Below are 144,179 nucleotides of genomic sequence, written 5' to 3' on the forward strand. Positions count from 1 at the left end.
AATTCTTTGGTATCAAAAAGAATGTTTGACTTCAAATGTAAAAGAGAACAGAGAAAGCTTGTAGTCGAGTGAATGAATGTTTGCAGATGATGGAACTAATTTCCCTCTTTGGGGTAATAAAAGAGAATCCTGGTGCATCCAGGGAGTTAGAGGAGTAGAATTTAGGAGAGAGAGAGAGAGAGAGAGAGAGAGAGAGAGAGAGAGAGAGAGAGAGTTTAATAAGTAGAAAGAATACTGAGAAAGATTGGAGATGTCTCAGCATTTAAAATCATGAATTACTTTTTCAGAGGAGATGAGTTCACTTTCCAATTCACATATCTTGAAATTTACACTCATAACAATAGCTCAATCAATCAGATGCACTCTTCTGGCTTCCAAGGAACTCAGATGTTCACATAATAACAAACTCCAAATGCTCACTTACTATAATTGAAATTAAATGAATTTCTTATTTTGAATTTTGCAAAGCACTACAGTCAAACATTGGCTTTCTTTTTTTCACTGAAAATAGTGTTTTCCTACATGATATCTCCAGATTATCATTTGCCTTCTCTCTATTCCTTCTAGCTCCATCTCACTATCTCTCCTATCAGAATTCATCCCATTTCCATCTCTCATTGGAAAACAATTAGGTTTCTATAGGATAATAATAAAAATATACTAAGATAAAGAAAAGCTAACACATTGGAATTGTTAAAAATGGGGAAACATAAGGAATAGTGCAGAAGGGAAGGCATGATCAACATAACCATATGCTTAAACACTCAGAAATTGTTTAAAATTTTAACTTGGCATGCATAGTCTACATGCTAATAGCCATAGGATAAAAAGTGAGAATTATTATATATAGGTATATAATATGTATACACACATAAGCATATATGTATTATATAAATATAATATGACAAACCTATAATTTTGAAAATAAGAGACTGAACTTTGCCAAAACGTTATGAGACAAGTACCTCAAAAAATGAGGTTGATTGAATTTTCTGTTCCCTTATATGTCTGGAATTGCATGTAACTAAACCTTCATTTGGTAATAAAACAGTCAGCTGGGGCTCTGTCTCCCTTAATACTTGGTGAATTCATTTAGATCTCCCTTCCTTCCTTCCTTCCTTCCTTCCTTCCTTCCTTCCTTCCTTCCTTCCTTCCTTCCTTCCTTCCTTCCCTCCCTCCCTATCTGTCCTGTCTATCTATCTATCTATCTATCTATCTATCTATCTATCTATCTATCTATCTATCTATCTATCTATCTATGAATGAAGGAGACCTAATATGTATTATCTATATCTATCTATATAGAAATTTGTAAATTTATTTTGTTTTTTATAATTTATTAGATTTAAAAAAATACCAATCTAAATTCCCAATCCCTCCTTTCCTCCCATTCCCTTCACACACCCTCCCACCCATCCCAATCTAATCCTCAGAGAGGGTAAGATACTTTGCTTTGTGGAAGGTCCAAGGCCCTGTCTTCTACATTTAGGCTGAACAAGGTATACATCTAAAGGGAATAGGATTCCAGAAAGCCAGTACATGCAGTAGAGATAAATCCCAGTGGCACTGCCAATGTGGCCCCTCAGTCTTCCCAAGTCATACAACTGTCAACCACATTCAGAGGGACTAATTTGTTCCTATTCTTGTTTCTTCCCAGTCCAGCTCAAGTTGGTGAGCTCCCATTAGCTTAGGTAAACTGTTTCAGTGAATGAACCCTTCATGGTCTTTACCGTTTTGCTCATATTCTCATTCCTTCTACTCTTCAACTGGACCTTGAGAGCACAGTCCAGTACTCTGATGTGGATCTCTGTCTCTGTTTTCATCTGTTGTTGGATGAAGGTTCTATGGTGATATTTACGATAATCATCAGTCTCACTACAGGGGAAAGGCCAGTTCAGACACTCTCTCCTCTATTGCATAGGGTCATAGCTGGCATCATCCTTGTCGATTCCTGGGCATTTTTCTGGAGCCAGGTTTCTTGATAACCCCATAATGGCACCCTCAATCAAGATATCTTTTTCCTTCCTCTCATATCTGTCCTTCCTCAATCTTGACTAGCCAATTCCTTCAAGTTTTCCTCAACCCTCTCTTTATCCCCTCCTCTTCCCTCTTCACCATTCCTTCTACCCCTGCCCCATACTCCCAATTTTGTCAGGTGATCTTATCTGTTTCCAATTTCCAGGTGGGTCTATATATGTTTTTCTTTGGGTTTACCTTATTACTTAACTTCTCTAGGATTATGAACTATAGGTTCAATGTCCTTATTGTAGCTAGTATCTACTTATGAGTGTGTACATTCCATATTCATCTTTTTGGGTCTGGGCTACCTCAGGATAGTGTTTTCTAATTCCATCCATTTGCATGCAAAATTCAAGATGTCATTATTTTCTACCACTGGGTAGTACTCTAATGTGTAAACCTGCCACATTTTCTTTATTCTTTTTTTTAGGTTATAAAGCTGATTGGCCCATTAGTTCAGGCTACTTATTAGCTCTTATAACTTATGTTACCCTATTATCCTTATCTACGTTAGCCAAACAGCTCAGTATCTTTCTCAGCTGGGCAGGTTACATCCTGCCTCTTTGGTGGTCTGCGCAGGAATGGTGGAGGGAGCTTCCTGCTTCCCAGAATTCTCCTGTTCTCATTGCATCACCTCTACTTCCTGTCTGGTTTTCCCACCTATACTTCCTGCCTGGCCAATCAGCATTTATTAAAATACATGATTGACAGAATACAGATAATTCTCCCACACCATAGAAGAAAGTGAGAGGGCAGAAAAATAGGTAGAAGAATAAAGAACATGACCCTGACCAGCATGTGCGTAAGTTTATTCCATATCCCTCAGATAGGCAACCTTTAAACTCAGTTTTGCTTTAGTGTGGACCTCTTCACAAACCCTGGAGGTGGCCTTTAAGAACTGGGCTTTAAGGTTACTGTTAATAATATGCAGGATGGGGTTAATTTCATTTTGCAAATCTTTTTGGACTTTGGGTTATACAGAACAATGACTTCCAATATCTGCATGACACACAAGAGCCTGCATTATCAGTTCATGTGGTGTCATATCTCCTGAAATCCCTTGACAAAACATTGTATCTATGTGAGGAGAGAAGATGCAGAATACCAACTAAATCCCTTATGATTATTGCAAAGTTCTCGGTGACCTCGAAGAACCTTTTCACCATGTTCTTAAGCCAACACAACAACAGCAATGTGATTTTATGTTCCAGAGGACAGGAGAATGTAGTAGAAAAGATAATTGGAAGCAAAATTTGCTTTTACTGATACCTGATCCATTCATCTTTAAAACGCATTAAAATATTGAGTAAATGTACTCAATGTTGATGGATTTTCTTCCTGTGTTTGCTGATGAGTGCCTTCATCAGTATTATGAGATTATCCTTACTTCTGCCAGACAGCAGAAGTAGAATCTCCCTGGAATAGTTTCTTGTGCTTACTTAAGCATCCTTGTGTTTTTAAGTACTTAACTGATAAGAAAAAAATCACACTCATGAAAGAATTTATCTAATATTTGTTAGAAACTTTATTTTTTTTGTTTAGTATAGCTGTGTTCATTTTGATGAAGTAACTAGCTTGTATTTCTCAAGCACCAACAATTATATTTTACAAATGTTTACTCAAATTTAAACTGTAATTTACAAAAGCTAAAATATTCAAAATGTGTTTACACCTAAGATAATAATATATATTTGAGGAGACATTAGTCTAGATGTTTGTTATATATAGAAACATTAATTATGTTATTATTGCATTATTTATAAAACATTTTAGATGCTTGTGCAATGAAAATGTTTAATTGAGTGTGTCTTCTTCCTTTGTACACACATACATTATTTGTTTTTGTATACTTTTTTCAAATTTATTTATTTATTTATGTGTTTATGAAAATTTCCACTACCTCCCCTCCTCCCCATACCCTCCCATTCCCCCAACTCCCTCTACTCCTCCCTATCCAGTCCTAAGAGCAGTCAGGGTTTCCTGACTTGTGGGGAGTTCAAGTTCCTCCCCTCTCCCTCCAGGTCTAGGAAGGTGAGCATCCAACCTGACTAGGATCCCAAAAAGCCAGTACATACAGACAAAACAAGACCCAGTGCCATTGTCAATGGCTTCTCAGTCAGCCCCCATGTCAGCCACATTCAGAGACTCCGGTTTGATCACATGCTCATTCAGTTCCAGTTCAGCTGGCCTTGGTGAGTTCTCATTTGATCAGTCCCCTTGTATCAGAGGGTAAACACACCCCTCATGGTCCCGATTTCCATTTTCATGGTCTCCCTTTTTCTGCTCCTCATTTGGACCTTGGGGCTCAGTCCAGTGCTCCAATGTGGGTCTCTGTCTGTATCGTCATGTATCGTCAGATGAGGGTTCCCTCTGGTCCTGTCTTTCTTGCTCACGTTTTCCCTCCTTCTGCTTCTCATTTGGACCTAGGGAGTTAAGTCCAGTGTTCCAATATGTGTCTCTGTCTCTATCTCCATCCATCGCCAGATGAAGGTTCTATGGTGATATGCAAAATATTCATCAGTATGGTTATGGGCCAAGGCCAGTTCAGGCACGCTCTTCTCTGCTGCACAGGGAACAATCTGGGGACCTCTCCTTGGGCCTGGGACCCCCTCCAGAATCAAGTCTCTAGCAAACCCTAAAATGACTCCCTTAGTTGAGATATATACTTGCCTGCTCCCATATCCATCCTTCCTCCCTCCTCCCATCCCATTTCCCCAAGCCATCCCCAATCCTCCCCATCTCCCTTCTCTCTAACCATCTCCCCTTACTCCCCCCCGCCCCTGTGCACCCAAGTTTGCCTGGCAATCTTGTCTACTTCCAATATCCAAGAGGATAACCATATGATTTTCTTCAGGTTCACCTTCTTATTTAGCTGCTCTAGGATCACGAATTATAGGCTCAAAGACCTTTAACTATGGCTAGAATCCACTTATGAGTGAGTACATACCATATTCCTCTTTTTGGGTCTGGGTTACCTCACTCAGTAAAGCGTTTTCTATTTCCATCCATTTGCATGCAAAATTCAAGATGTCATTGTTTTTAACCGCTGAGTAAAATTCTAATGTATATATGTCCCACACCTTTTTTAACCATTCTTCTATTGAGGGGCACCTAGGTTGTTTCCACGTTCTGGCTATTAAAAATAGTGCAGCTATGAACATAGTTGAACAAATGCTTTTGTAGTATGATAGGGCATCTCTTGGGTATATTCCCAAGAGTGGAATTGCTGGGTCTTGAGGTAGGTTGACTCCCAGTTTCCTGAGAAACCGCCACACTGATTTCCACAGTGGCTGCACAAGTTTGCATTCCCACCAACAATGGATGAGAGTTCCCCTCTCTCCACATCCTCTCCAGCATAGGCTATCATTGGTGTTTTAACTTTAGCTAATCTGACCGGTGTAAAATGGTATCTCATAGTTGTTTTGATTTGCATTTCCCTAATAGCTAAGAATGTTGAGCATGACCTTAAGTGTCTTTTGGGCATTCGAAGTTCTTCTGTTGAGAATTATCTGTTCAGATCAGCACCCCATTTTTTAATTGTGTTAATTAGAGTTTTAGTGTCTAGTTTCTTGAGTTCTTTGCATATTTTGGAGATCAGGCCATTATCTGATGAGGGGTTGGTGAAGATCTTCTCCCAGTCAGAAGGTAGCCTTTTTGTCTTACTGACGGTGTCCTTTGCTTTACAGAAGCTTCTCAGTTTCAGGAGGTCCCATTTATTCATTGATTCTCTTATTGTCTGTGCTACTGGGGTTCTACCTAGGAAGTGGTCTCCTGTGCCTATGTCTTGTAGACTACTTCCCACTTTCTCTTCTATCTGGTTCAGATGGTCAGATTAATGTTGATGTCTTTAATCCATTTGGACTTGAGTTTTGTGCAAGGTGATAGATATGGATCTGCTTTCATTCTTCTACAGGTTGACATCCAGTTATGCCAGCACCATTTGTTGAAGATGCTTTCCTTCTTCCATTGCAAACTTTTAGCTTCCTTGTTGAAAATAAAGTGTACATAGGTTTGTGGGTTAATATCTGGGTCTTCTATTCGATTCCATAGGTCGACTTCTCTGTTCTTATGCCAGTACCAAACGGTTTTCAATACTGTAGCTGTGTAATAGAGTTTGAAGTCAGGGATGGTTATACCTCCAGAAGTTCCTTTCTTATATAAGATTGTTTTGGCTATCCTGGGTTTTTGTTTTTCCATATAAAATTGGAAAACTTGATTATTATTCTCTCAAGGTCTGTAAAGAAGTTTGATGGGATTTTGATGGGGATTTCATTGAATCTATTGATTGCTTTTGGTAGAATTGCCATTTTTACTATGTTGATCCTCCCAATCCAAGAGCAGGGGAGATCTTTTCATTTTCTGGTATCCTCCTCAATCTCTTTCTTCAAAGACTTAAAGTTCTTATCAAATAGGTCTTTCACTTCCTTGGTCAGGGTTATCCCAAGATATTTTATGCTTTGTGGCTATCGTGAAAGGTGAAGTTTCTCTGATTTCGCTCTCTGCTTCTTTATCCTTTGTGTATAGGAGGGCAACTGATTTTTTGGAGTTAATCTTGTATCCTGCCACATTACTAAAGGTGTTTATCAGCTGTAGGAGTTCTTTGGTAGAGTTTTTGGGGTTGCTCATGTACACTATCATATCGTCTGCAAATAACGAAAGTTTAACTTCGTCCTTTCCAATTTGAATCCCCTTGATCCCCTTATGTTGTCTTATTGCTATTGCTAGAACTTCAAGCACTATATTGAAGAGGTATGGAGAGAGTGGACAGCCTTGTTGTGTTCCTGATTTCAATGGAATGGCTTTGAGTTTCTCTCTATTCAATTTGATGTTAGCCGTCGGCTTGCTATATATTGCCTTTATTATATTTAGGTATGATCCTTGTATCCCCAGTCTCTCCAACACATTTATCATAAAGGGATGTTGAATCTTGTCAAATGCTTTTTCAGCATCCAATGAAATGATCATATTTTTTTTCTTTCATTTTATTTATATGATGGATTACATTGATAGATTTGCGTATGTTGAACCAGCCCTGCATCTCTGGGATGAAGCCCACATGATCATAATGGCTAATTTTTCTAATGTATTCTTGGATTCAGTTTGCACGTATTTTATTGAAAATTTTTGCGTCAATGTTCATGTGTAAGATTGGCCTCTTTCTTGGTTGTGTCTTTGTGTGGTTTTGGTATCAGGGTAACTGTAGCTTCATAGAAAGAGTTTGGCAATGACTCTTCTGTTTCTATATTGTGAAATACATTAAGGAGTGTAGGTATTAGCTCTTACTGGAAGTTCTGGTAGAATTCTGCATTGAAGCCATCTAGTCCTGAGCTTTTTCTGGTAGGGAGATTTTTAATAACAGCTTCTAATTCTTCTTGACTGACAGGTCTATTCAGATTGTTCACCTGGTCTTGGTTCAATTTTGGTATTCAGTACTTCTCTATGAAAATGTCCGTTTCTTTTACATTTTCCAATTTTGTGGCATACCGGCTTTTGTAGTCAGATCTAATGATTCTCTGAATTTTCTCTGTGTCTGTGTTTATATCCCCCTTTTTATTTCTAATCTTATTAATTTGTGTGTTCTCTCTCTGCCATTTGATTTCTTTGGAGAGGGGTTTGTCAATCTTGTTGATTTTCTCTAAGAACCAGCTTTTTGCTTCATTGATTCTTTGGATTGTTTTCTCTGTTTCTATTTTGTTGATTTCAGCCCTCAGTTTGATTATTTCCAGTCTTCTACTCCTCCTGGGTGAATCAGCTTCTTTTTTTTCTAGAGCTTTCAGGTGTGCTGTTAAGTCTCCAATGTGTGCTTTCTCCATTTTCTTTAATTGGGCACTTAGTGGTATGAACTTTCCTCTTAGCACTGCTTTCATAGTGTCCCATAGGTTTGAGTATGTTGTGTCTTTATTTTCATTAAACTCAAGGAAGACTTTAATTTCTTTCTTTATTTCTTCCTTGACCCAGGGGTGATTCAGTAGTTGACTGTTCAGCTTTTATGGGTTTATTGGCTTCCTGGGGTTAGAATTGTTGTTGAATTCTAACTTTAATTCATGGTGATCTGACAATACACAGGTGGTTAATAATATTTTTTTGTATCTGTGGAAGTTTGCTTTGTTACCGAGTATGTGGTCAATTTTCGAGAAGGTTCCAAGAGCTGCAGAGAAGAAGGTATATTCTTTCCTATTTGGGTGGAATGTTCTATAGATGTATGTTACGTCCATTTGATTCAATATCTCCAATAATTCTCTTTTTTCTCTGTTATGTCTGATTGACCTGTCCATTGGTGAGAGAGGTGTGTTGAAGTCTCCTACTATTAGTGTGTGTGGTTTGATGACTGCCTTGAGTTCTAGAAGTGTTTCTTTGACAAAAATGGGTGCCTTTATATTTGGGACATAGATATTCAGGATTGAGACTTCCTCCTGTTGAATTGTTCCCGTTATGAGTATGAAATGTCCATCTTCATTTCTTCTGATTGTTTTTAGTTTGAAGTCAATTTTCTTGGAAAGTAGAATGGCCCCACCCACTTGTTTCTAGGTCCGTTTGCTTGGAAAACCTTTTCCCAACCCTTTACTCTGAGTTGATGTCTATCTTTGTGGTTGAGAAGTGTTTCTTGTAAACAGCAGTATGTTTTCGTATACAATGTCTAAGTCTGTGCCTTTTTATAGGTGAATTGAGTCCATTGATATTAAGTGATATTAATGACCAGTGGTTGTTGACTCCAGTTATTTTCTTTCTTTCTTTTTTTTTTGAGCAGTAGAGTGTGTTTGTTTTCCTTCTTTGAGTTGTACTTGTGAAGGGTCGCTAGATGTCCTAGTTATTTTAGGCAGTGTTGGCAATGTTGGATTCCTTGGGTTGTGATTTTCCTTCTAATACTTTCTGTAGGCTGGATTTGTGGCTACGTTTTGTTTAAATTTTTTTATCATGGAATATTTTGTTTTCTCCATTGATTGTGAATGATAGCTTGGCTGGGTATAGTAGTCTGGGTTTGCATCCATGGTCTCTTAGTTTCTGCAGTACCTCTATCCAGGACCTTCTGGCTTTCATGGTTTCCATGGAGAAGTCCGGTATAAGTCTGATAGGTTTACCTTTATCAATTACTTGACCTTTTTCCTTTGCTGCTCTTAATATTCTTTCTTTAATCTGAATGTTTTGTGTTTTGATTATTATATGGCGAGGGGATTTTTTTTTTGATCCAGTCTATTTGGTGTTCTGTATGCTTCTTGAACCTTCATAGGAATATCATTATTTAGGTTGGGAAAGTTTTCTTCTATAATTTTGTTGACTATATTTTCTGGGCCTTTGATCTGCAATTCTTCTCATTTTTCTACCCCTATTATTCTTAGATTTGGTTTTTTTTTTATTATGTCCCAGGTTTCCTCAATATTTTGTGATGAGAATTTTTTGGATTTGCTGTTTTCTTTGATCAGAGCATTTATTTTCTCTATGGTGTCTTCAGAATCTGAGATTCATTCTTCTATCTGTTGTATTCTATTGGTTATGCTTGTTTCTGAAGTCTCTGTTCATTTACCTAGATTTTCCATGTCCATCCAGCCCTCGGTTTGTGTTTTCTTCATTGCCTCCATTTCAGTTTTAAATTCTTGAACTGTTTCCATTACCTGTTTGATTGTTTTTTCTTGGTTTCCCAGGGTGTCATTTACTTATTTACTCATTTCTTCAAACTTTTTGTTATACTTCTTTTTCATTTATTTACTCATTCCTTCAATTTGTTTCTTATACTTCTCTTCCATTTCTTTATGGCACATTTTCACCTCCTGTTTAAGTTTCTCTATTATTTTCATATAGTTCTGCTTAGAGTTTTTTTTTATTTCTTCTGGAGTAGGGTGTTCAATTCTTCTAGCTTCGTGATCCCTGGATTCTGGTGATGTCATGTTGCCTTTCAGGTTGTTGGAGGAATTCTTGCATTGGCGCCTGCCCATCTCTTCCTTCAAATGGAGCCAGGAGAGTCTTGGTGTCTTGGTTCAGTTTTTTGCTGTTACTGACTCTCTGAGTGTATCTCTTCAGTGCAGGAGCAGGAACTGTTCCTGTCCCTCTAGATGGTACTCCTCAGTACCCTCTGGATGGAACTCCTCAGCACAGACAGGGATAGCCCTCTGGCTGGAACTCCTCAGCACTGAAATAGGGACAGCTGGTATTCCAAGGACCTAGGAGACAAAAGGGCAGCCGTGGGGGCAGGGTAGAGTCCAGTGGAACATCGAAGACCCTGCTGCAGAAGTTGGGGTGGTCTGTACTCTCTTCCGTGTCAGTCCGCCCCAGATAGCACACACCTCACTGGATGGAACTCCTCAACACTGAAATAGGGGTAGTTGGTATTCCAAGGACACAGGAGACAAAAGTGCGACCATGGGGGCAGGGCAGAGTTGAGTGGAATACAGAAGACCCTGCAGCAGAAGCTGGGAGGGGGGCTGTGCTCCTTGTGTTTTTGATCTTATCCATTCTGACACATGTAAGATTACTATCTCAGAGTTGTTTTTATTTGTATTTCCCTGATGGCTAAGGAAGTTGTACATTTCCTTAAGTATCTTTTGGACATTTGAATTTTTCTGTTGAGAATTATCTTTTTAGCTCAGTATACCACTTTTTAATTGGGTTATTTAGAATTTTAATGTCTAATTTCTTGAATTTTATATATTTTGGAGATTAGTCCTTTGTCCAATATGGGATTGGTGAAGATTTTTTCCCATTTAGTAGGCTGCCTTTTTCTCTTATTGACTGTGTCCTTTGCTCTACAGAAGCTTCTCTGTTTCAGGAGGTCCCATTTATTCATTGTTGCTCTTATTGTCTGTGCTACTAGGTTTATATTTATGAAGTGGTCATCTATCCCCATGCATTGAAGACTACTTCCCACCTTCTCTTCTATCAGGTTTAGTGTGGTCAGATTAATATTGAGGTCTTTAATACATTTCAACTTGAGTTTGGTGCATGGGCATAGATATGGATCTATCTTCATTCTTCCCCAGGTTGACATCCAGTTATGCCAGCACAATTTGTTGAAGACAATTTCTTTTTTATTGTATAATTTTAGCTTCTTTTTCAAAAATCAGGTGTTCATAGATGTGTGGATTAATATCTGGGCCTTCAATTCAATTCCATTGGTCATTGTCTCTGTTTTTATGCCAATACAAAGCTGTTTTTATAACTGTAGCTCTGTAATAGAGCTTGATGTCAGGGATGGTAATGCCTCCAGTAGTTCCTTTATTTTACAGAATGTTTGTCTATTCTGAGTTGTTTGTTTTTCCTTATGTTGTTGATTATTGTTCTTTCAAGGTTTGTGCTGGGATTTTTGATGGGGATTGCATTTAATCTATATATACCTTTTGACAGGATTGCCATTTTTTACTATATTGATCCTTTCTACCCAAGAGCATGGGATATCTTTCTATTTTCTGGTATTTTCTTCAATTTCTTTCTTTAAATACTTAAAGTTTTTGTTAAATAGGTGTTTTACTTCCTTGGTTAGTGCTATCTGAAACTTTATGCTATTTTTGGATATTATGAAAGATGATATTTCTCTGATTTCTCTCTCAGCTTCTTTATCCTTTGTGTACAGGAGGGCTACTGATTTTTTTGAGTTGGTCTTGTATCTTGCCATTTCACTGAAGGTATTTATCAGTTGTAGGAGCTCTCTGGTAGAGTTTCTGGGGTCACTTATGTACACTATCACATCATCTGCAAATAATGAAAGTTTGACTTCTTCCAATTTGAATCCCCTTGATCCTCTATTGTTGTCTTATTGCTATTGCTAAAGTTTCAAGAACTATGCTGAAGAGGAATGGAGAGTTGACAGCCTTGTATTGTTCCTGATTTTAGTGGAGTTTCTCTCTATTTAATCTGATGTTGGCTGTCAGCTTACTATATATTGCTTTCATTATATTTAGATATGTTCCTTTTATCCCTGATATGTCCCAGAGATTTATCATGAATTTGTATTGGATTGTGTCAAATGCTTTTTTAGCATCTAATGAAATGATCATGTTTTTCTTTTCATTCAGTTTATTTATATGATGGATTACCTTGATAGATTTTTATATGTTGAATGAGCCCTGCATCTCTGGGATGACATCAAGTTGATCATGATCAATGATTTACCTGATGTGTTCTTGGATTTATTTTGCCAGTATTTTATTGAGTATTTTTGTTTCCATGTTCCTGAGTGAAATTAGTCTGTAATTCTCTTTCTTGATTGGTTGAGTGTTTGTGTGATTTTTGTATCAGGGTAACTACAGCCTCATAAAAAGAATTTGATAATGTCATTTCTGTTTCAATTTTGTGGAATACTTTGAGAAGTATAGGTATTAGCTCTTCTTGGAAGTTCTTGTAGAGTTCTGCAGTAAAACCATCTGGCTTTGTGCTTTCTTTTTTGGGAAGTTTTTGATGACAGCTTCTATTTCCTCGCCACTTACAGGTCTATTTAAATTGCTCACCTGGTCTTGATTTAATTTTGATATATCTAAAAATTCATCCATTTCTTTTACACTTTCAAATTTTGTGGAGTAGATTTTTTTAGTGTGATCTAATGATTTTCGGTATTTCCTCAGTGTCTGTTGTTATGTCCCCCTTTTCATTTCTGATTTCGTTAATTGTCTTTTTGCCTTTTCATTAGTTTGGATAAAGGTTTGTCAATCTTGTTGATTTTCTCAAAGAACTAGCTCTTTGTTTCATTGATTTTTTTGTATCGTTTTTTTGTTTCTATTTTGTTGATTTCAGTCCTCAAATTATTATTTCTTGTCTTCTTCTGGGTGAGTCTGCTTCGTTTTATTCTAGAGCTTTTAGTTGTGCTGTTAAGTTGCTAATGTGAGCTTTCTCTGTTTTCTTTATGTAGGCACTCAGGGCTACAAACTTTCCTCTCAGCACTGCTTTAATAGTGTCCCATAGGTTTTGATATGTTGTGCCTTCATTTTCATGGAATTCAAGAAAGACTTTAATTTCTTGATCCAGAGGAGGTTTAGTAATTGACTGTTAAATTTCCATGAGTTTGTAGGCTTTCTGAGATTAGTATTGTTGTTAAATTCTAAATTAAATCCCTGGTTATCCGATAAAACACAGGGGATTACTCCAATTTCTTTGTGTCTGTGGAGGTTTGCTTGTTACCAAGTATGTGATCAATTTTAGAGAAGGTTCCATGAGATATTGAGAAGAAGGTATACTCTTTTTTTTGTTTGGGTGGAATGTACTTTAGATGTCTGTTAATTCCATTTGATTAATTACATCTTTTAGTTTTCTTATTTCTCTGTTAAGTTTCTGTATGGTTGACCTGTCCAGGGTGGGGTGTTGAAGTCTCCTACTATTAGTGTGTGGGGTTTGATGTGTGATTTAAGTTTTAGTAATTTTTTTTTACATATGTGGGTACTCTTGTATTAGGGGCACAGATATTCAGGATTGAGACTTCATCTTGATGAATTGTTACTGTTATGAGTATAAAGTGTCCTTCTCCATCTCTTCTGATTAATTTTAGTTTGAAATTAATTTTGTAAGATATTACAGTAGACATATCCACTTGTTTCTTAGGTTCATTTGATTGGCAAAGCTTTTTGCAACCTTTTACTCTGAGGTAGCATCTTCCTTTGAGGTTGAGGTGCATTTTTTGTAAACAGCAGAAGGCTGGATCCTGTTTTCATATCCATTCTCTGAGCCTTTGTCTTTTTATAGGTGAACTGATTCTATTGATATTAATCAATATTAATGACCAGTGGTTGTTAACTTCATTTATTTTTCAGTAGTAGTGTTTGTTTATTTTCCTTCTTTGACTTATGCTGGTCAGGGGTTGTTGTGGGTTTAGTTAGATTCCTTGGGTTGAGAGGGTTTTTTTTTGTACTTTCTGTATGGGTGAGTTTGTGAATACATATTGATTAAATCAGTTTTTGTCTTTGAATATCTTGTTTTCTCCATTGATGGTGAATGAAAACTTTGCTGGGTATAGTAGTCTGGGCTTACATCTATGGTCTTATAGTATCTGCAGTATATCTATCCAGGACTTTCTAGTTCATGGTTTCCTTTGAGAAGCCGGGTGTATTTCTGATAGGTTTAACTTTACATGTTACTTAACCTTTTTCCTTTGCAGCTCTTAATATTCATTCTTTGTTCTGTGTGTTTTCTGTTTTGATTATTATATGTGACAGGACTTTTTTGATCTATTCTATTTGATGTTTTGTAAGCTTCTTGTACCTTCATAGGGATATTCTTCTTTAGTTTGGGAAAGTTTTCTTGTATAATATTGTTAAATATAATTTCTTTGCCTTAGAGCTGGAGTTCTTATCCTTCTTATATATACCCCTATTATTCTTAGGTTTGGTCTTTCCATGGTGTCCCAGAATTCCTGAATGTTTTGTGTTATGAATAGGTTGGATTTAATGTTTTCTTTAACCAGTGTTAAAGTATCTTCAGAGCTTGAGATTCTTTCTTCTATCTCTTTTATTCTGTTGGTTATACTTGTCTCTGTAGTTCTTGTTTGTTTACCCAGATTTTTCATATCCAGAATTTACTTGATTTGTGTTTTCTTTATTACCGCAATTTAAGTCTTAAAGTTTTGAACTGTTTGCTTCACCTGTTTGATTGCTTTTACTTGGGCTTCTTAGAGAGATTTATTAATTTCTTCCAACTTTTTGTTTGTCTTCTCTTCCATTTCTTTAAGGAAGTTTTCACTTTCTCTTTAAACGTCTTCATCACTTCCATAAAGTTACTTTTAAAGTCATTTTCTTTTACTTCGTCTGGGTTAAGAAGACCAAGTGTTTCTTTTGTGTGTAGGCTGGGTTCCGGTATTGCCATGTTGTTTTATATTATGCTGGAGGCATTCTTGCATTGGTGCCTACCCATCTCTTCCTTAAATGAGACTGCCAGTGGCTTTGTTTCTCGGTCCAGTCCTTATGGTGGCTGTCTGTTAGGTCCCCTTAGTATTGGAGCAAGCTCCCAGGTCCCCTCAGTATTGGAGCAATCTGTATTCCAGAGTTCCACTGAGCTCACAGGCATAAAGGTTGGTGTTGGGGCAGTGTGGTATGGGATAAATCCCAGCTCCCATCTCCCCTCAGTATTCGAGCAATCTGTGTTCCAGGGTTCACTGAGCTCGCAGGCTAAAAGGCAGGTCATTAATACTTTTTCTGCCTGAGTTTTTGGGTCAGAATAGCTATGAACAGATGAGCAGTCTCCGCCTATGTCTGACATCTGTAGTATCCCGTAAACACTGGAGATAGCCTGAAAATACCTCAATGGAATGAAGACTGCATATCACAAACCTATGCTTAGTGTTACATCAAATGGAGAAAAATTGAGAACGTCCATTAAAACATGGAAGGAAGATACTCATTCTTATGTCTTTTTTCCCCTGCATCTTTGATCAGATTTTTATTCAAATAGGCTGTCTCTATTTGCTCTATGGAATGAAAAATTTTTTAATAGATTAAGTAACAGACATTTTCTCTTCTTTTGTTGGTTTCTTCTGTACTGGCTTTTTCTCAGCTGCTGGTTTCTTGGTAGCTGCAGCCTTTTTTTCCCTGTAGGCTTCTTCTGCTTCTTGACATCCACAGGCTTCTTTTCTTTCTTACTTACTGCAGGCTTCTTTTCTGCAGTCCCCTTCTCTGCTTTGGCAGCCAGTCCTGCTGCTGTTGCTGCTTCCAGTTTCTTCACCTGAAGTTTGTGATTTCTGGCCTGGCGAATAATGGTATTCTTGCACATAGTCTTTGCAGAGGGTTCAGCTTCAACATGATTCTCAGGTTCTTTGGTGGATTCTTATTGAAGACCTTATGCTGAATCTTCTTGTGTGGTGTTCAGAGGGCTCTCTGAATCTCGAGACTATTCAAGATTCTGCCAAGGTCTGTGTTTATCATCTTATGCATGGGAAAGTTATAGCTATTGTTGAGGGTAGCAGCCTTAAGCCAAGTGCCATACAACTTATCTAACTTCTGCAAAGCACTTTCAGTCCAAATGCAGAAACGTCCCACATGCCCACTAGGAGCAAGTTTCAAAATGTTCCACTTGCTGACATTAAGCAGAATAATACCAGGGATGTTTCTGAAGGCTTTGATGATACTATTATCTTCACTATAGATGAGGCAGGGTGACCAGCACTGAATATGTCGTCGATTTTTCGTTTTGTCTTTGCCAGCTCTCATTTTCTGAGAGGCATAGGATTTTTTTTTGATGTCATTCCGAGTTTTAAGTTTCTTTTTTTAAATTAATGTATAAAAATTTCCACTTCCATTTGTTAAAGATGCTTTCCTTCTTCCATTGTATAATTTTAGCTCCTTTGTCGAAAATCAGGTGTTCATAGGTTTGTGGGTTAATATCCGGGTCTTCTATTTGATTGCATTGATCGATTTCTCTGTTTTTATGCTAGTAATAAGCTGTTTTCATTACTGTAGCTCAGAGTTTGAAGTCAGGGATGGTAATGCCTCCAGAAATTCCTTTATTGTATAAGATTGTTTTGGCTATCTTAGGTTTTTGTTTTTCCATATAAAGTTGATTATTGTTCTCTCAAGGTCTGTGAAGAATTTTGTTGGGATTTTGATGGGATTGTGCTGAATTTAGAGATTGCCTTTGGTAGAATTGGCATTTTTTCTATATTGATTCTACCCATCCAAGAGAATGGGTGGTCTTTCCATTTTCTGGTGTCCTCTTCAATTTCTTTCTTCAATGACTTAAAGTTCTTGTCAAATAGATCTTTCACTTCCTTGGTAAGAGTTACCCCAAGATACTTTATGCTATTTGTGGCTATCATGTAAGGTGAAGTTTCTTTGATTTCCCTCTCTTCTTCTCTATCCTTTGTGTATATGAGGGCAACTAATTTTTTTGAGTTGATCTTGTAACCTGCCACTTCACTATAGTTATTTATCAGCTGTAGGAGTTTTTTGGTAGAGGTTTGAGTTCACTAATGTACCCTATCATATCATCTGCAAATAAGGAAAATTTGACTTCTTCCTTTCCAATTTGAATCCCCTTGATCTCCTTATTTTTTCTTATTGCAATTGCTAGAACTTCAAGAACTATGTAGAGGAGATATGGTGAGAGTGGACAGCCTTGTTTTGTTCCTGATTTTAGTGGAATGGCTTTGAGTTTCTCTCTATTTAATTTGATATTAGCTGTTGGCTTGCTATATATTGCTTTTATTATATTTAGGTATGATCCTTGTATCCCTCACCTCTCCAAAACATTTATCATAAAGGGGTGTTGAATTTTGTCAAATGCTTTTTCCACATCGAATGAAATGATCATATGTTTTTTTTTCAGTTTATATATATGATGGATTACCTTGATAGATTTTTGTATGTTGAACCAGCCCTGCATCTCAGGGATGAAGCCTACTTGATCATAATGGATATTTTTTTAATGTGTTCTTGGATTCTGTTTGCCAGAATTTTATTGAGAATTTATGCATCGATGTTCAAGAGTGAGATTGGTCTTTAATTCTCTTTCTTGGTTGTGTCTTTGTGTGGCTTTGTAATCAGGATGACTGTAGCTTTATAAAAAGAGTTTGGCAATGACTCTTCTGATTCTTTTATGTGAAACACGTTAAGGAGTATAGGTATCAGCTCTTCTTAAAAGTTCTGATATAATACTGCAATAAAACCATCAGTTCCTGGGCTTTTCTTGGTTGGGAGATTTTTTTATGACAGCTTCTATTTCCTCACAACTAATTGGTCTATTTAAATTGTTCACCTGATCTTAATTTAATTGTGGTGAAAGGTACTTATCTAAAAACAAGTCCATTTCTTTTACATTTTCCAACTTTGTGGCATATAAGCTTTTGTAGCAAGACCTAATGATTCTCTGAATTTCCTCAGTGTCTGTTGTTATGTCCCCGTTTTCATTTCTGATCTTGTTAATTTGCATGTTTTTTCTCTGCCTTTTGATTAGTTTGGAAAAAGGTTTTTCAATCTTGTTGACTTTCTCAAAGAACCAGCTCTTTTTTTCATTAATTCTTTAGATTGTTTTCTGTATTTCTATTTTGTTGATTTCAGCTCTGTTTTATTTCCAGTCTTCTACTCCTCCTGGGTGAGTCTGCTCCCTTTTTTTCTAGACCTTCTAGCCATGCTCTTTAGTCTCTATTGTGAGCTTTCTCCATTTTTTAATGTGGGGACTTAGAGCTATGAACTTTCCTCTTAGCACTGCTTTCATAGTATCCCATAGGTTTGGGTATGTTGTGTCTTTATTTTCGTTGAATTCAAGGAAGACTTTAATTTCTTTCTTTATTTCTTTCCTGACCCAGGGGTGGTTCAGTAGTTGACTGTTCAGTTTCCATGAGTTTGTATGCTTTCTGGGGGTAGAATTATTGTTAAATTCAAACTTTATTCCATGGTGATCCAATAAGATACAGGTGGTTATTAATATTTTTTTGTATCTGTGGAAGTTTGCATTGTTACTGAGTTCATTGTTCAATTTTCGAGAAGTTTCCATGAGCTGCAGAGAAGAAGGTATATTCTTTTCTATTTGGGTGGGATATTCTACAGATATCTGTTAAGTCCATTTGATTCATTACCTCCATTAATTCTCTTATTTCTCTGTTAGGTTTCTTTCTGATTGACCTGTCCATGGGTGAGAGGGGAGTGTTGAAGTCTTCTACTATTAGTGTGTGTGGTTTGATGTCTGTCTTGAGTTCTAGTAATGTTTCTTTTACATATGTGTGTCCTTTTATATTTGAGGCATAGATTTTCTGGATTGAGACATCATCCTGATGAATTGTTCCTGTTATGAGTATAAAATGTCCATCTCCATCTCTTTTGATTGATTTTAGTTTGAAGTCAATTTTGTTAGAAATTAGTATGACCACACCTGCTTGTTTCTTAGGTCCATTTGATTGAAAAACCTTTCTCCAACTCATCTACTCTGAGTAGATGTCTGTCTTTGTGGTTGAGGTGTATTTCTTGTAAACAACAGAATGTCGGATCCTGGTTTCTTATCTATTCTCTTAACTTTTGGCTTTCTATAGGTGAATTGAGTCCATTGATATTAAATGATATTAATGACCAGTGGTTTTTAACTCCGGTCATTTTTTTTTGGTAGTAGAGTTTGTGTATATCCCTTCTTTGAGTTTTGCTGGTGAAGGGTCGATAGATGTCTGAGTTATTGTGGGCATTGTTGGATTCCTTGGGTTGTGATTTTCCCTCTAATACTTTCTGTAAAGCTGGATTTGTGACGATGTATTTTTCAAATTTATTTTTATCCTGGAATATTTTGTTTTCTCCATTGATAGTGAAGGAAAGCTTGACTGGGTATAGTAGTCTGGACTTGCATCCATGGTCTCTTAGTTTCTGCAGTACCTTTATCCAGGACCTTCTGGCTTTCATGGTTTCCACTGAGAAGTCAGGTGTAAGTTTGATAGGTTTACCTTTATAAGTTACTTGATATTTTTCATTTGCAGCTCTTAATATTCTTTCTTAATTCTGTGTGTTTTGTGTATCGATTATTATATAGCAAGGGGATTTTTTTTTGATCCAGTCTATTTGGTGTTCTGTATGCTTCTTGAACCTTCATAGGAATATCGTTATTTAGGTTGGGAAAGTTTTCTTCTATAATTTTGTTGAATATATTTTCTGGGCCATTGAGCTGTAATTCTTCTCCTTCTTTGACCCCTATTATTCTTAGATTTGGTCTTTTTATTTTGTCCCAGATTTCCTGGATGTTTTGTGATGAGAATTTTTTGGATTTGCTGTTTTCTTTGATCAGAGCGTTTATTTTCTCTATGGTGTTTTCAGCATCTGAGATTCTTTCTTCTATCTCTTGCATTCTGTTGATTATGCTTGTCTCTGTCATCTCTCTTTGTTTATCTAGATTTTCCCTATCCAGCCATCCCTCAGTTGGTGTTTTCTTCATTGCCTCCATTTCAGTTTTCAAGTCTTGAACTGTTTCCATTATATGTTTGATTGTTTTTTTCCCTTGGGTTTATAGGGTATGTTTTACTGATTTACTCATTTCTTTAAAATTTTTGTTATTCTTCTCATCCATTTCTTTAAGGGAGTTTTCCACAACCTGTTTAAGGGATTCTATCGCTTTCACAATGTCAATTTTTTCTACTTCTTCTGGATTAGGGTGTTTAAATCTTCCTGTTGTAAGTTTGCTGGATTCTTGTGTTATCATGTTTTTTTTTTTCAGGTTGTTGGAAGAATTCTTGCATTGGTGCCTGCCCATCTCTTCTTTCACATGCTCTCTGATGGGTATTCTGGTACAGGATTAGGGCCCCTTGCTGGCCAGGGACCTTGCAGACAAAATGCCTTCCTTGCTGCTGGCAGGCTATTGTAACAAAGGAACTCCCACCCGGTTGCACTCACCACACAGTCTTAGTGCTCAAACAGGCTGAACTAGGGTACTTGTTGCCGAAAGTGACATTCTTTCCAGATGACTCCCCCTTGTCAGAGTTCACCGTTATGAGGTGATGGACACATGCCATGATGAGGAGAAGAGAGGGCCATGCTCTTTTCAACCTGACTGCTCCTCTCATTCTTATGTCTTAAGAGTAAGACTTGCTCAGAATCTTCTAAAACTATGAGTCCAGAAGAAGAACAAAAAACAAACAACGAAAGAAGGCAAATTGTTTTGCCAAAAGATGGTATAAACTTGTACATGAGATGGTCAAAACTCCCTGAGTGTCTGTAGAAGGAGCTAGTAGGCTACCTTCTGCTGCCTAGCTCACAGCTAGCTTTACCCAAAATAATTACCCAAAAGCTGTATTCTTTTAAACAATGCCTGGTCCATTATATCTAGCCTGTTCTTAGCTAACTCTCACATCTTAATTACCCCATTTCTAATAATCTGTATATCACCATGTGACTGTGGTTTACTGGGATGAGTCTAACCTATGTCCATCTCAGAGAGGAGAGCCATGGCATCTGCCTGACTCTGCTTTTTTTCTCCTATCATCCTGTTCTGTCTACTCCACCCACCTAAGGGCTGGTCTACCAATGAAAGTAACACATAGACAGAAGACCCTCCTACAAGAAGTATCTCTTAGATCTAATCAATACCATCAGGAAAATAGGAGAATACAAAATCAAGTCATAAAATATCATTTCTGTGTACAAGGAATGATGATCCCGAGAAAGCGATCAAGAAAATAACCACATTTACAATAACTTCCCCACCATAAAATACCTGAGGATAAATGCAACCAAGGAACTTAAGGATCTTCATGGTGAAAATTTTATAACACCGAGGAAAGAAACAAGACAATGGAAGATGAATCTATGTCTCATGTTTATGGGTTGACATGATCAGTATTATAAATTAATATAATTTGTATATTATTATATATAATATTATTATATATTAATATAAATTAATTCTTGTTATGTTACAAGAATTATCTAAGATTCTATGTAATCTCCATCAAAATTTCCTGACAAAAACCATAAATAGGCAAGCAAAATTCAAATATTCCAACAGAAAAACAGATACCAGACAGGTCAGGCAATGATTAGCATAAAGAACAATACTAAATGTATTAAAATTACATGTATATTCATGTGCCTCATTTATAACCTATGTCTTTAGTATTAGAGGACCAAGGTGCTGACATTATACTTCAAGTAAGCAAAACAGAAAACACATAATTCAATTCCGCAGGTGAATCCAACTGACCTTTGGTCAAGTTTCAAAACATCCAATGGAGAAGAGATGTTCTGCTTAATAAATTCTGGTAGCACACTAGATGAAGGGTATTAGTACCTAGAATGCATAAGAACTAAAAACTGATTATCAAGAAAACAATAGCGAAATTAAAAATGTGGTACAGAAATAATCAGTGAATTCTGAGAAGATGAGACACAAATGACTGAAAAACACTTAAAGAAATCATCCTTGGCTGTCACAGAAATGCAAATAAAAACTATTTTGAGACTTTCTTTTACACCAGTCAGAATGGCCAGGTTCAATAATACAAATGACAGTGCATACTGGTGCAGATGTGGGAAGAGAACACTTATTGGTTGCTTGTGAGAGTAAAATCATGTGCAGCCTCTATGGAAACCAGTGTGGCAATTCCTCATGAAGCTGTGAATGTATGTACTTCAAGGTTCAGCTATGCCACCTTTGGGTACATACTAAAAGTATTCTACATCTTACTTGTTCATCATTTTCTTTTTTTAAATTTATTTTGTTTTGTAAAATAAGAAAACAACTATGTTCATAGCTGCACTATTTGTAATAGCCAGAACATGGAAACAACTTAGGTGCCCCTCAAAAGAAGAATGGTTAAAGAAGGTGTGGAACATATACACATTAGAGTTCTGCTCAGCGGTAAAAAACAATGACATCTTGAATTTTGCATGCAAATGGATGGAAATAGAAAACGCTTTACTGAGTGAGGTAACCCAGACCCAAAAAGAGGAATATGGTATGTACTCACTCATAAGTGTTTTCTAGCTATAGTTAAAGGTCTTTGAGTCTAGAATTTATGATCCTAGAGAAGCTAAATAAGAAGGTGAACCTGAAGAAAATCATATAGCTATCCTCCTGGATAGTGGAACTAGGAAAGATTGCCAGACAAACTCGGGTGCATGGGGGGTGGGGGAGTGGAAGTAAGGGAAGATGGTCAGGGAGAGGGGAGAGGGGGAGGATTGGGGATGGCTTGGGAGAATGGGAGGTGGGAGGGAGAAAGGATGGCTGTGGGAGCAGGGAGGTTTATATCTCAGCTAAGAGAGTCATTTTAGGGTTTGCAAGAGACTTGATTCTGGAGGGGTTCCCAGTAAAAATTAAATAAAAAAATAAAAAAAATAAAAAAGCTAAAAAAGAAAGAAAGAAAACGCTTTACTGAGTCAGGTAAGTCAGACCCAAAAAAGAGGAATATAGTATGTATTCACTCATAAGTGGATTCTAGCCATAATTAAAGGTCTTTGATCCTATTATTCGTGATCCTAGTGAAGCTGGATAGGAGAGTGAATCTGAAGAAAATTCAGGTAGTTTTCCTCCTGGAGATTGGAAATAGACAAGAGTCCCAGGTAACCTTGGGTGCTTGGGGGGGTGGGAGGGTTGCTGGAAGGGGAGAGGGTTAGAGAGAAGGGAGCAGGGGAGGAATGGGGAATGCTCGGGGGACTGGGAGGGGGGGGGGAGGGAGGAAGGATAGATATGGGACCAGGGAAGAATATATCTCAACTAAGGGAGTCAGTTTAGGGTTTACTAGAGACTTGATTATAAATGGGATCCCAGGTCCAAGGAGAGATCCCCTGATTGTTCTCTGGATAGAGGAGAGGGTGCCTGAACTGGCCTTGGCCCATAACCATACTGATGAATATTTTGTTTATCACCATAGATCCTTCAGCTGGCGATGGATGAAGATAGAGACAGAGACCCACATTGGAACACTGGACTTAACTCCCTAGGTCCAAACGAGAAGCAGAAGGAAAGAGAACGTGAGCAAGGAAGGAAGGCAAGATCAGAGGGAACCTTCATCCGACGAGGGATGGCGATACAGACGGAGACCCACATTGGAGCACCGGACTGAGTCCCCCAAAGGTTCAAATGAGGAGCAGAAGGAGGAAGAAAATGAAAAAGAAAATCAGGACTGCGAGGGATGCGATCACCCACTGATACAAGGGGACTGATCTCATGAGAGTTTACCAAGGCCAGTTGTCTGGGACTGAGCGAGCATGTAATCCAGCCAGATTCTCTGATTGAGGTCGGATTCTCTGAATGTGGCTGGCCCGGAGTCTTTCTGAAAAGCCATTGACAATGACACTGGGACCTGTTTCCTCTGCATATACTGGATTTTTGGGATCCAGTCTGTTTGGATACTCACCTTCCTGGACCTGGAGGGAGTGGGGAGGAGCTTGAACTACCCACAGGGCGGGAGACCCTGACTGCTATTGTGGATGGAGAGGAAGGAGGGGAGGGAGTGGGGGGGAGTGGGAGGGTGTTGGGAGGAGGGGCGGAAATGGAGACTTTTGTATTTTAATAAACTTTGAGAAAAAAAAGAAACTATATTTTTTCATTTTACATACCAATCTCAGTTCTCGCTCCCTCCCCTCCTTCCATCCCTCCCCCCTTTCTTCCACCACACCCCTCATCCACCCCTCAGAAAAGCACACTGCTTTGGGGAAGGTCCAAGGCCCTATTGTATCTCTTATATCTAGACTGAGTAAGGTATCTATCCGAAGAAAATGGGTTCCCCAAAACCAGTACAAGGTTACTGGATTAAGACTTCTCTTACTCATATTGAAATTAAGATTAAAGCCTCACAGGATTTATTTGCACATAATGGGCTTCTCCTCAAACTAGAAGAATTAAATGATGTCATTAACAAAAGTTGGGTCATCAGACTCCGGAAATGCCTATTTTTCACAGACTCAAAACAGAACAGTGTATGTGCATGTGTGTGTATGTGTATACATAAATACATATATTTTAACACAAAGAAAGTAGGATAGGTATTATTTGGGATTTGAATGCCTGAAAGAATTTGGGGTACTCTGTGAAGCCAGTATGAAGAAAATATCACACCTCTCTCATAAATTGAACACACACACACACACACACACACACACATTATAAAGTGAGAAGGAATTTGTTCGAACTGAGGAATAGAATTGGTAGTAAGATGAACAACATATGTGGGTGACAGAGGGGCAAATACTGAGATAGGTCATTCAACACATTTGTGAGTGTGACATAATGGAATCCTCTAGGATATTTATTAATTAAGATAATAGTAATTGTTAAACATAAAACAAAGCTGGATACCACACCAAATCTTTACTACTGGAAATTGCATTTTCATTTTTGAAAGATAATTTATTGGTCTTGAGGTAGATTTCTAAATTTCTGAGAAACTCCTTTGCAGGCCTTTGGGACCATACTCCTCATATTTGGTCACCTTGAACATCTTAATACAAGGGAAAGTGATTATTATTATTACAAATTGAAATTCCATGTCATGTTGTTATCCATGGGAGGCCTACTATTTTCTGAATAGAAACAAAGAAGGAGGAGATTGGGGTTAGAGGCAGATGGGAGGTCAGGGAAGACTGAGAAAAGAGGAAGGAGATGAAACTGTAGTTGGGATGTAAAATAAATAAATACATAAATAAGAAATTGAATTTGTTCTGTGTTCATATGAAATTCTCTTCCTGTCATATACTTCTTTGTCACATCTTAGCCCTTTAGGACAGCTCATCACAAAACCAGAGGGCACACCCTTTCATGTGTTGATCTTTGAAAGTACAGTAAGCTCCACATGAGAACACTAGTCTTGTTTGCCTCATATCAAATGCTAAGGAAGTCTTATAAGCAAGCACAGAATGACTTGCCTACTTTGTTCTGCTTTTCTTGCAGTCCATACCCACTGAAAGAGGCTCATCTGTTCACACTCATCAAAATGTCCTCACGCTGGCAATGCAGGGTCTAGAAAGCAAGCAAAGGAGATAAATTGGAAAATTGTATAAGAAGAATTTTTACATTGAATCCAGGGTTATTTCACAGTTTTTATTTGCTTTGTAGATTCTCAGCAAGACTTCAAGGCCACTACCAGAAACTAAAATGAGCAAAACACTATAGGCAGTAACATATAAAGCAAATCAATTTGGTCAAAACAAATAAGTGATTTGTGAAAACTGAGGCTCATGGAGGGAGATCACTTTTTAGAAATCAAGTACTTGCCTTATCTTCACTTCAATAATGATTGGTTGGGAGGAGGAGTGAGAGATATTATTTAGCATTTAAAATGCTGTACATGAGATCTATAGGTATCTTGTTGAATATTCAAAAACATTTTTGGAATGCTGTAAATTTAACTGATTCTGAGATGATTTGGATTGTTGTAGAACAGTAGGATTCAGTAAAATTTTCATTTATGGCTGATTATTGGTTCTCAAGACTATGGAAGCACAGGATTTAGTTAGGTATTCTGTTACTGTCAGTCGTACAGTATAGGTCCCACTGTGCAAGCTGTGTGGAACTCAGTTTTTCTAACCATGAGTCTGTTTTTCCCTGACAAGGGCTTTGTGAAAGAATTCCCAGTGTGTGGGACCTGTTTCCTCTGCATATGCTGGATTTTGGGGATCCAGTCTGTTTGGACGCTCGCCTTCCTGGACCTGGAGGGAGGGGGAGGGAGCTGAAGCTTCCCACAGGGCAGGAAACCCTGACTGCCCTGGGGGACGGAGGGGAAGGAGGGGGGAAGTGGGGGGAGTGGAAGGGTGTTGGGAGGGGGGGCGGAAATGGAAACTTTTATAATTTAATAAAATTTACTAAAAAAAAAAAAAAGAATTCCCAGTGTGCAGCTAGGAGTTTTGACTTTGTGTGTTTTCTGAAACATGGCTGCATGCCTCAGTGTGAATTATCTAACAAAAATCCACTGACATCATTTCCACAGGCATCAACATAAAAAGATTGCTCCAGCAGTCCTGGGACTAAATTTCCTCAAAATAGCATCCTCTAAGGAGCCTTATTTTCTACAAAATTAAATGATGTCATGAAACTACCTGAATTCTCCCCATATATATTTCTCAACCAAATTTGATCACATGGATATAAGGTGCAGAGCCACAAGGGAAGAATGTGTCCAAGATTCCTCCAGAGGCGAGGAATCAATTCTATATAAGGAATCAGGAATACACGCAAGCCTTTATTTTGGCTGCAGAAATAGAAGCAGATGGGAATATGGTTGCCCATAAGATGCACTGATCTGAACAGCACTTCACAACATACTTTGCCCTGGCTTTGAGTAAGACAAAGATGTTCACTTTGATTTTCTTCATCTTTCTCCTGAATATTCCACTCTTTGCATCCAGGTTCACTCATCCCAGGTGCTTTTGGAGAATGAAGCAGAATAAAGACAAGGATGGAGACTTGGTGGCAGGTTGTGTTTTCATTCTTTCAACAGTACAGTGGCCTGTGGAGAAAGATTATTTCAACCAGATTCTGAATATACAGTAAGATCCTTTGAATTTTCTAAGTAAATGTCATCATGATTATTTCATAGGGACCCAGAGGATAAGAATTACAGCAATGTTTTGAATCTTTTGTTCTCTTATTTTAATCTGCACACCAAGAAACAACCCCAAATTCTTTTAGAGACCCAATACTATTTTTCTACTTTCAACTTTTCCAGGGAGTGTTCTGTTATTTTCCCAGTTACCTTCCTACTTATAAGACTGAAAACTGAGTGAAAAGGGGATTCTATAACTTGGTACATCATATATATATATATACCTCCTTTTGACTGTTTCCATAACAGAATATGCAGTGATGTCTAACTGAAAGAAACTCCATTCTAGTGAATATCAGCCTAAATGAGTGCAACTAAATTGCTATTTATTAGAGTCTGTGATGACCCTTTCACCACCATGACAGCTTCAAATGCATGTTCCAGGGAAACTAATATGTGTGGCACTCCTGGCTCCAGAGAGTTTTTACATAGATATTCAGTTACTCTCTCAGATGTTCTGCATGTGGTCACACTGTGCCATCTAATGCTGCATAAAGAATGAAAGTAGGAGACCTGCCCTCTGTAAACTTCTTATGTGATTCTGTTTCTCCATACTTCGCTTATGTACAGTTATTATTTTCACAGTACATTTCCCCACTGTCTCTTTAGAGTAAAGAAATACATGGAGTGCAAATGATATGTTTGCATTCTTTGAAAGGCGAGTTGTCACTAACGGTGGTAACTGCTTACTTTCCTTGCCACTTGCCTCCATGACAGCTGTGGCATGTGATACTTGGCAACACTTGAGAACGGTTACCCACTAGCTCATCTTTACAATTATTTAAGAATCACCTGTCTCTTCTCTTTATGTCTAAGCTGTTTATTCACTGTCAATTATATCTCCCTTATGTCTTACATTCCTCTTGCAATAATTTTATTAATTATTGCTCTTTTTTTTACCGATTTGTGCACTATGCACATTTAACTTTGTGTATTGTTGATTGTTGATTTCAAATATAGCAGTTTAGATTATTAGGCCACCCTAAGAGTTCAATTAATTGTTGTTTCTTCATGTTTAGGGTGCATGAGTTAGTGTTTCAGTTCCATAAGTTGTAATCTCATATTCCTATATATTGTTAGTGAAAAATTTCAATGAATTTTTTCATATGGTAATAAAGAATATTTTAAGATCTTTTTATTTCAAAATGTATAGATAAATATTTATATTTATACATAAAGATACCACAGTGGTAAGAAATCTAATTGGGAAATGATTGTATTTAACTGAGTGCATCATTCAGTATAAAGCATATGTTTGAGTTTGATGTTTATTCTTCAGATGATACATAATTGTAAGAAGACACAAAAGTTATTCTTCTTCCCTTAAACATAAGATAATATGGTATTGTTTTATTCCTAGTAATTTTTTGACTATTCATATTATAAAAATTTGTAAATATTGCCATACATTGTACACTTTATATTATTTTATTTTACAGATATGTAATACTGGCATAAATGAATCTCACAGCAATTTCCAGATGTACTTGGTTCTCAATTGCATGCCAGTGTTGTGTACATATAACTGGAAATGTACACAAAAGATGCTCTGTCCAAGAAAATTTAAGTTGTTCAGATATACCAGATACAATTACATTGACCATACCTGTGTAAATATTAAATAGGTTGACAATATCGAGGTACATGCCCGTAATATCTGCATTTATGAAATGGAGCAGGTGCATCACTGTGCATTTGAGGCCAGCAGCAACTAAAGCCAAGTGGTATTTAAAACCATGAAATCCATTCCCCTTTCATGTCCTATGTGTGTATCTCTCATGTCCATACACAGTGATGCATACAAATATTTACCAAATGGTAAATTGGTATTTAAGTCTATTTAAAAATAAAGCTTTAAAAAAGCATTTTGTACCTTCAATAGATAAACTAGAAAGAAGGAAAAAGAACACAATGATGATGATAGACATGAGGGCATATGTTAACTATATTTTCTACTAAATAAAATGAATTATTAGTATAGGAGACGAACGTTGCCCCAGAAAGACTGCTGTGCACTCACCAGTCATTTTCTGGATGTTTTTACCCAGTTCAGTTTGTTTCATAAAAATTACCAGAATTTTGGCTAATGCATCACATGTATGTTTTATATTGCTCAATGATTTCAAACTGATAATTTGATCGTATTTTTTGTTTTTATGAAAGCCTGTACCCTTGTATTTACATTCTGTGCAAGCACTCAAAAACCAGAGATGGACAGCTGTTTCTAAGAAAGTTGCAAAGGGCTCATTTTACTTATGTGAGATTTACTCTCATGAATTTTTAAAGCTCTTTCAAGCTTTCAGCAACTTCTGTCATTCCAACTCACACAACGTAGGATGTTTGTTTCAATCATTAAGGGAGGTTGTGACTACTGTCCAGTACACTGTTGCCTTTTAGAAGATCACTAACTGAAAACTGCCAGTTTGCATTGGTGACTTCAGCAGGAACCCTGTATGAATTCCCAGCAGAGGTGGTGTAGTACCGTAGTACCGTGTCACCATTACACAGTCTCATTCATTTTTTCTGAAAAAAATAAAGTAACTCTCCCTAATTAAGTTTGTAATGACTAGATCAGGTGTACTGTGGTGTTTAGAGGACCTTATTGGGCAATGTAAGCCATAATAGGGTTAGTGTCAGACCTCTAAAAATGTCAGCAGATGAGTATTATTGGGTGTTTGCAAGAAATTCTTGCCTCTGTTTCTACTATTCCCAGATGCTAAGAAAAGTGTGAGGAGATAATGGTCATACACCTATGTCCAACTTTGTATTTAAAGGCTACTATTCAGAGACTTGATGGGGCTTTTGCATTTTGTTGTTCAAAACAGATAAGGAAAAAAGTAAGAAGTGATGGGCTTTTCTAAAACACTTGGCAGAGCAGCGTTTACAAGTTCTTAAGAGTGCATGTTACTTTATGCTGTTCCCTGTGCCCTAGGTTGTTCAGTTCACCTATGGACCATCTCATCCTATCCTGAGTGATCGTGGTTAATTTCCCTATCTATATTAAGTGGTCCACAAAGATACATCTTTAGATCTGGCCATGATTTCTTTCATGTTTCACTTAAATTGGAACTGGATTGGGCTGCTCATCTCAGACAATGAAGATGGTGCTCAATCTGTTTCATAATTGAGAAAAAGATGGAAAAATATAGTCTGCTTTGACTTTGTAAATATGATGAGTCAACCTACATTTATATTTGTCAAGACGAGAAGTATATTATAACCAAATTATGACATCATTCACAAATGTTCTTTTCATTTATGGTGACACAGACAGTACTCTAACAGTGTCCTTTAGAATGTGAAGATCACTTGGTATACAAGGAATATGGCTTACCACCTCACAGTGGCATTTCTCTACAGGAAATGTGGACTTCACAGTAGACTTATCCCTTGGGATACTTGGGATACCAATGTGATAAGATTTCTCATTTTAAATTTTGATTATACATTGATCAATTTCATATACTCGGATGAATACTTGACAAGTCCTGGTGAATGAAATTTAGTAATCCCGGCTTCTTAGTGCAGATACTGAAAACTTCTCATTCATTGCCTCATTGGAATAGTTAATGGTAGACTTTTGACGTGGCCTTTAGTGAGGCCAATTATGATGTATACAATGCTGTGCATGCTATGTCCCCTTCTGTATATGAGATGTTTCTTCAACAAGATTATAATCAGGCACTGGACAATAGGAAAAAATCTGATATTTACTATTTGAAGAGATAGTGTTTATTCTATTGGATGATATTTGGTATCATCAATGTCATAGTGCTTAGAGATTCTCAGATACCTACATCTAGTATTTTAAGAAATATTCACCAAATATAAAAATTTCTGAACATTTTTCTGTTTTTTTATTTATTTTTATTTTAAAAAATTAGCTATATACTTTTCTCTTTTCCCCTCCCTTTCTCTCCCCTTCCCTTGTACCCTCTCCCATGGTTCCCATGCTCCAAATTTACTCAGAAGATCTGTGTTTTTCTACTTCCAGTGTAGATTAGATCCATGTATAGATCTTAGGGTCCTCATTGCTCGCAAGTTTCTCTGGAATAGTGAATTGCAGGTTGATTTTTCTTTGCTTTGTGTCTAAAAGTCACTTATGAGTTGGCACATAAGACATTTGTCTTTCTGAGTCTGGTTGTCTCACTCAATATGATGTTTTCTAGATCCATCCATTTGCCTGCAAATTTCTAGATGTCATTATTTTTTTCTGCTGAGTAGTATTTCATTGGTAAAAGTACCACTTTTTTTTTATCCTTTCTTTTGTCGAGGGGCATTTAGATTGCTCTAGGTTCTGACCATGACAAACAACGCTGCTACGAACATAGTTGAGCATATGTTTTTGTGGCACAATTGAGCATTTTTTGGGTATGTATCCAAAAGAGGTATTGCTGGGTCTTGAGGTAAGTTTTTTTCTAATTTTCTGAGAAATTGCCACACTGACATCCAAAGGGGTGGTACCAGTTTGCACGCCCACCAGAAATAGAGTGTTCCCATACGCTACAGCCTCTCCAGCAGAAGTTGTCATCAGTGTTTTTGATTTTGCCATTCTTACAGGTGTAAGATGGAACCTCAGAGTTGTTTTGATTTTATTTTCTCTGGTGGTTAAGGATGTTGAGCATTTCCTTAAGTGTCTTTCAGTCGTTTTAGATTCCTCTGTTTAAAGTTTTTTGTTTATGTATGTACTCCATTTTTTTATTAGATTATTTGTTCTTTGATGACCAGTTTCTTGAGTTCTTTGTTTATTTTGGAGATCAGGCCTCTGTTTGATGTGTGTTTGGTAAAGATACTTTCCCATTCTGTAGGCTATCATTTTGTCTTGTTGATCATGTCTTTTGCTTTACAGAAGCTTCTTAGTTTCAGGATGTCCTATTTATTAATTGCTTTTCTCAGTGTCTGTGCTACTGGGGTTATATTTAGAAAGTGGTCTCCTGTGTCAATGCATTCAAGTATATTTCCCACTTTCTCTTCTATGAGGTTCAGTGTAACTGGTTTTATGTTGAGGTCTTTGATCCATTTGAACTTGACTGTTGTTAATGGCCATAGATATGGGTCTATCTTCATTCTTGTACATGTTGATATAAAGTTATGACAGCACCCCTTGTTGAATATGCTTTCTTTCTTCCATTTTATATTTTTTGTTTCTTTGTCAAAAATCATATGTTTGTAGGTGTGTGGATTGATACCTGGGTCTTTGATTCAGTTCTATTTGTCTTCCTGTCTGTTTTCTGTCAATACCAGGCTATTTTAAGTACTGTAGTTCTATAGCAGAGTTTGAAGTTAGGGATTGTGATACCTCCAGAAGTTCCTTGATTGTACAGGATTCTTTAGACTCTCCTGGGTATTTTGCTTTTCCATCTGAAGCTGAGCACTGTTCTTTTAGTCTTTGAAGAATTTTGCTGAAATTTTTATGGGCACTGCATCTGTAGATTGCTTTGGGTAAGATTGCCATTTTTACTTTGTTAATTTTACCTACTAAGAGCAGGGAAGATCTTTTCAATTTCTAGTGTCTTCTTCAATTTCTCTCTTCAAAGATTTAGTGTTCTTGTCATACAGGTCTTGCACTTGTTTGGTTAGAGTTACTCTGAGATATTTTATGCTATTTGTGGCTATTGTGAAGGGTGATGTTTCTATGATTTCTTTCTCAGCCCATTTATCATCTGTGTAAAGGAGCGTTACTGATGTTGTTTTGAGTTAATCTTGTATCATGCCACATTTCTGAAAGTGTTTATGTGTAGTAGAAGTTCCTTGGTAGAATTTTTAGGGTCGCTTACGTAGACTATCATATCATCAGCAAATAGTGAGAGTTTAACTTCTTTTCTGTTTTATAACTCTTTGCTGTCCTTTTGCTGTCTTATTGCTCTAACTAGAACATCTAGAATTATATTGCATAGATATGAAGAGAGTAGACAGCATTATCTTGTTTCTGATTTAAGTGGGATTGCTTTGTGTTTTTCTCCATTTAGTTTTATTTTGGTTGTTGACTTGCTGTATATTACCTTTATTACGTTTATGTATGTTCCTTGTATCCCTGATCTCTCCAAGACCTTTATCATGAAGGAATGTTGTATTTTGTTGAAAGCTTTTTCGGCATCTAATGAGATGGTCATGTGCTTCCCCCCCATTTGGTTCTTGGCTTTTTATGGATCAGAATTTTTTAAATTTTTTAATTCATTTTTATTTTTATCTTTTTACTTTTTAATTATTACTTAAGAAAATACCAATCCAAATTCCCACTTCCTCCCCTCCTCTGACTTCCCTCCCTCTCCCTCTGGAGACCCTCCCACCTCACCCCCTGCAATCCTAAGAGAGGGCAATGCATTCCACCCCCTGGAAAGTACAAGGCCCTCCCTACTACATCTAGGTTGAGCAAGGTATACATCCAGAGTTTAGGATCCCCAAACCCTGGATCCTAATTCAGTAGAGAAATATGCCAGTGATGCTGTCAGAGGCCCCTCAGTCTGCTTCAACTGTCAATCACATTCAGAGGGACTTGTTTGTTCCCACGCTCATTCCCTCCCAGTCCAGTTTGAGTTGGTGAGCTACTGTTAGTGCAGGTAAACTGTCTCTGTGGATGAACCCCTCATGGTCTTTAATTCTTTGTTCATACTCTCACTCCTTCCACTCTTCAGCTGGATCTTGGGAGCTCAGTCCAGTGCTCCGATGTGGGCCATTGCCTCTGTTTCTATCTGTTGTTGGATGAAGGTTCCATGACAATATTTAAGATAATCATCCGTCTGACTACAGGCCAGTTCAGACACCCTCTCCTCTATTGCTTAGGATCTTAGTTGGGGTCATCATTGTATATTCCTGGGCATTTTTCTAGAACCAGGTTTATTGTTATTCCCATAATGGCTCCCTCAATCAAGATATCTCTTTCCTTGCTCTCATATCCTTCCTCCATCTTGACTATCCCTTCTCTCAAGTTCTCCTCAACACCCTCTTTTCCCCTTCCTTTTACTCCCTGCCCCCATTCTCCCAAATTTTTGTCTGTTTTCAATTTCCAGGTGGGTGTATATATGTTTTTCTTTGGGTTCATCTTATTACTTATCTTCTCTAGGATCATGAACCGTTGGCTGGATGTACTTTGTTTATGACTAGTATCTTTATTTATTTCTTCCTTGACCCAGGGGTGGTTCAGTAGTTGATTGTTCAAATTTCATGTGTTTGTGGGCTTTCTTTGGGTAACATTGTTGTTAAATTCTAACTTTGCTCCATGAAGCCGTGATAAGATACAGTTGTTTACTCCATTTTTTTAAATATTTGTGGATGTTTGATTTGTTACTGAGTATGGGATCAATTTTAGAGAAGGTTCCATGAGGTACTGAGAAGAAGGTATATTCTTTCCTGTTTGGGTGGAATGTTCTATAGATGTCTGTTAAGTCCCTTTGGTTCATTACATTTGTTAGTTTTCTTATTTCTCTGTTAAGTTTCGGTCTGGTTGATCTGTCCATTGGTGAGAGAGGAGTGTTGAAATCTCCTACTATTAGTATGTGGGGTTTGATATGTGGATTTGAGTTCTGGTAATGTTTCTTTTAAATATTTGGGTGCTTTTATACTGGGGCATACATATTCAGTATTTAGACTTCATCTTGATGAATTGTTTTTGTTATGAGTATAAAGTGTTTTTCTCCATCTCTTCTGATTGATTTTAGTTTGAAATCAATTTTGTTAGTGGGTGTTAGTATAGCCACACCCACTTATTTCTTAGGTCCATTTGATTGGAAAACCTCTTCTCAATCCTTCACTCTGAGGTAATGTCGGTCTTTGAGGTTGAGGCATGTTTCTTGTATACAGCAGAAGGCTGCATCCTGTTTTTGTATCCATTCTTCTAGCCTGTGACTTTTTATAGGTGAATTGAGTCCATTGATATTAAGAGATATTAATTACCAGTGGTTGTTGATTCCTGTTATTTTTTGGTAGTAGTATTTGTGTGTTTCCCTTCTTTGGATTTTGCTGGTGGGAGGATATCTGTTGCCTGTGTTTCGTAGGTGCAGTTATCTTCCTTTGGTTGGGGTTTTATTCTAGTACTTTCTGTAGGTCTGGGTTTGTGAATATGTATTGTTTAAATCTGGTTGTGTCATGAAATATCTTTCTACCTCCATTGATGGTGATTGAAAGCTTTGATGGTATAGTAGTCTGGTCTTGCATCCCTGGTCTCTTCATGTCTGCAGCATATCTGCTTAGGATCTTCTGGCTTTCATGGTTTCCATTGAGACGTTGGGTGTAATTATGATAGGTCTACCTTTATATGTTACTTGACCTTTTTCCTTTGCAGCTCTTAATATTCTTTCTTTATTCTGTATTTTGTTGCATTTTGATTATTATTTTTTGATCCTGTCAATTTGCTGTTCTGTAAGTGTCTTGTACCTTCATAGATATTCTTTTGTAGGATGAAAAAGTTTTCTTCTGTGATTTTCATTGAATTTATTTTCTGTAACATGAAGGGGCCTGTTTGTTTGGGGGTTTTTCTGTCCTCCCACCAGGTCCCCACAATTGTTTAGTCCCAGAGGAAAATCACACAAGAGATCTCTATAAGTTATAAAGCTGATTGGCCCATTATCTCTAACCTCTAACTGGCTAACTCTCACATCTTGATTAATCCATTTTTCTGATCTATGTTAGCCATGTGGCTCAGTACGTTTTACAGTGGGGCAGCTCACATCCTGCTGCTTCGGAGATCTGGGGAGGAATGAGAGGAATCAACTACCTCCTCCCCAGAATTCTCCTGCTCTCCTTGCATCATTTCCACTTCCTGTCTGGTTTCGCCGCCTACACCTCCTGCCTGGCCAATCAGAGTTTATTTTTTTATTTTTTTTGAAAGTAATTTTATTAAATTATAAAAGTTTCCATTTCCACCCCTCTTCCCAACACCCTCCCACTCCCCCCACTCCCTCTCCTCCTCCCTCTTCGTCCCTTAGGACAGTCAGGGTTTCCTGCCCTGTGGGAAGTTCAAGTTCCTCCCCCCTCCCTCCAGTTCCAGGAAGGTGAGTATCCAAACAGACTGGATCCCCAAAATCCAGTATATGCAGAGGAAACAAGTCCCAGTGTCATAGTCAATGGCTTTTCAGAAAGACTTCGGGTGAGCCACATTCAGAGAATCCGGCCAAATTCCGAGAATCTGGTTAGATCATGTCCTCGGTCAGTCCCAGTCCAGCTGGCCTTGGTAAACTCTCATTAGATCCGTCCCCTTGTATCAGTGGGTGATAGCATCCCTCGCAGTCCTGATTTACTTTTTCATGTACTTCCTCCTTCTGCTCCTCATTTGGACCTTGGGGGGCTCAGTCCGGTGCTTCAATGTGGGTCTCCGTCTGTATCGCCATCCTTCGCCAGATGAAGGATCTATGGTGATAAGCAAAATATTCATGAGTATGGTTATGGGCCAAGGCCGGTTCAGGAACCCTCTTCTCTGTCCAGAGAACAATCTGGGGATCTCTCCTTGGACCTGGGATCCCAAATATAATCAAGTCTCCTGTAAACCTTAAAATGACTCCCTTAGTTGAAATATATTCGTCCCTGATCCCATATTCATCCTTCCTCCCAAGGATGATTTCCAAAGTGGCTGCACAAGTTTGCATTCCCACCAACAATGGATGAGTGTTCCCCTCATTCCACATCCTCTCTAGCATAGGCTATCATTGGTGTTTTTGACTTTAGCTATTCTGACAGGTGTAAGATGGTATCTCAAAGTTGTTTTGATTTGCATTTCCCTGATCGCTAAGGAGGTTGAGCATGACCTTAAGTGCCTTTTGGCCATTCGAAGTTCATCTGTTGTGAATTCTCTGTTCAGATCAGTACCCCATTTTTAAATTGGGTTAATTAGAGTTTTAGTGTCTAGTTTCTTGAGTTCTTTGTATATTCTGGAGATCAGACCTTTGTCTGATGAGGGGTTGGTGAAGATCTTCTCCCAGTCAGAAGGCAGCCTATTTGTCTTACTGACAGTGTCCTTTGCTTTACAGAAGCTTCTCAGTTTCAGCAGGTCCCATTTATTCATTGTTTCTCTTATTGTCTGTGCTACTGGGGTCCTACTTAGGAAGTGGCCTCCTGTGCCTATATCTTGTAGACTACTTCCCACTTTCTCTTCTATCTGGTTCAAAGTGGACAGATTGATGTTGATGTCTTTAATCCATTTGGACTTGAGTTTTGTGCATGGTGATAGATATGGATCTATTTTCATTCTTCTACAGGTTGACATCCAGTTATGCCAGCACAATTTGTTAAAGATGCTTTCCTTCTTCCATTGTATACCTTTAGCTCCCTTGTCGAAAATTAGGTGTTCATAGGTTTGAGGGTTAGTATCTGGGTCTTCTATTCGATTCCATAGGTCGACTTCTCTGTTCTTATGCCAATACCAAGCTGTTTTCAATACTGTAGCTCTGTAATAGAGTTTGAAGTCAGGGATGGTAATGCCTCCAGAAGTTCCTTTATTGTATAAGATTGTTTTTGGCTATCCTGGGTTTTTTGTTTTGCCATATAAACTTGATTATTGTTCTCTCAAGGTCTGTGAAGAAGTTTGATGGGATTTTGATGGGGAATGCATTGAATCCATAGATTGCTTTTGGTAGAATTGCCATTTTTACTATGTTGATTCTCCCAATCCAAGAGCAGGGCAGGTCTTTCCATTTTCTGGTATCCTCCTCAATTTCTCTTTTCAAAGGCTTAAAGTTCTTGTCAAATAGGTCTTTCACTTCCTTGCTTAGAGTAACCCCAAGATATTTTATGTTATTTGTGGCTATCGTGAAAGGTGATGTTTCTCTGATTTCCCTCTCCGCTTCTTTATCCTTTGTGTATAGGAGTGCCACTGATTTTTTGGAGTTGATCTTGTATCCTGCCACGTTACTAAAGGTGTTTATCAGCTGTAGGAGTTCTTTGGTAGAGTTTTTGGGGTCGCTTATGTACACTATCATATCGTCAGCAAATAACGAAAGTTTAACTTTATCCTTTTCAATTCGAATTCCCTTGATCTCCTTATGTTGTCTTATTGCTATTGCTAGAATTTCAAGCACTATATTGAAGAGGTATGGAGAGAGTGGACAGCCTTGTCGTGTTCCTGATTTTAGTGGAAAGGCTTTGAGTTTCTCTCCATTCAATTTGATGTTTGCTGTCGGCTTGCTGTAAATAGCTTTTATTATATTTAGGTATGATCCTTGTATCCCCAGTCTCTCCAACACCTTTATCATAAATGGGTGTTGAATTTTGTCAAATGCTTTTTCAGCATCCAATGAAATGATCATATGGTTTTTTCTTTCATTTTATTTATATGATGGATTACATTGATAGATTTGCGTATGTTGAACCAGCCCTGCATCTCTGGGATGAAGCCTACTTGATCATAATGGATAATTTTTCTAATGTGTTCTAATGTGTTTTTCTAATGTTTTCTAATGTGGATTCGGTTTGCCAGTATTTTATTGAGAATTTTCGCATCGATGTTCATGAGTGAGATTGGCCTGTAATTCTCTTTCTTGGTTGTGTCTTTGTGTGGTTTTGGTATTAGGGTGACTGTAGCTTCATAAAAGGAGTTTGGCAGTGACTCTTCTTTTTCTATATTGTGGAATACATTAAGGAGTATAGGTATTAGCTCTTCCTGGAAGTTCTGGTAGAATTCTGCATTGAAACCATCTGGTCCTGGGCTTTTTTTGGTAGGGAGATTTTTGATAACAGCTTCTAATTCTTCACGACTAACAGGTCTATTTAGATTGTTCACCTGGTCTTGATTTAACTTTGGTAAATTGTATTTATCTTAAAACCAATCCATTTCTTGTACATTTTCCAAATTTGTGGCATATAAACTTTCGTAGTAAGATCTAATGATTCTCTGAATTTCGCCTGTGTCTGTGGTTATGTCCCCCTTTTCATTTCTGATCCTATTAATTTGCATGTTCTCTCTCTGCCGTTTGATTAGTTTGGATAAGGGTTTGTTGATCTTATTGATTTTCTCCAAGAACCAGCTTTTTGCTTCATTGATTCTTTGGATTGTTTTCTGTGTTTCTATTTTGTTGATTTCAGCCCTCAGTTTGATTATTTACAGTCTTCTACTCCTCCTGGGTAAATCAGCTTCTTTTTTTTCTAGAGCTTTCAAGTGTGTTATTAAGTCTCCAATGTGTGCTTTCTCCGTTTTCTTTAGGTGGGCACTTAGTGCTATGAACTTTCCTCTTAGCACTACTTTCATTGTGTCCCATAGGTTTGAATACGTTGTGTCTTTATTTTCATTAAACTCAAGGAAGACTTTAATTTCTTTCTTTATTTCTTCCTTGACCCAGGGGTGATTTAGTAGTTGACTGTTCAACTTCCATGAGTTTGTTGGCTTCCTGGGGGTACCATTGTTGTTGAATTCTAATTTTAATCCATGGTGATCTGACAAGACACAGGTGGTTACTAATATTTTTTTGTATCTGTGGAAGTTTGCTTTGTTACCGAGTATGTGGTCAATTTTCGAGAAGGTTCCATGAGCTGCAGAGAAGAAGGTATATTCTTTCCTATTTGGGTGGAGTGTTCTATAGATGCCTGTTAAGTCCATTTGATTCAATACCTCCAATAAATCTCTTATTTCTCTTTTAGGTTTCTGTCTGATTGACCTGTCCATTGGTGAGAGAGGAGTGTTGAAGTCTCCTACTATTAGTGTGTGTGGTTTGATGACTGCCTTGAGTTCTAGAAGAGTTTCTTTTACATAAGTGGGTGCCTTTATATTAGGGGCATAGATATTCAAGATTGAGACTTCTTCCTGATGAATTGTTCCTGTTATGAGTATATAATGTCCATCTCCATCTCTTCTGATTGATTTTAGTTTGAAGTCGATTTTGTTAGATATTAGAATGACCACACCCACTTGTTTCTTAGGTCCATTTGCTTGGAAAACCTTTTCCCAACCCTTTACTCTGAGTAGGTGTCTGTCTTTGTGGTTGAGGTGTGTTTCTTTGTAAACAACAGAATGTTGGATCCTGTTTTCGTATCCAATCTCTAAGTCTGTGCCTCTTTATAGGTGAGTTGAGTCCATTGATATTAAGTGATATTAATGACCAGTGATTGATGACTCCGGTCATTTTTTTGGGTAGTAGAGTGTATGTGTTTTCCTTCTTTGAGTTGTGGTTTTGAAAGGTCGCTAGATGTCTGAGTTAATGTAGGCAGTGTTGGGAATGTTGGATTCCTTGGGTTGTGATTTTCCTTCTAATGTTCTCTGTAAGGCTGGATTAGTAGCTATGTATTGTTTAAATTTGTTTTTTTCTTGGAATATTTTGTTTTCTCCGTTGATAGTGAACAATAGCTTGGCTGGGTAAAGTAGTCTGGGCTTGCATCCATGGTTTATTAGTTTCTGCAGTACCTCTATCCAGGACCTTCTGGCTTTCATGGTTTCCATCGAGAAGTCTGGTGTAAGTCTGATAGGTTTACCTTTATAAGTTATTTGACCTTTTTTCTTTGCAGCTCTCAATATCCTTTCTTTAGTCTGAATGCTTTGTGTTTTGATTAGTATATGACGAGGGGATGTTTTTTTCTGATCCAGTCTATTCGGTGTTCTGTATGCTTCTTGAACCTTCATAGGAATATCGTTCTTTAGGATGGGAAAGTTTTCTTCTATAATTTTGTTGAGTATATTTTCTGGACCTTTGAAATGCAATTCTTCTCCTTCTTCTACTCCTATTATTCTTAGATTTGGTTTTTTTATTGTGTCCCACAGTTCCTGAATGTTTTGTGATGAGAATTTGTTGGATTTGCTGTTTTCCTTGGTCAGAGTGTTTAATTTCTCTATGGTGTCCTCAGAGTCTGAGATTCTTTCTCCTATCTCTTGTATTCTGTTGGTTATGCTTGTTTCTGAAGTCTCTGTTTGTTTACCGAGATTTTCCATAGCCAGCCGGCCCTCGGTTTGTGATTTCTTCAATGACTCCATTTCAGTTTTCAAATCTTGAACTGTTTCCATTACCTGTTTGATTGTTTTTTCTTTGTTTCCCAGAATTTCATTTACGGATTTACTCATTTCTTCAAACTTTTTGGTATATTTCTCTTCCATTTCTTTACTCATTTCCTCAATCTTTTTGTTATACTTATCTTCCATTTCTTTACGGCAGATTTTCACCTCCTGTTTAAGTTCCTCTATTATTTTCATAAAGATCCGTTTAGAGTCGATTTCTTCTATTTCTTCTGGAGTAGGGTGTTCAATTCTTCTAGTTTCATGCTCTCTGGATTCTGGAGATGTCATGTTGTCTTTCAGGTTGTTGGAGGAATTCTTGCATTGGCGCCTGCCCTTCTCCTCCACTCTGGATGAAACGCCTCAGCACTTTCTGGATAGAACACCTCACCACTCTCTGTGTAGGACTTCACAACACTCTCTGGATAGAGCTCCTCAGCCCTCTCTGGGAATAGCTCCTCAGCAGTGCAACAGGGCTAGGTGGTCTTCCCAGGACCCAGGAGACAAAGGGTCCTCAGCAGTGGAAGGAGGGGAGGGGGTCCCTTGGAACACCAAAGACCCTGCTGCAGAAGCTGAGGGGGGAGGGGCTGTGCTCTTTTCCTGGACAGGCAGGCTGCCCAGGCGAGCACCCACTCACCTCTCTGGGAAGAACTCCTCAGCAGTGCAACAGGGCTAGCTGGTCTTCCCAGGACCCTCAGCGTTTATTTAAAACATGATTGACTGAATACAAACAATTCTCCCGCACCAATTTTCCATGTCCTTTAGCTGGAGTTCTTCTCATTTTTCTACTCCTATTATTCTTAGGTTTGGTCTTTTAATTGTGCCCCAGATTTCCTGAAAGTTTTATGTTAAGAAGTTGTTGGATTAAATGTTTTCTGTGACCAATGAATCATTTTCCTCTATAGTATCTTTATCATCTGAGATTCTCTCTGCTATCTATTGTATTCTGTTGGTTATACTAGCCTCTGTAGTTTTTGTTCATTTACCCAGATTTTCCACATCCATAATTCCTTAAGTTTGTATTTTCTTTATTACCTCTATTTCAGTCTTCAATCTTGAACTGTTTGCGTTACCTGTTTGATTGCTTTTTCTCAGTTTTCTTGGATTTCTTTGACAGATTTATTAATTTCTTCCAACTTTGTTTCTCTTTTCCTTTATTTCCTTAAGAGGGTTTTTGATTTCCTCTTTAAAGTTTTCTATCATCTTCAGAAAGTTACATTTAAAATAGTTTTCTTTTGCTTTTTCTGGGTTAGTGCTACGGACCGGCTCAAGGGAGCCACTCAGACCGTAAGGGAATCAGGGCGAAGGCACAGGAGAAATCAGGATACGGCGAGGAAAGTGACACACAAACACTCTCAATATTGAGGCATGCTGTGGCGATTTACTTACTTCAGTGCAGGATTATATATTTTTTACAATCAAAGAACTTGGCAAAGGCATACATCATCAAATCATAAAATAGAAAAGAACAGCATAAAATAGTTTACAAAAAGAATCTTTGAAGATGCTTTGACTTGGGCACAAGGACTTCTGCTTTCTCACACTTTACAAAACAAACTCTCTCCTCTTGCCTTCAGAGAGATCACTGCCCTTGAGCTAGACCATCTTTATCAGCTTGCAGGTGGCTGGTTGGTTTGAGCTAAGTGACCTTGTGTGCCTGGGTGAGAAAGAAAAAGGCTACTATCTCCCTGGGAAAGCTTTCTGCTAGGAAAATTCTAATACATAGTCTTGAATCTTTCTGAAGTTTACTTTATATCACTAACTTCAACTTTCCTCCCTTCTCAATTCTCAGGCTCAGATATTGTCAATTTAGGCTAGGTCTTTTTCTTCCCATAAGAAAGGTTTCATAGGCCTTCTGTTTACAATTGCACATACTTCTCAGGCAAATGCCTAAAGCTTCTAAGGTGTATCCTAGTAAAATTAACTCCTTTTGTTCCACATCATCAAGGAATTGTCCTAATGATGATTCTGGCAATTCCCAGAACTAGCTACTTTTTTAAGGCTTTGATTAATAGCGGAGCAGAATTCAAAAATGTCCTTAGCAGTCTTGTTTGTATTCGCAACTGCCTGGAATAGTCTGATCTGTTAGCAATATGCAAGAATCACAAATAACACACAGACAAGGGAAAAGACACACATATGGCTCCAAGGACAGCCAGGTCGAGTCAATACTAATGGCAACTCAGGTAGCATTACACCACAACTGATTGCCAGGGACCCGCCTGGAACACACAGCTCCTAGAAGCACAAATCCCACTCCTACCGGCAATATTTGCCCATCCAGTCAGCATTTCTGCTACACTGGCAAGACAGCCGTGGATGTAGCAGGTTAGTATGATCACATCTTCCTGTTGTGTGATCACTGGGTTCTTGTATTACCATGTAGCTATTTAAATAGTTGGGTGAATTCTTGCATTGGCACATACCCATCTCCTCAATTGATGCTGGCAGTGTCTTTTCATCTTAGTCCAATCATTGCAGTGGCCTTCTGAATCTTTGGGTATTGTTCTTGGTCTGTTCTGTACTGTCAATGTCTATGTCTCAGGGAGACATTGAGGTCTCTCCTAGCCTGCTATCTTGGTCTTCTCTCCTGGTTCTCTCTTTTGGTCCAATCTGTGCAGTCACAGCTTGTGCTTTATAGTTCCTCTTTTGGTCTTCTCTGCAGGAAACTCTTCCTCTGGCTGACTAGATAAGTTGAGGCAGGTATGGGAGGAGCCCGGAGGTTTGCCCTATTTTGGAGGTCCTAGAGAGTGGGGTATCCTGCTATGTGTCTGGTCACTCATTTTGTCCCCTCAATATTGTTGCAAACTGTGTTTCAGAGTTCCACTGAAGGTGCAGGGCAATAGGCAAGTTTGGGGGCAGGATGGGGCGGGGTATTAGGGAATCCTACCTGCAGGAAACTTTACTGCTGACACCATGTTTATTTTTAAATATACAATAAGATCTCTGCAGAGCAGTAGTCCTGTTTCCCTCATCACAATTACTAAATAAGACATATCACTACCCACAGCAAAGACTTGACTCATAATTTCCTATATTCTCTGCAATTCATATCCACTGAAAGAAGTTCATAAACCCTAGTGCACTGAATAGTGCTCTGGTAGTGCAGGTTCTAGAAAACAAACTAAATCCATGACTCGAAAAATGGTATAAATGTGTCACTTCTGATAAGGAAGTGACTCCTGGTGGAGCAGGCTTTAGCGAGAGACCTCAGTGAGCCTGGGCATGAGTCAGGGAGCTTCAAGGGACAGGCCCAAGTCAGAGACCTCTGTGGGACCGAGTCAACCCAGAGAACTCCATGGTAGCAGGCCCAAGCCAGGGACATCTACGGGAACAGGCCTGAGCCAATGACTTCTGCTGGAGCAGACCTGAGGTAGAGAAAAATCACCCCTCACAATAGTCACAAATAGCATAAATTATTTCAGAGTAACTCTACCCAAACAAGTGGAAGACCTGATTGATAAAACTTTAAATCTTTGAAGAAAAAAATTAAAAAAGACACCAGAAAATTGAAAGATCTCCCATGTTCTTGGGTAGGCAGAATTAACATAGTAAAAATGGCAATCTTACCCAAAACAATCTACAGATTCAACCGAATGCCCATCAAAATTCCAGAAAAATTTTTCATAGACCTAAAAGAACAGTACTCAACTTCATATGGAAGGACAAAAACCAGGATAGCCAAAACAATCCTGTACAATAAAAGAACTTCTGGAGGTATCACAATCCTTGACTTCAAACTCTACTACAGAGCTACAGAACTGAAAACAGCCTGGTACTAGCATAAAAACAATCAGGAGGTCCAATGGAACCAAATCCAAGACCCAGATATCAAACCATACAACTAAAAACACCTGATTTTTGACAAATAACAAAAAATATCAAATGGAAATAAGAAAGCATATTCAACAAATGGTGGTAGCATAGCTGGATATCAAAATGTAGAAGAATGAAACAGATTAATATCCATCACCATGTACAAAACTCAAGTCCAAATGTTTCAAAGACCTCAACATAAAATCAATCACACCGAATCTCACAGAAGAGCAAGTGGGAGGTACACTTGAACACCTTGGCATAGGAGACCACTTCTTAAATATAACCCCAGTAGCACAGACACTGAGAGAAACAATTAATAAATGGTACTTTCTAAAACTGAGAAGCTTCTGTAGAACAAATGACATGGTCAGCAAGACAAAATAGCTGCCTATAAAATGGGAAAAGTTCATCACCAACCCCACATTGGAGAGAGGTTTGATTTTCAAAATATACAAAGAACTTAAGAAATGGGCCGTCAAAGAACAAATAATCCAATGAAAAAATGGATCTAAAGAGAAAACTCTCAACAAATGAATCTAAAGTAACTGAAAGACACTTAAGGAAATGCTCAACATCCTTAGCCATAAGAGAAACTCAAATCAAAATAACTCTGAGATTCTATCTTACCGGAGTATGAATGGCCAAGATAAACAAAACATTGATGGCAATTCTTGTTGGGGAGGATGTGGGGTAAAGAGAATACTCCTCCATTGCTGAAGGGAGTGCAAACTGCTTCAACCCTTTGGATATCAGTATGGTGATTTCTCAGAAATTAGAAAACAACCTACTTCAAGACCCAGCAATACCACTTTTGGGTATATACCCAAAGGATGCTCAATTGTACCACAAGGACATGTACTCAACTATGTTCATAACAGCATTGTTTGTCACAGACAGAACTTGGAAACAACCTAAATGCCCCCCTACCAAAGAATGGGTAAGGAAAATGTGGTACATTTACACAATGGAATACTACACAGCAGAAAAAATAATGACATCTTGATGTTTGCAGGAGAATGGATGAATCTAGAAAACATCAAATTTAGTGTGATAATTCAGATCCAGAAAGTTAAATATCATAGGTACTTAGTCATAAGTCGCTTTTAGACATAAAGCAAAGAAAAACCAGCCCTACAATTCACAATCATAGAGAACCTAGACAACAAAGAGAGACATATATAAATCTAATCTACATGGAAAGCAGAAAAGGACAAAATCTCCTGAGTAAATTGGGAGCTTGGGGTCCATGCAAGAGGGTAGAGGGGGAGGAAAGTATAGGAAAATATATAACTAAATAAAACAATAAAGATTAAAACAAACAGAATATCATTTCCTTGTTTTTATTTGCTTCTAAGATACTTAACAAAAGACTTCTTTGCAACCACTATTGGATTGTAAAAGGAACAAAAAAGGAAACCAAAGAAGCAGAAGAAAAGAGCCAGCAAAGGGTATTGATCAGTGAGAACTGAGAAGCGTGGAGGGATGTCATATTTTAGAAATCAAATATTCAACTTGTGTTCTCATTATTAATAATTGGTTGGGAGAAGGAAGAGTGATAGGTCTTTTTTTTTTTTTTAGTAAATTTTATTAAATTATAAAAGTTTCCATTTCCGCCCCCCCTCCCAAAACCCTCCCACTCCCCCCACTCCCCCCCTCCTTCCCCTCCGTCCCCCAGGGCAGTCAGGATTTCCTGCCCTGTGGGAAGCTCCAGCTCCCTCCCCCTCCCTCCAGGTCCAGGAAGGTGAGTATCCAAACAGACTGGATCCCCAAAATCCAGCATATGCAGAGGAAACAGGTCCCAGTGTCATAGTCAATGGCTTTTCAGAAAGACCCCGGGCCAGCCACAGCCAGAGAATCCGGCCAAATTCCGAGAATCTGGCTAGATCACGTCCTCGTTCAGTCCCAGTCCGGCTGGCCCTGGTAAACTCTCATCAGATCCGTTCCCTTGTATCAGTGGGTGATAGCATCCCTCGCAGTACTGATTTCGTCTTTCATGTTCCTCCTCCTTCCGCTCCCCCTCCGGACCTCGGGGGGCTCAATCCGGTGCTCCAATGTGGGCCTCCGACTGCATAGCCGTCCTTCGCCAGACGAAGGATCTATGGTGATAAGCAAAATATACATCAGTATGGTCATGGGCCATGGCCGATTCAGGCACCCTCTCCTCTGTCCAGAGAGCAATCTGGGGGATTTCTCCTTGGACCTGGGATCCCATATATAATCAAGTCTCCTGTAAACCCTAAAATGGCTCCCTGATCCCATATTCATCCTACCTCCCTCCCCTCCCCATCCCCGGCCACCAAGCTTTCCCCGTTCCTCCCCTACTCCCTTCTCTCTAGTCCTCTCCCCCTCCATCGACCCTCCCACCCCCCCACGCACCCGAGGTTACCTGGGACTCATGTCTATTTCCTACCTCCTGGTGGATAGCTAAATAATCTTCATCAGGTTCATCTTCTTATTTAGCTTCTCTAGGATCACGAATAATAGGCTCAAAGACCTTTAATTATGGTTAGAATCCACTTATGAGTGAATACATACCGTGTTCCTCTTTTTGGGTCTGGCTTACCTCACTCAGTAAAGCGTTTTCAATTTCCATCCATTTGCATGCAAAATTCAAGATGTCATTGTTTTTTACCGACGAGTAAAACTCTAATGTATATATGTTCCACACCTTTTTTAACCATTCTTCTATTGAGGGGCACCTAGGTTGTTTCCATGATCTGGCTATTACAAATAGTGCTGCTATGAACAAAGTTGAACAAATGCTTTTGTAGTATGTTAGGGAATCTTTAGGGTATATTCCCAAGAGTGGTATTGCTGGGTCCTGAGGGAGGTTGACTCCCAGTTTCCTGAGAAACCGCCACACTGATTTCCACAGTGGCTGCACGAGTTTGCATTCCCACCAACAATGGATGAGTGTTGCCCTCACCCCACATCCTCTCCAGCATAGGCTATCGTTGGTGTTTTTGACTTTAGCTATTCTGACAGGTGTAAGATGGTATCTCAAAGTGGTTTTGATTTGCATTTCCCTGATCGCTAGGGAGGTTGAGCATGACCTTAAGTGTCTTCTGGCCATTCGAAGTTCATCTGTTGTGAATTCTCTGTTAAGTTCAGTACCCCATTTTTTAATTGGGTTAATTAGAGTTTTAGTGCCTAGTTTCTTGAGTTCTTTGTATATTTTGGAGATCAGACCTTTGTCTGATGAGGGGTTGGTGAAGATCTTCTCCCAGTCAGAAGGCAGCCTTTTTGTCCTACTGACAGTGTCCTTTGCTTTACAGAAGCTTCCCAGTTTCAGTAGATCCCATTTATTCATTGTTTCTCTTACTGTCTGTGTTGCTGGGGTCCTACTTAGGAAGAGGCCTCCTGAAATTAAAGTCTTCCTTGAATATAATGAAAACAAAGACACAACGTATTCAAACCTATGGGACACTATGAAAGCAGTGCTAAGAGGAAAGTTCATAGCACTAAGTGCCCACCTAAAGAAAACAGAGAAAGCACACATTGGAGACTTAACAACACACTTGAAAGCTCTAGAAAAAAAAGAAGCTGATTTACCCAGGAGGAGTAGAAGACTGGAAATAATCAAACTGAGGGCTGAAATCAACAAAATAGAAACACAGAAAACAATTCAAAGAATCAATGAAGCAAAAAGCTGGTTCTTGGAGAAAATTAACAAGATCGACAAGCCCCTATCCAAACTAATCAAACGGCAGAGAGAGAACTTGCAAATTAATAGGATCAGAAATGAAAAGGGGGACATAACCACAGACACAGAGGAAATTCAGAGAATCATTAGATCTTACTACGAAAGTTTATATGCCACAAAGTTGGAAAATGTACAAGAAATGGACATTTTTTTAGATAAGTACCATATACCAAAGTTGAACCAAGACCAGGTGAACAATCTAAATAGACCTGTTAGTCGTGAAGAACTAGTAGCTGTTATCAAAAATCTTCCTACCAAAAAAGGCCCAGGACCAGATGGTTTCAATGCAGAATTCTACCAGAACTTTCAGGAAGAGCTAATACCTATACTCCTTAATGGATTCCACAATATAGAAACAGAAGAGTCACTGCCTAACTCCTTTTATGAAGCTACAGTTACCCTAATACCAAAACCACACAAAGACACAACCAAGAAAGAGAATTACAGGCCAATCTCACTCATGAACATTGACGCGAAAATTCTCAATAAAATACTGGCAAACCGAATCCAAGAGCACATTAGAAAAATTATCCATTATGATCAAGTCGGCTTCATTCCAGAGATGCAGGGCTGGTTCAACATACGCAAATCTATCAATGTAATCCATCATATAAATAAAGTGATAGGTCTTAAATAGTATATGAACTGAAGCACTCAGGTCTGGTGTTTTCTTTGGATTGTGTTGAACATTTAGAAATCAACATTTAACATGCATAAACTGTGGTTCTATTATAAACTGGATAGTCTTCAAATAGTAGAATTCATAAATTTTTTTGGATGTGGTCTGATTATTGGTTCTCAAGACAATTGAAACCCAAGATTTGGCTAAATAATTTGTATAGACTATTGATGCAGCCTAGTCCGCACTGTATATGCTGTGTGGATTCAATTGCTCCAAATATGAAGCTGATTTCCCTGAAATGAACTTTGTGATACTATGCCCAGTGTGTAGTTGTGAATTCTGAATTTGTGAATCTTCTGGAACCAGTAATGCACGTCTCAGTGTGGATCACCTAAAAAAGTCCCTCACAACCTTTCTAAAGACATTAGCATAAACAGGTTGATGCGAATGTCAAAGAACCAAATTCTCACAAAATGGCATCCTCTCATGGACCTTAATTTTCACAAGATGAATGATGTCACAAAACTACCTGAACTTGCCTCATATATGTTTATCATATGGCCTGCAAATATCAGATGCCGAGTCCATGAGAAGAGTGTTAAAGATTTCTCAATGTGTGAGGAAACACCTTCAAAATAGAAGGAATCAGGATTATATAAGTATCTATCTTTGTCCACAGACATAAAAGCACATGGCGACACATGGATGTCCATTTTATATGCTTCTATTTGTGGCATGCCACAATTCACACTGTCCAGACATAAATTATTTTCTTCTGTTTGCTAGAAAACATTACACTTCTTTTTGGTTAGTTTCATTCATTTCATGTGCTTTTGAAGAAGAAAGCAGAATGAAGACAAGAATGGAGTCTTGGTGGCAGTTTGTGTCTTCTCACTTGCAGCAGTGCATTGGCCCATGGATAAAGAGTATTTCATCACCATTTTGAATATGTAGTAAGTTCCTTTTTATGTTGTATGAAAATATCATCATGGTTATTTCATGAGGGATAGAAGATGAAGATCAGAACATTTGTTTGAAATTTCTGCCCTGTTTTCCCAGCCTGCATATCAATAAGCAACCCAATTCTCTCTTTTAGAGAATTAATGCTATTTTTCTACTTTTAATTTGTACCAAGAGTGCTCTGTTTTTATCCTGGTTACCCTCCAATTCACAGGTCTGAAGCTGAATGAAGAAAGGGCTCTCTACATTGCTCCATTCTATATAGCCATCCACTTCATAGATTCTATATAGCACAGTAGCAGGAGATGACTTAACAAATGAAACCCCATTCTATTTCAAATAGTATCATCCTAAGACGTCCCAAGTAAATGGTCATAGATTACAATCAAATGATGGACATTTATCAATGTGTTGGTCTGAATGCATGTGCTAGGGCAACTAATATTTGTAACACAGCTGGGTGTGGAGAGTTTTCACATAGATATACTCTCTTGAATGCTCTGCATCTGGTCTCATTATTTCTTTTGAAACTGCGTGGAGAATGGAAGTAGGAGACATGTCCATTGTGAACATCATGTGTTCTTATTTCTCCATACTTCACTTACATACAAGTACAATCACTGCCCTTTAATTTCAAAGTTCATTTATTCAAACTATTTTTAGTAAACAAGGAATTACAAACTGTAAGTGATATGCTTGCATTCTTTTAAAAGTGAGACTGTCATTTCCCTTGTCACCTTGTCTTCTTGTCTTGGCATGTAGTATTAGCAACACATGAGAACAGGAATAGAGGAGTTACTTGTTAACTCATCTTCACCATTATTTAAAAAAATGTGTCTTCTCTCTTTGTATCTAAATTGTTATTATCCAACACTTATTTCCCATTTACCTCTTATATTTGCTTTCATTAATTTTGCTAATATAACTGTATATTTTGCCTATATTTGCACTATACACATTTGGATTTTATGAGTTGTTTATATCTGTTATCAAACACAGCAATTTAGTTCATGGGGCTAATCTACCAGCTTAAGGAATTTATATTTCTTAATGTTTGTGGGAAAAGAAATTAATGTTTGAACATCATAAGATCTAGTCTCAAATTCCTATTGTGTGTTACTAAAATTTTCATCGATAATTCTTCTGTGCGGTAATAAAATTATTCTAAAATTAATTTTATTTTAAAAATGTGCAGGTAAATATATAAAAAGATAACAGTGGTACAATGTATAAGTGGAAAAGAGATTGTATTTTACTCTGAGTGAATTATTCAGAATGAGAAAGTATGTTTGATGTTTATTTGTCAGTTGATATGAAATGACTATTTCGTATATGAAGAGACAGAGTTATTGTTCTTCTCAAAAAGATCACCACAGATTGGTATTATTCACTCCCAACTGACTTGTTATCTACTTTTATTACAAAAATACCCTTAAACATTTTCCTTACATTTTATATAGTACTTTATTTTACAAAGATGTTAGACTGGCAAATACAAATTTTTGTAGGATGCTATTGTTGTGTTACTGTAACTGAAAAAGTAGTCAAAAGCTGTTTTCTGGAGTAAAAATTGTGTTTGTCAGATATACCCAGTGTGAATATGTGACAATCTGTGAATTAGGCGAATAGTACTTAGGAGGTAGTACATGGCCTTAATCTCTGTACTAAGGACCTGGAGCTGGAGTATCGCTGTATATTTGAGGCCAGTCTAGTCTATAGCAACGTATTGTTAAAAACATTGGAATCAGCTGGGTATTGGTGACACATGCCTTTAATCCTAGGACTTGGGAGTCAGAGGTAGGGGGATCTCTGTGAGTTCAAGGCCAACCTGGTCTACAAAAGCAAGTTCCAGGACAGGCTCCAAAGGCTACAGAGAAACCCTGTCTCAAAACAAAACAAAACAAAACAAAACAAAAAACAAAAATCAAAACCTTGGAATACATTTACTTTTTATGGCCCACATAAACATTAATACTGTCAATACACATGGTGAACACATACAGTTTTACAAAATACATCTCTGGCATTTGAATTCATTTAAAAATAAAAATTTAAAAGAAGATTTTACTCCTGCATTAGATAAACCAGAAAGAAAAAAAATAGCACAAAGATTGATATGATGGTATATTTTAACTGTAATGATCACTGATTATAAATAATTGAAAGCATAAGAGCCAAATGATGCCCAGACTATTATGCACGCTTCAGGCAATATTTCACCGCCTTAACCAAATAAGTTAAATTCATAAGAAAATACCATAAACTCATTGATTCATCACATGAACTTTTCACATTGCTCAATGACTTCAAAAGGAAAGGAATACATGAATATGTTTACTGTTTAGGTAAAGCCTCTGCTGCTGTCTTTATCTTTAGAGTAAGCACTCAAAAACCAAAAATTGATGACAGACTCTTTGGAAGATGCTGAAGGCTCATCTTTTTCATGGGAGATGCACTCTGATGAGCTTTTAAAGCTTTTGCAAGCTTCCAGCTTATTTCATTCCAATCTCACAGCATAGGTCATTTGTAGCAGTATTGGTGGTGTTTGGGAATACTGTCCAGCTTGGAATAGAACATCTATTGACTACATAGGATAATCTGTAAATCTCTGTCCACACTAACCTCCATATCCTTTTACAGAACACCAACTGAAAACAACCAGTTTTCCCTGGCCTTAGCTTTTTCCATGGATGAAGTCAACAGGAACCCAGATCTTTTACCAAATTCATCATTAGTATTTGATTTCCCAGGAGGTGGTTGTAAGACTGTGCCAAAATTATATAACTCATTGCATTTTTCTATAGAGAATCATGATGCTCATCCCAACTACAACTGTGATGAAGAGAGTGAGTGTATACTGATACTTTCAGGACCAAACTGGGCAATATCTGAGATGGTTGGGACATTCCTAAATTTCTTCATGTTTCAAACGGTGAGATTTTTTTGTGTTGTGGGCTTGCAAGAAATTGCTACTCAGTTGTTACAATTCCTTGATGCTAGGAATTGTGATTGAAGGTTACTATTCAGAGGGTTAACATGGAGTCAATTTTTTTCCTTGAAATTGAGAAGAAGGATGCAGTAACAGGAAAAGAGTTTTAAGGAATTCTTTGCTGAAAGTGTGTTTACAAGTTCTTATTGAAGGCTACCTAATACTGCTCCCTGTGTCTTAGGTTTTTCAGTTTACCTATGGACCTTTCAATCCCATCCTGAGTGATCGTGAACAGTTTCCTTCTCTTTATCAGATGGCCCCCCAGGACATATATCTAGCCCTGGCTATGGTCTCTTTGATGCTTCACTTCAACTGGAACTGGATTGGACTGGCCATCTCAGACAATGATCAGGGTACTCAATTTCTCTCATATTTGAGGAGAGAGATGGAAAAAAATACAGTCTGCTTTGCTTTTGTGAATATGATCCCAGTCAAGATGCATTCATACTTGTCAAGGGCTGAAGTGTATTTTAACCAAATCATGACATCATCCACAAAGGTAGTTGTCATTTATGGTGACACAGACAGTACTCTAGCTGTGAGCTTTAGAAGGTGGCAATCTCTAGGTATACAGAGAATATGGGTCACCACCTCACAGTGGGATGTCACTATATGGAAGAGTGACTTCACACTTAATTCTTTCCATGGGATACTAGCTTTTGCACACCACCATGCTGAGACTTCTAGTTTTAAAACTTTTGTCCAGACATTGAACCCTCTCAAATACTCAGATGAATACCTGGCAAAGCTGGAATGGATGAACTTGAAGTGTGAACTCTCAGATTCTAAGTGTAAGACACTGAAGAATTGCATATCCAATGCTTCATTGCAATGGCTAGAGGTACAGACTTTTGACATGGCCTTTAGTGATGATAGTTATGACATATATAATGCTGTGTATACTATGGCTCATGCTCTCCATGAGATGCTTCTTCAACAAGTCTATAATCAACCAGTGGATAATGGAAGAGGACCTTATGCTCAGTGCTTTAAGGTAGTGTTTCTTATTTTTGATGAAGTTTGCTGTCATCAATGTCATAGTCTTTGAAGTGCCCCAATGTACTGGATTAAGAAGTATTTCATAAAATAGAGGGATTCTGGATTTTTTTCTGGTAAGGATGTAAATATAGAAGTTGGAATAAGTCTTAATGCAAAAGAATTAAAGTTGAAGACACATTTTATCAAGATTTCACTGATTTTGTTACAGAGCACCTGGATATTATCACACAGGTTCTAATACTGTAAACAGTCCTTCTTCATTAATACTCTCCATGATGAGAAGATCAATCCTTGTTCATTTATTGTCCAATGTGCGCTAATTAGTACATGAGATGGTTTTCACAAGTTTTTTCAACTTGTTCTGCTCACTCTTTATGTTCTAGGGATCTCATTTCACATATATAGTGAGAGTAATTACACATTAAACAGCATTATTCTTCAGTTAAGGACATACATGTGTATTCATGTCTGTGAATAGATGGTTATTACTGTGTTTGGGTGTGTGATTGTATTTTTGTGTGTCTATGTCTATATCTGTGATACCCTTTATGTGTTTCTGTCTATCTACATATCTGTCTATAAAACTAGGATAAATTTGTCTTGTGCCAATGTCTTTCTGTATAGGTGCTTTTTCTGCGAATGTCTACCTGTGTGTGTGTGTTTCTTTGCATGTATTTGCATGTGTCTATCTATATGTTGTTGTATATTGCTTGCACGTACATATATCTTTGTTTCTGTGTCTTTTTGTGTTTGTCTGTCTCTCTGTCAATCTGTCTTTGAATGTGAGCTTAAATTTATCAATGTCTGTGGTTGTTTCTATCTGTTCATGTCTACCTGTGTGTGTTTGTTCATGAATGTGTGCATGTGTGTGTGTAACTGTATATGTGTTTTGTAGAATTCTGTTTCTGTTTGTCTGTTTGGGTGCATAGGTCTGTCTGTGTGTGACTTTATTTTTATGTGTGTGTCTTGGCATGCATGTGTATGTCTGTATAAAATGTATGTAATTGCATAAAAGTATGTTTATATGGATGTGAGTCTCTATCTTTCTGTCTCTCTCTCAATATCTGGGTCTGCATATATGTCTGTGTTTCTGTTTGGTAGTTTCCTCCTAAAGATCTTAAATTCTAGGAACATTATGATCATTTTATTAACCTTCTTGATTTATTGCTATTTCTTCCCTGGACACCTTCAATAATATTGCCTTTGAGATGAAATCAGAATACATTTTCCGTCTTCACAAAAGGACACAGACAAGATAAAATGGTGTATCTCTTTCAGCTGCATTTCTTTCTGAGGAAGACCCAGTTCACTAATCCTGTTGGGGAAAGAGTGAATATGAACCAGAAAGAAAATCTGCAGGAAGAGTATGACATTTTCCAGATTTGGAATTTCCCTTATGGTCTTGGACTTAAGGTGAAGATAGGAGAGTTTAGCCCACATTTTCCACGTGGTCAACAGCTGCATTTATATGAAGACATGATAGAGCATGCAACAGGAAGTAGACAGGTGGGTCTGATTTAAATGTGCTCATTTCCATTACACAGCAGTAACATAGTCAGGGGGTCTATTTGTGCTGCTTTGTAACCTAGTGCACAGATTGTTAAATTAGAAACCATTTTCTAGCCTCCTACTTTGTTTCCACTTTCAATGTTTGATGTGACACTTTATTAATTTTGAGGGTTTCAGACATACATACAGTGAATTTTTATCATTCAAGAACAGATTACTGATTTTTAATATAAAAAAGAAAACTGTTTCCAAGTTCCATATTCCTTCTAATCAAGTGAGCCATATTCTCTTGTTGCAATTCTGTTAACTGCACAGTGATTTTCCTCTTTGCTGTTGAACCTTTGACACAGTTGTTGAAAGACTGAGGCTAGTTTTAAGTGAGGAGCAAAGTAAACACATGTAAATCATTAATTTGTCTGATTTGGATTATTGCATTGACAGATAGGTTTATTGGGGTGCAGAAACTTTTCATTCTTGTTTGTAGAAAGGCAGAGATTTCTTCATTTTAGTTTCCTTGGCTCAAGGGCCAAATAGCCTCAGGCATTTCCATTGAATGGCTCTGAGCACTGGCTGTAGGAGGTATAGCCCTTTAAACTATTTGTCTCCTTCCCTTTTTGGCTCCTTTGCACAGGGAGGGTCAGACTCAGCTGGCTATAGTGTGTGTGTATGAACTGCTACAATCTTAGCGGTAACCTAGGCCATTGCTAGTGTAATGATCTCTTCTGTTTTTTTTAAGAGACAAACCACACCCAGTCCCTCCTCTGTCTGCTGAGATAGGCTGATTGATCTTCAGCCCACAGCTTGACTCTCTCTCTTTTCTATCTACCCTTCAAAGAGGCAGCTTCTGTCTCTCCCCAGTTCTTCCCTACCCCTTCTGTCTCCCCCTTCTTTCCCCTTTCCCCCTCTCTCCCTCTCTCTCTGCTCTTCTCCTTCTCCCCCTTCACTTCTATCACCTACTTAGTAAATATAGAACTTCACTCTGCATGGCATGCCTATCCATGTCTCTGTCTCTTGCCCGCCACCGCGTGTCTCCCTGCCCTGGACCAGCCACCACTAGGGGATCTGCCTGGGACTGGCTGCTCTCAGGGCCCGATGCCTGGCACCACATGACCTGCTGCCACCACATGACCCGCTGCCACCACTTGGGGACCTGCAGCATTTTTAATTTTTCTATTACATTTGGTGCCGTGACTTGGATAAGCTCTCCCACTCCAAGTTCCTCTCCCGGGGTCGGGATCCCGAACCAGGCATTTTTTTTTTCCACAAGAACTATGTGTTCCATAGGCCTGAGCATGATTTCTACAGTGTGATTTCTACTTACACAGTCAGCTTTAATTGGTGAGTTTCCCCCATTCTTGTCAGCTTAACCATTTCTCTGAACCCAAGGAATTGACCATTGAGCTCTGACAATCCTTTGGTATTTCTAGAAATGGGGGACTGCGTCCAACCATGATCTTCAAGGCTAAGGTTGTGCCCTACACTTACATGTATCTATAGAGGCTTCCCTGAGTTAAAATCATGACCGGACTGACCAGGGGTCAGTCCTCCCATGCTGTCACTGCACACTCTGTGTGGTGCATTCAACTGGAGGCCCAGGGTCCCTCAGTGTTTTTATATTTTTTCTTTTTCTTTTCTTTCTTTTCCTCGCCATAAAAGGCCTCTCAGAGTGGCCTCTGACCTCCCTGGCTTCCGAGTCACACCGACCGGCCGGATCCAGTCAGGAAATAGCACCCCACTCTGGGGTTAGGGGATGCCCTCCCACAGGTTCTGTGGTGTTTGTGCTGATTTACAACCCCCCTATAGGGGGAGATGTCCCATTATAGGCCTTGTGGTGTTGCTGTTTCATGGGTTTTCATGGTTTCAGCTGTGAGTAGCAAGCAATCAATGTTCACCCCCCCCCCTTGGATGGATGCCTTTTAGAGGCCCTAAAACAGCAAGCCTTAAAGCCCTACTTCAGTTCTTAGCCTCACTTGGTGCTGTCACACCAGCTCCACTTTTATGGGAACTTTCTAACTACTGTCAGTGGGAGGTTTCTAACTACTGTTAGCACACAGGTAAATGGAAAGAGTTTCCTCGAACTGTTCTGTCACTGCTACTGATGTCAACAAGATTGGTTGAATCAACGAGGTGGCTTTTTAAATTACAGCTTTTTGCTCCCCTTGGCGGCTTGTGGATTGGCGGCTCAGCCACAGGGCAGATCAGGCCTCTAGGTCTCTTTTATTAAGCTTAAAATCACTACAGCTCAAAAATTGTGGCTTTTCCATACAACATGTGAGTACTGCCATTTTGACTAAGTTCAGATGACTTCACCACCGTTTTAACTGAGTGGCTTTTTCATACAACATGTGACTGCTGCCATTTTGACTGGGATCAGGTGACTTCATCAACATCTTGGCTAAGAGCCAGGTCAGGTGACCAAGTTCTGCCATCTTTACTGAGGTACTCCCTGCCTGATTCCCCAGTGTTAACTCTGTTACCAGCATCTTAACTGAGAGCCAGTTCAGGTGATTCAGGTTACCAAGTCCTGCCATCTTTACTGAAGTATACTCTACTTTGTCCCCCAGTTTACTTATGTTTTTGTCTCTAAATTCCTCTTGCTGACTCTGTTGCATGTGTATTTTGTGCAGTGGCATGCCTTTGGTAGGGCCCACCAAAAGGATCCACTTCTTCCTGTTCACTCTCTGTGTGTGTGTTCATATATGTAACTTAAATGCACCTATGCTTAACGTTATAATTGTCCATTGCATCTCATTTCAGATTACAAAAGCAATAAGTCTCATGTTTTAAAGTCTCTTACAAAAATACTCTCTATTTAATCCAAACTTCATTTAAAATATATTAAGCTGTTCTCTCATATTGTCAGTTCTGCTGTTAACCTACTATTGCAAGTAGTTTTTTCTTCTTTCTGTCTTTTTATGAGTGTAAATCTAACCTGTTAAGTTGAGAGCCAGTATAGTCAAGCTCAGACCCAGCCCTCCAGGCAGATTCTATACTGTAATTATACTGCTCAGAGATATGGAGACTATGGCATTTAAATATTTGATTATTAAAAAACTTTTTCTAACAAAAAGAAACAGTTTGGCTCCTAGAAGCACTCTATTCCCTCCAAAGAAGACAGAAGACAAATGGGCACACAACAATGTCCATCCACAATTCACTGCAACAACCACCAGGAAATAATGCCTTTCATATAAACTGAAGATCACCTGACATGGACAGAATCGCTGGAATCGAAAGCCTAGTTGCTTAGGTAAAGGTAGGCTTGTCTTGCTACAGATTTCTTAGCCCACAGGATCTTCTGGAGCCTGGCAGGTCCTGTGCTAAACAGCAAAAGGCAAATACAACCCTCAGAAACCATGGAGGACCCTGAAAAGTAGCTCTAGGTGCCAACCAAGGAAGTTCTCTGTTTTCAAATAAATAACTCAAGTAAAAATTTATCCTTCTTAAAGATCTCTGATGCAGTTTGACAGCTGAGAGGTTTTGTAAATTTATTTATTTTTTTATTTTTTTTATTTTTTTATTAAATTATAAAAGTTTCCATTTCAGCACCTCCTCCCAACACCCTCCCACTCCCCCCACTCCCTCTCCTCCTCCCTCTCCATCCCCTAGAGCAGTCAGGGTTTCCTGCCCTGTGGGAAGTTCAAGTTCCTCCCCCCTCCCTCCAGGTCCAGGGAAGGTGAGAGTCCAAACAGACTGGAGCGCCAAAATCCAGTATATGCAGAGGAAGCAAGTCCCAGTGTCATTGTCAATGGCTTTTCAAAAAGGCTCCGGGCCAGCCACATTCAGAGAATCTGGTTGGATCATGTCCTCGTTCAGTCCCAGTCCAACAGGCCTTGGTGAACTCTCATTATATCAGTCCCCTTGTATCAGTGGGTGCTCGCATTCCTCGCAGTCCTGATTACTTTTTTTATTTTCTTCATCCTTCTGCTCCTCATTTGGACCGTGGAGTGCTCAGTTCGGTGTTCCAATATGGGTCTCCATCTGTATCGTCATCCAACGTCGGATGAAGGTTTCCTCTGCCCGTGCCTTCTTTGCTCACGTTCTCTTTCCTTCTGCCTCTCATTTGGACCTAGGGAACTAGGTCCAGTGTTCCAACGTGGTTCTCCGCCTCCATCTCCATCCATCGCCAGATGAGGGTTCTATGGTGACATGCAAAATATTCATCAGTATGGTTGTGGGCCAAGGCCGGTTCAGGCACCCTCTCCTCTGTCCAGAGAACCATCTGGGGATCTCTCCTTGGACCGGGGATCCCCTTTATAATCAAGTCTCTTGTAAACCCTAAAATGATTCCCTTAGTTGAGGTATATACTTGCCTGATCCCATATCCATCCTTCCTCCCTCCCCCCCATCCCAGTCCCCCGATCTTTCCCCAATCCTCCCCTACTCCCTTCTCTCTACCCCTCTCCATTTCCGACAACCTTCCCACCCCCCCCATGCACCCGAGGTTACCTGGGACTCTTGTCTCTTTCCTACCTCCTGGCGGATAGGTAAATAATCTTCATCAGGTTCATCTTCTTATTTAACTTCTCTAGGATCACGAGTAATAGGCTCAAAGACCTTTAATTATGGTTAGAATCCACTTATGAGTGAATACATACCGTGTTCCTCTTTTTGGGTCTGGCTTACCTCACTCAGTAAAGCGTTTTCTATGTCCATCCATTTGCATGCAAAATTCAAGATGTCATTGTTTTTTACCGCTGAGTAAAACTCTAATGTGTATATGTTCCACACCTTTTTTAACCATTCTTCTATTGAGGGGCACCTAGGCTGTTTCCAGGTTCTGGCTATTACAAATAGTGCTGCTATGAACATAGTAGAACAAATGCTTTTGTAGTATGTTAGGGAATCTCTAGGGTATATTCCCAAGAGAGGAATTGCTGGGTCCTGAGGGAGGTTGACTCCCAGTTTCCTGAGAAACCGCCACACTGATTTCCACAGTGGCTGCACAAGTTTGCATTCCCACCAACAATGGATGAGTGTTCCCCTCATTCCACATCCTCTCTAGCATAGGCTATCATTGGTGTTTTTGAGTTTGGCTATTCTGACAGGTGTAAGATGATATCTCAAAGTTGTTTTGATTTGCATTTCCCTGATCGCTAAGGAGGTTGAGCATGACCTTAAGTGCTTTTTAGCCATTCGAAGTTCATCTGTTGTGAATTCTCTGTTAAGTTCAGTACCCCATTTTTAAATTGGGTTAATTAGAGATTTAGTGTCTAGTTTCTTGAGTTCTTTGTATATTTTGGAGATCAGACCTTTATCTGTTGAAGGGTTTGTGAAGATCTTTTCCCAGTCAGAAGGTAGCCTTTTTGTCTTACTGACAGTATCCTTTACTTTACAGAAGCTTCTCAGTTTCAGTAGGTCCCATTTATTTATTGTTTCTCTTATTGTCTGCGCTCCTGGGGTTCTGCTTAGGAAGTGGTCTCCTGTGCCTATATCTTGTAGACTACTTCCCACTTTCTCTTCTATCAGGTTCAAAGTGGTCGGATTAATGTTGATGTCTTTTATCCATTTGGACCTGAGTTTTGTGCATGGTGATAGATATGGATCTATTTTCATTCTTCTACAGGTTGACATCCAGTTATGCCAGCACCATTTGTTAAAGATGCTATCTTTCTTCCATTGTATAGCTTTAGCTCCCTTGTCAAAAATCAGGTGTTCATAAGTTTGTGGGTTAATACCCGGGTCTTCTATTCGATTCCATAGGTCGACTTCTCTGTTGTTATGCCAATACCAAGCTGTTTTCAATACTGTTGCTCTGTAATAGAGTTTGAAGTCAGGGATGGTAATGCCTCCAGAGGTTCCTTTATTGTATAAGATTGTTTTGGCTATCCTGGGTTTTTTGTTTTGCCATATAAACTTGATTATTGTTCTCTCAAGGTCTGTGAAGAAGTTTGATGGGATTTTGATGGGAATTGCATTGAATCTATAGATTGCTTTTGGTAGAATTGCCATTTTTACTATGTTGATTCTCCCAATCCAAGAGCAGGGAAGGTCTTTCCATTTTCTGGTATCCTCCTCAATCTCTTTCTTCAAAGACTTAAAGTTCTTGTCAAATAGGTCTTTCACTTCCTTGGTTAGAGTTACCCCAAGATATTTTATGTTATTTGTGGCTATCATGAAAGGTGATGTTTCTCTGATTTCCCTCTCTGCTTCTTTATCCTTTGTGTATAGGAGGGCTACCGATTTTTTGGAGTTGATCTTGTATCCTGCCACATTACTAAAGGTGTTTATCAACTGTAGGAGTTCTTTGGTAGAGTTTTTGGGGTCGCTGATGTACACTATCATATCGTCTGCAAATAACGAAAGTTTAACTTCATCTTTTCCAATTCGAATCCCCTTGATCTCCTTATGTTGTCTTATTGCTATTGCTAGAACTTCGAGCACTATATTGAAGAGGAATGGTGAGAGTGGACAGCCTTGTCGTGTTCCTGATTTTAGTGGAAAGGCTTTGAGTTTCTCTCCGTTCAATTTGATGTTATCTGACGGCTTGCTGTATATTGTTTTTATTATATTTAGGTATGATCCTTGTATCCCTAGTCTCTCCAACACCTTTATCATAAATGGGTGTTGAATTTTGTCAAATGCTTTTTCAGCATCCAATGCAATGATCATATGGTTTTTATCTTTCAGTTTATTTATATGATGGATTACATTGATAGATTTGCGTATGTTGAACCAACCCTGCATCTCTGGGATGAAGCCCACTTGATCATAATGGAAAAATTTTCTAATGTATTCTTGGATTCGGTTTGCCAGTATTTTATTGAGTATTTTTGCGTCAATGTTCATGAGTGATATTGGTCTGTAATTCTCTTCCTGGTTGTGTCTTTGTTTGGTTTTGGTATCAGGGTAGCTGTAGCTTCATAAAAAGAGTTTGGCAGTGATTCTTCTGTTTCTATATTGTGAAATACATTAAGGAGTATAGGTATTAGCTCTTCCTGGAAGTTCTGGTAGAATTCTGCATTGAAACCATCTGGTCCTGGGCTTTTTTTGGTAGGGAGATTTTTAATAACAGCTTCTAATTCTTCACGACTGACAGGTCTATTTAGATTGTTCACCTGTTCTTGGTTCAACTTTGGTATATGGTACTTATCTAAAAAAATGTCCATTTCTTTTACATTTTCCAACTTTGTGGCATATAAATTTTCGTAGTAAGATCTAATGATTCTCTGAATTTCCTCTGTGTCTGTGGTTATGTCCCCCTTTTCATTTCTGATCCTATTAATTTGCATGTTCTCTCTCTGCCGTTTGATTTATTTGGATAGGGGTTTGTCGATCTTGTTGATTTTCTCCAAGAACCAGCTTTTTGATTCATTGATTCTTTGGATTGTTTTCTGTGTTTCTATTTTGTTGATTTCAGCCCTCAGTTTGATTATTTACAGTCTTCTACTCCTCCTGGGTGAATCAGCTTCTTTTTTTTCGAGAGCTTTCAAGTGTGCTGTTAAGTCTCCAATGTGTGCTTTCTCCGTTTTCTTTAATTGGGCACTTAGTGCTATGAACTTTCCTCTTAGCACTGCTTTCATAGTGTCCCATAGGTTTGAGTAATTTGTGTCTTTATTTTCATTAAATTCAAGGAAGAGTTTAATTTCTTTCTTTATTTCTTCCTTGACCCAGGGGTGATTCAGTAGTTGACTGTTCAACTTCCATGAATTTGTTGGCTTCCTGGGGGTAGCACTGTTCTTGAATTCTAACTTTAATCCATGGTGGTCTGACAAGACACAGGTGGTTACTAATATTTTTTTGTATCTGTGGAAGTTTGCTTTGTTACCCAGTATGTGATCAATTTTCAAGAAGGTTCCATGAGCTGCAGAGAAGAAGGTATATTCTTTCCTATTTGGGTGGAATGTTCTATTGATGTCTGTTAAGTCCATTTGATTCAATACCTCCAATAATTCTCTTAATTCTCTGTTAGGTTTCTGTCTGATTGACCTGTCCATTGGTGAGATAGTAGTGTTGAAGTCTCCTACTATTAGTGTGTGTGGTTTGATGACTGCCTTGAGTTCTAGAAGAGTTTCTTTTACATAAGTAGGAGGCTTTATATTAGGGGCATAGATATTCAGGATTGAGACTTCCTCCTGATGAATTGTTCCTGTTATGAGTATAAAATGTCCATCTCCATCTCTTCTGATTGATTTTAGTTTGAAGTCAATTTTGTTGGAGATTAGAATGGCCACACCTGCTTGTTTTTTAGGTCCGTTTGCTTGAAAAACCTTTTCCCAACCCTTTACTCTGAGTAAATGTCTGTCTTTGTGGTTGAGGTGTGTTTCTTGTAAACAGCAGAATGTTGGATCCTGTTTTCGTATCCAGTCTCTTAGTCTGTGCCTTTTTATAGGTGAATTGAGTCCATTAATATTAAGTGATATTAATGACCAGTGGTTGTTGACTCCGGTTATTATTATTTTTTGTTTGTTTGATTAATAGAGTTTGTATGTGTCCCTTCTTTGAGTTAAGCTCGTGAAGGGTCGCTAGATGTCTGAGTTATTGTAAGCAGTGCTGGCAATGTTGGACTCCTTGAGTTGTGATTTTCCTTCTATTACTTTCTGTAAGGCTGGGTTTGTGGCTGCGAATTGTTTAAATTTGTTCTTATCCTGGAATATTTTGTTTTCTCCATTGATAGTGAATGATAGCTTGGCTGGGTATATTAGTCTGGGCTTGCATCCATGGTCTCTTAGTTTCTGCAGTACCTCTATCCAGGACCTTCTGGCTTTCATGGTTTCCACTGAGAAGTCCGGTGTATGTCTGATAGGTTTACCTTTATAAGTTACTTGCCCTTTTTCCTTTGCAGCTCTTAATATTTTTTCTTTAATCTGTATGTTTTGTGTTTTGATTATTATATGACGAGGGGATTTTTTTTTTTTTGATCAAGCCTATTCGTTGTTCTGTATGCTTCTTGAACCTTCATAGGAATATCATTCTTTAGATTGGGAAAGTTTTCTTCTATAATTTTGTTGAATATATTTTCTGGACCTTTGATCTGCAGTTCTTCTCCTTCTTCAATCCCTATTATTCTTAGATTTGGTTTTTTTATTGCGTCCCAGATTTCTTGAATGTTTTGTGAAGAGAATTTGTTGGATTTGCTGTTTTCTTTGATCAGAGCATTTATTTTCTCTATGGTATCTTCAGACTCTGAGATTCGTTCTTCCATCTCTTGTATCCTATTGGTTATGCTTGATTCTGTAGTCTCTGTTTGTTTACCTAGATTTTCCATATCCAGCCGGCCCTCGTTTTATGTTTTCTTCATTGCCTCCATTTCAGTTTTCAATTCTTGAACTGTTTCCATTACCTGTTTGATTGTTTTTTCTTGGTTTCCCAGTATATCATTCATGGATTTACTCATTTCTTCGATTTTTTTTTATGTTTTTCATCCATTTCTTTACTCATTTCTTCAATCTTTTTGTTATACTTCTCATCCAGTTCTTTAAGGGAGTTATTCATATCCTGTTTAAGGGACTCTATTGCTTTCATAATGGCATTTTTTCCCGCTTCTTCTGAATTAAGAGGTTCAAGTTCTTCTATTATAGGGTCCTTGGGTTCTGGTGTTTTCATGTTGTTTTTTAGATTGTTGGAGGAGTTCTTGCCTTGGCGTCTGCCCATCTCTTCCTTCAAATGCTCTCTACTGGATCTTCTAGTACCAGGTCAGGTTCCCTTGTTGGGCAGGGAATTCACTGACAGAAGGCCTACTTTTCCTCAGGCAGTCTATTGAAACACAGGCACTCCCCACTACCGGGTTGCACTCACAACCCAGGCCCAGCGAGCAAGGGAGTTGCTCTGGGGAGATCTTGTGGCCCCAGAGGGAAGGGGGGAAGAGAGGAAGGTGTACCTGGATAAAGGCTGGGATGGGAGAGCTCCGCAGGGAGGAGTCGCCTCTGCCTGGTGACCAGATTGTCAAGGGGGGCGGGGAAAGACTGAATTCCTCCTAGGGGAAGCCCTCTGGCCAGGAGAAAACTCACCCCTCCTCCAATGGAAGTCTGCTAGAAGTTCACTCTCTCTTGCTGGCCAGGAATGTGATTGAGCTGAGACAGGGCTTGCCTGTCCTCAGGCAGGTTCTCAAAGCACCGGAACTGCCCCTGCCGGACTGAGCCCACAGTCCAGGCCCAGCAGCGAGCAAGGGAGCAGCTCTGGGGAGATCTTGTGTCTCCAGAGGGGAGGGGAGGAAGAGAGGAAGGTGTACCTGGATAAAGGCTGGGACGGGATTCGGGAGAGCTCCGCAGGGAGGTGTCGCCCCTGCCTGGTGACCAGATTGTCAAGGGGGGCGGGGAAAGGCTGAATTCCTCCTAGGGGAAGCCCTCTGGCCAGGAGAAAACTCACCCCTCCTCCAATGGAAGTCTGCTAGAAGTTCACTCTCTCTTGCTGGCCAGGAATGTGATTGAGCTGAGACAGGGTTTGCCTGTCCTCAGGCAGGCTCTCAAAGCACCAGAGCTGCCTCTGCCGGACTGAGCCCACAGTCCAGGCCCAGCGTGCAAGGGAGCAGCTCTAGGGAGCGGTTTTGTAAATTTAAAAGGACAAAGTCACCAAACAAATTTCAACAAATTACAAATGCAAGTTATGAAATTTCTCTATCATGCTGCCTTCCATAGTCTTAAAAATACTTTTCATTGTGTAAAAATAACTGTCATAGTCATTCTTACATAAATATGCTACTTTTTATAAAACGTATATGTTTAAAAGTTCTGTTTTCACAAACCCAAAGAACTCTTGTGAGTTCCAGGGAGCAGAATTGAAGGATCCACCTTACATAGGTCAGATAAGTCCCCCTCAATTCCTTGGTCCTAAAATTTCCCCCCACAACTCTCTAAGCTTTTCTGGCCATTCAGTGGGGTGTATTCCTGCTGCTGGGCTTTTTTACCCCCAAACCCACCCTGCTCCCAAGCCAGCCTTTTCGCCTGCAAGGTCCTTGGAACCCTGCAGCACAGCCTGCTCCAATGCTGAGGGGACCAGGGAGGTGAATCAGCAGCCACAAAGCCAGACAGCCGAACCACCAGTCTCTGGGACCTTCCCAGTGGAACAGAACCCAGGAGCCCCTCCCCAACTCCTTAAGCTTTTCTAGTCAGCAGGGAGTGTTCCTGATGCTGGGCTTTTTTCCCCTCAACTCACCCTGTCTCCAAGTCCTTCTTGCCTGTGAGGTCCTTGGAACCTTGCAACACAGCCTCCTTCAGTGCTGAGGGGACCTGAGAGGTGAATCAATGCCCAGAAGCTCAGACAGCTGGACGGCCCACTCCCTAGGACCTTACCAGTGGGGCAGAACCCAGGGGCTCCTCCCAAACTCCCTGGTTTTTCTGGCCTTCCAGCAGGGAGTATTCCTGCTGCTGGGCTTTCCCCAAACCACCATGCCTCAAGCCTGCCTTTTTCCCTGTGAGTTCCCTGTAGTCCTGTAACACAGCCTGCTCCTGTGCTGAGGAGACATAAGAGAGGGCAGACAAAGAAAAACTCCCAAGTACTCAGCCACAGTAAAGATTGGACCAAGACGCCAAGACACTGCAGGCCTCATTTGAAGGAAGAGATGGGTAGGTGCCAATGCAAGAATTTCTCAAACATCCTAAAAAGCAACATGATAACACCAGAATTGAGTGGACACTCAACAAGAGGATTTGTTCATCCTAACCCAGAAGAAGTAGAAGAAAATGACTTTAAACGTAACTTTATGAAAATGAGGGAGAGCTGAAAAGAGAATGTGAAAAAATCCCTTAAGAAATGGAAGAGAAGGAGCCCTCTTGCAGTGCTGAGGAGTTCTACCCAGAGAGCTTCTGCGGCAGGGTCTTCGGTGTTCCACAGGACCCCTCCCTGCCCCCACTGTTGCCACCCTTTTGTCTCCTGGGTCCTGGGAAAACCAGCAAGCCCTGTTGCACTGCTGAGGAGTTCTACCCAGAGAGGTGAGTGTGTGCTCGCCTGGGCGGCCTGGCTGGGAAGAGAGCACAGCTCCTCCCCCCCTCAGCTTCTGCAGCAGGGTCTTCGGTGTTCCACGGGACCCCTCCCTGCCCCCACTGCTGCTGCCCTTTTGTCTCCTGGGTCCTGGGAAGAGCAGCTAGCTCTGTTGCACTACTGAGGAGTTCTTCTCAGAGAGTTCTGAGGAGCTCTATCCAGAGAGTGCTGAGGAGTCCTACCCAGAGAATGTTGAGGAGTTCTATCCAGAAAGTGCTGAGGAGTTTCATCCAGAGAGGAGGAGATGGGCAGGCGCCAATGCAAGAATTCCTCCAAGAACCTAAAGGCAACATGACATCTCCAGAATCCAGGGAGAATGAAACTAGAAGAATTGAACACCCTACTCCAGAAGAAATAGAAGAAATCGACTCTAAGCAGATCTTTATGAAAATAATAGAGGAACTCAAATAGGAGGTGAAAATCTGCCATAAAGAAATGGAAGATAAGTATAACAAAAAGATTGAGGAAATGAGTAAAGAAATGGAAGAGAAATATACCAAAAGGTTTGAAGAAATGAGTAAATCTGTGAATGATACACTGGGAAAACAAGAAAAAACAATCAAACAGGTAATGGAAACAGTTCAAGATTTGAAAACTGAAATGGAGTCAATGAAGAAATCACAAACCGAGGGCCGGCTGGCTATGGAAAATCTCGGTAAACAAACAGAGACTTCAGAAACAAGCATAACCAACAGAATACAAGAGATAGAAGAAAGAATCTCAGACTCTGAGGACACCATAGAGAAATTAAACGCTCGGACCAAAGAAAACAGCAAATCCAACAAATTCTCATCACAAAACATTCAGAAACTGTGGGACACAATAAAAAAACCAAATCTAAGAATAATAGGAATTGAAGAAGGAGAAGAATTGCAGATCAAGGGTCCAGAAAATATATTCAACAAAATTATAGAAGAAAACTTCTCCAACCTAAAGAATGATATCCCTATGAAGGTTCAAGAAACATACAGAACACCGAATAGACAGGATCAAAAAAAAACATCCCCTTGCCATATAATAATCAAAACACAAAACAGTCAGATTAAAGAAAGAATATTAAGAACTGCAAAGGATAAAGATCAAGTAACTTATAAAGGTAAACCTATCAGACTTACACCAGACTTCTCTATGGAAACCATGAAAGCCAGAAGGTCCTGGATAGAGGTACTGCAGAAACTAAGAGACCATGGATGCAAGCCCAGACTAATATACCCAGCCAAGCTATTGTTCACTATCAACGGAGAAAACAAAATATTCCAGGATAAAAACAAATTTAAACAATACATAGCTACTAATCCAGCCTTACAGAAAGTATTAGAAGGCAAATCACAACCCAAGGAATCCAACATTCCCAACACTGCCTACAATAACTCAGACATCTAGCGACCCTTCACAAGCACAACTCAAAGAGGGAAAACACATACACTCTACTACCCAAAAAAATGACCGGAGTCAACAACCACTGGTCATTAATATCACTTAATATCAATGGACTCAATTCACCTATAAAAAGGCACAGATTTAGAGATTGGATACAAAAACAGGATCCAACATTCTGTTGTTTACAAGAAACACACTTCAACCACAAAGACAGACATCTACTCAGAGTAAAGGGCTGGGAAAAGGTTTTCCAAGCAAACGGACCTAAGAAACAAGCAGGTATGGCCATTCTAATTTCCAACAAAATTGACTTCAAACTGAAATCAATCAGAAGAGATGGAGATGGACATTTTATTCTCATAACAGAGACAATTCATCAGGAGGAAGTCTCAGTCCTGAATATCTATGCCCCTAATATAAAGGCACCCACTTATGTAAAAGAAACACTTCTAGAACTCAAGGCAGTCATCAAACCACACACACTAATAGTAGGAGACTTCAACACACCTCTCTCACCAATGGACAGATCAATCAGACAGAAACCCAACAGAGAAATAAGAGAATTATTGGAGGTATTGAATCAAATGGACTTAACAGACATCAATAGAACATTCCACCCAAATAGGAAAGAATATACCTTCTTCTCTGCAGCTCATGGAACCTTCTTGAAAATTGATCACATACTGGGTAACAAAGCAAACTTCCACAGATACAAAAAAATATTAGTAACCACCTGTGTCTTGTCAGATCACCATGGATTAAAGTTAGTATTCAACAAAAATGTTACCCCCAGGAACCCATCAAACTCATGTGAAGCTGCAGGGCGATTGGTAAAGAAAAGTCCCCAGACTATCTTGATACAAAATATACAGTTTTAATAAACAGAAGTAAGACTTACAACAGCTTACACCAGAATCCAACCGATCCATCTGGACGCAGGAGCCAGGTGAAAAAGAGAGCTAGCGAGCGTGCTTGCTAGGTTTATAGGCAGACTTTTACCTGAGGGCGGCACGCCCCCAAAACAGAATATGATTGGCTGAACTCCCCTATCATCTCCCCTTTTTTTCTAAAATAAGACAGAACCAAACCAAGTACAACTATATGCAATATAAGTAAATAATAAATATAAAGTTACAAACAACAAAGAATGTTAAGCAAGAAACCTATAACAAAAGTTTTGCTAAACATTCTATCTCAGGGAGTCTAAATAATGTAGATGGTAACTACAACTATCTAATCTTCAACTCCATCAAAGATCTGAGAAGGAAAATAATTTTACTCAAGCAGCCCGGAAGTACAAGCGGGAAACTTCCAAAATGTGCAACGAATGGAAGAGACAACTGAATACCTGGGCAATTACCCAAAGTTTCGTATGTAATGTTGAGTCAACCAACTTTGGTTAAGGCCTTATGTAACTGACATGCCATTTTTTAAAGGCAAGAAACCTTTTAGGACTCTCTCACCCTGTCTTGGCAAGATAAGACAATCCTGCTTTTATCCATTTATGGATATTCTGTAATTTTTTCAGTGGTTGAGGTATGGGCTTTTTCTTTGCCCAAAGGCCAGTTCTGCCAGGAAGAAGACAAGTTCCAAGTGGAGTGTCTTTGGTGCTCAACGTTCTCTCGGGAGTAGAGCAGTGATGCCAGGAGCGATTGTGTCTCACTACTATAGAACTATGAGTTAGATTAAAGGCCATTTTTCACAGCTCTTCGAAGAGGTTGAAGATTATATTATCTATACTAAGTATGATCTCTATGCATCAAAATAACCTGATTAGCCTAAATATAAATATAATAAACATATATGACTATTGATTTCTATCTATCTAACTTGAAGATTAAGAGACTGAACAACTGTCCAATGAGTGAGGACAATGACCTCCAAATGTAAACAATGTATATCATTACATAAATATCTTAATCAGAGGTAGGAATGTAAATATATGTATATATATTAATACAAATAGAGGTAGAAGCATACTCACATACAACATTCAATATATCAATGTACAAAAATCAACACCGATACAATTTTCTAAAACCAATAACTCACAAATACCAATATATTATTATTATTCCAATCAAATTACATTTAATGGTTTTAATCCTCTCAGCTAATGTTTCAGCATTTACAGTCATGAACTGGAGGTTACGAGTTATTTTGATTGTCCCCTCCTTGAGAGCAGTGAAGCTCCCTTCTAAAGAAGCAATATTAGACTGTACATTCTTGATATTTTGGTCAGTCGACCAAGTCATATCAGACAAAGATCTAGTCTCTTCCTTGAAAACTCCAAACTCTTTTTTGAGGAGGTTGGTGTCAGTCTGATTTGTCCTTAAGGTTTTAATCTCTGCCCTCAGCACTGCTGATTCAATCTTGAAGGACTGCATCGTTCTTATAACATATCCAAACACCAGAAAAGCGACAAGTCCCAGAAATAACCAAGTAAGAGGAATATCAGAAACCTCATGGAGGATATCCTCCATGGCGCAATTAAAAAGGCCATTGAATTTTTGGATAGTAATATTTTCTGACATGTTTAATCAAAAGAAAATGTTTTTATTTATTTGTTTTCAACTGAAAAGAAAAATCTTACCTGTAATGACCCTTGTCTGCCAGTAAGCTGCGGGGGCACACCTGAATCCACGTGTCAATGGCGCCGACCCAGAAAACAAATTCTAAAATATATACTCTCAAATCCAGAGGTTAAATTCACAGATCAAGTGCTGGGGGAAGACAGTGCCCAAGGGGGGTAGCAAAAGCCAAGGAAGTTAGTTGCGTGGCCCCGCAAATGTTGCTAGCAACTGGCTAGACCCCAGGTGTGGTGCGCGCTCAGGTCGCTAGGCCCGTGCCATGAGGGGGAAAAAGACCCACATTGGGCGCCAGATGAAGCTGCAGCGCTATTGGTAAAGAAAAGTCCCCAGACTATCTTGATACAAAATATACAGCTTTAATAAACAGAAGTAAGACTTACAATAGCTTAACCAGAATCCAACTGATCCGTCCGGACACAGGAGCTAGGCGAAAGAGGGAGCTAGCAGAGCTCACTTGCTAGGTTTATAGGCAGGCTTTTGCCTGAGGGCAGCATGCCCCGAAAACAGAATATGATTGGCTGAACTCCCCTATCACTCATGGAAGTTGAACTGTCAACTATTAAATCATCCCTGGGTCAAGGAAGAAATAAAGAAAGAAATTAAACTCTTCCTTGAATTTAATGAAAATAAAGACACAAATTACTCAAACCTATGGGACACTATGAAAGCAGTGTTAAGAGGAAAGTTCATAGCACTAAGTGCCCAATTAAAGAAAACAGAGAAAGCACACATTGGAGACTTAACAGCATACTTGAAAGCTCTAGAAAAAAAAGGAGCTGATTCACCCAGGAGGAGTAGAAGACTGTAAATAATCAAACTGAGGGCTGAAATCAACAAAGTAGAAACACAGAAAACAATCCAAAGAATCAATGAAACAAAAAGCTGGTTCTTGGAGAAAATCAACAAGATCGACAAACCCCTATCCAAACTAATAAAACGGCAGAGAGAGAACATGCAAATTAATAACATCAGAAATGAAAAGGGGGACATAGCCACAAAGAGGAAATTCAGAGAATCATTAGATCTTACTACGAAAGTTTATATGCCACAAAGCTGGAAAATGTAAAAGAATCGGACATCTTTTTTGATAAGTACCATATACCAAAGTTGAACCAAGAACAGGTGAACAATCTAAATAGACCTGTTAGTCATGAAGAATTAGAAGCTGCTATCAAACACCTTCCTACCAAAAAAAGCCCAGGACCAGATGGTTTCAATGCAGAATTCTACCAGAACTTCCAGGAAGAGCTAATACCTATACTCCTTAATGTATTCCACAATATAGAAACAGAAGAGTCATTGCCAAACTCCTTTTATGAAGCTACAGTTACCCTGATACCAAAACCACACAAAGACACAACCAAGAAAGAGAATTACAGGCCAATCTCACTCATGAACATTGACGCGAAAATACTCAATAAAATACTGGCAAACCGAATCCAGGAACACATTAGAAAAATTATCCATTATGATCAAGTAGGCTTCATCCCAGAGATGCAGGGCTGGTTCAACATACGCAAATCTATCAATGTAATCCATCATATAAATAAACTGAAAGAAAAAAAACCATATGATCATTTCATTTAATGCCGAAAAAGCATTTGACAAGATTCAACACCCATTTATGATAAAGGTGTTGGAGAGACTGGGGATAAAAGGATCATACATAAATATAATAAAAGCAATATACAGCAAGCCGTCAGCTAACATCAAATTGAATGGAGAGAAACTCAAAGTCTTTCCACTAAAATCAGGAACACGACAAGGCTGTCCACTCTCTCCATACCTCTTTAATATAGTGCTTGAAGTCCTAGCAATAGCAATAAGACAACATAAGGAGATCAAGGGGATTCGAATTGTAAAGGTTGAAGTTAAACTTTCGTTATTTGCTGACGATATGATAGTGTACATAAGCGACCCTAAAAACTCTACCAAAAAACTCCTACAGCTGATAAACACCTTTAGTAATGTGGCAGGATACAAGATCAACTCCAAAAATAAGTTACCCTTCTATACACAAAGGATAAAGAAGCAGAGAGGGAAATCAGAGAAACATCACCTTTCACGATAGCCACAAATAGCATAAAATTTCTTGGGGTTACTCTAAGCAAGGAAGTGAAAGACCTATTTGACAAGAACTTTAAGTCTTTGAAGAAAGAAATTGAGGAGGATACCAGAAAATGGAAAGACCTCCCTGCTCTTGGATTGGGAGAATCAACATAGTAAAAATGGCAATTCTACCAAAAGCAATCTATAGATTCAATGCAATCCCCAACAAACTTCTTCACAGACCTTGAGAGAACAATAATCAAGTTTATATGGCAAAACAAAAAACCCAGGATAGCCAAAACAATCTTATATAATAAAGGAACTTCTGGAGGCATTACCATCCCTGACTTCAAACTCTATTACAGAGCTACAGTATTGAAAACAGCTTGGTATTGGCATAAGAACAGAGAAGTCGACCTATGTAATCGAATAAAAGACCCGGATATTAACCCACAAACCTATGAACACCTAATATTCGACAAGGGAGCTAAAGGTATACAATGGAAGAAGGAAAGCATCTTTAACAAATGGTGCTGGCATAACTGGATGTCAACTTGTAGAAGAATGAAAGTAGATCCATATCTACCACCATGCACAAAACTTAAGTCCAAATGGATTAAAGACATCAACATTAATCTGTCCACTTTGAACCTGATAGAAGAGAAAGTGGGAAGTAGTCTACAAGATATAGGCACAGGAGACCACTTCCTAAGTAGAACCCTAGTAGCACAGACAATAAGAGAAACTATGCATAAATGGGACCTACTGAAACTGAGAAGCTTCTGTAAAGCAAAGGATACTGTCAGTAAGACAAAAAGGCTACCTTCTGACTGGGAGAAGATCTTCACCAACCCCTCATCAGACAAAGGTCTGATCTCCAAAATATACAAAGAACTCAAGAAACTAGACACTAAGTCTCTAATTAACCCAATTAAAAAATGGGGTACTGAACTGAACAGAGAATTCACAACAGATGAACTTCGAATGGCCAGAAGACACTTAAGGACATGCTCAACCTCCTTAGCGATCAGGGAAATGCAAATCAAAACCACTTTGAGATACCATCTTACACCTGTCAGAATAGCTAAAGTAAAAAACACCAATGATATCCTATGCTGGAGAGGATGTGGAATGAGGGGAACACTCATCCATTGTTGGTGGGAATGCAAACTTGTGCAGCCACTGTGGAAATCAGTGTGGTGGTTTCTCAGGAAACTGGGAGTCAACCTCCCTCAGGACCCAGCAATTCCACTCTTGGGAATATACCCAAGAGATGCCCTATCATACGACAATAGTATTTGTTTAACTATGTTCATAGCTGCACTATTTGTAATAGCCAGAACATGGAAACAACCTAGGTGCCCCTCAATAGAAGAATGGTTAAAAAAGGTGTGGAACATACACACATTAGAGTTCTACTCAGCGGTAAAAAACAATGACATCTTGAATTTTGCATGCAGGTGGATGGAAATAGAAATCGCTTTACTGATTGATGCAACCCAGATCCAAAAAGAGGAATATGGTATGTACTCACTCATAAGTGGATTCTAGTCATAGTTAAAGGTCTGTGAGTCTATGATTTGTGATCCTAGAGAAGCTAAATAAGAAGGTGAACCTGAAGAAAATCATATAGTTATCCTCCTGGATATTAGAACCAGGCAAGATTTCCAGGCAAACTCGGGTGCATGGGGGGGTAGTGGGGTGAAAGTAGGGGAAGATGGTTAGGCAGAGGGGAGAGGGGGGAGGATTGGGGATGGCTTGGGGGAATGGGAGGCGGTGAGGGAGGAAGGATGGTTCTGGGAGCAGGGAAGTTTATATCTCAACTAAGGGAGCCATTTTAGGGTTTGCAAGAGACTTGATTCTGGAGGGGTTGCCAGGCCCAAGGAGAGGTCCCCAGATTGTACTCTGGGCAGCAGAGGAGAGGGTACCTGAACTGGCCTTGGCCCATAACCATACTGATGAATATTTTGCATGTCACCACAGAACCTTCATATGGCAATGGATGGAGATATAGACAGAGACACATATTGGAACACCGGACTTAACTCCCTAGGTCCAAATGAGAAGCAGAGGGAGGGAGATCGTGAGCAAGGAAAGCAAAATCAGAGGGGGCCTTCATCCGACGATGGATGGAGATAGAGACGGATACCCACATTGGAGCACTGGAAGTCAGGACCGCGAAGGGTGCGTTCACCCACTGATACAAGGGGACTGATCGAATGAGAGCTCACCAAGGCCAGCTGGACTGGGACTGAACGAGCATTTGATCAAACCAGATTCTCTGAATGTGGCTGACATGGCGGCTGACTGAGCCCCCGAGGTCCAAATGAAGACTGTGAAGCCATTGACAATGGCACTGGGTCTTGTTTCGTCTGCATGGAATGACTTTTTGGGATCCTGGCCTGTTTGGATGCTCACCTTCCTGGACCCGGAGGGAGGGGGGAGGAACTTGGATTCCCCACAGTACAGGAAACCCTGACTGCTCTTGGGAATGGTGAAGGAGGAGGATAGGGAGTGGGGGGGAGCGGGAGGGTATTGGGAGGAGGGGAGGAAGTGGAAAGAGTGTTTTCGGACACTTGAATAAACAAACAAAAAAAAAGAAAAAAAAAGAAGTGGAAGAGAAGACAAGAAAAAGTTCGAAGAAATTAATAAATCCCTCAAAGATACTCAAGAAAACCAAGAAAAAGCAATCAAACAGGTGAAGGAGACATTTCAAAACTTGAAGACCGAAATAGAGGTAATAAAGAAAACAAAATTGAGGGAAAGCTGGATATGAAAAATCTGGGTAAACAAACAGGAAGTGCAGGGACAAGAATAACCAACAGAATACAAAAGACAGGAGAAAGAAACTCAGTCACTTTGGGCCTGGTAGAAGAGAGAGTGGGAGGTGGTCTGCAAGATATGGGCACGGGGGGGTCCTCTTCCTAAGTAGGACCACAGTAGCACAGACAATAAGAGAGACAATGAAAAAGTGGGATCTACTGAAACTGAGAGGCTTCTGTAAAGCAGAGGACACTGTCAGTAGGACAAGGGGGCTGCCTTCTGACTGGGAGAGGATCTTCGCCAGCCCCTCGTCGGACAAGGGTCTGATCTCCAAAGTATACGGGGAACTCGGGAGACTGGACGCTAAAACTCTAGTTAGCCCAATTAAAAAATGGGGTACTGAACTTAACGGAGAATTCGCAGCAGATGAACTTCGAATGGCCAGAAGACACTTGGGGTCATGCTCAACCTCCTTAGCGATCGGGGAAATGCAAATCAAAACCACTTTGGGGTGCCATCTTACACCTGTCAGAATAGCTAAAGTCAAAAACACCAACGATAGCCTATGCTGCAGAGGATGTGGAATGAGGAGAACACTCATCCATTGTTGGTGGGAATGCAGACTTGTGCAGCCACTGTGGAAATCAGTGTGGCGGTTTCTCAGGAAACTGGGAGTCAACCTCCCTCGGGACCCAGCAGTTCCACTCTTGGGAATATACCCTAGAGATTCCCTAACATACTACAAAAGCATTTGTTCTACTATGTTCATAGCAGCACTATTTGTAATGGCCGGAACCTGGAGACAGCCTGGGTGCCCCTCAATAGAGGAATGGTTAAAAAAGGTGTGGAACATATACACATTAGAGTTTTACTCAGCGGTAAAAAACAATGACATCTTGAATTTTGCATGCAGGTGGATGGAAATAGAAAACGCTTTACTGAGTGAGGTAAGCCAGACCCAAAAAGAGGAACACGGTATGTGTTCACTCATAAGTGGATTCTAACCATAATTAAAGGTCTTTGAGCCTATTGTTCGTGATCCTAGAGGGGCTGAATAAGAAGATGAGTCTGATGAAGATTGTTTGGCTGTCAGCCAGGAGGTGGGAAATAGATGGGAGTCCCGGGTGTCCTCGGGTGCATGGGGGGGTGGGTGGGAGGGTTGATGGAGGGGGAGAGGGTTGGAGAGGGGGGAGTGGGGGAGGAATGGGGAGGGCTAGGTGGCCTGGGATGGGGGGGGAGGGAGGAGGGATGAATATGGGATCGGGGAAGAGTATGTTTCAACTAGGGGAGTCATTTTGGGGTTTACAGGAGACTTGATTGTATGTGGGATCCCAGGTCCAGGGAGAGATCCCCCGGGTTGTTCTCTGGGAGGAGGAGGGGGTGCCTGGGCCTGCCGTGGCCCATAACCATACTGATGTATGTTTTGCTTATCACCATGGATCCTTCATCTGGCGAGGGACGGCGATGCAGACGGGGACCCACATTGGAGCGCCGGACTGGGCCCCCCGGGGTCCAAATGAGGAGCAGAAGGAGGAAGAACATGAAAAGGGAAATCAGGACTGCGAGGGAAATGCAAATCAAAACAACTTTAAGATACTATCTTTCACCTGTCAGAATGACTAAAATCAAAAACAACAATGATAGCCTATGTTGGAGAGGATGTTTTGTAATGGGAACTCATCCATTGCTGGTGGGAATGCAAACTTGTGCAACCACTTTGGAAATCAGTGTGGCGCTTTCTCAGGAAATTGGATATCAACCTACCCCAGGATCCATCAATACCACTCTTGGGAATATACCTAAGAGATGCCCAAACATAATACAAAAGCATTTGTTCAACTATGTTCATAGCAGCATTATTTGTAATAGCCAGAACCCGGAAACAAACTAGATGCCCCTCAATGGAAGAATGGATAAAGAAAGTGTGGAATATATACACTTTAGAGTACTACTCAATGGTAAAAAACAATGACATCTTGAATTTTGCATGCAAATGGATGGAAATAGAAAATACTTTACTGAGTGAGATAACCCAGACACAAAAAGATGAATATAATATGTACTCACTCATTAGTGGACTCTAGCCATAAACAAAGGACATTAAGCCTGTAGTTCACAAGCCTAGATAAGCCAAATAGCAAGGTGAACCCAAAGAGAAACATATATAGACCCACCTGGAAATTGAAAGCAGACAAGATTGCCTGACAAAATTTGGGATCGGTGGGTGTGGGGTAGAAGCAAGGGGAAGAAAGTTGGGGAGAATTTGAGGGAATGGGATAGTTGAGATGGAGGAAGGACAGATATGAGAGAAAGAAAAGAGATATCTTGATTGCGAGAGCCTTTTTGGGGTTAGCAAAAAACCTGTAGAATAATGCCCAGGAATCCACAAGGATGACCCCAGCTAAGACACTAAACGATAGAATTCCTGAATTGTCCTTGCCCTGTAGTCAGTCTGATGATTATCTTAAATATCATCACAGACCCTTCATCTAACAACAGATGTAAACAAAGACAAATACTCACATTGGAGCACTGGACTGAGCTCCCAAGATCCAGTTGAATATCGCAAAGAGGGAGAGTATGAGCAAGGAAGATAAGACCACAAGGGGTTCACCCACTGAGACAGTGTGCCTGAGGTAATGGGAGCCTACTAACTCCAACTGGACTGTGAATGAACGAGCATGGATTCAAACTGGTCCTTCTGAATGTGGTTGACAGTTGGGGCAGACTGATGGGCCAATGACAAAGGCACTGGGATTATTTCTACTGCATGTACTGGCCTTTTGGGATTCTACTCTGTTTGGATGTATACCTTGCTCAACCTAGATGTAGTGGGGAGGGCCTTGGACTTCCCACAGGGCAGGGTGCCTTGCCCTCTCCTAAGATTAAAGTGGGTGGTGGGGAGATTGTGTTTGAGGGTGTGGGAGGGACGTGGGAGAAGGAGAGGAAGTGGAAAATTGGATTGGTATTTTTTAAAGTAATAAAATAATAATAGAAAAGAAAAGTTTCTGATGCAAGAAGGAAATAATTTCTGAGACTTCGCTTACTCATAAAATTCAAGACATTCTATTACCCCTGTACTTGAGAAAACCTCTCTTTCTGCACAGAAACCCTGCATATACATACTTTGGTGTGATGTGGTATCAGTAAGTATCAGCTGTCTGAAGAAGTGAACAAACAGAAGCTGGGCAGCCTTCCTGAATTTATTCTGGCAGTTTCCATATGTTCCAAATACAGCATCTTGTAATTCTACTCAGTTAAAAGATGCTGTGGAAACACCTTCAGCCAGTAGCCTTTAAGATAGCAGCCCACTTGGCGTGCTCTCTTGTACTACGTTTTGTAGATGTAAAGCTTGTGCAGCCTCTCTCTCTCAGATGGTGGTTTCAGTTCCTATTCCCTGCTTGTGCAGAGGACTGTGATCTGTGAGTCTACCCATAAATAAAAAAACCCTTTATTTTATTTTTTAAAAATATTTATTTATTTAATTTATCTATTATGTATACAGTATTCTGCAGACTAGAAGAGGGCACCAGACATCATTTCAGATGGTTGTGAGCCACCATGTGGTTGCTGGGAATTGAACTCAGGACCTTAGGAAGAGCAGGCAATGCTCTTAACCTCTGAGCCATCTCTCCAGCCCCAAGAACCCTTTATTATACTCAAAAAAAAGAAGGGAAGAAATGTGCCCACTGGTAGCATGATCCTTCATTCCCAGCATTCAGGAGGGAGGAAAGGCAGATCTCTGTGTGTGCAAAGTTAAAATATGCTATATAGAAAGTTGAGGTCTACTAACACTACTTGTTGAGACCCAGTTTCAAGAAAATCATAAGAAAAAGTAAGATTTGTAGCTAATCATATTATGAAGAACATGAAGGAACCCACACATAGAAGACAATATGATTTTGACACAGAACTCAATATTGAACAAAGTATGCAAACTGAGCACCCAACCATCGGCAGCTATCTAAAGCAGTATATAGGTCTCTATCACCAGGTTTTTGATTATACAGAGGTTTTTATTTTAATATTTAAGAAATCTCCCAATTAACTTTAAAATAATCTAGCATTTATTCAGATGGTCCGAGTATTTGCAATCTTTGTAAAGCACTTCACATCAGGAAACACTTCACCTTCCAGCTCTATACACATCAGTTCAGCACATCCTCACCACAGATGCACAATGCTCTTCCTATTTAGCTCTGTTTCTTTTTACACTCTGTCATGATTTGCAGTGCTATTTTTAGAGTTCATGTGTGCTAGCTGAGATTTGAAGAGATATTGCCCCTGTTTCAGATCTCCATTCATTCTAGCTTTTGGTGCTGTTGCTGTAATTAAACACTGGTAATGGTCATTTTGAACAGGAGGCTTGATTTAGCTTGTGGGTTACAGTAAAGGGATGACAAGGCAGGAATCTGAAGTCTGCAACTAAAGGATAGAGTGTGAAGATTCATTGCTTACTGGCTTTCTATGCTTGAATTCTCATACAGCCCTGTCTAGGGACAGGACTGCCCATAGTGGGCTGGGCAGTCCTACATCAATTACCCATTAATAAAATGCTTAAATAATTTGGCAGCAGACTAGATTAATGGAGAGAAATATTTCAGTTAAGGTTCTCTCTGACTTCAAAAAGTACTTTTTTTTAAGGTGATAAAATTTAAGTTGAAAAACCAGTTTGCAAGCTCCACGGTGTTTGCCCACAGCAAATAACTACCCATTCTTTTTCCTAAATATCTAGGATTTGAAAGCTACTTAACTTTACATCAGTTTGTTTGTATGCATTCACATGCATGGTGTTTTAAATCTCATTACGTTTAATGTGGTGCTTATGAAATAAACTTATCAATATTTCAACGTGATAATATAATATAGTTAGAGAAGGAGTAGATAAAACTCCTGATACCAGCATGTGTCTGATTTTCCTCAGATGCCACCCTCTGTGTGCAGTGCTGATTGTGGTCCTGGATTCAGAAAATTCTGGCAGGAGGGAATGGCAGCCTGCTGTTTTGATTGCAGCTCTTGCCCACCAAATGAAGTTTCTAATGAGACAAGTGAGTGTTTGTTATTGAGATAAATCCTTCACATAGATTATCCTCTCCTAAACACACTAGAATAATCACAGGTTCTAAAAGGTCACTGCAGAAATAAAATATACCACTTGTCCAAATTGGTTTATATAGGACCATGACCATCACCAATGTCACTTTTAGTAACCACGTTATACCAGGACATAATTTTTGACCCACTGAAAATTCATGGTATATGTTTGTTTCTCAAAGAAGCAGTTTTGACTCTCAAACTACAGTGTGAGGGAATTCTAGGAATTGTCTTTAATAGTGTTTAATCTCCTCTGAAACTACATGTATATTTGATTCCTGTTGTGAATCTACAATATTTTTTCTATTTGCATATCTGTATTGTATGTGTCATTGTATGTATAAGTTTGTAGGCACCCTGTACAAGCAGGAATCAATTTGGAGCAGAATATGGCATCAGATCCATTGAATTCAGTTATGTATATGGTAGGAACCAAATCCAAGTCCTCTGTAAGATTAATGAGGAGGGGAAACCATTACTTGTAAAATTATCAGACACTGTTACCTAGTAAACAGAATCCTTAAGGCAATATCCAGAGACACTGTTTTCAAAAGAGCAAAGTGATTTTAAATCTAGGTAAGTGTGGATACATGTTGGCACATGACCTAAAATATATGCAGTCCTTTAATCAATATTTTTATATACATCACACAGTTAATAATGTCAAAATTAGAAAATTAAAATGGTTTCCTATGAAAGCAATTAGCCACATTTATTCAAATTTGTGTTGTCTTCTACACAGCCCAAATTTGTCAAATGATCATTTGTTTAGAGTTGGCTACATAAACATGGCAGGTAGAGCTGGGCGGTGGTGGTACAAGTCTTTAATTCCAGCACTCAGGAGGCAGAGGCAGGGAGATCTCTGTGAGTTCAAGCTCAGCCTTATCTACAGAGTAAGTTCCAGAACTGATTTCATAGCTACATAGAAACCCTCTCTCGAAAAATGAAAACAAAAAGGCAGGTAGATAGATTTTCTTTCCTTCTGCCTCTCATCCCACATAAAGAATATAGACTCTCTCCTGTTGCTTTCCCCTTCTCCTCCATTTTCTGTTTTGTTTGTTTTCTCTCATTCCCTACCTATTGTCCCCTGGGGCAAATCATTCTCCTTTTGGTTGAGAACTTGGTATTTGTGTGTTATGTGCTAACTCCAAGGGTCCCTATATTGTCTGTTTAGTGTTGCTTCTATGTCAATGTGTTTGCACTGGTGAATTCAAACTAGAAAACATTACATGACTCGTCTCAAGAGAAGACACAGTCTCCATCTATTTCAGGCAGATTATTCATTCAAATACACTCTATACCATACAATCATTAATTTTTTTAACCTCTGTCAATTATCCAGTTTAAGTCATTTCATCACAGCATTCATAATGTGTTGTCAGGGTTTCTGTCCTGCCTGGTTCCTGTAGTCATTAAGTCTCAAAGAAATTCACACAGAGGACTACATTAGTTATATACTCATTGACCCATTAGCTCAGGATTCTTATGAACTCTTATATCTTGTATTAGCCTATTTTTCTTGTCTATGTTAGCCGCATGGCTCAATACCTTTTTCAGCAAGGCAGTCACATATTTCTTCTTCTCTGGTCGGGGAAAGGACTGCTGAGAAATGGGTTTCCTTTTTCCCAGAATTTCTTGACCCACGTCTACGTCCTGTCTGGTTGTCCCACCTATAATTCCTGCCTGGCTACTGGCCAATCAGCATTTATTTAAAATATAATTGACAGAATTCAGACCATTCTCCCACACCAATAAAGTACTGAAAATATTTCTGCTTTGTAGATGGAAGTTTCTGTATTACCCAGTCCCAGAGTTATTCATTCCCAACAAAACACACAGAGGCTTATATTAATTATAAACTGGTTGGCCTATTAGCTCAGGCTTATTATTAGCTAGCTCTTACAACTTAAATTAATCTATAATTTTTAATCTATGCTTGTTTTGTCTTGTTTTTCAAGACAGGGTTTTGTATGTAGCTTTGGACCCTGGCTTGGAACTAGCTTTTGTAAATGAGGCAGGCCTCAAACTCATAGAGATCTACTTGCCTCTGTGTCCCTATTGCTAGGATTAAAGGCATATGTTACCACCACCTGGCTCATTATCTACCTTCCTAAGCCTGGATGGACTTCCCACAGGACAGGATACCCCCTGCTTCCTCCTAAGACTTAGAACGGGAGAGGGGAAGGGTATGTGGGGGAGTGGGAGGGAAGAAGGAGGAAGAGAGGAAGTGGAAATTTTGAATGTTATTATTTATAAAGTAATAAAAAAATTTTAGGAAAAATAGTGACCATAAAATTGTCCTTAAATATTTTTTTCTTCTGTACCATAACTGGTGGCTTTTCTGACATGAGACAAAGATTTTAGTTAATAAGCATGCTTGTGTTTAGTGAAGAAGAGAACCACATGCCAACTTCATAGCATGCTTTAATTTTTAGAGTGGGACCACAGAAAGATAATTTGCATTATATGTCTGTAGAGAACAACAGAAACATTTGGAAAGATTTATGAAATTTTATCCTGTTTGAAATGTGATATACCAATAGTCCAATATTCTTTTTTTTCTGTATGTTTTTTCTTTTTCTTCAGCTGTCTCATTTCTCCAATGGTACTCAGATTTCTTAGCTGGATACCTTTATTCTCCTGAAACAAAGACAGAAACAAAACCTTTCCCCAACTCTAAGTTGGGACATTTTCTTTTGGCAAGTTATATCTGATAAAATGGAAAGACTTTGTTACTTAGACAACAATAAGGACACTAACAGAGTCATACATAGTTCTAATCTCCGTGGAAAGTAGAAAAAGACAAGATCTCTTGAGTAAATTGGGAGCATGGGGACCTTGGGGGAGGATTGAAGGGTAAGGATAGAGAAAGGGAGGGGAGCAGAGAAAAATGTAGAGCTCAATAAAAACCAATAAAAAAGGTAAAAAAAGCCAACTTAAACTACCCTATACTTTTAAACTGTGCTTGTTTTGTCTTGTTTTTCAAGAAAGGGTTTTTCTGTGTACCTTTGGAGTCTGGCATGGTTCTAGCTTTTGTAGATGAAGCAGGCCTCAAACTCACAGAGATCCACCTGCCTCTGCCTCTCTATTGCTAGGAATAAGGGTGTATGTCACCACCATCTGACTCATTATCTATGTCTAGCCATGAGGCTTGGTATCTTGCTCAGTGAAGCATTCCCATATTGCTTCATCTGTGTCCGGCTGGTGACTGCAGACTGAGCCTTTCCTCTTTCCAGAATTTTCCTAGTCTGGTTGCATGCCTATTCTTTTTGCCAGGCTACTTATCAATCAATGTTTCATTAAGCACATACAAAGAATAAATCTTTACACAGTACAAGAGCTTTATCTTACAGCAGTGTTTTTGATAATTCAACAAAATGCATCATCATCAAATAGTTGAATAGAAAACATAACTATTGTTTGATATCACTTTCCATAATGATAATGAATGAGTGCTGTGTAATGGAAACATTGCTATGTAGCAGTGTCCTTCAACTACATCGTCAGAAACAAATGCAGATATTGCAATGTTTCTTTAACACACTTAATTGAAATATCTTGTCAATAAATGATTAAAGTTGCACTAATCATACTATCCTTTCTCCATCAGATGTGGATAAATGTGTGAGGTGTCGAGAAGACCAGTATACTAACAGAGAACAGAAGCAGTGCATTCCAAAAGCTATGGTCTTTCTGAACTACAAAGACACCTTGGGGATGGCTCTTTCCTTAATGGCCTTATGCCTCTCTGCATTCACAGCTGTGATTCTTGTGGTCTTTGTGAAGCATCGAGACACTCCCATTGTGAAGGCCAACAACCGGAATCTCACCTACATCTTGCTCATCTCACTCATCTTTAGTTTCCTGTGTCCCTTGCTCTTCATTGGGCATCCCAACTCAGCTATCTGTATCCTACAGCAAGTCACATTTGGAGTTGTATTCACTGTGGCTGTTTCTACTGTGTTGGCCAAAACAGTGACTGTGCTGCTGGCTTTCAAAGTCACAGCCCCTGGAAAAAGGGTAAGGTCCTTCCTGCTTTCAGGGGCACCCAACTACATCATTGTCATCTGTACCCTCATCCAAATTATTCTCTGTGTAATCTGGCTGCGACTTTCTCCTCCCTTTATCGATAATGATGCACACTCTGAGCATGGCCAAATCATTGTTGTGTGCAACAAGGGCTCAGAGACTGCATTCTACTGTGTCTTGGGATACCATGGCTCCCTTGCCTTAGCGAGCTTCATTGTGGCTTTCTTGTCCAGGAATCTCCCTGATACATTCAATGAAGCCAAGTTGCTGACCTTCAGCATGCTGTTGTTTTGCAGTGTCTGGATCACATTTATCCCAGTTTACCACAGCACCAAGGGCAAGGTCATGGTGATTGTGGAGGTCTTATCCATTCTGATTTCCAGTGCAGGTCTACTGGGATGCATCTTTGTCCCCAAGTGCTACATAATTTTGTTAAGACCAGAGAGAAATTCTCTTCAAAAATTAAGGGAGAAAACATCTTTCTGAACACACATTTCATAAATTGTAACTGACAGCTGTAGTGTTGATGCAGATCTACATATTACAATAAAATGCAAGATATATACATTAGCTAGTGATTCTCATTTTTTTCTTCTTATGATGATGCCATATACTTCTTTTCTATACATGTGACCTATAATCTTCTACTCTGACTATAAGACCTTATGCATGGACATTAGTGCATAGGGATGTGTTCTTTATTTTCTCTAAAGCACAATAAGAGTTGAAATAAACTCCCAGTAATTCTTTTGGTATCAAAAAGTATGTTTGACTTCAAATGTAAGAGAAAACAGAAAGCTTGTAGTTGAGTGAATGAATATTTGCAGATGATCAAAATATTGTCCCTCTCTGGGGGCAGAAAAGAGAATCCTGGTCCATCTGGGGAGTTAGAAAAGTAAAATTTAGGACAGAGAGAAAGAGAGAGAGAGAGAGAGAGAGAGAGAGAGAGAGAGAGAGAGAGAGAGAGAAATAGATAGAAGGAATACTGAGTAAGATGGAGAGATATCTCAGCATTTAAAGTCATGAATGTCTTTTCCAGAGGAGATAAGTTCACTTTCCAATCCATGTATCTTGAAATTTACCCCCACTTATAACAATAGCTCAATGAATTAGATATCCTCTTCTGGCTTCCAAGGAACTCAGATGTTCACATAATAAGAAACCCCCAAAGCTCATGTACTATAATTGAAATTATATGAATTTCTTGAATTTTACAAAGCACTACAGTTGAACAATGACTTTTTTCATTGAACATAGGGTTTTTCCACATGACATCCCCTGATTATGGTTTGCCTTCTCTCTATTCCTTTCAGTTCCATCTCAGTATCTCTCCTATCAGAATTCATCCCATTTCTATCTCTCATTGGAAACAATCAAGTTTCTATTGATAATAATAAGAATATACTAAGATAAAGAAAAACTAAATCATTGGAATTGGTCAAAATGGGGAAACATATAAGGAATAGAGCTGAAGAGAAGGCACGAGAAGCATAATCATATGCATAAACACTCAGAAATCACTTAAAATTTTAATCTGGAATGCACAGTACAGATTCAAATAGCCATAGGTTTAAAAGTGAGAATTATCATATATGTATATAATATGTGTACGTACATAAGCATATGTATATAATATATGTATGTATATATTATGACAAACCTAAAAATTTTGGGACAAGGGGCTGAACTCTGTTAAAACATTATGAGACAATTACCTCAAAAAGTGAGCTTGATTGAATTTTTTGTTCCCATGTATGTCTGGGATTGCTTGTAACTAAAACTTTATTTGGTAATAAAATGGTCATCTGGAGATCTGACTCCCTTAATAGTTGGTGAATTCATTTAGATATCCTATCTATCTATCTATCTATCTATCTATCTATCTATCTATCTATCTATCTATCTATCTATCTAATCTATCTATCTATCTCTATCTCTCTAAGTATGAAGGGAATCTAATATGCAATATCTATATCTATCTATATAGATATTAGGAGGCTTCTTTTGTTTTTTATAATTTATTAGAGTTAAACAAATACCAATTCAAATTTCCTTTCCCTCCCCTCCTTCTATCCCAACCACACACCCTCCCACCCCATCCCCTTTAATCCTATGAGAGAGTAAGGCACTTTGCTTTGTGGAATGTCCAAGACCCTACCTACTATAACTAGGCTGGGCAAGGTATACATCCAAAGAGAATAAGATTACAGAAATCCAGTACATTCAGTAGAGATAAATCCCAGTGCTACTGTCAGTGGTCTCTCAGTCTGCCCCAGCCATACAATTGTCAACCACATTTAGAGGGACTAATTACTTTCTATTCTTGTTCCTTCCCAGTCCAGCTGGAGTTGGGGAGCTCCCATTAGCTCAGGTAAACTGTTTCAGTGGATGAACACTTCGCAGTCTTGACCATTTTGCTAATATTCTCACTCCTTCTACTCTTTAACTGGATCTTGGGAGCTCAATTCAGTGCCCTGATGTGGGTCTCTGCCTCTGTTTTCATCTGTTGTTGGATAAAGGTTCTATGGTGATATTTAAGATAATCATCAGTCTGACTACAGGGCAAGGCCAGTTCAGACACCCTCTCCTCTATTGCTTTGGGTACTAGGTAGGGTCATTCTTGTTGATTCCTGGGAATTTTTCTAGAGCCAGGTTTCTTGCTAACTCCATAATGCCTCCCTCAATCAAGATATCTTTTTTCTTGCTCTCACATCTGTCCTTCTTTTTTCTTGACTATCCTATTTCCTCAAGTTCTTCTCAATCCTCCCCTTCTCTTCTCTTCCCCTTCTAGCATTCCTTATCTCCCCACCCCATGCTCCGAATTTTGTCAGGTGATATTGTTCGTTTCCAATTTCCAGTTGGGTCTATATATGTTTTTCTTTGGTTTCATGTTATTACTTAGCTTCTCTAGGATCATGAACTATAGGCTCAATGTCCTTTGTTTATAGCTAGTATCTACTTATGAGTGAGTAAATACTGTAACATGAAGGACTGGCTTGTTTGTGTGGGTTTTTTGTCCTGACCTGTTCCCACAGCTGTTTAGCACCAAAGAAAGTCACACAGAATCTCCATGAGTTATAAAGCTGATTGGCCCATTAACTCAGGCAACTTATTAGCTCTTGTAGCTTATATTAACCCATTATTCTGATCTATGTTTGCCATATGGCTCAGTACCATTTTCAATAGGACAGATCACATCCTGCTGCTTTGGTGATCTAGGCAGGAGTGGGAGGAATCAACTTCCTCCTTCCCAGAAATCTCCTGTTCTCCTTGCATCATCTCTACTTCCTGTCTGGTTTTCCTGCCTATACTTCCTGCCTGGCCAATCAGTGTTTATTTAAAACATGATTGACAGAATACAGACAATTCTCCTGCACCAACATACCATATCCATCTTTTTGGGTCTGGGTTACTTCACTCAGGATAGTGTCAATTTCATCCATTTGCATGCAAAATTCAAGATGTCATTTTTTTTAATTGCTGAGTACTACTCTAATGTGTAAATGTGCCACATTTTTTTTAAAGATCCATTCTTTGGTTGAGGGACATCTAGATTGTTTCCAGATTCTGGCTATTACAAGTAATGCTGTTATGAACATAGTTGAACAAATGCTTTTGTAGTATGATTGAGCATCCTTTGTCTATATTCTCTCTCTCTCTCTCTCTCTCTCTCTCTCTCTCTCTCTCTCTCTATATATATATATATATATATATATATATATATATATGCTGGATCTTGAGGTATGCTGATTCCCAGTTTTCTAGGCTATCATCATACATATTTATAAAGCAACTGTGCCAGTTTGCATTTTCACCATTAATTGAGAGCATCCCCTTTAATCAGAACCCTCTCCAGGAAAAACTGTCATCAGTGTTTTTGATCTTGCCCATTCTGACAGGTGTAAGATGGAATCTCAGAGTTGTTTTAACTTGCATTTATCTCTTTGCTGAGGATGTTGAGCACTTCCCTTATTGTCTTTCAGTAATTTTAGATTCATCACTTGAGAGTTCTCTATTTAGTTCTGCACTTCATTTTTTATTGAATTATTTGTTCTTCTGATGACCAATTTCTTGAGTTCTTTGTATATTTTGGAAATCAGCCCTTCTCCTGATATGGTGTTGGTGAAGATCTTTTTCTATCCTGTAGGCTTCCATTTTGTCTTGTTTTACAGAAGCTTTGTTTACAGAAGCTTCTCAGTTTTATGAGGTCCCATTTATTAATCGTTCCTCTCAGTGTCTGTGCTACTGGAGTTATATTTAGGAAGTGGTCTTCTGAGTCAGTGCATTCAAGTGTACTTCCTAGTTTCTCTTCTATGAGGTTTGTTGTGGGTAGTTTTATATTAAGGTTATAGATCCATTTGAACTTGAGCTTTGTGCATAGTGATAGATATGGATCTATTTTCATTCTTTCTACACATTGATATTGAGTTATATCAACACCATTTGTTGAATATGCTTTTGTTTTCTCATTTTATATTTTTTTGAGGAAGTTTGTGTTGTATTGATTTTTCATAGTTCTCCTCAAATGGTCTTTAATTTTAGCCATCTTTCCACACATTCCCTACCTCCTCTGTCCTCCCCATACAATCATCATTTGATTACCAAAATAGTTTTAATTTGCATTTCCATTGTGACTAAAGATGTAAACATTCTTAAGTGTTACTCAGTCATGTCTGTTTCATCTTCTGAAAACTCTTATTTCTGTTCTTTTAAAATTGTCCCTCTTTTTGTTCAGAATTTTTCATTCTTTTGCTCTCTAATACTGATTCTTTATGTCCAGTGCCTGAAAATTATTTAAGCTTCTTTGTCTTCCCACTAGATTTCTTTTTAACACTACACCATACCTCAGTTGGCTATAACTGTGAAATCTAATAATAGATTTTCTACTTCATTGAAAGATTTGTTGAGTGTACTGTCAATATCATGGCCTTCTGAGACTGTAGGTCTACAGTGTAATGCAACATTAGTATTATGATATCTCCAGCTTTGTTCTTTTTGTTCTCCATTGCTTGGTTTTCCCGTAGTTTGGTTTTCTATTTGAATTTTAAGAAGGTTTTTTATAGCTCTCTTTTTTATTTAGATTATGATAAAATTTTGATGGATATTGTGCAAAATATTAGTATATTGTTCATGATATAGGCAGATATTATTTTCACAATACAAATTATATGAATCCATAATAATGCAAGTTAATTTCCATCATGCATTTTCTGTTCTTTTCTTTCCTCAGTGTTATAAATTAATTGGGAAGATACTCAAATTCCTTGGTGACAATTATTCCCAGGTATTTCATGTTTTACTGGTTATTGCAAAGAAGTTACTTCCTTGGCATATTTCTCAGTATGATCCTTTCCGGTATATGGGAGAACAATTAATTTTGTGTGTTGATTTTGCACTCTGATACTTTCCCGTATTCATCAGATTGAATAGTTTTCACAGGGAACTTGTAAGGTATCATGTACAAGTACAAAATCATTAGGAAATAGAAGTAATTTGAATTGCATTTTTTTCTACTCACTTAATACACTAGAAAAATCCAAACAGTTCTAACCTTATTCCAAGGGAATGAGCATCTTCAATTCTTTGATGTTTCAGAGGATAGTCTCTCAGGTTTTTGCCTTTGATATATTATGGACATACAGATTTCATATGCTCCTTCATTCTGTTTCATTATTTTCTATTATACTTAGTGTATTAGGGATACTGAAACTTTCTAGTTGTCATTTCTTCATCTTTTGAGATGATTATGTATTTTCTGTCCTTGTCTATTAAAACAATTAATTGCACCCACAGATTGTGCACAGAAAATCTTCTTTCCCTGCCCAGGTGTGCTAGTTGGGGTTCTTATTGCTGGGAAGAGACACTATTACTACAGAAATTTTTAAAAAGTAAATAAAAACATTTGGTTGGGGTTATCTTTCAGTTTCAGAGGTTTAGTCCATTATCATCATGGCACAACATGGTGGCATGGAAGCAGGCATGGTGTGGGAGAAGGAGCTGAGTTTAAAGATTGCCCAGCTAACTTTTGGTCTTTATTTGATCCAGCATTTTCTCAATATTTTCCCTTTCTTCAATTTTGAAATGCTAATGATTATTCTGAGTCATTATTTTCTGGAACAATGTGATTTGTTTTTTATTTTTATTTTACAGCAAGGAGATTGTATTAATCTCTGAAGAGACTTTGAATTTTGGATTTTAAAATATTATTGAGACTGTGATGGGAACTTTTGAAGTTGGATTAAATGCATTTTGCATTTTGTTTTGATTATATGCCTAAGGAGCATGTAGTGGAATGTGGTGATTTAAATAGGTATCACCCTCCACAGGCTCGTGTGTTTGAATGCTTGGCCATAGAGAGCTGCATTATTAGAATGTGTGATCTTACTGGACATGGGGCCATGTGTTACTGTGGACATAGTTTTTCGAGTATCATATATGCTCAAGGCATGTCCAGTGACACAGTTGTTTCTACTGTCTTCAGATCAAGATGTAGATCTCTCAGTTCCTCCCCAGTACTATGTCTGCTTGAAAGCCACCCATGAACACAATGGACTAAACCTCTGAATTTGTAAGTCACCTCCAGTTAAATTTTTTTCTTTATAAGAATTGCCATGGTCATGGTGTGTCTTCACAGCAATAGAAACCCTAAGTTAATTTTCTTTCAGAAATGGAGTTAGTAATAATCATTTTTGACTTTGTAGCTTTATGATTTTTCTGAATGATAGAATCCTTTCCTTAGAGACAATTTTCAGTTTCATGGAGCCCTGTTCATTAATTATTGCTTTTATTCCCTTAACTAATGATGTTCTCTCTATCATTTCTGTTCCTATTTCAGTGGGTTCAAAGCTATTACCCACTTTCTCTTCAGTCAGGTTCAGGGTATCTGGCTTTTGTTGAGGGTTTTGAAAAATTTGTAAAATAGTTTGACAAAGAGTAATGAGTATGAATCTCTTTTCATTTTTATAACTGCAGATCTAATTTGAGTAGCACTATATGTTGAAGATGCTGTTCTCATTCCAGAATTACTTGATTGCTTTAAAGAGATTTATTAACTTAACTTAAATTCCATCATATCTATAAATGCTGTTTTAATGTTTTTTTCTTGTGCTTCAACTATGTTGAAATATCCATGACTGCTGTTGTACAGTTGCTAAGCTCTACTGGAGATATAATGTCCTATATCATATTGTTCGTGTTTTTCTGTGGGTATTTGTAGAGAGCTGCATAGTGCCATGCCTTAAAGATGGTGCTGGTTTCCGCCTTCCACCTCCCCCAATCACAAACAACTCCATATATGGCTAAGGCTAAGGATCTGGCTTGCTTCTGCGCGTTTATGGACCTATCTACATTTCCCACATAGCATGCTGGGGTTGGCTACCCAGAGGCTATTTAAGCTGTGGGCTGGCTTTTCCCTGGGGTCAGAAGATTGTTCAAGGTTCCTGAATAAACTGCAGTGAGAAGAGTCAAGTGTTGCCTTCTTTGCTGGTTGAGGCGGACGCGACAGGTATCTAGATATCTAGGCTGAGGATGACTTCAGTTCCAGTACTGCTATCTTCTTTCTTTGTTGAATGTGTGTTTAGTACCTTCATTTCTGTATCTTCTCCTGATTTTAGGAAAGTGTAATGGATGTGTATTGCCTGGTAGTAAATTTCCTGTTGACCTGAGAGGTGTGGACAATGGGGATCCCAGTTAAAGTGATTTTGGGCAATAAGACATAACACTTAGAAATGGGGATAGAATAGAGTATTTAATTTGTTTTACAGGATGGGGAGAAAAAAATGTTCCACCAGTTTGTGCTCATCTTGTCTCTTTAGAAGGAGGGTACACACTGAAGAGCATTCACCCCAGAACATCTGCCATAGCACTGAGGATGAATCTTGACATTTGGTTCATTTATTTGGACAAAACCATGAAACTCCCCGCAATTATGTCTGCAATGAAAAAAAAAACAGGTGTACAGTCATACTTTTAGGACCTTACCAATCCTGTCATAACTGGGACAGTCCTGGCCCTCTACAAATCTCAGCAGGTAAGTACTATTTTGGGAGGTTGCAAGAAATCCTGTTTTTATTGATATTATTAGCAGATTATAAGAACAGTGTGAGATTGGCCTTACTCTTATGTCAAACTGTGTAGTGCAATGGTAGTAGTCAGAGACTTAATGGGATTTCTGCATTTCCTTGTGTGAAAGAGAAATGAGAGAATAAATAAGAGGTAAAGGAGTTTTCTGGAATTCTTGGCAGGACAGTGTCTTAGGAATACATGCTATCTCATGTTTTTTTCCCGTGTCCTAGCTCCTTCAGTTTATCTATGGACCCTTCCATCTGAGACTAAGTAAACCCGAGCAGATTCTCTATCTGTTTTGGATGAATCCCAAAGACACATCAATATCCCTGGCCACGATCTCTTCCATACTTCAATTCAACTGGAACTGGATTGGGTTGGCCATCTCAGACAATGATCAGGGGGCACTCAATTTCTCTCACATTTGAGGGGAGAAATGGAAAAAAAAAACACAGCCTGTTTCACCTTTCTGAGTATGAACACAGTCAATGTGCATTTATACATGTCAAGAAACAAAGTGCAATCATGACATCATCAATAAATGATTTATATCTTCATTTATAGTGACACAGACATTATTCTAACTGTGAGTTTTGCAATGTGGGAATCCTGAGGTATACAGGGAATATGTGTCACCAGTTCACAATGGGATGACACTACAAGTTAGAGAGACTTCACACTTGACTCAACCGTTGGGACTATATTTGTTGCACACCACCATGCAGAGTTTTCTCATTTTAAATGTTTGTACAGACAGTGACCATTCTCAAATACTCAGATGAATTCCTGGAAAGGCTGGAATAGATGAAATTTAACTGTCAAGTCATGGCATCTAAGTGTAAGATCATTAAGAATTGGTCATCCAATACCCCCTTGGATTGGCACATGTTACTGACTTTTGACATGGCCTTTAGTGATGGCAGTAATGATACATGCAATGCTGTGTATGCTGTAACCCCTTCCCTGAATATGATGCTTCTTTAATGAGAAGATAATCAGTAAATAGGCAACAGGAAAAAATGGTAGTAACTGCTTGAAGGTTGTGTTTATACTATTGGATATTTGGTGTCATCAATGTCACAGTGTTTAAGAGTCTCTTGGAATCCCAAATCTACTGTATAAAGAAATAGTTACCAATTAGAAATATTCCTGTACATTTTTCCTGCTGAGGAAATAAGTCTAGAGGTTAGTATAAATTTCTAATGCAAAGGCAGTAGAGTGGGAGATACAATCAATGAAAATCAGTGATTCTGTTACAGAGCACCTGAATATCATCACCCCATTCTAATACTGGAAATATACTAGTCCTTTCTTATTAATGCCCTCAATGTTTAAAAGATGAGCCTGTACTTACTAACTCTCACATATGTGATAATCAGTGTAGAGGATGGTTTTCACAGATGTTCTCATCTGATTATTCCCCCACTGTAGGCTTTTAGTACCTCACTTGAAACTTTGAGAGTAATTACACAAGAAATAGTATCAGTTCAGTATATACATGTCTATACAAGGATGTGAATGGAAGTTTCCCCTAATGTATATGTGTATATTTGTGTTTTTCAGTTTAACTTTGTGCAAATCTGTGTGTCTATGTATATATGTGTTTCAGTCTACCTGGATATTTATCTTGCTGTTTGCAGATACATTTTTTTCTGGTTTCAATGACTTTCTCAATGTGTATTTGTTTCTGTGGGTATCTTCATGAGTGTGTTTTCATGGGTGAAGGCGTAAGTCACAGACAATCCCACATCAGTTTGGAATTATGATAAGTAGAATGCTTATTTATTCAAAGGGGAAAAAAGTTACAGATTACTGTCCCAGACAACAGCCCCTCCGTGCGAACAGGAAAGGAGTCTAGGAGCCGGAAGCGGAGCTGGAAGCCAGAGAGAGAGAGGAGGACAACTGCTGCTTTTTAAAGAGAGAGAGACCACGTCCCAATGGGCTGGTAACTCAGCGGCGATTGGCTGAAGGAGCGGAAGGAGCTCCCGCAGCATCTCCCCCTTTTGTTTAAGTAAGAGAGTTCTAAGCCTACTACGAAATTATATACAATAAGTACAAACCTATGAAATTATATACAATAAATACAAATATCCTATTCTAACTAGCTTAAGTCTTGTATAAAGAAAGTAACTACGTTTATATAATCTTCAATCCCATCAAAGATCTGAGAAGGGAAATAATGTTACCTGAGTAATTGGGAAGTGCAATCAAACAACTTCCAGACATGTAACAAATCACAGAGACAACTGGCTACCTGGGCAAACATCCAAAGTCACGTTTGCAGCGTTGAAGCAACCAACTTTGGCTAAGGCCTAATGTAACTGACATACCATTTTCAAAGGCAAGGGACTTTTCAAAACTATCTTACCCTGTCTTGGCAGGATATGACAGTCCTGTTTTATCCATTTACGGATACTCTGTAACTCTGTCAGTAGTTGAGGTATGGGCATTTCTTTACCCAAAGGCCAGTTCTGCCAAGAAGAAAGGCTCCAGGTGGAGTGTCTTTGGTGCTCAACTATCTCGGGAATAGATCGGTGTTGCCAGGAGTGATTGTGTCTCCCTACCACAGAACTCTGAATTAGATCAAAGGCCATTTTCTACAGCTCTTTGAAGAGGTTGAAGATTACCTATCTATACTGAATATAATGTCTATGTATCTAAAGAACCTGATTAGTCTAATTATAAATGACAAACTTAGATGACTATTGATCTATATAATTCTCAATATCTATCTAACTTAAAGACTGAGATAATAAACAACTGTGCAATAAATGAGGACAATATGACCTCCAAATATAAACAATGTGCAAGTATACATTGCAATATGGTAAATATATATATATAAATACATAAATAATATATAAGTATCTTCATCAGAGGTAGAAGTGTACATTGCAATATGGTAAATATACATATATCAATACATTATATATGTATATATATATCAATACATAAAAATGTTTTAAACAGAGGTAGAAGCATGCATGCATAAAATAGTCAACATAATTTAACTTTGTATCAATATATAAGAATCAATACCAATATATTTGTCTAAAAACAATAACTCACAAGTAGAAATCTATTATCCCATAATCCAATTATCCCTCTTTTTTTTAAAAAGATTCCTGCGCTTATAAAATTCCTCCCCCAACCCTCAACCGTATACTAATTATAACCAACCCCTAAATGATGTCCCTAAACCCAAGGACAAACTTTAGTGGGAGAGGGAATGTCGTTCTCTAGAATTACTTCCAGCTGTCATAGGGCGACATTCTTTCTGGGGGATCCTGTGAAAGTAAAATGATGGTTAAATTTCAAGATCAATGTCTTTTAAAATTGCAAATAGTCTCTGAGCATTTTATGGAGGTCTGGCCAGAATGTCTGGGTTTTTCTTTTAACAACAGGCTTGGAATTAGAGAGGGACTGAGCCAGAGTCCAACTCTAAAACCAGCTCTATAAATTTAGAAATATGATTTAGTATATTTTACTTACAGAACCTATTCAGTTTTCTTGATAGTCCCTATTGGGTCATTATTTTCCATCTGTCAGTATTTAAATATCCAGGGTCCCTTGAACTTTTTAAAGATCAGTGTTTTCCTGTGGAGATAAGAACAGAACCCTGCCCCCATTCTATATGTTTTTCTTACCACCTGTATGAATATCATCATTGTGGATGAGCTGTCATTTCTCCTTTCCAAGAGGTTTCTCCTCTTCAAATCGAACCTTTATTAATTTTGATGGTATCCACAATTTTTCTTCTCCTGTGGAAACAAGAGCAAAACCCCTTCCCCAATGTAGCACATCTCCTGGCTTCCATTGAGAGGTCAGCTGTAAGCCTCTGCACTTTCTGTGGATACCCAGGCCTAATCCAGGAGCGCACTTTCCTGAACCAGGGCCACGAGAATGGACGACTGTCCTAAAGGGTTTAAACAGACAACACAAGAGACCTGCTCGCTTGCCAAAGAGTAAAAAAAGCCCTTTATTAAACTCAGGTCGGGTATTTATACCAGGAGGCAAGAGGGTTCAAAAGGGCATGGCCCCCTCCCATCAGGAGCAGTAGAATAGATTGATACATTCCCAGCGCCTCAGGCAGAATCAGCTATGGGGGGGGTGGGGGGGGGTGGGGGGGGTGGGGGGGGTGGGGGGTGGGGTGGGGGGGGTGGGGGGGGAGGCAGCTGTGGGAGGCGTGTAGGGCCCACAGCTGCAACCTTGTTTACAGGTGGAATTACCATAACAAAGACAGCCAAGTTCTTTCTAAGCTACCCTCAAGCCAGTGCTAGTGCAGAATCTCCAGGGGCCAGAGGTCAAACAGCCCTGCGAAATGCCAGGGAAGAAAAGGGAAAAAGACCTGGGTACCTACAGTCAGCATGTCTTTGAAATAAACAGGTTGGTTTAGTTCAGAAGTTTTTTCCATTATCCAATGCCTCTCTGCTGCTGTTGTTCCTTTCTCATTAGCATTAAGAAAATTCAAGGTTAATAAAGCATTATGCAACCTATTTCTGGGGGTATCTTTCGTCCCTTTCTGTTTGTTTAGCATATCCTTTCTAGTACGATTTGATCTTTCTATAACTGCCTGACCTGTAGGATTATTTGGTATACCTGTAACGTGTTTTATATTATAATAAGCAAAGAAGTGTTTCATTTTCTTAGATACATATGCTGGACCATTATCTGTCTTTATTTGTGCAGGTATACCCATGATGACCATAACTTCCAATAAATGTGTGATTACCGAATCAGCCTTTTCTGAGCTCAGGGCAGTTGCCATTGAAAACATGAATATGTGTCTATGGTGTGGTGTACATATTTTAATTTACTAAATTCCATAAAATGGAACACATCCATCTGCCAGATTTCATTCCTTTGAGTACCCTTTGGGTTACTCCCTGCAGGCAACGGTGTTTGATTATAGAAAGAGCAAGTAGGACATCTCTTTACAATGTCCTTAGCTTGTTGCCATGTAATGGAAAACTCTTTCTTTAAGCCTTTACTATTGACGTGATGTTTTTTATGAAATTCTGAGGCCTGCAGAACGCTTCCAATCAATAATTGGTCAATTTCAGCGTTACCTTGTTCTAGAGGGCCAGGCACACCGGTATGGGACCGGATGTGTGTTATGTACATTGGACAAAGCCTATTCCTAATTATGTCCTGTACCTGGATAAACAATGAAGTCAACTCTGTTTCATCTGGTATGAATTCAGCGGTTTCAATATGCAAGATAACTCTTTCTGCATATTGTGAATTTGTAACTATATTAAGAGGGTCTTTAAAATTCCTTAGCATCATAAGAATGGCATATAATTCTGCCTTCTGGACAGAATTATAAGGGCTTTGTTCCACCTTATTCAATTCTTCCGATTTATAACCTGCTTTCCCTGACTTATTTTCATCGGTATAAAATGTCCGGGCTCCAGTTATTGGAGCATCACGTACAATTCTAGGAAGAATCCAAGAAGTTCTCTTTATGAGGGTAAGTCTATCACTTTTGGGATAGTTGCTGCTAATTTCTCCCCCAAAATTAGCACAAGCTCTTTGCCATGGTTCATTATCTTCCCATAACTTTCTTATTTCCTCAGAAGTAAAAGGCGCTATAATTTCTGCTGGGTCTATACCTGCTAGTTGACGAAGTCTCAGTATACCTTTTATAATTAATTCAGAGACCTTTTCTACATAAGTTTTTAATTTTTTACTCAGTTTATGAGGTATAAATATCCACTCTAAAATAATATCTTCCCTCTGCATTAAAATCCCTGTAGGAGAAATTCTGGAAGGCAGTATGACTAGGATAGAATTAAGATTTGGGTTCACCCTATCCACATGTGCCTCCTGTAATTTTTCCTCAATAATTGTCAGTTCCTTTTCTGCTTCAACTGTCAATTTTCTGGGACTATTCAAATCCTTATCACCATCTAAGGTTTTGTTTAAATGAACTATTAGATCAGGTGTTATCCCAACAGCTGGTCATAGACTGGAAATGTCTCCTAACAATCTTTGGAAGTCATTAAGAGTCCGTAACTGGTCTCTCCTAATTTGTGCCTTTTGCGTTCGAATTTTCTCTAACCCTATTCTGGTAATTACCTATTAATTACCTATTAATTACATAGGTAATTACCTACCTATTATTAATTATTAATTACCTACCTAGGTAATTAATAGAATCTCCTCTTTGAATCTTTTCAGGGGCAATTTGCAATCCCCACCTAGGCAAGACTTTCTTACTTCTTCAAACATACTTCCAAAGTATGTTTATTTGAATCAGATAATAAAATGTCATCCATGCAATGATAAATTATGTACTTGGGAAATTGCTTACGAATTATTTCCAATGACTTATTAACAAAATATTGACATAATGTGGGACTATTGAGCATCCCCTGTGGGAGGACAGTCCATTGATATCTCCTAGTAGGCTGAGAATTATTATAAGTAGGCACTGTGAAGGCAAATTTTTCTCTATCCTTTTCTTGCAAAGGTATAGTGAAAAACAATCTTTCAAATCAATAACTATAAGAGGTCATCCTCTTGGTAATAGAGAAGGCAAAGGAATTCCAGATTGTAGCGGACCCATAGGTTGCATTACCTTGTTGACAGCTCTTAGATCTGTCACCATTCTCCATTTACCAGATTTCTTTTTCACAACAAACACAGGAGAATTCCAAGGACTGCTTGATTCTTCAATATGGTTAGCATCTAGTTGCTCTTGTACCAGCTGTTTCAAAGCCTGTAATTTATCTTCAGCTAGAGGCCACTGCTTGATCCATATTGGCTTCTCAGTTAGCCATTTTAAAGGTAGGACTGTTGGTACCTCTAAAGGTTTGCTATTGGCTGTATGTTCTTGTACAGCCTGAATGGCTGGTGACCTTTTTTCATAATACCTCATTATATCCTTCCCAGAATTGTGAGTTCCTGGAACTACAGGAATGTTAATCTGGGTATTCCATTGCTGTATCAGGTCACGGTCCCATAAATTTATCGCAATATATGCTATATATGGCCTTAGTCTTCCTATTTGCCCTTCAGGCCCTATGCATTCCACCCATCTTGTGCTTTGTTTTACACTAGATAGGGTTCCAATTCCCAGGAACTGAACATCTACCTCTTGAAGAGACCAATTCAGATGCCAAGATTCTGGAGTAATGATACTTACATCCGCACCTGTGTCTAATAAGCCTTCAATAAAAATGCCATTTATACCCACTCTTAGCTTTGGTCTTTGATCGTTAATATACATTTGCCAAAATATACATTTACTCTGTCCTCCTGAATTTTTTGACTCATTCTCCACATGCAATTCATCATTTAGACCAGTATTACTTTTTACGGCAGACATTGGAGTTTTCAATTTTCTTGGTGAGACACATTTTCCACTGTAACTGGGAATGACTGGGCCACTTTTGGCTTGGGGGCCTGCGAGAGGCCCCTCAAGGAGTTTCCCGATGGTATCGGGTTGCCTTGTCTGTCTGTTGTTGACCTGCATTCGTTGGACCAATGTCGGCCTTTACCGCATCTCCTACATATAACTGAAGTCTGAGGTCTCCTACTTTTGTCATTCCCAGAGGAGATATTATTCCTAGAATTTCTTTGCCTGCAATCCCTTTTCAGATGTCCTAATTTACCACAATTAAAACATCTGGTAGTTTGATGTCTCCTCATAGCTTTGGAAATTGCTTCTCCTACCTAGGATTCACCATTATAGCTTAACGTCTCAACATTCATTGTATGCTGTATCCATTCTTCCATTGGTGCTGATCTAGATCTTAAAGGCCCAATTATCTTTTTACATTCAGTATTTGCATTTTCAAGAGCTAGAGATTCAAGAAGTATTCGTCTAGCTTCTGGGTCTGTTACCCCTATGTCCAGAGCCTTAATTAATCTTTGCACAAAGTCAGTAAAGGGTTCTCTCTGTCCCTGTCTAACCCTGGTATATGATTCGACCCTTTTTGCTGGATCTTGTATTCTATTCAAAGCATTCAAGGCTGCTTTGTGACATAAGGACAGCACTTCTTCGTCATAAAGAGCTTGGACCTGTGGATCAGCATATGCTCCTACACCAAGAATTTGATCTTGGGAAACCTCCACACCTTTTGCTCTTCCTTGCTGTTCCATATGTTTGAATTTTTCTCTGAAATAAATTCCAAACATCAAGGAAGGCCCATCATCTAAAACTGCAGACACTAGCTGAGAGAAATCATGGGGGGTAGCTCTGACATTAGAAGCCCAAGTCCTTATCATTTCCTTAAGAAATGCAGAGTGCAAGCCATAATTAACGACAGCTTGCTTAATTTCTTTTGAATCATTCATTGCTATTGGTGTCCATCCAGCTTCTTTAACTCCCTTTGAGCCTTTAGAAGTTGACCCTTTGTCAGAATAAATTACAGGGTATGTTGTTAGAACCCTGGGTAAGCCAGTTCTAACAACTGGCGGTGGCATTGTATCCTGTCCTTGTGCCTTCTTATTCTGTTCACCAGCTCCAATAATTTCTTCAATCATTTCTAATCTTTTTATCACTGTCTCCTTTAAATCCTGAATCTCCTGACCTACCCGTGTTTCTAGGAATTTCACTAAGGTATCAGTTTTTTGGTTCCCATTCTGGAGGTACATTCTATCTGTTACCTTATCAAACTTTGTGGTAACGTCTGAACGTCAAATTCAACAGCTTGAACCCTTTCAGGTAACTTTCTAGTACCCTTGGACATGGAGTCAATTTTGCTTATCACTTGTTCAGATAACCCCTGATTTTCAATAATTTTAATCCTTTCAACTAGTTGTTCATTATTAGTCCGTAAAAATCGTATCTTTCTTAATGATAAAATATTGAAAAGAAAACTAAAACCTAGTAACAAGTAAATTAATGTATCCCCATAGTCATATAAACATTGCATGACATAATCCATTGCATTAATAAAGAAAACAGTAAAATTGGCGTTGGAAACAAAAACTACCATATTACCTCTTGTCTAGTAGACGGCGCTGTTGCCAAGTCGTGACTAGAAACACTGCAAAGGTGGCGGAAACAGGGTCCTGTTTCAGTGTCTGCCTTAGTATTTGTTAAAAACTAGGAAATATAAGTTGCTCAAGAAAGAAAATTTAATTAAATCAATTCCATACACGGAACTAGAAACCCAGAATCCAGGGGTAGAAAAGAGCAACCCGGAAGCCACGTATGCCTCCACGTGACCGAGTCATTCTGATTCACGCCACTAAAGCACCGCACTTACAAGGGAAATTTAAAAACAGCTCAGAAAAGAGCAACCCGGGCAGACAGAGACTGTCCCGAGCCTGTGGAGCTTTGGAGGCATGGGGTTTAATTGAACTGATGGCTCCACACACAGGGCACAGGCTGCAGCAGAGAGAGGGCTTGTGACTAGCCGAGCTGGCAGCAAGCAGTTGAGTGGGGGGAAAGGGGGGATTCTACAACCAAACGTGGGGTGCCAGATGAAGGCGTAAGTCACAGACAATCCCACACCAGTTTGGAATTATGATTAATAGAATGGTTATTTATTCAAAGGGGAAAAAACTTACAGATTACCGTCCCAGACAACAGCCCCTCCGTGCGAACAAGAAAGGAGTCTAGGAGCCGGAAGCAGAGCCGGAAGCCAGAGAGAGAGAGAGGAGGACAACTGCTGCTTTTTTAAAGAGAGAGAGACCACGCCCCAATGGGCTGGTAACTCAGCAGCAATTGGCTGAAGGAGCGGAAGGAGCTCCCGCAGCACATGGGCTTGTGTGTATGTTTTGCATGTTTCTCTGTATGTGCTTACACAGATGTCTGTCTGTTTTTGAATGTATCTATCAATTTTTCTGTGCCAATATCCTTCTGTGTGGCAGTTTGTCTAGGAATGTCTCCCTGTGTGTATTTGTACATAAATGTACAGGTGTGGGGGCATACATATGTAATTTGCATGTTTCTCTTTTTGTGTATCTGTTTGAGTGTATATGTCTCTGTGTATGCCAATATGCTCATATGTGTGTCTTGCAATGTATGTGTACTTGTGTGTAAATGAGTATGTGGATGTATTAGGATGTATCTCTGTATGGATTTGAATTTCTCTGTGTGTCAGTATGTGTTTGTGTATATGTTTGCAGTTCATATCTGTTTAAGTATCTGCATGTATGTCTGAGTTTGTATGTGGTACTTTCTTCTGACAGAATCAAAATTCAAAATATTTTGATAATTTTACATATTCATTTGCTTTCCTTAAGATTTCTTTCCAGGGAACATTCAATAAAGTTTTCTTTATGATAAAATCAGAATAAGTTTTCTGACTTCCAGTAAAGATACATACATGTTGTAGGAGGTTGCTTGTTTGTTTTTGACTGCTCAGCCTGAAACAATCACACAGAAACCATATTATTTGTAATATTATTTGTCCAATAGCTTAAATGTATTTTTGACTAACTCAAATTTTAAATTAACCCATCTCTATTAATCTGTATATCACTACGAGGCTGTGGTTTACCAGGAAATGTTCCAGTGTCTGTCTCTGGCAGGGCTATATGGCTTCTCACTGACTCCGCCTTCTTTCTTCCAGCATTCTGTTTAGTTTTCCTTGCCTAGCTAAGTTCTGCATTAATATATGCCAAAGCAGTTTTCTTTATTCATTAATGATAATCACAGCTTACAGAGGAGAATCCCACTTCATCTCCCCTTTTCTGTTTAAATAAAAAGGAAGGTTTTAATTTTAACATAGTAAAATTACCTTTAACAAGACAGGTATCAAGCAGGAATTATAGTTACAATATTTATATTTACTTTATCTTTAATTATAACTAAGGAAAGCTATAATTATATCTATTTTCTAACTCCATTAAAGACTCCAGATGAATATAATTACCAAACTAAACAGAAAGTGCCTTGTAAGCAGCTTTTAAAATTTTAGACTTTACAGAGATATCTTGCTGCCTGGACAGTCACCCAAATTTCTTCTGTAACTTTGGGACATCTAGTCTTTAGTCTACAGGTCAATAGTTATCTGGAAGACTTTCCCATAAAGCAAAAAATTTCAGATAGTTTTGCCTTTATTGGCAATTTGTCAGTCACTTTCTTCTATGTCCTGCAGAATGTCTGGCAGACTCTTTCATGAAGCAAGAACTGCAAAGGACCATCTCACCTTTAGGCAAGATTAGCAGTCATTTATTTTTTTTGTGGGTCCTGCTTGTCCAGTTCACATAACATAACATCAAGCAGTCCAGGCAAAAGCAGTTTCTTGCCCAGATGGCTAACAAGCTCCATAAGGAACCTTTTTTGATGCTCATCTTCCTCTTGAAGTAGATTAGTGCTGTTAGGAGCAGATGAGTCTCAATGTCATGAAAAGTCCCACGTTTTTAAACATTTTAAATACAATAAAAATCTTTGAAAGATTTAAAGAATACCTATCTAATTGAAATATATCTTTTTATATCTAGAAACCTTACAAACATGAGTACAAACTTGACTCTTATAGATGCTTGTTTATTAACTTTTATTTTTAATTATAAAGTACATTTTTACATAAACTGCAAAATCACAATATCTTAATCAAGAGCAGAAATGTTCATATAGTAAGACTGACCTTAAATTTATATCAATAAACCAAGATCCATACCAATGTAAATTATTCATCTCTATGGCATATCCCATTTTAAATGTAAATAGACATTTATAAACAATATTTGGGAATTTGGGCATAGTTCTCTCCAAACTTCTTCTTCCTTTTTGTTGGGTGAAGTATTTTGGGGGGTGGTAAGAGTGACCTTTCAGGGGGTCTTGGTCCATGAAACCACATTATTCTAGAAGGATTCCACAGGTGGATACAGTTGACCATGTTGGCATGCCAATTTCTTGTAGGAGGTCATATGTTTGTTTTTGGCTGCTCAGCCCTGAAATAATCACACAGAAACCATATTATTTGTAATACTGTTTGATCAATAGCTTAAGAGTATTTTTAGCTATCTCACATTTTAAATTAACCTATCTCCATTAATCTTTTTATCACCACGGGACTGTGGCTTACTGGGTAAAGTTTCAGTGTCTGTCTCTGGTAGGGTACATGGCTTCTCACTAACTCCACCTTCTTTCTCCAAGCATTCAGCTTAGTTTTCCCCACCTAGCTAAGTTCTGGCTTGCTATAGACCAAAACAGTTTTCTTTATTCATTAATGGTAATCACAGCATACAGAGGGGAATTTCATATCACATACACTATGAAATTTTTCCCATCTTTCAGCTGCACTTCTTTTTTTGGAGAAAGACTCACTTCACTAACCCTGTTGAGGACAGAGTGAATATGAACCAGAAAGAAAAACTGCAGAGAGGGGATTATATTTTCTACATTTAGAATTTCCCAATGGGGAAACACAAGCTGCAACTACGTATAGAGGACCAAAAGAGGAACTCTGAAGCACAATCTGTGACTGCAGAGAGTGGACCAAGAGAGCAAACAAAGAGAGCAGGCCAAGAGAGACCAACAGTGACAGTACAGAGCAGGCCAAGAACAGTTCCCAAAGACACAGACAGCCAGTGCAAGGATTGGACCAAGAGGCAAATGCATTGCCAGCAAAATTTGAAGGAAGAGATGGGTAGGGACAAAAGCAAGAATTCATTCCATAACCTAAAAAGCAACATGGTAACACTAGAATCCAGTGGTCATATGACAGGAGGACTTCATCATCCTAACCCAGAAGAAGCAGAAAAAAATGATTTTAAACATAACTTTATGAGGCTGATGGAGACCTTTAAATAGGAAATGAAAAAGTTCCTTTAAAGAATGGAGAAAAAAACAAAAAAAGGTGGAAGAAATCAATAAATCTATCAATGAAACCCAAGAAAAAACTATTAAACAGGTGAAGCAAAGAGTTTAAACAATTCAAGACTTGAAAGACTTGAAGATTGAAATAAAGGCAATAAAGAAAATACAAACTGAGAGAATTCTGGATATGGAAAATCTGGGTAAATGAATGGGAACTACAGAGACAAGCATAACCAATATAATGCAAGAGATGGAAGGGAGAATCTCAGGTGTTGAAGCTACTATATCAGTCAAAGAAAATTAAATCCAACAAGTTCTTAACACAAAACTTTCAGGAATTCTGGGACACCGTGAAAAGACCAAACCTAAGAATAATAGGAACAGAAGAAAGAGAAGAACTCCAGCTCAAAGGCAAAGAAAATATATTCAACAAAATTGTAGATGAAAAATTTCCCAACCTAAAGAAGGATATCCCTATGAAGGTATAAGAAGCTTACAGAACACCAAATAGACTGGATAAAAAAAATCCCCTTGCCATATAAATATCAAAACACAAAATATACAGAATAAAGAAAGACTATTAAGAGCTGCTGAAGAAAAAGTCCAAGATACATATAAAGGCAGACCTATCAGAATTGCACCCAACTTCTCAATGGAACCCACAAAAGCCAGAATGTCCTAGACAGATGTACTGCATATAATAACAGACCATGAATGCAAGCACAGACTATTATGCCAAGCAAAACCTTCAATCACCATTGATGGAGAAAACAAGTCGGTCCATAGCTAAACCATATTTAAATAATACCTATCCACAAATTCATCCATACAGAAAGTACTAGAAGCAAAACCCCAACCCAAAGAAGCTAACTACATCCACAGAAACACAGGCAACAGATAATCTCACACCAACAAAAGCCAAAGAACGGAAACACACAACCGCTACCATCAAAAATAACAGGAATTAACAAACACTGGTAATTAGTATTTTTTAATATCAATGGACTCAATTCACCTATAAAATTACACAGGCCAACAAAATGAATATGAAAGTAGGACCCATCATTTTGCTGTATAAAATGAACATACCTCAACCTCAAAGGTAGACATTACCTCAGAGTAAAGCATTTGGAAAAGGTTTATAATCAAATGGACCAAAGAAAAAAGTGAGTGTAGCGATCCTAATATATAGCAAAATAGGCTTCAAACCAAAATAAACCAGAGGAGATAGAGAAGGATACTTTATACTCATAACAGGAACAATCCATCAAGATGAAGCCTCAACCTTGAACATCTACGCCCCAAATACAAGAGTACCCACAAATATAAAAGAAACATTACAAAAGCTTAAATCCTACATCAAGCCCTACACACTAAGAGTAGGAGACTTCAACAATCCTCTCTCTCCAATGGACAGGTCAACTGGACAGAAACTTAACAGAGAAATAAGAGAACTAACAGATGTCATGACTCAAATGGACTTAACAGACATCTACAGAACATTCCAAACAAACACAAAAGAATATACCCTCTTCTCAGCACCTCATGGAACCTTCTTTAAAATAGTTCACATACTCAGAAACAAAGGAAACCTCAATTGATACAAAAAAATTGGAGTAACCCACTGTATCTTATCAGATCATCATGGTTTAAAGATAGAATTTAACAACATCACTACACTCAGAAAGCCTGCAAACTCGTGGAAATTGAACAGTCAACTATTGAACCACCTCTGGTCAAGGAAGAAATAAAGAAAAATTAAAGACTTCCTATAATTCAATGAAAATGAAGGCACACTATACCCAAACCTATGGAACACTATGAAAGCAGGGCTAAGAAGAACGATCATAGCACTAATTACCTACATTAAGTAAGTGGAGAAATCTCACACTAGCAACTTAACATCACACCTGAAAACTGTAGAACAAAAAGAAGCAAACACATCAAAGAGGAGTAGAAGACAGAAATAATCAAGTTGAGGGTTGAACTCAATAAAATAGAAACAAAGAAAACAATGTATAAAAATAGTGAGACAAAGAGCTGGTTTTTTTGAGAAAAATTGACAAATCAGACAAATTCTTATCCAAATTAATCAATAAACAGAGAGAAAACCTTCAAATTAACAAAACCAGATATAAAGAGGACAGTATAACAACAGACACTGAGGAAATCCAGAGATTTATTAGGGCATTCTATAAAAACCTGTACATCACAAAATTGGAATATCTAAAAGAAATGAACAATTTTCTGGATAGGTACCACATACCAAAATTAAACCAAGACCAGGTGAACCTTCAAAGAAACAGAAGCTGTCATCAAAAGCCTCCCAACCAAAAGAAGCCCGATGCCAGATAATTCAATATATATTTCTTCCAGAGCTTCAAAGAAGAGATAATACCTATACTTGTCAAAGTGTTGCATATAACAGAAACAGAAGGAACATTACTAAACTCCTTTTATGAGAGTTCAGTTACCCTGAAACCCAAACCACACAAAAACTCAACCAAAGAAAGGGAATTACAGACCAATCTACCTCATGAACATTGATGCAAAAAACTTAATAAAACACTGGAAAACAAAATGCAAGAACACATCAGAAAAATCATCCACCATGATTAAATCAGTTTCATACCAAAGATGCAGGGAAGGTTCAACATAAGAAAATTTATCAATGTAATCCACCATATAAATAAACAGAAAGAAGAAAACCATATGATCATCTATTAGATGTTGAAAAAGCATTTGACAAAATCAAAAACCCCTTCATGATAAAGGTTTTGGAGAGATCAAGAATACAGGGTACATATCTAAACACAATAAAAGCAATATACAGCAAGCTGACAGTCACCATCAAATTAATGGAAAGAAACTCAAAGTGGTGCCACTAAAATCAGGAATGCGACAATGCTGTCCAGTCTGTCTATTATCTATTCAACATAGTTCTTGATGTTCTGGCTAGAGCAATAAGACAACAAAAGGAAACCAAGGGGATTCAAATTGGAAAGGAAAAAGTCAAACTGTCATTATTTGTAGATGATATGATAGTATATATAAGTGACATCAAAAACTCTACCAGAGAACTCCTTTAGCTAATAAATACCTTCAGTGATGTGGCAGGATACAAGATCAACTCAAAAAAAAAATAATCAGTAGCCCTCCTCTACACAAATGATAAAGAAACTGAAAGGGAAATCAGGGTAACATCACCCTTTACAATGTCACAAATAGCATAGACTATCTTGGGGCAACACTAAAGTTTGACAAGAACTTTAAGTCTTTGAGGAAAGAAATTGAAGAAGATACCAAAAATGGAAAGATCTCCTATGCCCTTGGAAAGGTAGGATCAATATAATAAAATGGCCATCCTAGCAAAAGCAGTCTATAGACTCAATATAATCCCCATCAAAATCACAACACAATTCTTCTCAGACCCTGAAAGAACAATAATCAACTCCATATTGAAAAACAAACAAACAAAAAACCAGGATAGCCAAAACAATCCTGGACAATAAAGGAACTTCCAGAGGCATCACTATTCCAGACATCAAGCTCTATTATAGAGCTATGGTAATGAAAATAGCTTGGTATTGGCATAAAAACAGAGAGGTAGGCCAACTGAATAGAATTGAAGATCTGGATATTAACCCACAAGTATAATCAGGCTATCAGGACTTGAAACAATCCATATGAATGGGAATTCAAACAATGACAATGAAAAAACAGTAAAGAAGCTTGAAGGAAGCCGGAGAGATTTAGCGGAAAGCAATGAAAGACCAAATTAACATACCACAGACACAAGAGGAGAAGGAAAGCATGTGAAAGGCACCAAAATATTTCTTCTTATTATTTTTTTTAAAGTTTATTAAATTATGAAAGTTTTCATTTCCGCCCCTCCTCCCAACACCCTCCCCCTCCCCCCTCCCCCTCCTCCTCCCTCTTCATCCCTAAGAGCAGTCAGGGCTTCCAGCCCTGTGGGAAGTTCAAGTTCCTTCCCACTCCTTCCAGGTCCCTGAAGGTGAGTATCCGAACAGACTGGATCCCAAAAATCCAGCATATGCAGAGGAAACAAGTCCCAGTGTCATTGTCAGTGGCTTTCAGAAAGGCTCCGGACCAGCCACATTCAGAGATCTGGCCACATTCAGAAAATCTGGTTGGATCACATGCTCGTTCAGTCCCAGTCCAACTGGCCTTGGTGAACTCTCATTAGATCAGTCCCCTTGTATCAGTGGGTGATCGCACCCCTCGCGGTCCTGAGTTTTTTTCATGTTCTTCCTTTTTCTGCCCCTCATTTGGACCATGGGGGGCTCAGTCCGGTGCTCCAATGTGGGTCTCCATCTGTATCGCCATCCATCGTCAGATGAAGGATCTATGGTGATAAGCAAAATCTTTATCAGTATGGTTATAGGCCAAGGCCGGTTCAGGCACCTTCTCCTCTGACTAGAGAACAGTCTGGGGATCTCTCCTTGGACCTGGGATCCCATTTATAATCAAGTCTCCTGTAAACCCTAAAATGACTCCCTTAGTTGAGATATATTCTTCCCTGATCTCATATCCATCCTTCCTCCCTCCCCCCATCCCAGTCCACCTAGCTTTCCCCATTCCTCCCCTACTCCCTTCTCTCTAACCCTCTCCCCTTCCAACAACCCTCCCACCTCCCCATGCACCCGAGGTTACCTGGGACTCTTGTCTATTTCCAATCTCCAGGCAGATAGCTACATGATTTTCAACAGGTTCACCTTCTTATTTATCTTCTCTAGGATCACGAATAATAGGCTCAAAGACCTTTAATTATGGTTAGAATCCACTTATGAGTGAATACATACCATATTCCTCTTTTTGGGTCTGGCTTACCTCACTCAGTAAAGCGTTTTCTATGTCCATCCATTTGCATGCAAAATTCAAGATGTCATTGTTTTTTACCGCTGAGTAGAACTCTAATGTGTATATGTTCCACACCTTTATTAACCATTCTTCTATTGAGGTTGTTTCCAGGTTCTGGCTATTACAAATAGTGCTGCTATGAACATAGTTGAACAAATGCTTTTGTGGTATGATAGGGCATCTCTTGGGTATATTCCCAAGAGTGGAATTGCTGGGTCCTGAGGGAGGTTGACTCCCAGTTTCCTGAGAAACCGCCACACTGATTTCCACAGTGGCTGCACAAGTTTGCATTCCCACCAACAATGGATGAGTGTTCCCCTCATTCCACATCCTCTCCAGCATAGGCTATCATTGGTGTTTTTGAGTTTGGCTATTCTGACAGGTGTAAGATGATATCTCAAAGTTGTTTTGATTTGCATTTCCCTGATCGCTAAGGAGGTTGAGCATGACCTTAAGTGCCTTTTGGCCATTCGGAGTTCATCTGTTGTGAATTCTCTGTTCAGTTCAGTACCCCCATTTTTTAATTGTGTTAATTAGAGTTTTAGTGTCTAGTTTCTTGAGTTCTTTGTATATTTTGGAGATCAGACCTTTGTCTGATGAGGGATTTGTGAAGATCTTCTCCCAGTCGGAAGGTAGCCTTTTGGTCTTACTGACAGTGTCCTTTGCTTTACAGAAGCTTCTCAGTTTCAGGAGGTCCCATTTATTCATTGCTTCTCTTATTGTCTGAGCTCCTGGGGTTCTGCTTAGGAACTGGTCTCCTGTGCCTATATCTTGTAGACTACTTCCCACTTTCTCTTCTATCAGGTTCAAAGTGGTCAGATTAATGTTGAGGTCTTTAATCCATTTGGACTTGAGTTTTGTGCATGGTGATAGATATGGATCTATTTTCATTCTTCTACAGGTTGACATCCAGTTATGCCAGCACCATTTGTTAAAGATGCTTTCCTTCTTCCATTGTATGCCTTTAGCTCCCTTGTCAAATATCAGGTGTTCATATGTTTGTGGGTTAATACCCGGGTCTTCTATTCGATTCCATAGGTCGACTTCTCTGTTCTTATGCCAATACCAAGCTGTTTTCAATACTGTTGCTCTGTAATAGAGTTTGAAGTCAGGGATGGTAATGCCTCCAGAAGTTCCTTTATTGTATAAGATTGTTTTGGCTATCCTGGGTTTTTTGTTTTTCCATATAAACTTGATTATTGTTCTCTCAATGTCTGTGAAGAAGTTTGATGGAATTTTGATGGGAATTGCGTTGAATCTATAGATTGCTTTTGGTAGAATTGCCATTTTTACTATGTTGATTCTCCCAATCCAAGAACAGGGGAGATCTTTCCATTTTCTGGTATCCTCCTCAATTTCTTTCTTCAAGGACTTAAAGTTCTTGTCAAATAGGTCTTTCACTAGCAATAAGACAACATAAGGGGATCAAGGGGATTCGAATTGGAAAGGATGAAGTTAAACTTTCGTTATTTGCAGACGATATGATAGTGTACATAAGCGACCCCAAAAACTCTACCAAAGAACTCCTACAGCTGATAAACACCTTTAGTAATGTGGCAGGATACAAGATCAACTCCAAAAAATCGGTTGTCCTCCTATACACAAAGGATAAAGAAGCAGAGAGGGAAATCAGAGAAACATCACCTTTCATGATAGCCACAAGTAGCATAAAACATCTTGGGGTAACTCTAACCAAGGAAGCAAAATATTTCTTATAATATTATAGCCCAAATTTTTATCAAATTCTGGTGTGCAGGGGAGGCAAGAGTAGTAATATGGCCATCCAGATATGGGAGGCAGTCAGAATACCAAAAAGACAGGTTTAGAAAAGGACCTGCCCCTGTTGAATATTAATTAAAATCTGAATTATGCAGAATAACTAGAAATTGAAGGTTGGAGAAGAGAAGCTCAAATCATTAAATGACCCCATCAGAAACAGTAGCTTTCTTTATAGACACTTTAAAGAGAGGTAGTATTAATCATGAACTTCAAAGATCTAGAGACAAAACTGCCAACTTCAGTTACTATACCCAGTAAAACTATCCTTCATAATTTAAGGAAGATGGAAAGACTTGTAATGGTGAGCACAATTTGCAGAAATATATAGTTTCCAGAACAGTACTGTGGAAGATACTTGAATAACTCCTTCACACTGAATATTAAGATAAACACTAGAGGTCACAGGGCTGTATAAACTATATTAGACCACTAGACAGAAGTGCAAAGGTTAGAAATGTATCAAAACTTACAAAACACAAATTCAGAAATGGAACCAGATATGTTGGTGCTTCACAGAATCAAAGAGCAATTCTGAAAACATTTCACCAATGTGATAAGATGCCAGTAAGATGGAGATAATTTCAAAATTAAGTTTCACTTTGTCTCCTGTGACTCTGCTTTGTGTCAAGCTGACAAAAATAACCAGCAAATGTGTGGATGGGGTGTACAGTTCAGACATTAAAACAACATCTACTGCTAGGTCTTTTTGAATTTTTAGTAGTTTGGAAGCACTCAACTTTTCATCAGTTTGTTTTTGTATTTTCATGTGTGACCTTGTACAAAGCACCAAAAGAAATTTGGTCACTCAGGTCATGTATAGAAAGTAAACTTGTTAGCTACTCAACATGATGAGATATATAACTATTGAGTAGTAGGAAAACTCTTGATATGCCTGAGTTTTCTCAGATGCCTTCCTCTCTGCACAGTGTTGATTGTTACCATGGATTCAAAAAATTCCATCAGGAGGGAATGGTGGGCTGTTGTTTTGACTGTGCTCCCTGCTCAGAAAATGAACAGGTAAGCGATAACTGCAGGGAGAGATTCTACAGATGGACTTTCTCCTACCCACACTGCAACACTGAAGGGGCCTTGAAGGGAGCTGCATTGTTGTGTGATTTTCACCAGGGAAGACTACTCAGACATAGGTTGAAGTCAAATAAAATCTTTATTATCCAGTCAACAAGTACACTGTGTGTTCAGGATCCCAGTACAGCACTGAGCCTTTCTCAGGGTGAGATTTTAAGCTCAAGAACCATGTTATGAGTTGACATACTTCAGCTAACAAGAATACTCATCCTCATCTGGAGGCTACAGAAGCCAAATGAAAGGTATGTATATCTTGAGACTTTTCCAAAACTACAAGGACTATGATGCATTAGGTCTTTATTTTAGTTTTCCTGGTGTTGCTCTCCATGTGTTGAGTTTTACAGTCTAGTATGGTACTTCTATCATGAAATCATTTGAGATAAAGTCTGGGACCTACTAAGGTCTGTGGTTCTGTCACAGCAATGATAAAATCTATTCCTTTTCTAATTTTGTCTTTATAAGTATATGATCAATAATAATATGCTTATAAATAAAAATCTGTGCCTTCACATACATCTTTGACTCATTGTAAAATTATTGCTGACTGTATTTTCTAAAAGAGTTTTCAAAAATCAAACAGTCTTGTGAAGGAATTCTACAGTATATCTGTCCAACAATTATATCCCTCTAAAGGTATATGTATACTAGATTGTAGCCATGAATATTTTCAAATATTGTTTGTTTGTTTTTCCTCCTTGAATATGTATGTATGTATGTATGTATGTATGTGTTCCTGTGTGAGTTTATGTGCACCATATATTTTCAGGAGATTGTGGAGGTCAAAATAATGCATACAAGCCCCTGGAACTTTAGTTATATACAGGTATAAGCTTCCACATGGATGCTGAGTGCAAACATTTGTCCTCTGCAATAGCTATAAGCATGTTTAAGTGTTGAGTCATCTCAACTGCCACTGAAGTCATGACTCCTACACAAATTGATCTTGATCTTGTCACTGCAAACATCGCTGACAAAACCAGATATTGGGTCGTCATGTGTTGGGATAAAAAATAAGTATTATGTGGTAGTGTGTATACTATTTATGCAGCAGTTGATGAATGGGTAGTATTTTGTGTTGTCCTTTAGCTTACAGGAGAGTGGTGAAGACAACATAAAGATGTAAATTCAGGGTGGTACTATAAGGCTGAAATGAGAGCATGCTATGGAGCTTTTGGGATGATGCAGTAGCTGTCATCTTCATGCGTGGGTGGTTCCCAAAGAGTTTTGAGACTTATGTCATTGTAGATATCAGGTGACTAAAGAGTGATATTATGAGTAAAATTACTAAAACAGCTAAACATGAGTCAGCACTATGTCATGCAATTTCCAGAGTTCTTGTTTATAGGTATAATATGATTTTGTATAAAAAAGGAGGGGATGAATGTGGACACATGATGTAGAGAAAGACAGGTTTCCTAAAGATTTTTGTACTCAGTAGCAATGAATATTGCCACAATACTATAAATATAATACTTTGATAGTGAAAAGAAATAGCCACAATCATTCAAATGATATTGTGACATGCACAATCCATCAATCCATATAAGTCAAGTGGTTATTGATTTTGAAATGGTCAAAGACAAAGTTTAAGCCACAGTCATTTTTCACTTTTATTGTCAGTCATTTTCTATAATGCAAAGAACATTTAAAAAATACTTTCAGGGTCAGTGAGAAGAGTTAGCAGGGGAATCCTTTGCTACTAAGGTAGATGACCTGAGTTCATCCGTGGATGCCCATTGAAGGGAAATGATGTCAACTAATACAAGATGCTTTCTTTTCACCTTGTACTCTATACGCCCACGCATGAACACACACACACACACACACACACACACACACACACACACACACACACATAAACATAAATAAATAGAGTGTAATAAAATAGTTTTAAGATAAAATAATTATAAAAGGCATTTATAATAATAAATACTAAAAATAAAAACATTTATGCTTATTAATATTTTGATTAGGTATATGTAGATGATAATAAGCCCATAAATGGCCAGGTCCATGTGAAGGCCACCAGACCCATCTCATACCCATTGTGCATTGGTGTTTTGCCTTCATGTACGTCTGTGTAAGGGTGTTGGATTCCATAGAATTAAAGTTACAAACAGTGTGAACTGCTATGTGGGTGCTTGGATTTGAACTTGGGTCCTCTGGAAGTACAGCCAGTGCTGTCAACTGATCAGTCATTTCTAGAGCCTCTATTTGGATTTTAATGTGAGATCTTGGGGATGAATGCAAAAAGAAAGGTGGCTTTGTGGTGGTGTGTTTGTGTGTCAAGATGATATGGGGGTCAATTGTGCTGGATACTTTTCTAACAACTTGACACAAGCTAAAGTCATCTGAGAGGAGGGGACATCAAAGCAAGAAATGCTCTTATGACCACAGGGCCAGTCATTCAACCTGCCTCAGGTTTTCCTAGTCAAGGGGGAAGGAGGAAGACAGATCTTCCCCACCCATGCTGCCACCAGACATATGGGAACTTGGGAGAGCAGGCCTTGTATCTTGCCAGGAGAGCCCAACAGAATCAACCCTGTTAGCAGGAGCCATCCCTGAATTTGTGAGCATAGGTTGACCTCTCCCTACTTTTCATCTGTCTTATGGTGGCATGGTAGGGGGAATAATGCCCTTCTGTCTATCCATCAATACCCAAGGCAGGTGGGAAAGCTGGCCTTGTCATAGAGTGAAATAACTGAAATAACTATCCCTGACCCTAACCAGCTGTGACACTATGGAGAGCAGGCCCTGCAACTCACCAACACAGCACAACAGAGCCAACACTGTTAGTATAGGCCCCAGTAAACTAGCCTTGAAGTTGTAAGCATGGGAGAGTTGTCCCCATTTCACATCTGGTGGATCAACCTTACAGCTGCCCAGGCCCAGACCCAAGGATATGACTAGGCCTGCCTCAACATCCACTCCATGATCTGCTAGAACACATGAAGGAACCTGACCTACAGACCCAAATCTGTATCTCTACAACACAGAGCAACAACAAGATATCCAGGAGGAGCCCTAGCGAGTGTCCATCATTGATAGGGTACTAGAAACCAGAGCACTCAAACCATACCAATAAGTCTTTGCAAATGAATACTTGCAAGTAAAGATAAATGGATATGGGTCACACTGCAGTTTCCTTGATGAAAATTTAAAAAATTTTTCCTTATTTTGATTTTATTCATCTTTTTCTTTTTTCCTATATTTTTATTTTGGGGTGTGCAGAGGTGGAGGACAGACAAGGAGACAAGGAAATGAATGGGATCAAGATACATGATGTAAAGGACACAGAATATAAAATAAATAAATAAATGTTAAACAAAAAGAAAAATTCTCATCTGATCTATAGAACAAGTTCTAAGGGTACACAAAGAAATCATGTCTCAAAAAAAAACAAAAAGAAGACAACAGCAACAGCAGCATCAATGACAACAAACCTCAGACAAACAACAACAGAACATCAAGGTAAGTGAAGGAAAAATATGAATAATATAAGAGAAATAGTTTTCATCTTTGCAGGTGAGCTAATTCTTAAAATACTGAAAATATGGCATCTAAAACTCCTAGAGCAGTTTCTGCAAAGTGGCATGTTACATTTGTATAAAAAGTCAAAAACTCTCTGATACAACAGCAGCTAAGACACTGAGAATGAAATAAAGGGAGAAATCACATACTCCACAGGTTCCAAATTTATGAATAAAATTCATCAAAGAAATTAAAAATTTCTACAATTTTTAACATATAAAGAGACAGAAAACACTACAAGTTGCAGTACCTCTGAGTTAGGAACCTAGAGAAACACAAATTTCCAGGAATCTACAGAGGTGACCCTAGCTATGACTCCTATCAATGGGGGATGAGGAGTCTGAACTGCTTTCTTCAACTGGGTGGCTCAGGTGTTTGCAATTCTCCTAATGTCCAGTTAGATAGGGTCTCAACTGGGTAGATGTAAATGGTTATGTCCTGATACCTCCCTACTCACCTTTCCCAAGGCCATGGTCCTGCTAAGCAATAAGAGGTGTGACTGCTGACAAACAACACATTCTAAGCAGAAGGACTAGTGGCCAGAAGGCTCCAGCTGAGAACTGCCACCACTGCTTTCAGCAGAATCCTCAGTCTGGGCTGATGAGTGTCGGGTCTTTTATAATAAGGGAACTTAACTGGAGGCAGTGTTCCCTCAACTTGACATTTAAGAACATATATATGTGTGTATAGATACATATATAGGTATATATGCACATATCTCCATCTCTTTGTATGTATGTACTACCTATCTGTCTTTCTGTCTGTCTACACACACACACACACACACACACACACACACACACACACACCTACTATTTGAATGGGGTAGGTAGCTGAGGCTTGCCTGAATAGTGGATTTCCCTGTGAATGAGGAAAATGCATCATGGGAAGAGTCCTGGGGCTATTGATATGGGGGGAGGTATTATGTCTCTCTTTTAAGGACTCTGTGTGTATAAGAGTGTGCCAGTCCCCACCTTTGTTATGGATTCTTATTTAACCTTCTTGAATTAGTCTTCCTGTCTGATCTTGCTCTCTCAGACATGGTGCATGAAGACCTGGTTCATTTTCAGCCATCATACAGATAGGATCTGAAACCAAGTGCCAGGATCTTCTATTGATTCTTTCTGGAGTCCTGGACCGAGAGTAACCCCCACCTCAATGGCTACTAGGGCCTTCCTGGAATGGAGGTCTTTCCTAGTCAACGGGGTGAGTTGAAGGAATAAGCATCAATTTAGGAAAAGGTGTTGGGTTTGAAGAAGTGACAAAATAAAGGCTGCTTAAATTTTTCGAGTAAAATGAAGAAGGGAGTACAGAGTCATTGTGAGTAGTTCCATCTGAGCATTTGACACAGGTCATCATAATTCAAAGAGTGGCTCCATATATTGACTGCAAATTGGTTGTTCTGGTTGATATTTGGTCTTGGGTTATAAAATGAGATCTTATGTTTGCAATAACTTAGTATGTAACTCATTATTCAGTGTTCTGGTATAGTGTAGTCTTTATGAACATCGTAATGTTTACATCAAATGTAAGGAATTTGGATTTCTTCAGAATAAAAACATATAACAAAAGAAATCGTGACAAATTGGTAGTGTCTTCAGAAACAAAATGGCACATTGACACAAATTTGCAGCACTGAATATCAGATTTACAAAATGTTTAAGAATTTTTGCATACATGACTCTTGAATCTGTCCAACAGCGTATGAAATTGGTATAGAAAATAAACCTTTTTGGAATCCAGTTGTCAAATTAATAAGGAACCTGAGTGAATTAGTATTCTTAAATTCCTGTAGTCTTGAAACATTTCACCAGTGATATTGTTTTCATACCTCTATACATTAGTATCTATGTAATGCACAGTTATAGGAATGCTCACATATTCTTATGTCTTTAAGGAACAGTATTTGAACACTCTGTTCCTGATATTTGCTCTTAGATTGTGATATATGCTTATGGATTTTTCTGACTTCTTTTCAATATTTTAATAATGTCCATATTTCTAAATGACTTTTTAATTTTTATATATTTAATGCTCTTTATGTCATCATGTTACCATTAATATTTCCTATATAATGCATTCTGATTATAAGTTTTTCTTCTCCAACTCCTCCTCCCAGATTCTCCCTTCCTCCATGCCCACCCAATTCTTTACTCTTTGTTTCCCTCTTTCTTTAAAAACGAGTGTAACATCCAAACAAAACAGGCTCCCACAAAGTCAGTCCATGTAGTAGAATCAAAACTCAGTGTCATTGTCCTTGACTTCTCAGTCAGCCTTCATTGACAGCCACATTTAGAGTGTCCAGTTTGATCACTGGACACACCACTCGTGGTCCTGACTTCCTTGCTTGTTGGGTCTCTAAAGGACAGGCCTTTGCACCCCCACTTGATCTGTTTTGCTCTCATGGGGCAGGGAACCCTGACTGCTCTTAGGACTAGAGAGGGAGGAGAAGCTGGGAAGGGAGCGGGAAATTTTTAATAAGTAAATAAATAAATAAATAGTGTAACAAAACACCAACAAACCAAACAAAACAACAATTAAAAAACCTCACTCTCTTATACAAATACACATAAGCTCTAAAAACACAAAACACAAAGTGGTAAGTCAAATTATAAAGGGAAATTTTAATAAGATCAGAAGACAACAAATTAAAAATAACATCCCAGATCAGCACCTCCTCCCTTGGGCTGCATATTCTGGCCTACAACTCTTCCAGCTAGGCTTGTTCTAGGGACCCAAGGTAAGATACTGCCCGCTGCCAGTCAATACTTCCTAAGCTGACCAAACAACCCCCAACTGCATACCCTCACCTGCACTCCTTATCCGAGCCCACAATTTCAGCAGAAAACTTCTGCTTTACTAGAGGCTATGCTGTACTAGGAATCCCAGACACCAAGAAAATACCCAGAACTCATAGGTTCTTTGAACCACAGAAGCAACGCTGGGGTTCCAAAACCCAGAGGTCTTGTGGGTCATGAACACCCCACTGGAGACACATACTGAACCTGTAGACTGGCTAGTTCCATGTCACATAATAATAAAAACACTAAACATATAGAACAAAGAAAGACTATTAGAAGCTGCTACGCAAATAATCAGGTAACATATAAAAGCAGACCTATCAGAATTATATCTGACTTCTCAGTGGAAACTCTAAAAGTCAAAAGAGTCATGTCAGATGTCATGCAGACTCTAAGAGACCATGAATGCCAGCACAGATTATTATACTCAGCAAAACTTTTAATTAACATAGATGTAAAACAAGATATTTCATGGCAAAGTCAAATTTAAACAGTGTGTATCCATAAATCCAGTGCTACAAGAGGTACTAAAAGGAAACCTCTTACCCAAGGAGGTTCACTACACCTATTAAAACACAGGTAACATATAATCTTATATTACCAAATCTCAAGGAAGTAACACACACACACAGAAGACACACACACACACACTAACACCACCCCACAACTAAAAATAACAGGAATTAACAGTCCTTAGTTACTAATATCTCTTAATACCAATGGACTAAATTTTTCAATAATAAAAAGACACAGGCTAACAGACTGGGTATGAAAACAGGATTCATCTTATTTTCTGCATAAAGAAATACACTTCAACTTTAAAGACATACATTACTTCAGAGTAAAGTGTTGGAAAAAGATATTCCAAGCAAATGGATTTAAGAAGCAATCTGGTATAACTATTACAATATCTAATAAAATAGACTTTCAACCAAATTAAAAGAGATGTAGAAAAACATTTTGTATTGATCAAAGGTAAAATACACCAAAAGAACTTTAGAATTCTTAACATCTATGGCTCAAATTTAAAAGCACTGACATTTGCAAAAGAAACATCACTAAAGCTTAAATCACATATGATCCTAATGCATTAATTGTGGGGGACTACAATACTCCACTGTTATCTACTTGTTCTTTATACAATCAAATACTAATACATACAGGGAGTAACTAAAAGGATTCTCAAAGGAATGAAATCTGGCAGCTATATGTGTTCTATTTTGTAGAATTTGGAAAACTAAATATGTACACCACAACATAGATACCTACCTATTCAGGTTTTCAATGGGCTACTGTTTTGATTTTGGTAAAGGTTGATACTGTAACTCCACATTTGCTAGAAGTTATGGCTATTGTGGTATACCTGTACAAATAAAGACTGATAGTGCTCCAGTATATTCTTCTAAGAAAATGAAACAGACTTTTGCTCTTTATAGGATAAAATTTATTACAGATATTCCTCAGCATCTTAAATGGTAAGCAGTCATACAAAGATAAAATTGAACTCTAAAGGATATGTTAAATAAACAGAAAAGGATGATAAAGACCAGGTGTAGGAGTTCCTTCTGTTTGTGTGTTGCTTTCATTAGTTAATGAATAAAAAAACTGCCTTGGCTTAGTTGATAGGACAAAACTTAGGTAGGTAGGAAAGACAGAACTGAATGCCGGGAGGAGGAAAGCAGAATTGGAACACTGCCATGGAACTGCCAGAGTCAGACATGCTGAATCTTTCCCCGTAAACCACTGCCATGTGGCAGTATCCAGATTAATAGAAATGGGTTAAATCTAGACGTGAGAGTTAGCCAATAAGAGGCTAGAGTTAATGGGCCAAACAGTAATTTAATTAATATAGTTTCTGTGTGGTTATTTGGGGGCTAAGCAAGCCAGGATACTGGAATGAACAAGCAGGCCCTCCACCTCTCCCTTGAAACAACTGGTGCTCCAACATGGTTATCAAAATCCACATAAAACCTGAGAGGGCTTAAAAAAGAAATTGTACACAAATATATGTATATAAAGTTTAAGACAGCTTGCTGTTTGGTGGCAGCATGCTACAGCTCTGTTAAGAGAGGTTTTCCTGGCTCAGCCGTAGAAAAAGAAAAAAAAAAGTCACACAGTTTTAAAATGCCAGCTTTCTGGGCTATGCTGCTAGCGTGACCTCTGTCTCTTGCAGCAGACAGAGCATTTCCATGGGGTTTATGACTAAAGTTCTATGGTTTACTTGATGGAAACGTGGACTTCCTCTGCAGGGAAGTGAGACAATGCAAGTGGCTCAGAGACTCAATCAGCTCTGCCATGCTGAACTGTGTAGAGCTAACAGAAACTACCATATTCATCATAATAGTAGCACAGCCTAAGTTTTAGACAGCACTCAAACAGGTAGCCCTGTATTATCCCTACTAATGGTACAACTTAAGTTTTTATTAAGCACTTAGCATTTTAAGAAGTGCTTCTGGACAGTAAAGAATTACAGATTCACAATAAGACAGATTCAGACATAAATGACCTCTAAATAGGTCACAGTGTTGGATGAATGTATGTAGGCTTGGGAGAGAGAAGAAAAAGAGTATAGAGCTTCATAAAATAAAGTTAATGTTTTAAAAATGGGGTTAAGTCTTTAAAGAGACAGAGTACAGATAGTAATAGATTAAAAGGAGTAAAGAAAAATAAGCCATGCAAAAATGGAAAATTCATAGAGAGTCTGGACTACGTATATTATTGTGTTTTATTTTATTTATTTATTTATTTATTTATTTATTTATTTATTTATTTATTTATTATGTATACAACATTCTGTCTGTGTTTATGCCTGCAGGCTAGAAGAGAGCACCAGACCTCATTACAGATGGTTCTGAGCCACCATGTGGTTGCTGGGAATTGAATTCAGGACCTTTGGAAGAGCAGACAATGTTCTTAACCACTGAGCCATCTCTCTAGCCCCTTCTTTGAATTTTTTGACTGTGAAGGAGCTAAGTAAAGAGAGACATTTCATTGTAAAGTGTGCTAAGCTAAACCAGCAGGTATATTATAAAGGTATCTTGACTTCAGAACTTGGGTCTAAGGATATGTTGCTTTGGAAAAGAGGTTTCTTTTTTGTTTTCACATAAGATGAGAACCTATGGATTGCTTTTAGACAAATATGGTTTGATAGACCAAGCCCCCTAAAAGGTGACTGTGAATACCCTCAAAAAATTACTTCACCCAACTGCAGACTGAGATAAACCTAGCCCACAGGATAAACCATAAAAGACCTAATTAACAATGCCACCAAACAGCAGGACTAGTATGAACAAAACTATGCCCGTATTCCCAAATATTGTTTATAATTGTTTGTCTACATTTAAAGGGTGATATGCTATAGAGACGAATAATTTGCTTTGGTATAGATCTTGGTTTATTGATACAAATTTAAGGTCAATTTTGTTATATGTATATGTACTTCTGATCTTGATTAAGGTATTCTGATTGTGTAGTTCATTTTAAAATGTAATGTATAATTAAGAAATATAGATTAATAGATAGTCATATAATAGTCAATCTTGTAGTCATGTTAGTTAGATTTTCTAGATATACATAGATATAGTTCAGTTAGATAGACATTTAAATGTTTTAAAAATTTAGTACTTTTCCTGACAATGAGACACATCTGGTCCTGGAAGCACCAAGTTACTTCAAGATGAAGATGGGCAGCAAAGAGGCTCCTTATGATGTTGGTTAGCTATTTGGGCAAGAAACTGTTCTTGCCTGGACTGGACATGAAGAACCAACAGAGAGATGACTACTGAACTTGCCTAAAGGTGAGATGATCCTTCAGGGTTACTGATACATGAAAGTCTGCAAGACTTCTGTAGGATACAGAAGAAAGTCACTGACCTGTGTTTGAATTTTTTTGCTTCATGGAAAGTATGCTGGATACTTTGGGCCTGTAGGCTGAAGAAGGATGCCCCAATGGTACAGAACTTTGGGTGACTGTCCAGACAGTGAGATGTCTCTGTCAATTCTAGAGTTTTAGAAGTTGCTTACAATGTACTTCCTATTTACTTAGGTAATATTATATCCTTCTGGAGTCTTTGATGAAGTTGAAGAATAGATAGATAGTTATAGTTTTCCTTAGTTATGATAAAAGATAAAGTAGATATAAATATTGTAACTGTAACTCTTGCTTGATACCTGTTATATGTAATTTTACTATGTTAAAGTCTTCCTTTTTTAAACAGAAAAGGGGAAATGGTGTAGAAGCTCCTTCTGTTTGTGCATTGCTTTCATTGGTTAATGAATAAAAAAGCACTGCATTGGCTTAGTTGATAGAATAAAACTTAGGTATGCAGGGAAAACAGAACTAAATGCTGGGAGGAGGAAAGCAGAATCGGAACACCGCCATGGAGCTGCCAGAGTCAGACATGCTAAATCTTTCCTGGTAAGCCACTGTCACATGGCAATATCCAGATTAATAGAAATGGGTTAAATCAAGATGTGAGAGTTAGCCAGTAAGAGGTTAGAGCTAATGGGCCAAGCAGTAATTTAATTAATACAGTTTTTGTGTGGTTATTTTGGGACAAAGCAAGCAGGGTGGCTGGAATGAACAAGCAGGCCCTCCACCTCTCCCTTGCAACAAAGACCCCCAAGATAAAATGCTTTATTGACTTTGAATTTACAAAATGCTAATAAGAAAGGAACAATAACTGTGGAGAGACATTGGATTTTAGAAATAAACTAAATAATTAAATCAGTCAATATGCTTTAAATATGTACTGACCTCTGAATGCTAACCAGGACATGTGTTACTTTGGGTAAGGGGGTAGGTTTTGCTTTTGTTTCCACAGGAAAAGAAAAGCTATGACTACTATTAAAATTGTCAAAGGTTTGATTTGAACAGGAGACATCTCTTAATTAAAAGAGATGATTGTTTTTCAAAGAACATAGTCATTTAATTTAAACTAACCTATGAAACTTGCAAATGTTTTTCATTTGATCAAAAGAACTTGCTAAAAAGTACCCCCTCCCTTTTCAGGATAATAAAGGTATTCAGCTAAGGAATCTGAAGACGACTGATCAAACAAGGCATCTGAAGAAGGGACAAATAATCCAGAAAAATTGTCTCAAGAAAAAAAAGTAAATTGATCTATTGGTATATCACATTATCAACAGGGCAAAATTTTATAAATATTCTCAAATGTTTGTTTTTGTTATTCTCTACAGACATATAATTTAAATGACCTTTTTGTAGTCCCAGTCTAATTAAAAATTAAATGTGACTTTGGAATGGGAGTATTCTGATCTTCAACTTGAACCCCAATATCTGTCTCTGGGTTTTTTTATTATTCATGCTACAAACAAAGAAAGAGAATCACACACCAATCTTCTTTTAGAACATAGATGAAAAATTAATAAAGTATTTGCAAACAGAATTCAAGAACAAATAAAAAAATCATCCACCATGATCAAGTAGTCTTCATCACAGAGACTCAGGGATGGTTCAACATATGAAAATCAATAAATAAACAAACAAACTGAAAGAAAGAAAATACAACATGGTCATCTCACTAGATGCTGCAAATCCCTTTGACAAAATTTCAGCACATTTCATGATAAAAGTCTTTGAGAGATTAGGGATACAAGGAACATACTTAACCATCACAAACACAATTTGCATCAACGTTATATTCAACGTCAATATAAATGGAGAGAAACTCAAAGAAATTTCACTAAAACCAGGAACAAGATAAACTTGTCCACTTTCTCCAGAACTGCTCAATAGAGTACTTGAAGTTCTATGTATAAGACAACTGAAGGAGATAAAACGTATACATATTAGAAAGGGAGAAGTCAAATTTTCGTTATTTGCAGATGATATGATAGTATACATAAGTGACACCTAAAATTTTGCCAGTGAACTTATACAGCTGATGAACACCTTCAGCATTGTGGCTGGATACAAGATTAACTGAAACAAATCAGTAGCTCTATTCTATACAAATTACAAGTGGTTTGAGAAAGAAATCAGGGAAACAACACATTTCACAATAGTCACAAAGAATATAAAATCTCTTGGGGCAATCCTAACCAAGCAGGTGAAAGAAGTGCACAACAAAAGTTTAAGTGTTTGAAGAAAGAAATGAAGTATATATCAGAAGATAGAAAGATCTCCCATGTTCATGGATCAGTAGTTTCAACATAGTAAAATATTGCTATCCTGCTAAAAGAAGTCTATAGATTCAGTGTCATCTACATCAAATGGCAACACTATTCCATTCTTCACAGAACTGAAAGGATGATACTCAATTTCATAAGGCAAAACAAAAAACCCAGGATAGCTAAAATACTCTTGTACAATAAAAGACCCAGAGGTTTTACCATCCCTAACTTAAAGCTGTGCTACAGAATCATAGTAATAAAACCTGATTGTATTAGCATAAAAACAGAAAGGTTTATTAATGGAATCTAATCAAAGACCCAGACATCAATACACACACCTATGGACAGTTGATTTTTGATAAAGAAGCCAGAAAGACATAATAAAAAAATGAAAGTATCTTCCACAAATGGTATTGATTTCACTGAATGTTTCCATGTAGAAGAATACAAATAGATCTATATTCATCTTGCTGCATAGCAGTCATGTCCAGGTGGATTAAAGACCTCCACATAAAATCATAGCCACTGAACATAACAAAAGAGAAACTGGGGAGTAGTTTTGAATGCATTGGTCCAGGAGATGATTTCCTAAACTGAGCAATTTTACCATGCAAAAATTTTATTACCTTTTACAATACAATTATTTGTTGACTTAAAACATATTTCTCCTTGTAACATCTCTCTTGCAGATTTTTGACAAAAGTACCTAAACTACATATTGCCTAGTTTGAGTGCATTTATAAGCTCTTACAGTGTCGTGTTGTTCATGCTATAATACTACAGAAGTGGCATTACCTGCCCAGGGAAGAATACCATCACTTTTCATTTTCCACGAGTTTGAAATTATACTTCATTGAGGATCATCTCATGTAGACTGTGGGCCACAGCATACACAGCAGTGTTCAGATTGTAACTCCTTTCACTCATGACCATGTCAAATATGTTCTCTGGCAAGAACTCCAAGGAGATATTTGGAAGACATTTATCCACAATTTTTCAATCTTTCTTTAAAATTGAGCAATTGAAGAATGAGTGCCACAATACAGAAAGATAAATGTCTTCTGGGTATTTGGAAGGATTGGCTGTTTGGATAAAATCTGTAAAAATAATAATCTCATTATGGTGTGAAAAATAAGTGTCCTGTTAAATGCATCTAAAAGTAAATATTTATCAAATTTAGAAGCATCCTAGTGTGAGTTCAGAATCCAGACTTTCCACATAAGTAACTTCTGCTTTATATTTGCTAATAAATTCAATAGAGCATGAGTGTTCCCACAAGTAATAATCACCTTTGCTGATGATTCCAGGATTAGGCACTTGATTTTTCCAGGATGAGGTCAGAAATGAACCCTTGATGAGTAGGATCATTCCCACAAATGCCTTGCCTATTCCATTTTTCTACAACTCACTTTTAAAATCTGACAGAGGCTTGGTACCATTGTGATTATCTATGATGAACAGTTCCACCCAGATCCAGTGGAAATGAACCATCAAAGAATCAATGCCAAATGTCAGAGATGTGTCCTTGGGGGCAACCTGGTACAGGGAAGAAAACTGCCTTCCTTCACTCAGAGTGTATCAAAAGATCCAAAAATGTACTGCAGAAAAAGAAAAACAATGAGAAACGGAAACATTATTATAAAACTCAACTCAATTCTACAGCAGTGATTTGAAGCCTTTAGGACAATCCTGCTTTGAAGGTCAAATCTGTCTTTCTATGGGTTTTCCAGAAATGTACAGTGATGTTTCTCTGTCAGTTTAGTATCTTCACATGAATCTACTGATATTTTAATGACTATCTGTGTCCCTGAGTTCCCACAGTCAGCATTTCAACAGCCACTCAGGAAGCAGACTGGAGGGACTTACTGTTCCAAGGTCAGACTTTGCTGTGGTCACTATATTTAGGTTTAAACTAAGTCTCTATTGTTCTTTTTATTCAGAAGTCAGAGGTTATATCAGAGAGGCTAAGAAGCAAACAGCTGACCTTCCCCCCTTTTTTTGCCAGAGATATGTCCCTCTATTCATCCCTAATCAATGAAAGTATCAAACGCCAAGTACCACCCTACTCATTTCTGTGTATCTATCTGTATTCCTGGATCACTCAGACTCTCAGTTAGCTAGTTGCTGACTCTGCCCTCTGAACCAATGTTGATTTTATTTAACTAACACAAACACCAATTCAGGTTCACAGTGTGGTCGAATATTCCTCTATACTACAGACAATATTCGAAGGTTCAATAGTGTGGTGTGCCTGCTCCACCCTTCCCCTCCTTTCTATTCTAAGCTACAAAATTATAGGTGTATCATCACCTATGTCTGTATTATTTCCCTATCCATGAAGAGTTACTCAAGTTTCCCCTTTCCCTCACAGACAGCTGAAATGCTATCAAGTAGAGCTGACACTGTATCTTGTCACACCACCCTCTCTCACCTGTGAAAATTTGTAAAGACCAGCAGTGTCCCCATGTATTTAGATATTGCCTACCACAGGCCTGTAAGTACAGCAGCTGGCATGCTCTGTCTTTTACATCTGTAGTTAGGGATGCCATATCCAGAGTCTGAAAGTGAGCAAAAAATATTGGTCAAAGTGTGCATTTGTGTCACATCCACCTCGACCCGCAAGGAAGATGCAACACAGACTCTTCTTACTGTGGTTTATTCAGGACCCTTGAACAATCTTCTGACCTCTTGCCCCAGGGAAAGTCAGTCCACAGCTTAAATAACCTCTGGGTAGCCAACCCCAGCAAGCCACGTGGGAAATGCAGATAGGTCCAGAAACGCGGAAGCAAGCCAGATCCTTAGCGTTAGCCATATATGGAGTTTATGACTGAGAGCACTCACCATTGGGAAGGTGGAAGGTGGAAACCAGCGCCATCTTTAAGGCGCGGCATTACACAGCTCTCTACACATTTGACCATGTGGGACATTGTGGACCTCAAATCCCAGGGATATGTTAGGTAAAAGATAGGGATTGCTCTTGATCTCTTCAGTTACAAACATCATGACCAAAATACATTGGTTGTTCCTCAATTTAAACCTGCAGACAAGGGAGAACAATATTTAGGAGGAAGACTCATAAAATACAACACACAATATACATGCAAGCTTAGTGCAATGGCTTTTACAGTTCTATTGCTTCTGTTTCCCAAAATTTTGTATCTTCCTCCTATTTGCTGGGATTAGAATGCGAGTATTATTTTTTTTCTAATTTTAAAAACTGAAAATAGATTATTTTCATGTAATATATTCAATTATAGTTTCCCCTCCATCAACTTCTTCCAGGTGTTCCCCACCACTGTTCCCACCCAAATCCAGATACTTTCGTTCTCTCTCTTTTTATAAAAACAACATCTATCTAAATAATAATGATAAATTAAAATAAAATAAAAACAAGCAAGTCATAATTGGATAAATAAGCAAACAAACATAAATAAAAAAGACGAAGAAAAAGAACAAGAAACACATAGATACAGAGACACACATGTGTTTTTATACACAGAAAACAAAAAAAAAGTCCCCAAAAAATCACAAACCACAATTGTACACAAAAGACATGTAAGGCTGAAAGAATTAACCTAAAAAAGTCATTGAGTTAATTTTTTGTTTTCCATCTACTACTGAGCATGGGGTCTGTCTTTAACGAATGTGTGTATAACCAATGAGATTTCCTTGAAGAAATCTAATTTTTGTATTTGCAACTGGATTAGGGATGGAGGCTTGTGACAACTTGAAGATACCTTTTGAATTAATGACAGGGGCTTGTGTCCACTTCCCCTCTCAGTGCTGACACCCATCTGTCTTAGTGTGATACAGGTCCTGTGCACCCTTCCACAGTCTCCGTGACCTCATGTGTGCACCAGTCCTGCTATGTTTAGAAGATCTTGTTTCCTCAGTGACTTCCACTTTCTCTGTCTCTTATAATCTTCCCACCTCCTCTTTTGTCAGGCTCCCTTAGCCCTGAAGGAAGGAACCTTAGGAAGACATCCAATTTAGAGATGAGTGTTCCACTGCTGGAGGGAACTTCTCTGATGATAGATGAGTGACATATGATTTGTAAACATAGCAGAATATTTTTAGGAGACATTTGTTGCTATATTTCCTTAATAGGATAATAGTACATGCTTGCCCTCTGCAGCCATAGCCAATTTAGTCTCAAGTTCTTAGCAATCTGAGAAGTGCTGGGTTCCATCTCATGGAGTGAGTCAAAAATACCACAAATATTGGTTGTTTAGTCTCACAAACTTTGTGCCATTTCACACCTGTATATCTCAGGCAGGACACCATTGCAGACTGGAGGGTCTACAGTTCAGTTGGTGTTTACATTTTTCCTTTGACAGCATGCAGACTGTCTTCGAGTACCATGAACACTAGTCCATAGCTGCAAAAGCTCTACGTAGGCACCAGATCTGTTTCTTCATGTTCAATGAGTCCTGTAGGTGTTGTCTTCAGCAATAGGGTTTTACCATTAATTCGTGGAGAGCAACCAGTAACCTTGGCAGTAGCCTGGGATGTTTGGATGTTTCTATGGAACCTGTTTGGCTAAAAACCTAATTAATCCACCCCAAACTGGATTTTTTTTTCTTTTTTGGTGGTGAGAAATATCAAGTTGGGACTTTTTCTATATTTTAAAAAACTTCCATTGTATTTATGTTTCTATGGTTTAACAAATTTCTTATGACTTAAATGGCTCTTTGTTTCATTTCTTTAGGACTATGTAAAACCCTGAATGTGAACCTCACAGAAACTTAAGCTCTAAGAGAGTAAGCAAAGATTCAGTTGCCTTATAGCTCTGATGAGTTCTGTCTAAGAGTTAGGATAAGATCTTCAGATCTCTGCAGGTTTGGGTCTGAGCGTGAGTCTGAAACCTCTGAGGGAGTAAGCCTGAGTCAGATCCTCTGTGTGTCTGGGCACACCCGAGCCTGGGAACTCCGAGGGAGTAGACTGGAGCCAGAGACATTTGTAGGATCAACTTCAAGGCAGAGACCTCTGCAGGAGTGGATCCAGACCCGGATTTACAGAAATAGGTGAAATCCGACAACCTAGGCCAAAGTAAGCCTGAGGCAATGAACTGTATCTTAGGCTGGAGCTGGCCTGAAGTAATAAATTCCACAGGAGTGGGACTGAACCAGCTATCTAACCCAGAGTGGGCATGAGGAAGCAAGCTCCATGGAGTGGGAGCACATCCACTTCAGGGATATTGGCAGACCAGGATTGAGGCAGCAAATTGGGCCAGAGCAGACCTAAGACAGGGAACTTCACAGGAACAGGTACAGGGGAGCAACAGCTGAGAAAGTGAGCCAGAGGCAGACATTGCTGATGCTCCCAATGTGAATCTGGGACCTTCAAGGTAGTAGACCTAAGTCAGGACCCCTGTTGATCTGGGTGTAAGTTTAGGACTTCTGAGGATCTAAGCCTAAGCCAGTTCCTCTGTGGGTATGGGTGTGAATCTGGGACTTCCAAGGGAGTAGGCAGGAACCAGAGATCTCTGTGGCTGCAGACCTCAGAGGGAGTAAGCTTGTGACAGGACCTCTGTGGGTCCTGACTCCTGACATTAATCTGGTACATCAAAGGGAATGGGAAGGGAACAGAAACCTCTGTGGGTCTAGGTCTGAGCATGAGTCTGGAACCTCTGAGGGAGTAAAACTGAGCCAGATCCTCAGCAGGTTGCACCCGAGTCTGGGAACTCCAAGGGAATGGACCTTTGCAGGACCAACTCCAAACCAGGAACCTCTGCAGGAGCAGATCCAGACCAGGATTTATAGAAACATGTCAAAGTCAACAACCTAGGCTAGAGCAGACTTGGGGTAACAAACTCCAATGGAGTGGAGCAAAGCCTAGGAGTGATGAGCAACCTCCAGGGACACGAAGTGACCAAAGGGCTAACTAGAACCAATGCACTAACTGTACCACGAGGAGCAACCATCTGAACCTTGGATTCACTGACACCAAGAAGATTAATCAACAAAATTACTGACAGCCCCAAACACACCTATTCGAGAAGAAGATGAGTAGAAAAGGTTAGAATACACGCAACACCACAAAGAGCAACACAACACCAGTATAGCCTAAAGCCCCTACAACAGCAAGACTTGAACAAGCAAATATAGATGACGAAGAAGAAAATTACCTAAAAAAATAACTTCAGGATAATGTTTGAAACTCTTAAAGAGGAAATGAGAAATTCTCTCAAAGGAATGGAGGAAAAGACAAACAAAAAATTGGAAGACATTAGCAAATCCCTTAAAGAAAAAGCAATCAAACATATGAAAGAAACTATTCAGGACTTGAAAACTGAAAGAGAGATAATAAAGAAAACACAAGCCTAGGGAACTATAGAAACAGAAATCAAGAGAAAATGATCAGGAACCACAAACACAAGTATGAACAGCAGAATACAAGAGAAGGAAGGAAGAATCTCAAGCACTCAAGATACAATAGAGGAAACAGACTCATCAGTCAAAGAAAACATTAAATCTAACAAAAGCTTAACCCAAAATATCCAGGAAATATGGGATACCATGAAAAGGCCAAGTCTAAGAATAATTGGTATAGAAGAAGGAGAAGTTCAACTCATAAGGACACATGTAGACAAAGCTCATAAAGAAACACTGGGAATTCTATATCCATGTCCAGTTCAAGGAGAGACAGTCTCAGATATATATCAGTGATAACCCACCAAAAGGAGCAGTATGTCCTATGTCAAAGATACAGAGTACTCATATATGGCCTGTGCTCCTATTGTATGGAGAGTCAACAATTAATCCAAATCCAGCAATTCCTTTCCAAAAGGAAAAAAGGGGACGGTGTTGAAACACAGTCAAAAGCATGAGTGAACAATGTCTTGGGGAACTGGGAGCAAGGCTCCAGGATAAAAGGCATTTTAACTCAGGTGTGTTTTGTTCCCTGGATTGCTTTTATCCATGATTTTATGCCTCCTTTTACAAACATTTACATTCAATTAATAAGACATGTCTTTTTAAAAATTTTTTTCCTTTTCTTTTTTTTTCTTTTTTTAAGACAAGGATTCTCTGTGTATGTAGCCCTGGATGTCCTGGAAGCAGCTCTGTAGACCAGTCTGGTCTCAAACTCAGAAATGTGCCTGTCTCTGCCTCCTGAGTTTTGGGATTAAATGTGTGTGCTACTACCACCTGGTGACATGTTGATTCTTGTTGGATGTTAGAACACAGCTACAGAACTCAGTCTGGTGAAAGGATATGCTGAGTGCTATTCTCACTGTACTCAGAATCCAGATATGACCTTCTGCCTTGTTTTCATACTTTTCTGCAAACTGAAGAAATCCAATTCTTTTCAATTTGATGTAATTTTTCATAAAGATTATACTATGCCAGGTCACTGAATAATTAGCTATATATTAAGTTGCTGCAAATGTAGGACCTTATTTTATAAACCAACACCAAATGTCAACCAGGAAAACCAATTTTGTAGTCAATATCAGAAGCCACTCTTTAAACTATGGTGACCAGTGTCAAATGCCCAGATGGAACTACTAGCACTGACTCTATACTCACTTCTCTGCTTTACTCTAAACATCCAAGTAGCCCTTACCTTGTCCCTTCTTCACAACACTTTTTGCTAAATTGGTGCATATTCCTTTAACTCACACTAAGACTGGGAAAGACCTTCATTCTAGGAAAACACTTGCAGCCACTGAGGTGGAGGTTTCTCTGTACCCAGGACTCTAGATAGAATCAACAAAAGATCCTGGCAAACTTACTTATTATAGTTGACACCACTGCCATCATTCTAGCCAGTGAGGACTCTGCTGAAAGCAGTGGTGGCAGTTCTCAGCTTCTGGCCACCAATTCTGTTTCAAATGTGACGGACTCACTCATGTCTGAACTAATAGGGTTGGCTCTATTGTGTTGCAGTGGGGAAGTGCAAGGCCTGCACTCCTTAGTGTTGCAGCTGGTGGGAGTCAGGGATAAATCTTCAGCTCATATGACCACAAGACCAGCTCTCCCACAAGTTTCAGACATTGATGGGTGGGCAGGAGGTCATCATTCCCTGCCTGTGCCACCAGAAGACATGAGAAGTGGGGAGTGCTCCCTCATGCTCACAGCTTTGTGGATGACTTATCCACACCTGTGCTAACAAGGTTGACTCTGTTGTGCTGTTCTGGCAAGGTGCAGGGCCTGCTCACCCTAGTTTCTATATGTTTGGTGGCAGGTAGCATGGATAGGGGAGAGCTTCCCTCCTCCCCCTATCCCTTGCCCAGTAATACCTGGGGAAGGTGGAAGGCTGGCCCTGTGGTCACAAGAACTCGAGGTATTCTTTTCATTGATGTCCCTCCTCTCAGATGGTTTTAGCTCATGTCAAGTTGTTAGAAAACAATCCAGCACAATTGACCCCATATCATTTTTTATTGATTTTTATTGAGCTCTACATTTTTCTGTGCTCCTCTCCTTGCCTCTCCCCTCCTCTTCAATCCTCCTCCAAGGTCCCTATGCTCCCAATTTACTCAGGAGATCTTGTCTTTTTCTACTTCCCATGTAGATTAGATCTATGTATGTCTCTCTTAGGGTCCTCACACTTACCATGTTTGACTGCCATCATGAGGTACAATCTTGTTTGCCTTCAAAACACAGCTCCTCTGTGCTCTCAGGAAATACTTCTCAGAAGATTTCACCTCAACAATGCTGGGTTCTTCTTAATCAACACTTCTTTCTCAGCTCCAGCTAACAAGCAGTATCCCAGTACCCAGTAAAACAAAGATTTGTGATGCGGGGGAATTGTCTGTATTCTGTCAATCATATTTTAATAAAACGCTGATTGGCCAGGCAGGCAGTGTAGGTGGGAAAACCAGACAGGAAGTAGAGGTGATGCAATGAAAACAGGAGTATCCTGGAAAGCAGGAAGCCATTCCTTCACTCCTGTACAGACCACCGAAGAGGCAACATGTAAGCTGTCACACCGAGAAAGGTACTGAGCCCATGTGGCTAACATAGATCAGAATAATGGGTTAAGATAAGTTATAAGAACTAATAAGTAGCCTGACCTAATGAGCCAATCAGTTTATAATCTTATGGAGTCTTGTGTGTGATTTTCTTTGTTGCTTGCCAGCTGTTGGGGTACTGGGAGGGACAGAAACCCCAACAAGCCAGCCCTCATACTACATATGGCGCCCAGACGTGGCTAACTGAATCCACAGAAAGCTTGAGAAAGCTTGGGAAAGAATAAAGCATGTTTTCTTGGTAGCAGCAATTTCTGGGGTCTGCTCTGCTTGCTAGAGGCAAGCAAATGCTCTTAGATGCTTCCTGACTCAGCCTTAGCTGCAAAACCTTGCAGCTCATTAAGAGGTCCTGCCACGAAACACTTAAATGCTGTTGGTGAAAAGCTGAACGCATGCTTTTCGGTTTTCAGTCGTAGCAGGAAAAAAGCTGTGCTGTTTTAAAATGCCGGCTTTCTGGGCTGTCCTGCCAGAGCAAACTCTGACTCTTTCAGGCAGACAGTCCGACTGAGTGTGGTCTGTGAGCAGAATGCTGCAGCTTGCTTGCTGGCAAGGACCTTGAAACGCCATAGAATTGTGGCAGTGAACACAGCTCTGGCTGGTACCTCAGCCTTGAGGCTGAAAAGCTAAGGAATGAGCTGAATCTAGCCGTCAAAGCCACAGCTCTCCATATTGCTTAGTAAATTAAAGACTCATATGGTCAGAAAAAGAAAAATATACAGTAAAGAGAGATTCAAAGAGGAAGAAAACCTCTAAATGGTTTACAGTGTGTATATGCAGGCTAAAAGTTAAAGTTCTTAAAGTTAAAAGGAAAGAGAGAGTAGTTGGGTGTGGTGGTACACACCTTTAATCCCAATGCCTGGGAGGCAGAGGCATATTGACCTCTGTGACTTCAAGGGGTAGAGGTAGATTGACCTCTGTGACCTCAAGGTGTGGTAGTACACGCCTTTAATCCCAATGCCTGGGAGGCAGAGACAGATCTCTGTGAGTTCAAGGTGTGGTAGCATACACCTTTAATCCCAGCACTGGGGAGGCAGAGACAGGAGGATCTCTGTGAGTTCAAAGACAGCCTGGTCTACAGTGTTATTCCAGGACAAAGATATACAAAGTTCCTGTCTCAAAAAGTAAAAGTAAAAATAAAAGAAATAGAGGTTAAAATAAAGCCACATAAAGATGGAAAATGCACAGAGAATCTTCATACTGTATGCTATTATGCTCTCTTTAAATTGTTTGTTTTCTGAGGAAGGAGCAACAACTGCTAAAAGACTTTTGTTTATAAATGCTACTGAACTAACCCAAGATAGGAATTTTGAAAATTCCTTGGCTTCAAAACTGAAGTCAAAAGGTATGTTACTTTGGAGAAGAGATTTTGCTTTTGTTTCCACAGAAAATGAGAGGCTCTGGATTTATTCAGAGTTAAGAAAAATCATCTTTGATCAAGGGAGACCTCCTGAGAAATTTCCGGTAGGAACAGATGGCCTGAATGTCTGAATTCTACATCCAGAACGGATTCAAGGCGCTGCCTGAGATGATCAGGTCTCACAGGATACTCCAGTCAGGACTTGATTATAACTCTAAATTTTCTTTAGGTCCCCATAAGATCATCAGCGCCCCCAACCAGCAGGAAGTAGCCTGAAATACTACGCCCACATTCCCAACAAATGGACTATGGGTACTTTCCTTTGTTTAAAAAAAAAAAAAGAGGGAAATGATGCGGGGGAATTGTCTGTATTCTGTCAATCATATTTTAATAAAACGCTGATTGGCCAGGCAGGCAGTGTAGGTGGGAAAACCAGACAGGAAGTAGAGGTGATGCAATGAAAACAGGAGTATCCTGGAAAGCAGGAAGCCATTCCTTCACTCCTGTACAGACCACCGAAGAGGCAACATGTAAGCTGTCACACCGAGAAAGGTACTGAGCCCATGTGGCTAACATAGATCAGAATAATGGGTTAAGATAAGTTATAAGAACTAATAAGTAGCCTGACCTAATGAGCCAATCAGTTTATAATCTTATGGAGTCTTGTGTGTGATTTTCTTTGTTGCTTGCCAGCTGTTGGGGTACTGGGAGGGACAGAAACCCCAACAAGCCAGCCCTCATACTACAGATTTGACTTACTATAGCAGTTATGGTATCTTGTTAATCATGGCTAATTATTCAGTCCCAGTTAATCAGTATCACAGAATCTTAAGTCAAAATAACAAATGGCCCAAATAGAGTCTTTGAACTTCACTCTGAAACTTCACAAGCCAAACCTCCATCTTCTGCGTTACCCACAACATTCTTATAATCTGAACTCCTACAGAATAGCTCACCAAGTATTAAACACTCAAAGGCATTTCTTGTACAAAGTTCCAAAGTCTCTCTACAATTATCCTACAACTAAAACAGTTAGTTAGAGTTTCTGTTGCTGCAATAAATCACCATGACAAAAGACCAAGTTGGGGAAGAAAGGCTTTATCTTGCTCACACTTCCACATTGTAGTCCATCCTTGAAGGAAGCCAGGACAGGAACTCAAATAGGTAAAAGGTAGGAACTAAGGCAGAGGCCATGGAGATGTGTTGCATAGTGGATTACTCAGTCTGCTTTCTTATAGAACTTAGGATCACCAGCCTAGGAATGGAACCACCAACAATGGACTGGGCCCTCCCAATCAATCACTAATTAAAAAAATGCCTTATAGCTAGATCTTATTGGGGCTTTTTTTTTTTTTTTTGCGGGGAGGGTTGAGATATGGTTTCTTTATGTATCCTTTGCTATCTTGGAACTAGGTCTGTAGACCAGGCTGGCTATGGATTCACAGAGATTTGCCTGCCCATGCCTCCTGATGGCTGGGATTAAAGGTGTGTGCCCCCACTGCTGGATTGGAGCTATTTTCTTCATTGGGGTTCCTTCCTCTCAGATGAGTATCTTGTGTCACATTGACATAAACCTATACAGTACTCCAAAACGCCAGTTCATGCACTAGGGATAAATACTGGTGCCACTGCCAATGGCCCCATAAACTGTGCAAGCTACACAACTGTTACCCACATTCAGGGAACCTAGTTCCTTCCTGTCGAGGTTTCCCAGCTGTCAGTCCAGAGTCAATGAGCTCCTACTAGCTCAGGTCAGCTGCTGCTGTGGGTTTCCCCATCATGGTCTTGACTTCTTTGCTCATATTATCACTCCTCCCTATTTACGACTGGACTCCAGGATCTTGATCCAGTGCCTAGCGGTGGATCTCTACATCTGTTTCCTATCAATTACTGAATGAAGGTTACATTCCCTATGGAAAGATACCTTGCTCAGCCTAGATCCTTGATCCTGCCTCATGTGTTGTGACAGACTTTGCTGACTTCCCATGGAAGAACCCACCTTCTCTGCGGAATGAATTGGGGTGGAATGAAAGGAAGGTATGGGGAGCAGGAAGAGGGGAGGGAGAGGCAACTGGGATTCATGTGTAAAATAAAAAAGACTGTTTTTAAAAAATATGTAGTTCAGGGTACTATTACTGAAAGGAGAAGTGGACATATATTTCATCCCTAACCCAGAAGTAATCTCTAATTTATAACCACCTGTTAATGGAAATTTGATTTCCTCCAAAGGAGTCTGACTGGAGAAACCAACTACTTTTAAGGTAGGCTACTTGCCCAATAATAAATGGTCAACAGAAAATAAACTCAATGCAATCGTTGGATATTTCTTGCCTCGTAATATCAAGCAAGGGTTTTCATTTTGTTTCTTTGTTGTCTTTGTTTTATCTTATTATTTATTTATTTATTTTTAATTTTTTAACTTGTAATTTTTTATGAGAAAGTAATTTTATTAAGTTATAAAAGTTTCCATTTCCGCCCCTCCTCTCAACACTCTCCCACTTCCCCCACTCCCTCTGCTCCTCCCTCTCCATGCCTAAGAGCAGTCAGGGTTTCCTGCACTGTGGGAAGTTCAAGTTCCTCTCCCCTCCCTCCAGGTCCAGGAAGGTGAGCATCCAAACAGACTGGATCCCAAAAATCCAGTATATGCAGAGGAAACAAGTCCCAGTGTCATTGTCAATGGCTTTTCAGAAAGACTCCGGGCCAGCCACATTTAGAGAATCCGACCTCAATCAGAGAATCTGGCTTGATTACGTGCTCGCTCAGTCCCAGACAACTGGCCTAGGTGAACTCTCATTAGATCAGTCCCCTTCTATCAGTGGGTGATCGCACCCCTCGCGGTCCTGATTTCCTTTTTCATGATCTTCCTCCTTCTGCTCCTCGTTTGGACCTTGGGGGACTCAGTCTGGTGCTCCAATGTGGGTCTCCGTCTGTATCGCCATCCCTTGTCGGATGAAGGTTCCCTCTGATCTTGCCTTCCTTGCTCACGTTCTCTTTCCTTCTGCTTCTCGTTTGGACCTAGGGAGTTAAGTCCAGTGTTCCAATGTGGGTCTCTGTCTCCATCTCCATCCATCGTCAGATGAAGGTTCTATGGTGATAAGCAAAATATTCATCAGTATGGTTATGGGCCAAGGCCAGTTCAGGCACCCTCTCCTCTATCCAGAGAACAATCTGGGGATCTCTCCTTGGACCTGGGATCCCATTTATAACCAAGTCTCTAGTAAACCTTAAACTGACTCCCTTAGTTGAGATATATTCTTCCCTGATCCCATATCTATCCTTCCTCCCTCCCCCCTCCCAGTTCCCCGAGCATTCCCCATTCCTCCCCTGTTCCCTTCTCTCTAACCCTCTCCCCTTCCAGCAACCCTCCCACCCCCCAAGCACCCGTGGTTACCTGGGACTCTTGTCTATTTCCAATCTCCAGGAGGAAAACTACCTGAATTTTCTTCAGGTTCACCCTCCTATACAATGGATAATTTTTGGATGTGTTCTTGGATTCGGTTTGTCAATATTTTATTGAGAATTTTTGCATTGATCTTCATGAGTGAGATTGATCTGTTATTCTTTTTCTTGGTTATGTCTTTGTGTGGTTTTGGTATAAGGGTGACTGTAGCTCCATAAAAGGAGTTAGTCAATGACCCTTCTGTTTCTATTTTCGGAAACACATTAAGGAGTGTAGGTATTAACTCCTCTTGGAAGTTCTGGTAGAATTCTTCATTGAAACCATCTGGTTCAGTGCTTTTTATGGTAGGGAGGTTTCTGATGACAGCTTCTAATTCCTTGTGACTTACAGGTCTATTTAAACTGTTCACCTTGTCTTGATTTAATTTTGGTATATAGTACATAGGTGGGTACTTTTATATTAGGGGCTTAGATATTCAGGATAGAGACTTCCTCCTGATGAATTTTTCCTGTCATGAGTATAAAGTGTCCATCTCTATCTCTTCTGATTTTTTTTAGTTTGAAATCAATTTTTTAGATATCAGTATGGCGACACTCACTTGTTTCTTTGGTTTATTAGATTGGAAAACCTTTTCTCAACCCTTTACTCTGAGGTAGTGTCTGTCTTTAAGTATAAGGTGTGTTTCTTGTTAACAGCTGAATGTTGGATCCTGATTTCGTATCCATTCTCTTAACCTGTGCCTTTTTATAGGTAAATTGAGGCCATTGATATTAAGTGATATTAATGACCAGTGGTTATTAACTCCGGTTATTTTTTTCTGGTGGTAGAGTTTGTGTGTTTCCCTTCTTTGAGTTGTGCTGCTGGAGGGTTGTCAGATGCTTGTATTATTATGGGTGTTGTTGGTTTCCTTGGTTTGTGATTTTCTTTCTAGTATTTTCTGTAAGGCTGGATTTTTGGCAACGTATTGTTTAAATTTATTTTTGTCCTGGAATATCTTGTTTTCTTCATCGATGGTGAATGCAAGCTTTGCTGGATATAGTATTCTAGGCTTACATCCATGGTCTCTTAGTGTCTGCAGTACATTTATCCAAGACCTTCTGGTTTTCATGGTTTCCATTGAGAAGTCAGGTGTAATTCTGATAGGTTTCCCTTTATATGTTACTTGACATTTTTCTCTTGCAGCTCTTAATATTTGTTCTTTATTCTGTATGTTTTGTGTTTTGATTATTATATGGTGAGGGGATGCTTTTTTTTTGATCCAGTCTACTTGGTGTTCTGTATGCTTCTTGTACCTTCATAGAAATATCCTTCTTTAGGTTGGGAAAGTTTTCTTTTATAATTTTGTTGAGTATATTTTCTGGGCCTTTGAGTTGTAACTCTTCTCCTTCTTCTACCCCTATTATTCTTAGATTTGGTCTTTTCATGGTGTCCCAGATTTCTTGGATGTTTTGTGTTAAGAATTTGTTGGATTTGTTTTGTTCTTTAATCAGTGAGTCTATTTCCTCTGTAGTATCTTCAGTGTTTGAGATTCTTTCTTCTATCTCTTGTATTCTGTTTTTAATATTTGTCTCTGTAGTTCCTGTTCATTTACCCAGATTTTCTATATCCAGCCTTCCCTTGGTTTGTGTTTTCTTCATTACCTCCATTTCATTTTTCAAGTCTTGAACGGTTTACCTTACCTGTTTGATTGTTTTTTCTTGTTTTTCTTGGGTATCTTTGAGAGATTTATTAATTTCATCTACCTTTTTGTTTGTCATTTGTATTTCTTTATGGCAGTTTTTCACCTCCTGTTTAAGGTCCTCTAATATTTTCATAATGTTCCATTTAAGGTTGATTTCTTCTATACCTTCTGGAGTAGCGTGTTCAATTCTTCTTGTTTCGTGATCCCTGGTTTCTGGTGATGTCATGTTGCCTTTCAGGTTGTTGGAGGAATTCTTTCATTGGCGCCTGCCCATCTCTTCCTTCAGATAAGGCTGTCAGTGTCTTTGCATCTTTGTCCAATCCTTGTTGTGGCTGTCTGAGTTGGGAAGTCTTTTTTGATCTGTTCTGTACTGTCAGTGTCTATCTCAGAATGCCTCTGAGGTGTCTATATACCTCATCTCTTGGTATTCTCTCCTGATTTGCTCTTTTGGTGCTCTCTCTTAATTCCCCTCAGTATTGTAGCATACTCTTGGTCCTCTCAGTATTATAACAAGCTCTCAGCTCTTAGGTTTGGTGTTATTAGTAGCTTGCAGTGCCTAGTTGATGGGTTCATGTTTTGGGGGAACCTAGCTGCAGGAAACTCCCTGCTGACTGGCTAGAAAAGTTGAAGGAATTGGGAAACAAACCCTGGGTTTTGTCCCACTGGACAGGTCATGGAGAGTGGGGAGTCTGGCCGTGTGACTGTTCACTCATTTCTAGGTCCCCTCAGTATTGGATCAAGTTGTGTTTTAGAGTTATACAAAGATTGCAGGAGAATAGGTGGGTTGGGGCAGGCTATAGCTAGTAGTAGGATGGCCAGTGGATGGGTTGGGCTAAAACTTAGCTTCAGAAAACTCCCTGCTGGCTGGCTAGAAAAGCCAAGAGAGTTGGAGAAGTGCCCCTGGATTTTGTCCCACTGGGGAGTTCCTAGAGAGTGGGATATCCAGCCATGAGGTTGTTCACTCACATCTTAAATCCCCTCAGTATTAAGGATCCTTTCTGAATAGTTATCTTTTCCTCCCTAATCATTCAAATTTCCAGGGTTTCTTGACTTTCTGAAGATGTGTATTTTCCAGTAAAGACAAGAACAGAACTCTGCTTCAACCTTTATGAGATTTCCTTACCACCTGTATGATTGTCACTCCTGTGGATGAGCTTTCTTTTCTCTGTTTCAAGAGGTTTTTTCCTTTTCAAATAAAATCTTTATTAATTTTGATGATATCCATAACTTTTCATCTCCCGTGGAAACAAGAGAAAAACCCTTCCTTAATGTAGAACACCTTCTTATTTCCATTCTGATGTCAACACATTCTTGAAATACACCAGCTGATATAATTCAGAAGTCTTTTCTATTATCCAATGTCTCTCTGCTGTCATTATTCCTTTCTCATTAGCATTAAGAAAATTCTAGGTTAATATAGCATTATGCAATCTATTTCTGAGGGTGGTATGGGAAGTCCTGTGTATATGTTGCTTTTATTGGTTAATGAAAAAAACTGTTTTGATCAGTGGCTTAGAAGAAGAGGGCAAAGTGGGGATTCCAAGCAGATAGGGAGGAGAGTAGGCAGAGTCACTATGTAGCTATGTAGAGGAGAAAGATGCTATGTAGCCACTAGAGGAGAAAGATGCGAGTGGCCAGCTGGATCCTTGCTGGTAGGCTGTGACCATCATGATAAAATATAAAATAATAGAAATAGGTTCACTTAAGATATAAGAGTAAGTCAGAAATATGCTTAAGATATTGACCAAGCAGTGATTTAAATAAATAAGATTAGATAATGAAGAATAAACTTGAAATGGGGGCATCAGAAGAAAGTGACCTCAGAGAAGGGGTTCATGTTTCATAACCCAAATCCTCAGTTTAGTGTCTCATAGATAATGATGTCTTATGCATTGCTACATACAGTATAAGTCAAAGAATTTCTGGATTTGACCTGATTATTTGAGCCTTATACAATGGACACCTGGGATAATATTTGGTTATTTGCTCTCTTTGTCTGGTGTATGGATCACACTGCTAATGCTCTATGGAGGGTGGATATTGTACAAATGAAGCTTATATTGTCTGATTTGTACTTGGGAATAGAACATGCAGTGAGTCCACCTGAGTTCTGATTGTCATGGGTCTTTTCTGCTGACATTATTTCTAAAGGTATTCAAGAAAGCAACTTGTTGACGCTGGCTTGGGCTCAAACTGTGGAACATCGCTTTTTCCCATGGGTCTCAATGTTCAGGGATATAAGTGATGTCATGGAATTGAGGCTGAAATGTCCTCAAGTGTATTTTCCAACTTATTTTTTTTTAACCTCAGTGGGAACCTCAGTTGCAGAGCCCAGTGTCAGAGATTATTTGACACTTCCCCAGGTTAGTGGAGCCAACTGTAGAGAAAAACATCTCAACCACACAGGTGACCTTTCCAACTGGCAGCAGACATAAAAGCAGGTGTGTATACATGGCTATTCATTTGATCAACTGATCTGCATCCAGAGTCTACACTACCAGC

At 38.8% G+C, this 144,179-nt stretch overlaps 1 protein-coding gene and 1 pseudogene across 3 annotated transcripts; one reads left to right on the forward strand and one right to left on the reverse strand.

Annotated features, from left to right (window-relative positions):
• Positions 1–15,424: 15,424 nt before the first annotated feature.
• LOC125411847 (large ribosomal subunit protein uL4 pseudogene) lies at positions 15,425–20,097 on the reverse strand (annotated as a pseudogene).
• Positions 20,098–26,679: 6,582 nt separating this feature from the next.
• LOC125411804 (vomeronasal type-2 receptor 116-like) lies at positions 26,680–85,750 on the forward strand. 3 transcript variants are annotated; one of them, XM_087910135.1, is made up of 6 exons: positions 26,680–26,876; positions 52,583–52,889; positions 53,113–53,925; positions 55,209–55,436; positions 81,066–81,189; positions 84,996–85,750. In XM_087910135.1, exons 1-6 carry the CDS (start codon positions 26,680–26,682, stop codon positions 85,748–85,750), a joined length of 2,424 nt encoding a protein of 807 aa, XP_087766261.1. The 3 variants fall into 3 exon arrangements, with proteins under 3 accessions (XP_087766261.1, XP_087766255.1, XP_087766256.1); XM_087910129.1 differs by having other exon boundaries at positions 52,583–52,874; positions 84,846–85,750; XM_087910130.1 differs by having other exon boundaries at positions 52,583–52,838; positions 84,846–85,750.
• The last annotated feature ends 58,429 nt before the right edge of the window (positions 85,751–144,179 follow it).

The sequence above is a fragment of the Myodes glareolus genome, chromosome 1 (assembly GCF_982192425.1).
Source record: "Myodes glareolus chromosome 1, mMyoGla1.1, whole genome shotgun sequence".
Lineage (NCBI taxonomy): Eukaryota > Metazoa > Chordata > Mammalia > Rodentia > Cricetidae > Myodes > Myodes glareolus.

Excerpts from the sequence above, each read along its gene's own strand:
- LOC125411804 (XM_087910129.1), top strand. The coding sequence starts at position 26,680 with ATGTTCACTTTGATTTTCTTCATCTTTCTCCTGAATATTCCACTCTTT. Across the intron at positions 26,877-52,582 it reads AACCAGATTCTGAATATACA|AACACCAACTGAAAACAACC; the intron begins GTAAGATCCTTT and ends ATCCTTTTACAG. Across the intron at positions 55,437-81,065 it reads ATGCAACAGGAAGTAGACAG|ATGCCACCCTCTGTGTGCAG; the intron begins GTGGGTCTGATT and ends GATTTTCCTCAG.